Source organism: Brassica napus, chromosome A9 (genome assembly GCF_020379485.1).
Source record: "Brassica napus cultivar Da-Ae chromosome A9, Da-Ae, whole genome shotgun sequence".
NCBI classification, from domain to species: Eukaryota; Viridiplantae; Streptophyta; class Magnoliopsida; order Brassicales; family Brassicaceae; genus Brassica; species Brassica napus.
The window spans coordinates 32,067,197-32,210,219 of record NC_063442.1 but is presented as its reverse complement, the minus strand read 5'-3'; the positions used below and the strand labels follow the sequence as shown (position 1 = coordinate 32,210,219).

Here is a 143,023-nt window from a genome sequence, read left to right as displayed (position 1 = left end):
TTTATATGAAAGTTGTGTGTGGATATCTTTTCTCTATACAAACTCCAATTTGCTCATCACATTAGAAAACATAATATTTTAGTTAATATTTCTGAATAGTCAATAATTTGATACCATAAATCTGTATAGGGCAAAATATTAGTAAATTTTTATTTGATTCGTTATCCATTCTTATTCAAACCAAAAACTTTGGATATACGTAACTTTACTAAGCAAAGCAAATATTAATATGCAATATCCATAAGAAACGAAACAAATCACAAATACTAATATTTTTAAGAACGGATATCCGATTTGATCCGTTATATGCATATATATATAAGAATTATATATATAAGTTATATAAATACTATATTTTATAAAATATTTACAGTATTTTTATTTATTATATTTATTATATTAGTTATTTGAATTTTAAAAAGTATGTAACTTTCAATTTTGTAATAAAATATTATTATTTTATATTATTTAGAGATTTTTTATTTATTTTAATTTTTTATTTATTTTTACGGATCGAATCGGATATCCGATCAAAAATCTAAAATTTTCCGGATATCTGGGACACCGTATATCCGGCTGACTACAAACATAATCAAATAGAATAATTGATTATTCGGGCGATCACGAATATCTTCAAAAATCCGGATATCCGATTAGTGTCCACCCTTGTATCAGCTTCATCCAAAAAATGTTTTTTTTTATATTGATATTTGATCCCGAATAGACAGTAAAATAAATTGGCCTTCGATTTATTAACCTTCAAACTCAACTTTAAAACTATTTATGTTTTATTCTATGGTCCTTTTATTTGTCATAACTAATCTCAAATTCATAAAACTTTTATAAATAACTAGCACATATATAAACATATTACAACAATATTAATTAATAAATATTCTATTAAAATTAAATAAAAATTAAGTAATTCATATTAAACTTCAAACAAAATACCATATTATTTCATAAAATGATTTTCGTAATGCATATATGATCTATTAGTGCATTTCGAAGTAAAAGGGCTCTCCTCATTTTTACTTTGTAAATTACGAGCTGAAATTTGTTGAAATCAGATGATATTGATACTTGTAAATACATTAAATTAGAACAAGAAAGTAAAAGAGAAACATAAAGTATTGCTAAAAAACTAATTTCTTTTCCATGATATTAATATTCGTGAATATATTCGATATGAACAAGAAAGAATTGTAAAAAAAAGACATCAAAAACAACAACAACAACCATCTTCAGTTACACAAGAAAATTTGGACAATATTTGAAAATTTTAAAGGTTTTGGATCAACCCAGAAAATGAATGCATTACGGAAGCAAAAAAAACAATGTATATGTTCTATCAACCTGTAATTACACGCATTTGAACATGGAAGATAAACTGTATGAACAATCCTTAAGCTATATGTTATGTTATTTTAACCAAACCAACTCAAAAGGTGTGAGAAATGCAATAGACAATGGTAAAAGGAGAAAACATGGTAGTGAAAGCGGAGGATCTACAGGCTATATCTGGTTCTCTCTAATTTTGTATTGTTTTTCTGTAGTTTCAAAAGCTATCTTGCTAACTAAAGTGTGAAACACTAAGCGTATAAATGTATTTAAAAGTTGTAAACATCAAAATTTGGTATGTTATATGTTACGAGCAACTGTATGATCAACTACATAGAACCAGCCTGCTTAACATTGTTTTATCTCTGCTTTTGCAAACTGTATGATCTTTCATGATCATAGCAGATAATTTCTTATTCAGCATTTTACATCGAAATCTTTTTTAAACAAAAAATAAAAGAAGAGATAAACTAGGCCAAAAGTATGCAATTTCGTAACAGAAATGCACAAATCACTACAAAGGAAGGGAATTCATCTAACAGTAAATATGTGACACCTAATTACCTAAGAGGAACTCGAACGCTTAGACCATGATTATTCGCATAAGCGATCCTTAGGTTTTTTCCTTTTTTTTTTGCTTTTTTCTTAAAAAAAAAATTAAAAATAAATCAATCGCAGATCGCTATGTGTTGGTGGGACCCGCAAATAATGTCAAAACCTCCCTATTACCGATCTTTATTTGGTGATTTCTGGAAGTGAGTTTTAAAATTTTTGTGGGATCTACACGTCAATGGAGCCCATATTTTGACAAAAAAACTCTCTAAGGACCTTGGGATGTTGATGCTCATAAGTTCTTAATAAGTTTCTAGTGATTAAAGAAAATAAAAATATTAAGAGAGTATGAGAGAGTGTGGAAGAGTTTAATTTAAACACTTTTTTTGTATACGGACTAAATCCTCATATAGCACCTGTCACTTTATTGTTGATTTAACTAATATTAGAAAGCTTGAATGTACTTCGATAATTAATACATTAACTAGATTTTGACCCGCGCTTTTAAAGCGCGGAATCGATTCTTTTTAAAATTTCATTTAAATTATTAAATATTTGTCTAATCTATATTTTAAAAGATTTTTTATTTGTTTATAGTAAATTTTTATAATATTTTCTTTTTTTATTTTTTTAATTATTATTAAAATAAAAATGTTTGTTTGTGTAATAATTAATTAGTTAAAAGATTTTAAAATGGTAAACTCCTACTCAATAAATTTAATCATATTGTGCTGATATATTTGGTAAGGTTATTTATTTATAATTTTAACTTATTAAATAAATATTATATGAAAAATGTAATAGACATTACATTTTTCATTCTACATATTTTTAATTAATGCATAAATTTTAAATTATAATAACATAAATATTTAATAATAGGAAACCGGTGCTGCCTATTTATAATATTGATCGGATTCAAAGCGAGGTGTTAGATTTTAGGAAAAACTTGGGGAGAAAATTGTGGGATCTTTTCTTTAAAATCGAATCTCTCTATATTTTAAGATTAGTTTTGGAAAATTCAGTTACCATGTCAAACAATTAAAATATTTTTCTGCGTGTTCCTCAAGTTGGGGGATTTTCTTTTTATTTGATTTGATTCCGTAAATCTCTGAGTAAATGGGATTTAAAACGATTTAATGGGCTTAAAAACGATTTAATGGGCTTAAAAACGAAAATGTAAGTAGCAAATTTGTTGGGCTTTTCATTTTCGAAAAACATTTAAAACAATTGAAAAAACAATTGAAAAAAGAAGTGGAATGTTTTGTAATTAATAGGAAAATTCAGGGGCAGATTGATAAGAAGTATTCTGCTTTAATAGTATAGATATAATTTTTTAAAGAAACTATAGCAGTTTGTTACCGATAATGCTGCTCTAACAATCAAATAAGTTTATTAGAAATTAATTGTTAATACTGTGTACAGTTATAATTTATAGTCATGATACAGAATTATTAAAGAAGTAAAAAAGGGAGTTAGACTAGGAAGATGGACATCGAAAGTTAGCGTACGGCGTTGGTTTCTGGCAGACAAGGCGCCATTATTACTTATGATCCAAAAACCTTCTTCAATCTAATCAAACACGACACAACTATTACACACATCCTCATCCAATCAACTCTCATAAAAAATGATAAAATCAAAAGACTCATCTCACTGGTCTTCCAGCTTGTTACCATTAAATAAAAAGGTTATCGTCCGATTTCTTGGACCATTATTATTATAATCTTGTCTCCTGTGCTTGTAAATTACAACCTGTATTATTTATTATTTATGTTTTACACCATTTATAATAAACATAAATTTATTCTCCATGAAAACCATTATATTTTTTTTTATCCGTGAATATCCGGCGAGCCGAAACGAATATATGCCTACTGACACCAGTCATACATACGTGGTAGTTCGCAATGAGAATTAGATAGTCATATCGCCTGGTCACGCAAACAAACATAACTAAGATGGAGGTTTCGAACTTTGAGTGATTAGAACCTTTCCAAATCTGCCATATCATTCGACCACACTTGCGTGGTTATAATATAATTATATATTCTCTTGATATCTTTTATTATATACGAAAACTTGTTCAAAACTAATTTTTTCTTCATAAAAATACCACTAATACTTTCAACACAATATTGCAAATGAATTATTAGTTCTTTCGTAGTATAAAAAGTAAGATATTTTTTTTGATAAAAAGTTAAATTTATTGATCATGAAGAAGAAAAATGTTTATATACAACCAAAAAGCTAATAAGCCTAATAGAATGACAAAATAGCTAATTTACCCCCCCCCCCCCCCCCCCCCCCCCAAAGCTTTGGTTTTTATGATGCCGAGTGGACATGATACATTGTCTAATAGTTTTGTTAATGATCCGCGATAGCTGTTCCAGAAACCGATGTACGTGAGAGTGCTTTCTCTCATTATGTTCTCTCTAGATATAATAAATTGATATTTGGAATGATAACCTCAGGAGGATGTATACTAAATGACCATGCGAACCTGCTAGGATGCGTTCAACAATCTCCTCCCACGTTGGAGTTGGGCCGACTATAACAGTGATTCAATCACTTCCAACCAAAGAGTGTAAGTGTATTGAAAAGCAAAGAACAAATGATTCCTAGATTCCTCCGATTCCCCACTAGAGAGGCAGCCCTGAACATGTGGAAAGTCAAGCACACATTTTGACATATGTGGAAAGTTTGTCCTTGATAGCCAGCCAAGCGATAAAAGCATACCTCGGGACTCGTTGTGCAAACCAGATGAGCTTACTCCATGAGACGGTGGGACAGTGACCGGAACCAGGTCCCATGTAAAAAATGCAGAGAACTCTGCCCTATACTCATCATTCATGTTCTTCCATCATTCACATTTAGTTTTACAACATGTTGTAAAGCTCTTACTTTGTCAGTCATGTGCTGTAAAATTATGTATCTTGAATGTCTAAGTCGCCATTCCTTCTCCACCAACACCTCAGCAACACACACTTTCATATCAATCCCAAGTTTCAGCCTCCCTCGATCTCCAACCACCTCAATCATTCTACCAATAGGATGCAAAATATATGTCCAAAATCTCAAAGAATTACCATTCTTAATATTCATCTTCAGGAACTGTTGCGCGACATGACGTAGCTGGACAGCTTTCTCCAAACCCAAAAACCTACAGTGCCCTGCCTAACATTCCAGAGAGTTTCACCTTGTAAGAGATTATGCTACACACACGCTATCCATAAGGAACATGGCTCTGTAAAGAAGCACCATATCAGTTTAAGTACATACACCATTGCGACCTCATAAATTTTTGAACTCCTAAACCCCCTTCATTCTTTGGATAACAAACTTCCTCCCATGCTATTTTCGCTTTAGTTGTGATGTTCGGCGATTCACTCCAAAGGAAAGATGAACACATGCTTTCAATCTTTGCAATGCAGCCTTGGGACAAAAAAAAATGCAGCACACCATAACTTGGTAATTCTAGCGATTATAGAATTTATCAACTGAAGTCTACCTACAAAGGAAAGTGCCTTGCTTGTCTAGCTGACGAACCGATTGTGAATTTTCACCAACAATGGTTCATAGTCTTGGTGAGATTGTTAAGCCCACTGAACCAACAACCATTTCCAACGCATGTTTACCCCTCTCAGCCGCAAAAACAGTTGACTTAGCAACACTAATATGCAACCCAAGCAGACTTAAAAACTCCTGGAAGATTGTTAGAGTACAAGATAGTGAATCAAGCGACCCATTAGTGAAGACAACAATGTCGTCGGTAAAACTCAAGTGAGTAAGATTGATTGGACAACACATTGGATGGTACCCAATACTCCCATTCACCACTGCTTTATTAATGAGCTTAGAAAGCACATTACTTACAATGACATATAACTATGGAAATAGAGAGCAGCCTTGTCGAATGCCTCTTAAGCTTGGAAATAAATCTTCCAACTCACCATTGATAGAGACCGAGAAGGTAGCAGTGTCCATACAATGGATGATCCAGGTGATAAACATGTGCATAGCTCTGAGTGTTTGCTCCACAAATGACCAATTCATAGTACCAAAGGCTTTGGAGATGTCAAGTTTGATCGTGGATCTAGACGAGGCTGGTGGCTTATGATAATCTTTTACCAATTCAATCTCTAGTAATATGTTCTCATGGAGCAACCAACCTTGAATAAAAACACATTGATTTTGCTCTATTGCCTGAGAGAGGACTGCTTAGAGTCTATAGGCCATAATAAGAGAAATTATTTTGTAGATCACATTGCAGCACACAATTGGTCTGAAGTCACTCATCCCTCAGAACTAGTTGTTTTAGGGACCAGTGATAGCAGCATGGCATTTACACTCCAACGCAGAAAGCCAAATAAGAAAAAGGATTGCACAGCAGTTATAAGATCCTTTCTAACAACTGTCCAAGCGGCTTTATTGAACTCCATAGGAAAATCATTGGGTCATGGGGCCTTGTTTGCTGGAATCGAGAAGAGGGGCAGCTTTAACCCCTGTTCGAAACTACGCTAGGCGCTAGTTGGGCGGTGACCCCGGGCCTAGCGAGTTACCGAAAAATCGGAGATTAATCGGGATATACGTGGGGATTAGTTTTTATTATTTTTTAATTATAAATGTATGTATATATATTAGTACATGTAAATATTAGATAGAGGAACAACGTAGGCCAGTGGTACGGGAGTCATGTCTTGCGGTAAGAGGTCCAGGGTTTGATTCTTCTGAGTTTCAACTTCTCTGTTATTTTTAATTGCGCGAGACAAGAAAAAAAAATTTAGAAACCAATTGCACTTGTCCCACATCGACTAATTTAACTCTAAGAGGAGTCTTGAGTCTTCTATAAATACAAGGAGAAAGTCTTCAATCTCTCCAGACAACTGGGCCTCTTCCATGGCCCAATAATTTGTCACTAAAGTCTAAAATTTAGTTGAATAATAAATCGGTTTATGTCCGATTAGTCGGCGATTAATCGTTTTTCTAAGCGATTAATTGTGTTTCCAATTAGTTACAACGATTTGGCTAAAATCGAAGCGGGCCTTCAACGCCGAGCGCCCAGGCGGCCGCCTAAGCGGCTAGGCGGCCGTGTTTTCGAACAGGGGCTTTAACTTTCTCACCCTACACCGAAGAAACCTGTGATGCAGCTTCAACACTAGAACAACGATAATACAAATCTTTTTCAAATAAGCTTGGGATAGCTTGTCAATACCAATATCATGTGCCTGTAGAAAATTCTCATAGTAGGAGACAACCTCTTCCTTAATGTCTACCAGCGCAGTAAGAATTCTAGCATCAGCAGTGACTAGCCTTCTTAATTTATTCTTGGAATTTCTGCTTTGGCAAGTCTTATGGTAAAAATTTGTATTGCGATCACCCAGATCCAACCATTGAACTCTCGATTTCTGATAGAAAAATTGTTCATCTATGCCTGAGATGTGGTGCCAATGCTTCCAAGCATCTAAAGCCTTCTCAAAATTAAAGGTGTGCGGATGCAACATCGCATCAGCTTGTTTAGCACAAAGATTATCATAAGCTTGCTTTACTCGAGTCAGCCGATTCCCATAAGCTTTTTCTATTTAATCGCCTCAAAACTCATTTCAACATCTTCAACTTATCATGAAATCGCTTCAAAGTTGAACGAGAATGGTGTAACGGGGGCGTAAACATTCCAAACTCGATACCTCTATAAATTATGGATGATTTGCCACATGAGTAGAAAAAAATTAATGGCTTAGGATTCACCGACCCAGCTGAACGCAACTAGTGACCATTCTAGCATGATCCAAAACTCCACCCACTTCAAACAACACATAAGACTGCTGAAACTTTAGGATCCAACAATTATTACCCATGACTATATCCAGATTTTTACTTATAGGATTGTTGTCCTGACTATTCGTCCACGTGAACAGCGGACCAGACTGAGCAAGATCAACCAGATCACAAACATTTACTATGTCCTGAAATTCTCGAATCGCAGTTGTTTCACCTGCTGCCTCCAGATCTAAAGTGCTCTAGAGCTGATGGGATAACATTAAAGTCTCCTTGTATTATCCAAGGATTGATTCCACTTGCCACCAATCTCGAAATTGTTTCCATATCCCTCCACAATTCTCTTCTCTCAATCATGCAATTGGAAGCATAGACATTGAACTAATGTACATATCCTCTGAACCCTTGAACCGAACCTAGAAAGTAATCATTTGAGCACTAACCAACACTGGTACAACCTCTACCTCATCCGACCAACCAGCAAATCCAAATAAAAATTTATATGTGATCAATTAAATTAATCATAAATACTTAATGTATTAAGTTATCAAAATTAAAAAGTTTGTAATATTAAATAATAAAAATATTGTTTTGGTGTAGAATTTGGTGTAATGATTGGAGATGGAAAATAAAGTTTGACGCTAAAACATTAAATTTGGTGTAATTTTAATACTAAATTTAGTGTTTGTGGTTGGTGATGCATCACTTGACCACAAGGTCCCAAACTACAAATTGAATTATTACTTTTAAGTTGGTAACATGTTGAGTGTTCTAATTAAGAAAATATAAGAAAAAAAAGTTTCCTGAATGGTAAGAAATGTGGTAGTGAGAAGTCACTATTAGACTTTGTACAAATCGCAGACGCTGCTTGTTACCAATGGCTCTGCCTTCCTCTCGTGATTTACTTTCTCCCATTTCCTTATTTATTTGTCTTTTGCTTTTTCATTTTAAATTCTTTTACCACACATTACTTTCTTTCGCTATCGATAAAGATCATGAATATATGTGTTAACAATAAAATAAAAAATCTTGATTTTATTAACGGCGTATAGGGCGGTAGGAAAGCAAAACAACTAGGACAATGAAAAATATCCATCCTCGACTAGTTTTCTGTTTGGACTCAAACTAAAAAATCTTGATATTCACAATTTTACAAAGCAAAACAAACAATAGTATACAATATCCACACAAAACGAAAAAAATTACAAAATACTAATATTTTTAGAAACGAATATGCGATTTGATCTGTTATATATATATATATATACACATATTTATTGAATTATATATAGAACTTATAAATATATTATCTTTATGTAAATTTTACAAAACTTTCATTTATTAAATTAATTATTTGAGTTGTTAAAGTTTTACAAAGTAAACAAGTTTTATATTTTTATTAATATATTATTTTTTATATTTTTGGATTTCTATAATTATTATTTTTATTTGGATTGGTTGAATCGAATATCCAGGTAAAATATTTTTTCAGATATTTTGACACATAGGTGATGATTGTTTTGATAGTTTCTAATTTTAGTTTTTGGTTTTTAGATTTTATTTTTTATTTTTTGGTTTTTAGATTTTGGTTTTTGGTATTCAGTTTTTGGTTTTTGGTTTTTAGATCTTGATTTTGGTTTTTGGTTGAATATAAATGATATTTAATTTTTTTTTAAACTTGAATATTAATAATTTTTCTTATATAAATATTATATATTATAAGAAATTAAAAATACTAAAATTTCGAAACTAATTATTAAATTTTAAATCATTTCTATTTTCTTAAAGATGAATGGCTATTTTTTATTTTTCAAGATCAACACAATATATTGTATGAATAAATAATATTACGTTTTCTAATTTTAGTTATTTTTAATGTGACTAATAATTATTAAAAATATTCAATTATTTTCTTTATAGAAACTAATAACTAACTTAAAAATTAATTAATATTATTTATAAAAAATATAAATTTATGATAGAGATATGAAACACAAATAAATTATTCACATTATTATTTAAATGATATTTGAAGTACAAAAATTTTATGATAATTTTATCTTTATGAAAATATTATTTATTAATTATTAATTAATTAAAATGTAGTAGTTTCTTGGGGAAATTACATGTTTACTACTTTTATGGTAGCACGTTTCATTTTTAGTACCACTAAGGAGACATTTTCAAAAATACATTCTTCGTTAATTGGCAAAAGACTCTTATGCCCTTGTTATTCGTTAAGTATTTATTTATATATTTATTAGAATCCTAAATTTCGCATTCCAAAAATCCTACCTCACCCCTCAACTCTAAACCCTAAGTCTAGATTATTTAACCCTAAGGGTATTATTGTCTTTTACCCTTCATTAAAAGTGAGGGTAAAAGTAATTAGTGTAAACATGAAAAGTGATATTATAAATGTGATATTTGTGGCAATTTTCCTAGTTTCTTAAAAAAAAATCAAAATTCCTTTTTTTTTCTTAAAAGCTAAGAAAAATTGGCTTTTGGTTTTTCTTTATAAATTGGTTAAACTTTTCAAAAACTAGTTTCTTAAAATTTTAGGAAATCTATTTGTTAGAAAGCTTGATTGACAAATGTAACGATTTTTACAAAAACTAAAAGGTAAAACTTGATTGGAGGAAAAATGGTTTTTGAAAAAACATAAACCAAAAACTAGTCAAAAACTACAAGGGAAAATTACATGTTTACCACTTTCATGGTACCACTTTTCATTTTTACCACCACTAAGGAGACATTTTCAAAAATACATTCTTCATTAAGTGGCAAAAGACTCTTATGCCCTTGTTATTTATATATAATAAATTATTATTTTAAAAAATAAAAAAATAAATTTATGTTTTCGAATTATACTTTTTCAAATTCGAACTTTTTTTAAATTTTTTTTTTTCGAATTTTTTTAAATTTTTTTTTTTTGAAATTTCTTTTTAAAAAATTAAAATTATGTTTGAAACTATTTTTTTAAAAAATTTATATATTTTTAAGTATTTATTTATATATTTATTAGAATCCTAAATTTCACATTCCAAAAACCCTACCACCCATCAACTCTAAACCCTAAGTCTAGATTAGTTAACCCTAAATGTATAATTGTCTTTTACCCTTCATTAAAAATGATGGTAAAAGTGAATAGTGTAAACATGAAAAGTGATATTATGAATATGCTATTTGTGGCAATTTCCCAAACGACAAAAAATCAACCTCCTAATATCCGTATAGATGTAAATCAGATCGGATCAGATAATTGATTGTTGAGATGAAACATATCGGATCATGAATACATGTAAAAATATTTCTAATATGTGAGTGTTTTTCAAGACAATAATAAGCATATATATTATAATAAAACAAAATTTAAATATAAATAATTTGTTGTTTGATTTAAACTTTTTGAAAACATAATAATAACTTATAAAGATGATTTTTGAATAAATAAGCATAAACTAATAAGTATTCATAAAACAATTATACCGCACACCTAGTTATATTATAAAATCAAATTGCAATTAATCTCATTCATAATATAAATATATGCGATAAAAATTTATTATCAATTTTAAATTATAAATATTATGTACAATATATTTCTTATTTAATTGAAGCTAACTTATATTTTTATAAGTAAAAATATGTATCTGATTGGTAAAGTATTTTTAGAATTGTGTTTGCTTCATCATTCTCGAGCTTACTAATTAAAGTCTCAGTATTATTAATATTTAAGCATGCATTATTTTAATTTGTTATACAGTAAATATGTATTAAAACATCTCCAAACCATAACACTAAGATAGTGTCAAGATCATACTACTTCGGTATAGTTTCAACACTGAAAAGTTTTTAATCTCCAATTACAACACTAAACTTCACACTGAAACTAATTTTATATTATTATGTTACTAAATTACAACTTTTGTTATTATTTAACATTTAAAACACAAATAATTATTATTCTGTAATTATATTGCATAAAAACACATTACAATTAAAATATTTTAAAATAAAATATTTACAATTTGAACATATAATAATATTTAAATAATAAATTAATATTTTTATATATAATAATTTATTATAAATATTCAATCTACTGTTTAATATATATTAATTTTTATTTATCATTTATTTTGTTATTAGTTTTATTCATAAATATAAGTAAATAGTGCTTAGTATGATGGATTAGTATCTTACCAAATTCAGTGTGAAACTATAGCGTTGTACTAAAATAATATAATTTTAGTGTTGCGTTATACATGTTTTGTATGAAAATCACACTAAAATAGAGTTCTCGTGTTATTGTTGGAAATGATCTTAAGCAATTACCGAGTTAATTTTGTGGTAAACCTAATCACTTTTGTTTAAATGAGTTTTTCTGTTAAAGATTTTTTTGAGTTGCATTTATGTATTGAACGTTAAAGTTTGGTACAGCCTTTTTTAATAGCATAACCGATACATTTTACGTTTCAAGGCTTTCTTGGCATCAGTCTTTAGTATTAGTCTTTTTTTTGTCACTGTCTTGGTTCCAGTTTTTAGTATTAGACTATTAGCATATAAAGCAGTGAGAATTCAAACTGAGTTCATCCCAATCAAGATATTATATTTTAAAAGGACCTTTATAGGATACACAAAGAAAATCATAAAACAAGTTTAATGCACTAAACAATAATATAAAAGCGCGAGCGTTTTGCAGTATTTAAATATTGTTTGTGTTTTACTTTTCAAAGGTTTATGTCAGCTCGTTGACCATATAAATCTTCCTATTCGTCCACGTAGATTTTTCTCTGCATATGTGACCCCACGAGCATTTTATACGATTACTTCAGTTTGGAATCATTGCTGCTTATAAAAGAGTATCTATAATCTAAGTCTATTTTCACCTCTATAATACTACCATTTAAAAGCAAAATCACACTAATCTATCTCTATCTGTGTCTCTAAAATTTATATTGCTACCTTTCTTCTGTTACATAAGAAATAATATTGTTCCATATTTTGTTCTATGTTTTAAAATTTATATTTTAAATAAATACATTAAAGCAAAAATCATCTATATTCTAGATTTCTTCTATTTTAGAGGTTAAAAACATAAATACACTAAAAATAGTCTAATCGGAGCAGAATATAGAAAAAAAGATCTAAATACTCATTAGTTTGTAATTAATGTTTGCATCAATTTTACTTGATAGACTTATTTAAATGTCCAAAAATAATGTTGTAAAATACAAAACATCTAAATACTCATTAGTTTGTAATTAATGTTTGCATCAATTTTACTTGATAGACTTATTTAAATGTCCAAAAATAATGTTGTAAAATACAAAACTATCTGCACATTTACATTTATTTAGAGAAATATTATCGAATATTACTAAATTTTCCCAAATAAATAAATATATTTATATATTTAAATTGAGCTTAATGATTAAAGTTTAGAGTTTAGTTTATAGAAGATGAAATTAGGATTAATATTTAAGATGTAATTTAAAAAATGCTATTTTATATATTTTCATATTTTCATTTTATAATAAAACTAAAAAATGCTATTTGTGAGATTTTTCTTATACTTATACTTATAGTTAGAAATTATAAGAGTATTAGAACTATTTTTTTTTCGACAACTATTTTTATTTTATGTTCTCTGTTTCATACTAGAAACTGTTTAATATTTTTGCACATTATTGAAAATAAGTAAATATGTTGCTTTACTTCCAGTAAATGTATTAATTTTTATGTCTTTGATAACTAATGTAATAAGAGAATATAGGTAAAATAAAAAATCTGATAATTTGTGCATAAAATACTATAAAATGATATTTAAAATGAAATAAATTTTCAAATTTTAAAACGATAATTAATGTGAATAGAAAATTGAACGAGTTAAAAAACATAAATTACCTTAAAGGTGGCAGACATAGTTAATGGTCAACAATTTTTATGCACCAATGAAAATTTCAGCATCACCTCACGAGCGCGTAAGTTCCACTTTCCAAGGGAGAGCAATATGATCGCATCGTACCGACAGGGAGAAAGAACGTGTAATACAAACTAGACAAGAGCGTGAGTGTAAAGATTTTTGTAATAACACGTATCGCAAGCTAAGTAGCTACCCCTCTTTTAAAATAAATCATTATTATCTAATTAATCTGAATATAATTTAAATTATTAAGAAAAAACAGGGGAAGTTATTTCCATTTCTGAGGATAAAACAAAATAAAGTACGGTTTCATCAATTTTCTCGCGGGCCAAACATCCGAATAATAAAAGACAAGAGAGATAATATAAAATTAAATTAAATTAAATTAAACAAATAACAAAAAGAAAAAAAGGGAAAATAAAATAAAAAGAAAAACAGGACAGGCGTGAGATAAAACCCTACATACTTTGTTAGAGCATTTGTCTTTCACTCCTTGTCTCTCCCCCCTTCCCTCACAGAATAGACAAAGGAGGGAGCTGTAATGGCAGAATAAAACTCCGATCTCATTCTTCTCCAACGAGGAAGATGGCTTTAGAAGAAGTGGAAGAGATTCAAAACGCACCGTTTTGTATGCTTTTCTGCGAGGAAGACAGTTCTGGGTTCGATGAGGAAGACGAAGATTCCTGCGACAAATCTGACGAAAAGTTTCCATTTTTCCATCTGGGTTTTCTCGATCGGTCTATGTCCTGGGAGGAAGACGAGTTATCGAGTCTGGTCTCCAAGGAAAACGAGTTCAGACCCTCTCTTACCGAAGAGGGTGTCTTAGACGACGAGTATCTGGCTTTGTGTCGTGAAAAGGCTGTTGATTGGATCCTCAGGGTGAAATCTCATTACGGGTTTAGCTCCTTGACGGCTCTTCTCGCTGTTAACTACTTCGATAGGTTCATCACAAGCAGGAAGTTTCAGACAGAGTTTCCGTGGATGTCTCAGCTTACGGCTTTGGCTTGTTTGTCTTTAGCTGCAAAAGTTGAGGAGGTTCGAGTTCCTCTGCTCGTAGATCTCCAAGTAAGTTCACTTCTTTTTCTCAGATTTCATCTCGTCTTTGTGTGAGTAATGTCGCTTGACTGTTCTTCTGTGTGTGTGTGTTTTGTTAAAGGTGGAAGAGGCAAGCTATGTCTTTGAGGCTAAAACCATTCAGAGAATGGAGCTTTTGATTCTCTCTACTCTTCAATGGAGGATGCATCCCGTGACTCCAATCTCGTATCTTGATCATATTATCCGTCGATTCAGCTTTAAATCTCACCAGCAATTGGAGTTCTTGAGTAGATGTGAATCTCTGTTGCTCTCCATTGTTCCTGGTAATAATGCGTACACCTCTCTATACATGAGTTTCATCAGATCTCTTGGATTCTTGTTGGTGCTCAATTACACTGTTCTTGGTTTTCAGATTCGAGGTTTATGAGTTATAGCTCGTCTGAGTTAGCAGCTGCAATAATGGTCTCTGTCTTTAGAGGTTTCAAGACGTGTGACGAATCTGAATACGAATCTCAGCTCATGACACTACTCAAAGTTGATTCGGTATGTGGTGTTGTTACTCGTTTGGAACAATAAATGCCAATGTAGCTTGTTATTAGGATCAATAACTGATTCCATCATTATTTAACTTGGACAGGAGAAAGTAAATAAATGCTATGAGTTGGTGTTTGACCACATTCCAAGCAAGAAGAGGATGCAACCCGCTAGTCCAACCGGTGTATTCGATGCGTCATTCAGCTCTGATAGCTCGAATGAGTCATGGGTTGTATCTGCATCACCGTCTCCAGAGCCTCTATTCAAGAGGAGAAGAGTGCAAGAGCAGCAGATGAGGTTGTCTTCAGTAAACAGAGTGTTTCTCGATGTGTTCTCTAGTAGTCCTCGCTAATAATTTCATCAAACGATCAAAAAAAGTCTGTCAGATTTAGAAACATCATGCGTTTTGCTCGTTTATTGTGTTGATGGACGGTTTCAAATGGTGTACTATTCAGTATTTGATAATTTTAAAACAGAGATCTTTTTCTTGTGATCTGCATACTTGTTTCATGATTGAATGATGATCTAATTTCCACCTACCATCATCCTTTGCAATTGTCATGGAAAGATTACAATCAAAGACTAGAAACCTGTCTTTTCATTGTGAGGATCTTTTAGAAGGACCAAAATTTGCCATTACACTGCTTTGTCCTTGTCTGAAAAATCTCATGACATCATTGGTTATTTACTTAGTACATGTTCGAGAAATTTTTTCCATTGAATTGAAGAGAGGACTAAAGAGTTGGTTGGGCAAATAATAGTTTTGAATAATCAAATAAATTGTTATCTTCACAAGCATTGTTGGCGTCCATATAACTTATTTGTTGGTCCCATTTTCACAGGGTTTGATTTGAAAGGATATGAAGTGAGATCAAACAATTGGGTTGGTCTTAGTACTTGTTTCTTTTCAGTTGTGGTGAAAAGCAAAACTTTGTGGAGAGATATGAAGACAGCATACGTACACATATCATATATGTGCCCCATTGCTATGTCATGTCATAACATTAAATAAAAATACCTTCCATGAAGAGTCTTGTTACAGAGGACCAAATAGCATTGAAGAGGTTCACAAAAAAAAACAGGAAAATATAAAGGTTTTTGGTTGAAAAGGAGTGAATGTACCAAAACCAATCAAATCCAAAAACCAAATTACTCTCACAAGGATTATATCTCCTGTGATATTTTCAGGTACCTTGTATGTTTCTTGGAAGTACTCCACTGCATTGTAAAATTTTTAATATTAGTAAAACTTTCAAGAAAGAAGAAAAAGCCATTAAATTCTTCAGAAAATAATCATAAAAATGTTAGGCCCCCTTGACCAAAAAAAAAAAATGTTAAGTGAAGCATGCAGATAAGAAGAGTTTTATAACGTTCCAAAGATAAATCAGGTGTATAAAATATTAGATGTTAACCTCAAAACACGATTAAGCTATTCCACTAAAGCTTATTACATACATAAGCAAGAAAGTGGATACATCGCATTATTATCTTCGTTACAGAACCAAAGCTGTCATCACTAATGATTATGACTTTACGAGTCCATGGAAAATTCAACATTGGGTCTCCCTATTCATTACTACTAGTCTTTTGAGAAAATATGCTATACCCAATGGTCAAAAAAGCGGTCAACACTACACATGTAGATGACTCAACGCATAGTATTTGATACAACTAAATATTAGAAACAGCCCTAAAGGATTACAGAATAAAATAAGAGTTATTTTCACACTAAGTCAGTTAACAAGTTTTATTAACACTCAAAATCAGTTTGTACTACTGAAGTAAAATAAAATAGACTAAACATATATAATATAATAAATAAAATATCATTTTTTTTAATATCTAGTTTGGGGTCCGGATGCCTAATTATCTCCTATAGCAAAATCCAAACCATAAATCTCTTGATTAGAGAAGATTCTTTCTTGAGATGAATTAAACTTATGACTTCTCGGATCTCTAGTATATATATTTTTATTATTAGTTGTCAATTATGAATTTATTATTTGTAAAAAATATCATAATTTACAAAATAATAAATTCAATTATTTATTGTTATAAGATTTTATAACATAATAGATACATCATCATAATATGTAAATACTAAATTTATCTTTTGTTATTATATTACTATGATTTTATGGTTTGTAAGTCGTATTGTTTAAATGTGGGCCTTTTGGTTTAATTATGAGTTAGGTTTGGGTTTGATTTGGTTTGAGTTTAGTTTGGTTTGGTTTATTTGGATCTAAAAAAACTTTAACCAAAATCAATCCAAATTAGTTTGGTTTGTGTTCTTCATTTGACACTAAATTATTATTTTATTCATATTTAAGCATAAAACTAAACATCACACTAAACATATTGGAGATTTAATCCAATAAGTTTATATTATTATCTTCAAACATAATATAAATATCAGAAGTAATTTTTTGGTTTTAATGTTAATATATGAGATTCACATTTTTTATTTTATTTTTTGTTGTGTTTATTCTATTCATTTTAAAGTAATATATATATTTTTTTAGTTTAATTGTTTAAGTTAAATAGTTAAATATATTAAATCTTAATATTATTATTTTAGTTGATGTAATTAAAACCAAACCAAACCAAACTATTTGGGTTGATAAAAGCTTGAACCAAATGGTTTATGCATTTTGTTTTGTTTAGTTTAAGTCGGTTGGGTTTGGTTCAGTTTGGCTTTTTTGCTCACTCCCTAAACACCGTCGAAAAGTAAAACGTTTTGTATGACACTCACTAAATCTATAAGGAAATTCAATAATTAAATTTTTCAAAATCATGTGTGGTTTTACTCGTAATTACCGAATCAAAATGCTATAGCTTTCAGTGGTAAACCTAGGTAGATGAGAATGAGTACATACACGGATACACCCACAATATTTTTGAAAATAGTATATTTCTTAACAAATTTAATGTATACACATATTCTAATATGTAACTTTACACGTATTCTAATATTTGTGAATCCATTTTTAAAAAAATATTTGGATTAGCCGCTGATAGCCATAGCTAAGCAACATAGGAAGTTCTATAATGAATAGATTCCCTGCGATTATTCAACAAAAATAGTATCCCTTAACATTATTTGCGAAATGATTTAGATACATGTCTTCTCTACAATTAATTTCACTAAATAAATATAACATATCATATTAGAAATGATAACATGTCTTATGGTTGATGTGACATAGATATTTACATTTAATGGTTATTCATATATTGTATGTAGTAAAATTTATAGAATATAATTGTAAATTATACATTACCATTAAAGTAAATCACTAAATCTATTCAAATATGACATTAAATAGTATAATAATAAAAATATAATAAAATTTTCAAAATTTCAAATGTTATTTATTTCTATTTTGATTATACAATTTTATTACTACAATTGTTTTTAACTTTTTTTTAAAAAAAAATTATAAAATTTTAATCATAATATTTATCAATTTCTTTTATATCTACAAACTTTAGAAATACTGCTTAGTTATAATTTTTTATTATTATACAATATTATATCAATTATTTTTTTAATTTTATACAAATTTATTTAATATATTTTTATCTAAAAGAAGTAGATAAAAAACATTGTCTAAGATTATAATTTTAAATATATTCGAATCTATTTTTAAACATAAATTAAAATAAACAATTTTTTATTTTATCTTTATTTTATGTCTAATTAAATAAACAATTTATATTAAAATATTAGTAAGAAAATAATAAAAATTTATTTTTAAATATAATTTAAATTTCAAAATTGAATTACTGCACCTAGGTAGTAAGAAAACACCTAGTTAGTAGTATTTGATCTTTGGTTTTTAGGATTTTAAGATGACGTGATTTACCCTCACATTTTGGGCCAAAAGTTAGCGAAAGTAGGTGGAGTTGGCCCTATTCCGTCCAATTTCGTTTTTTATATGCTTACTGGACTCCGACCGGAGTGCGTGCACGTTAGTAGGACACACATGTGTCTCAAAAGCAAGCTCGACACATTTTTTGTTATTTTGTACGGAAAGTCTTTTTTTTTTGTTCAACGTACGGAAAGTCTTTAGTTGGCTAATAAGCAGCTAAATGGTGTCGTGTCAACCGGTCAAAACGTGAACTGCCCAGGGATATTTTGGGCTTCTTATGGTAACCGATCCGCTTCGTAATTAGCAGAGGCCTACCGAACTTTGTTATCTATACTAGTATTAAAACAGAATACTTCTTATGAATCTGCCTGTAAAATTTACTATTAATTACAAAACATTTCATTCCCTATTTAAATTATTTTCAGTGTTATTCGATTGACAAAAAAAGCCCAACGTATTTTCTACTTACATTTATGTTTTCTTAGGCCCATGCAGTAGCGAAAAATCTTATTTAAGAGATTTATAGAATCAAATCAAATAAAAAAGAAAATCTCCTAACTTGAAGAACACGCAGAAAATATTTTAACTGTTTACATGGTAACTGAATTTTCCAAAACTAATCTTAAAATATAGACATTAAAGAAAATATCCCCAATTTCTACTCAATAAATATTATTAAATATTTCGGTTATTGTAATTTAAAAATTATGCATAAATTAAAAATATGTTGAATGAAAAATGTAAAATCTATTATATTTTTCATATAATATTTCCTTAATAAGTTAAAAATTATAAATAAATAAATTTACCAAGCATATTATCACAATATGATTAAATTTATTGAGTAGAAGTTTACCTTTTTAAAATCTTTTAACTAATTAATTAGTTCACAAACAAACATTTCAATTTTAATATTAATTAAAAAAATAAAGAAGACAATATTAAAAAAACAAATAAAAATCTATTAAAATATAGATTAGAAAAATATTTATTAATTTAAACAAAATTAAAAAAAAAAACGATCTCGTGCTTTGAAAGTGCGGGTCAAAATCTAGTTAAAAATTAAAGTTACTTTTTTTTTCCAACTGGATGATTTTGATTAAAAAAACGGGCCAAACCCAGTACAAAAACTCACACTAAAACCCAACAAACCAAACGGGCATCCCCAATTAGGGGTGGGCAAAAAACCCAAACCGAACCGAACCGAACCAACCAAACCGAAGTTAAACTGAACCAAACCAAACCGTGCTCTTTATGTAACCCAATTGGTTCATATTTTACTCAACCCGAACGGTTTGGTTTGGTTTGGGTTTAAACCGAACCAAACCGAACCAAACCGATAATCCAATATATATATATATAGTAAAAATATATATGATATATATGTGTATTAACATATTGCAAATTTTAGTTAAAGTTTTGTTTTTCATTTTTTCATAACTTTCATATCTTTAAAAAAAATTAGAAATACGATTAAAATAATACTATTATATATAAAATCATGTAGCATAAGTTTTTATATTCTCACTCTATCGTTTATGAGTTGATTATATTTTAATAAAAATATAAAACTGATGCCTTCATATTTTATAACCAACCCGAACTACAGCGAACAAAACTAGACCATAATAATGTAAACCGAACTAAATCTAAACCGAACCGAACTGAACCGAACCAAATTAAACCCAAACCGAACCCAAACCAAAGCTACTTTGGTTTTAATTGGTTTGAGTTTTATAAAACCTAAATTACCCAAACCAAACCGAATCCAAACCGAACCCGAAACTAAACCGAAATGCCCACCCCTATCCCCAATCTCCAATTGGGCCCAGACCTACGGCCTAACTTGAGAAACCCTAGAAACCTAAAGAAGTTAGATTCGGTCGCCTCGCAGATCCGACTTTTGTTGCTTGGACACATGTTGCCATCCTCGCCGTCGAGGGTACACGTGTCACGAGGCCATCGCGTCACCACCGCTTCCTATCAACTCCGGAGATCCAACCATCGGATCCACCGGCCAACCCGGAGCTCCATCGCTCCGTCACTCTTCACCTCAAACCATCTTTGGGGTTCTAAAACCGGAGAGAATCAATCGCCGTGGCGAGATCTCATCCACCACCGTTAACCAAATCTACCCAAAGATAAATCATCGCATGCATCACCACCCTTTCCGCCGGAGCACTTCACTCTCCTCCGACGAACACACAAACAACCGAACCAAGAAACAAAACCAGAAAGAAGAAAACAAACGATATAAACCTAAACCCTAAAGACTATGGGACGAAGCCGGCGACGCAAAGCTGTGGAAGCCTTCACCCCCCGGAGACTAAAGCCGATAACGTCGGAACTGAAGAAGCTTCCCCGTCACGGAGACAAAAGACCGGCGGTGACAGATCTGTTAGAGTCTCCGCCTCCCGGAGATATTACTCGAAACACTAAGGTCTTTATCTGAAGGAACAAGAGCTCCGGCGACGGCACGGACGCTCAAGCGCCGGCCGACTGCCGAGCCCTCTGAGTTTTACTTTCTCTCTCTTCTCTCCCTTCTCTCTATCAACAGTGGAGAAATTAAAGTTACTTTTATTTGGTATCTTTTCTTTTGGTGTCTTTTTTTCAACGCTAATTTATTATGATCTTACAATTATGATATAGGAAAGATTACATAGACGATTCGACAACCGACAATACTACCTGCCTTATGAAGACCACACCTAACTGCATCATCTGAGCCGTCCTATGAAAATCCATGCCTGACCAGATTTACTTGCACCATGTTGAAGATCCCTTGCAAGCTTTTCCTCTGTAGTCTGCATAATTGTTTAATAAACCGCTCTCTCTGGGACTTGAAACCTGGATTTTCTGTAATCTGCATTAAATTGCATAGTCTGGGATTCGAATCCCAGACCTGGATGTAGAAGTCTTTAAACCTTAACCAATATGCTACAGTGCTTCCACAACTTTTGGTGTCTTTTTTGGACTTTTTTTTTCAAAAACCAAAATAAAAGAGAAAAAAAAACCTCTCTCTCATCTTCTTCATCTCGTGAAGACATCGTCATCAACTCCCTAGCTCCAGCAACCATCGGAACAGTCACCGGAGGCGTAACTTTCTTTCATCCATCTGGTTTCCTCTTTCCCCTCTCCTTTCTTGCTTTATCCAAAATCCGAATTTCTGAGCTGTCAAGGCCACAACCCACGTTTCATCAAGAATGATGGAGCTGGGTCCCAACTTCGTATGGAGTAATGGCGAGACCTAAGGAGGACAACATAAGTAAGGGTTGGCTTTTAGAATCGAGGATTTTGTCATATCTGATTTTCCCCTTTTGAGATCTATAATGGAGCCTCTCGATGACGGCGCGTGAAAACAGCGAGACATCTCTTCGACCCCAGATCTATATGTCCTTGCGATGGAGAGATAACACGACATAAAGAAGTTGTCTTTATTTGATGCTTGAAGATGACGCACAGTGAGGGTTATGTCGACGGAGCTAGTAACCAAAGGGTCCGTCTATCTGTCTGGTAAGGCCTCATCTTAGTTGGGAATGTGACTGGGTTTCTATTTAGGAGTAAGTGGACGCAAAGCGCGTCGTATCCGTATCCAAAGGTTGTATGGATCGAGTAGCGGTTCTTCCTATTGGTTCATGAAGTCGTATGGTTTTGGTTCTTGGACGGTATTGTTTGGCGTGTGTGTGCAGCATCGATAAATCGTGGTAGAGGAGGTGGAGGTTATCGCGTGGCGGACTATGGGCAGCAGCGGTAATTCCTGATCATTGATCTTTATAAAGGTTTAAAATCAGATAAAATAACTTTCTGATCTCTATCGGGTATTTTCAGCCTTTATCTAGTATTAGTGTCGATTATGGTCTTCTTGTTTTGGTACTGTAAATTGTCCATGTGTGGGTTTTAGTCGTCATCTTCATGTGGATTCTTCTGTATGCGAATTTTTTTCATCCCCTAGTTTATCTCTTAAGTCGCTCTGGTATGAATTCTAGTAGACGCCTTCATGTGGGTTCTTGTATGTTCTTTTGGAATGAAATGGAGCACTTTTCCTATGAAAATTTATCTGTTATATTTTCTTTAACTTATTCATCAATGTATTTTAAAAAATATACAAAATGCAATTATTAGAGAGTTGTAATACTCTTCGGACATGATTTGTCCAGAGAGCTATGATAATTTCTCATCTTTGATACTCGTTTTTTGTGTAGAGCTCCTAGTTGGTCCAAAAGCGCACAGCAGTATATTGTTTATTAAGTTTGTGGTGAGTCGAGTTAATGTAAATTCTCCTAGCTATCATTAAAGAAAGAATTGGAGATGTCTGTATCAAAAGACTTTTAAGTTTTAAATTATTTTTGTCATTATATACTTCTGTTCTCTTCTTGTAAAACTTGAATTTTCAGTATTGTGACGGATGTTAACTCATTTAATTGGATCAAACGTTTTTTCTGCTATGTTTAGGTTAAAATTCAGCTTTTAAAATTGATTCACAAAAGGGAAATTAACCTCCAACACACACACACGCGCGCACACACGTGTATATATATATGACCGATATTTTACCTCCAACATATATTTAGGGTGTGAATGATAAATTATGGAGTAACTAAGAGTAATTCAATTGGAGTAATTATGAAAACTAGGTCCGTTTCCGCGCTACGCGCGGATTATATATTTTTCTTTAAAATTTTGATTTTGATTTTTTGACTTAATATGTTAATTGTTTTATTTTAATATTTTATTAAATTTTGTAAATGTTTACATATCTATTTAACCTGTTTTCTGATTATTTATTATTTATTTTTTATGTTTTTGTTTGATTTGAAAATAAAATATGAAATTTTAATATTTATCCATTTAACACATTGTGTTATTACAAAACAGATTTTCAATTTTGAATCCGTCTGGGACTGATCGGATATCCGCCGGATAGTACAATTTTTAGAAGGATATCCGACACCCGGATATCCGAGAATCCCGGATCCGGATAAGGATAGTTAAATTATGGATCCGCCGGATAAGGATCCGGATCCGGATTTGGATCCTTAAAATAAATAAAAAATAATATTAGTATATATAAAATATTAACAATAATTTAAAAATAAAAAATATATAATGTCTTTAATTATTTCTATGTATAATATTATTTACATAAAATTTACATATACTATTATAAAAATGAAATATATTAAATACAATTAATTTTTATATATAGATATTACTATTTTTGAAATAGTTATAAATAAAACTTACAGATCCAGATATCTGGACTAAAAAATTAAAATATCCGGATCCGGATCCGGCTTTGACAGATCCAACATTTTATTATCCGGATCCGGATTCGGCCCTTCCGGATATCCGGATTTTCGGATCGGATCCGGATCCAATCTCGAATCGAATCCGGATCTCGGATAAAAGTCTCAGGCCTAATATTAACACGACTAAGCAATAAATATGGGGAATGTAGACCCATATTCCTATATGGAAACAGTGATTACCTTGTATTTTATCCGACCGGTATATTTATTCTAAATAACCAGAAATTTTCAAAAACTGAAGTTATTTGGAATAAAATAAATTTCATGTATTAACCGGTTGTCAATTTTATTAATCAAACATAAATTGAAATAACTGATCGAAAACCGAATATAATTTCATAAACACCCAGACATATACAATTAGAACCAAAAAATTATATAAAAAATCAAACATTGAACGTAACTGTCAAAATCTAATTTTAAAAGTTTTATTTATTATTTTAAAATAAATATGCAGTAAAAACTCTATAAATTAATAATATTGGGAATATGGAATTTATTGATTTACAGAGTTATTAATTGACAAAAAAAAATTTTTTTAGAATTTTTCTATTTTTAGAATATATTTTTGACCAAATTAGCTCAATATACTAAACAAAGTGGGATACCATAGAATGGGGGGAAAACGGTAATGATGGGGGGGGAAAATTGGGGGGGGGGGGGGAAATAAGGTATGGAGTGTAAATAGGGTAAATGTTGTGTGTAGGGAGTACAAATTCTCAATATTTTTATATAAAATAAGAGAAATAGTTGATTATGTCATACATATATTAATTAAATTTTGAAAAATTACACTTATTTTATTTTGTTATACTATTTGGTGTGTACGATATGTTTCATATAATTTAAATGTAGTTTTAGATATAATTTTACCAAATATTATCAAAATATATTGAACTATTAAGAAAAATAAAATAGAACATCACTGTGAATATAAAACAAATAATAGAATGATTTGTTTGTAGTTATATAAACACTATATATATGAATTATTAATTTATGACTATAATAGAATTATATATTTACATTAGATTTTATAAAAAAAATTATTATTTTATTATTTTATCGATTTGTGTCGTTTTTTGAATATGGCCAACTCGGAATTGAATTTTTTAATTAATTTATCGTGTTTATTAGTTTATCGAGTATTAATTTATAGAAATTCTACTGTATATGTAACTGTAACATGAAATTATAATCTTTGTCCCATTTAACAGATGTTGTGTAGCTATAAGATATATTTCAATTCGGAATCCAAAAATAACTAATATGACTGACACTCTAACTAATACTGGAAATGTAGTTTAATATTCTGTTACGGAAAAAATGTAGTTTAATCTTTTCTTTGTTTTTTTCCCTAGTATTGTTCTTACGTATTTGGAGTGATGCAGAACTCATTTTAGGTGGTATTGGTCCCAACTTCAATTTTTTGAATGCCCACCCTTCCCCTTTTCATTTTGTTTCTTAATTGACCACACAAAGGTGATCGTTCATCAGAAAATAACTTATCTGACAGATTATTTATTTCTAAGAACACCTAGTTCTTTTTTCGCTAAAATATATATATATATATATATATATGTCAAATAACAAAGAACCTGTGCCCTCCATAGGTTGGGCTCTTTCTGTATCTTGGAGGACTTCGGCTACGGCTGCGACCACGAGGAGAAGGACTTCGACCCCTCCTAAAGCCGCCACCACCACCACAGGAGCGGCATTCACATGCAAAGTGACCAGACTCGCCACACTCATAGCACTTCAAATCAGAACCACCACGGCCACGACCACCATCACCTCCTCCACGACCACCGCCACGGTTATGAGACTGCTCTACTCTCCATCCATTCTTGCCTGACAAAAACAAAAATATCAAACTCTTAGACCCACACAATAACACATCAGCTTCACTGTGATAATTTTAAAAAGATTCTTATTTGCTACCATCTAAGTCACGGATGGCGTCGCGGGCGTCCCTTGAGTCTTCTAAATCAAGAAAAGCATAACCAGGTGGTCTTCTTGCAACCGAAACACTGCCACGACCACCATCACCTCCTCCACGACCACCACCATGGCCTTCACCACCGCCACGGTTATGAGACTGCTCTACTCTCCATCCATTCTTGCCTGACATAAACAAAAATATCAAACTCTTAAACCCACACAATAACACATTAGCTTCACTCTGTTAATTTTAAAAAGATTCTTATTTGCTACCATCTAAGTCACGGATGGCGTCGCGGTCGTCCCTTGAGTCTTCAAAATCAAGAAAAGCGTAACCAGGTGGTCTTCTTGCAACCCAAACACTGCACAATAATAACAATTAAAAGTGCAAACCTTAGATCAAACAATTAATACAGGTTTAAGCTCAAGGAATCGAAATTGAATATCTTCTCGTCGATGAAGATTAGTTGAAGACCAATTAGCATCCGGTTCTGGGAGGATATGGGGACCAGGTCATCGGAAAAAGACGGTGGGAGAGATTGTTGCGTTGATGGGTTTAGGGACTTTTAAGAGTCACTCATATAGAGGTATATGTGGTGAAGAGTGATGAATATATATCGCAGCCGTGTAAATCTGGAGCATCGTATATATAGTGGAGGATTACGTGAAAAGTGAATCGTCATATAGAAGTTACAGTTTTGAAGACGACAATTAGGAATGCAAATCATTGATTGATCAGAAGAGATCAAAGTAAAGCTAAAACTCATAGATCGGAAAAGAGAGAAGTGGAAGAGTTATGACTCTCAAAGCTAAGCCGTAAAAGAGTTTTTAAAAAGAGTGGGGCTGGGCTGAATTATTATTTAAACAAAACCCATTATAAGTCTACTTAAATGACATGGCAGAAAAACAACTTCTAATTGGTCCGAATTTTTAATCTTAGGTGGCATCCTTTCCATTGAGGATATCTTGCTTTTAGTATAGTATAGATAGTAGAGTAATAACGACAAGAAAAAATAAAGGTCAAGCGTAATTTAATATCCACGGCATTGCTAAGAAACAGAGAGCGAGAAAAATAAAGTTTGTCACTTTCTCTAGATGACGGTCGTACTGTGAGAAGACGATCTTGTGTTCTAGCTGTTTTAGATGTTTTCTATTTCTAAATGGTTTTCAATTTTAAATAGAGCTTCAAATCTAAGATTTAAAGCTGAGAATCTCAAATCGGACTCCGCTGACTCTGATCTTGACAGATATGGTTGTCTGTGGTGGTTGGTTAATGGTTTTCTTTTTTTGAACAACGGTTGGTTAATGGTTATCGGCTGTAAAATAAGGTTTGTATATGGAAAACTTCTCTTTGCTTTGACGTGGTGTGGTGGCGCGTAGAATGCACGTGGTGAGCCTGTTCAAGGACTGATGGCGAGTTTTAGTTTAGTTGGCGGGCGTTTTACAGCGACAATTTTCCATTACTTACGTGACACCTTGATTTTCTCCTTTTTAATTTCATTACCATCTAGATTTCTTAAACTTTGTTCTGTTCTTTGTTTTTGTCTCTTTGAGCATTTTCAATGTAAAACTCCATTTTTTTTTCCATAATGGATTAAAATATAACTAGCTGATGACCCACACCCTACACGGAAAGAGATATATATTAAATTTATTAATATATATTTAAAAGGTGGACATTCGGGTACATTTTCGAGTCCGGTTAGAGTCTTTTCAGGTTTTGAGTTTTCAGGGTTAAAAATTTTAGCTGCATTCGGGTATTTATTAAATTTTTATTCGGATCTTTGTGGGGTTCGGATAACCCATTAAAATTTTTTTTTGTAACTTTAAATTCATTATATACTTTAAATTTCTAAAAATCTTAAAAACAATAATATATTACAATTAAATTTGAACAAAGTGTGTCAAAATAACTAAACCTAACATATAAATTGGTTTACCTTGAATATGTAGATATATGGCTTCGAATGTTACGAACCGCCCCGCCGCGCACCGCAGTTAACAGTAACAAAAATCTTTACATATACCATATATCTATACGTTTTATAACTGTTAAAACCGCACCGCAGTTAAACCGCTTGTCCCGCACCGCTCAAACCGCAGTTATCATTCTGAGCCATAGAATCAATAGATATTTGAAGTATTTTTGGTATTTTTGTATTGTTTAGCTATTTTTGACATTTATTTTTGACTACGTTTATATATTTTCAAGTATTTTGGAAAATTTCAAAATATCGTATATATTTTAGATATTTTTTTTAGATATTAAGTCTAAAAGTGACTAATATGTTTAGGTATATAAATCTATTTCGTATACATTTGGGTACCCAAAATTATTTCGTTCATGTCAGCTTCGGTTCTGGTTCCATAAATATTAAAATTTTGAACCCGTTCGGATATTTAACTAAGTTTAGTTTGGGTTTAATGCTATTTTTGGATTGGATTCGTTTCGTTTCTTCTGATTCTGACTTTTTTTGCCAGCCTTAATATATTTCTAGATTTTTAAGTTTTATTCGTATAGAATAAGAAATATTTTATTTTATCTATGTGTAATTATAAAACATATTTGTTTACGTATCATATATTTATATAAAATGGTGTGTAATATTTCTTGTCACTTAAAATTATTCTCTCGTATTGGACCTGCAACTTATAAAGCAAACAATAGATAATATGTGGGCTAAAAATATAGTCTTCTCAATAGTGAGACCACCAAAGGTATAATATTGTTTCGAGAGGGGTATGATTTTGACCTTGATTTTCCAACTTTATTGGCTTCAAATCGGAAACCGAGTTAAAGGGTTAAAGAAAGCCATTGAAAATGAGGAAATCAAATAAATATGGTATCGCTGGTGTGTTGGTAATTTGGTATGATTGAAATAAAATGGGTCGTACTAATCTTTAATAAGTTAGATGGTGGGGATTAGATTAGGAAAGAGAGAATATGTCACTATATTTATGAAAAATATATCTCCATATATACTCATCTATAGAATCATGTATTGTTGCCAAAACAAATCATGTATATATCATTAAGGTACCTTTGATGCAATTAATAAGATCAATCAATACCTTAAATAGCACTAAATCTACAGAAATCATATCAATTTGAATCTGTAATTTAAGAAATTTATAATGCGCATAATAATTTATGGGACATAAGTATAACCAGTTTCGAAATATTTTGTTATAGATTCATATGCATTATGGGAAATAGATTTAAATATCTATGAGATATATATTGAGAATACATTGACAGTCTTTCATTTACTTGATTAGCAAGCATATAATCACTTGGTAAAAAAAAGTCTACTCGTTGTGGCGAAACTTTTGGTTCATGTTTAGTAAAAACATCTAGGCGTTATCATAAACCATAGCCATCTTAGGTAGAAAAATCTAATGCATAGCTAAACAACATGCATTAAGTATAGGCTAAACCATAGTTAACCAACAGATAAACTATATATGCAAACGAAGATCAAAAGAATTATGTTCAATAGTATATAATCAATTGAAGTTAGCGTATGTAACTCTCTAATTAAAATTTGGATCTGCTAAATAGCATTAAACTTATCATATAACAAAGTATTCCTTAGTTGTATGTTTTGTTTAGTATAATGTTCCCTAGCAAATTAAAGTTGGACTAACAAATTCTTAAATTGATTCTAATGATGCCACCTCAGCAAAATAGTGATGTAGTTAAGTGACACATCAACAAGTTTCAATTGTAAATATTACAAAATTTAAGGTTACTATTTTTTAAATGTTTTCCAATTAATATATAGCGGATATGAAGTAACAATACTCCAATCTCACTCTATTTCTCATTAATGAACAAACAAAAAAATAGATTATTTCTAAGCTATGTTTGTTTGCCTCTGAGTTTTGATCAGACACTATTGTGTGGGCTTTGAGATATTAGTGCTTGCATGCAGATTCCCAAAACTCAATTATGGGTCATAGCGATTTTTGAGTGGGTTCAATGGTTTTAGTTCTTGTTACTTCAATAGATTGGGAGCTTGTTCGAGACTGACATAGACCCCAACCATTTGCTTGTTAATGCAAGTTCTATGAACGGCTATGTGTGAATTTTGGTGGCTTTTCAAAATGTTTGAGGTTGGTTAGGGGTTTAGTTTATGTTCTTTCAGGTTCTAAGTTTGTTATATAGCAATCGCCCGCTTGTGTCTTCAAGATTTAAATATCATCTAAATCGCAGACTTAGATTTGATGTTCAGATTTGTGATCACCTCTTTCGAGATTTGTTATGTATTTGAAAAATAAAATTTTAGATGACAAAAAAGTGTAATCTATTTTTTGTTTAAAAACAGTAAGAACTAAGGAGAATTGCATTGTATAACCAACACAAAAACTTTAATTAACTATCTAGCCATATGAAGCTTATGGTTAGAATATGTTATATATTATTAGGTTTTTGGACAAAAATACCTTTTTAAGTTTGATAAAATGGTCGTGAAAATGTCTATCCTCTTTTTTCCTCTTGTGTTTATATTTTGTTAACAAGAATTTCACTCCATCTTAAATTATTTACATTATAGCTCATTAACACAATATATATAAATAAGTTATCATATTAAAAAATTATCTGTAATTTTTACATACGCTATAAATTACTTTTTTTAAAAAAAATATATATTTTTATCTTAACATGATCTGGTTAAATAAAAATTTATTCTATTATCTATAATTGATATAGAGCAAAATACTCCTCCATAATGTCAATATGATTTCAAAATCCATACTATATTATATATGCATATAGAATAGTTTAATATCATGCACAGTAATAAATAAATTAGAGGAAACTTGCATTATCCATTGGAAATTGTTTTTCAAAACTCTGTTAATTTGAATTCGTAGTGTTGTAACATACTCCTTCAAAATACATAAATATCCATTTGTAAAATTTTCAATCGAAATAAAATCCATTGGGATATTATACTATTTTACGGACATGATATAATATGTTATAAATTTTTTCCATTCTCTTTATTTTCATCTCATCTTCTTCAATTTCTCATTATCATCGTTATTTTTCTCTCAATTCTCCTTATGATCCTCCTCTCTCCTCCTCTCTCCTCCTCTTTCTTATTTTTCTTCACTTCGTCATGATTTTCGTTTTTTTTCTCTTTCTTTTACTTCTTTTCATTCTCTTTCTTTTCCTTCTCTTTCACATCTTTTTCCATATAATATTGCTGTGATTCAATTTCTTCCTCTTCATATTTCTCATACTTTTTTTATCATTCTCTCTATCCTCCTGGCACTTATTCTCCTTCTTGTGGTTTCTTTTTTACTTCATCTTCTTTCTCATTTTTTCTTTTCATTTTCTTCATTTTCATTTTCATTTTCCTTTTCCTTTTTGCCTCCTCCCTCACCTTTTTCTCCCATATAATATTGCTATAAAACAATTTTTTTTTTTTTGCATTGTTGCCTTCATATTATATGCTATTTAAATATAATATAATATTTTATTTTGTTAAAATAATATAGTATATTAAACATTTTTCTTCTTTTCATTTTTTCTGCCTTTTTCTCATTCTCCTTCTTATACTTCTCACTTTTCTTCTTGCCCTCCTCCTACTTATTTCTTCACTTCATTTTCATTCTTCTTTTTTTTTCTCTCTCTTCATTCTCCTTCTATTTCTTTTTTTTTCTTCCTATCTTGCTCTATCTCTTCCTGCTTACTCTCTTCTTTCACATTTCCTTTTTTTTTTTCTAAAATCTTTTGCAGTTATTAAAACGAATAAACCAAATGATTAATATACATATTGATATTAGTTGTTTGAACTATACTGTATGTGTAATATATGCAGTATAATACATAAGATGTACATTTCATAAGATGCAAGCACACAAGCATAAAAAGATAGTTTTGTCCAACTTTAGTTCAAATTGTCTCATCCATCACCCACTTTATTACATATTTTGTTAATATTGTCCCTCAATATGTCTAGTATGCAAATTAACCTAATATATAATACCGTATATAATTCTAATTACACAGTACCAAACGTAAGAAAGATAAAAAATATTTTCATCTGATTGGTAAATATAAGTGGAACTAAGAGAAAAAATGGCCTTAAAAAAACTAGAGAAAAAATAATTATCGCTAGAAGATTATTGGTAAAGTGCTTCTCAATTAAACTTTTATTGTTTTCTTTGCTTTGAATCATCATGGCTATTTAATCGATGTTTGTGACTTGTTTTATTTACATCACAAACTAACCTTAATCCATTAAACATAATCTTTAAGATACTGTTTATTAAAACAATATCCAAAAAAATACTTAACATCATTTTTTATTTGTTATAAAAATAACTAAACTATTTTATCTCTTAATTTAATACTCAATTTATTTTCCAATACAGAACTAATATCTAAATATTAAAAAATTCAATTTTTAACACAACAAAATTAAATAAATAAATAGGAAGAGATGAAAATAAAAGTGAACATTATATTGCATACATATTAAAAATTAAAGTCTATTGAAAATAAACAAAAGATCTGGATATTGAAAGCAAGTACTCATTTCTATTCAAATGGTTTCTTCTTCACATACTTACTAAACCAAGTTAGATAGCAAACACAAACTGAAAATTATGTGTTTATTTTGCTGAATCAAAATGACAAATTTTCTTTTAAGAAACATCACTAAAATAACTAGATATCAATCGCATCAATTACTTACGAATCTTCGGGTCTACTTCACTTAGAATCTTTTTAATATAATACATTTTGGGCTAGTCATTTTATGTGTCATTGTCTTTCACTCTAATATAGCTAAAACTTAAGAGATATCACCTAGTCTATAACACATCACCTATAAATTTTTTATTAAAACCAACAAATTTTTATCAAAGTTATTGTCTTGATGTTGGTCTGACATTTGAGTTATCACTTTTATAACTCAAAATTGTAACTCAACAACAATACATTATAACTCAAACAAAACTTTAATTTTTTTAAAAAAATTCATGATTTGTAACCTTTTTTTATTTTTATGTCTAATTCAAACGAAATCAAGTTTAATGCATGTCACCAATTAAAGCTTCTATAAAATGTTTGATGTCGTTGGTTTTACGATTACTTTGGGAAAATTACCAAAAAATAACTTACATAATTTCTATTTACTATAAAGTATCTAAACTATTTGTTCTCCCAGTTTAATACCCATACTATTTTTTGATAACCAACTAATACCTAAACTTTTAAAATTGAAAATCTTACACCGCCAAACTAGCGACATTAACGAATCTGTTTGACGGGGTGACATTGTTAGTTTGAAGGTGTAAAACTTTCGATTTAAATGTTTGGGCAATAACTGGATATCATAAAATATTTCTTTATTAAATGAAAAACTAAAATAGTTTAGATATTGTTTTAGCAAAAAAAATTATGTCACTTATTTTTTTTTTTGTAAATTTCCCTATATTAAACAATGAATTGGTAAATCGTCTATTACCTTCTGCTTCTTATAGTTTTTTCTAGCCCTGCGGTTTACAACCAAACCGAACTAAAATTTTCAGTTTCTGATATATGTTTCATTTTGAGTTCGGCTTAATTCGACAAACTGTGATAATGAATTTGGTTACCAGTTCGATTCACTTTGGTTTAAACGAATCAAACGGCTAGCCGCCTTTTTATAAAAACATAAAATAATTTATACCAAAACTATACCGATTTATGCTGAAACTAGATCAATGTTAACCAATAATAAATTAAACTGAACCAAGTTAACCAAATTTAACCAAAAATTGCAAAATGTGTTTTTTTTCCGCTTCATATGCGTGTGCAAACAGATTTACGCGTATGTGACAAGATTACACAATTTTCATTCATATGTAAATCCTCAAAAACATTAAAATCCAATCTAAAGAGATTTGTGATTAGTTTATTAATACTAACGACAATTAACTCAACGAACGTACATTTGTTTTTCTTCTCTCACACAGCGACTCATTTAATGACCGTATGTTTGTATTATATGTGTTAGTTAAACTGTATTGCTATATAAATATACTAGGTTAAGACATGCGCCTTACGCAGAATAAATATTATATATAAATTACTTTTACGTATTATGTATTCTTTTATATATTATAAAATAATAAATATATGTTGACAAAAAAATATATAAAATAATAAATATATATTGAATAGTTGACATTTTTACATATATAATTAAATGGGTGAGAACACATAAATAAATTTAATAATACAAACAAACATTTTTTTCTATTTTATATGGCATGTAATTGAAATGTAAATGATATTAACATATACAGTATATTTTTAATATCGATATCTATTAAACAAAGATTTCTACTCATATTGCTTTTTAATCATTTGTATATTTATTATAAAAATATTAAATCACTGCTAACAAAATTTTCGTTGTGGGATGTTTAAAAGTTTTAGTAATTTATTATTTTTAAAAAATCAATTAAAAGTTTAAAATTTAAATATTAAGTTGTCAATGTTTATTCACAGCTTTTATCAAAAAAAATGTTCAAAGAAAATTTTGAAATTTAAATATTTATGTATTTTATATGGTATATACTGTTTAATTTAAATGATATTAATATATATATATGTGTGTCTTTTAATATTAATATTTATTGAATGAGGTTTCATATTTATATGATTTTTTAATCATTTGTATCTTGTCATAAGAAAAAAATTAAACTATGGATCGCAAAATTTTTAATGTGTAAATTTTAACATTTTTAGTATTTATAGCCGTTTAAAAAAATAAAAACATAATATATACTGAAAATTAAATATTAAATATATGGTTAATGTGGTAGTTTAATTTATTTTAATAAGTTAAAATTAAAAAAATGATTGATGATAGACTAATTTTAATCATATATTTATTGTTCAAAATCATTAATTGTCATATATAGTTTAGCCACATTAGGCAATTTCGTAATTTTTATTTAAGAAAAAAATAAAGAACATTAATAATTAATTTATGGTTATTTTAATAAAAAACTTATTATATATCTAAATAAACCAACATATTTCACTAATGATTCTAGGAATCATTGTGGTGAGGACATATAGCTACATTAAATGTTGTAAGACTTCTCTTTTAATATATACTAGATTTTGACCCGCACGCCCGTGCGGGTGTATCTTTTAAAAAAATATGATGCTATTTGATTTTTATGTCACTATTTAGGGTTGGGCAAAAAATTCGAATTCGAATAATTGAACCGATCCCAATCCGAATAAATAGTACTAAATCCGAACCGGAATTGATTAAATATCCGAATATTCAAAATTTTGGTATTTGAAGAACTGAAACCTAATTCGATCCGAACCGAAGTATTTTGGGTATCCAAAATAGATTTATATACTTATATATATTAATTATTTTTAGATTTAATGAATATAAAAACATCCATAATATATATGATACTTTTAAGTTCATTTAAATGCTTGAAAATATATACAAATAATCAAACGTAAATATCTTAAATAGTTAAAATATACTCAAAACTCCAAAAATACTTACATAATTATTAATTCTCTATCCAAATATTTAAACCAAACCTATTTAAATTGATTATCCAAATTTGAACCAAATCTTCAAAGATCTAAACTGAACACGAAATCCCAAAAAGACCCAAAAACGAACCCGAACGCCCACCCCTAATCACTATTTTATATCTTATATGTGTCATCATAGGTTACAAAATATGTGTTATCATACAATTAATCATATTTTATATATATCATCAAATCATTTTTTCTTATAATTAATAATATTTTATACGTACAATCATATAAATAATCACATATATTATATTTTAAAATTTAATGTGAAATATAAAAACCATAATTTAAGTTGGTGTTTGAAATTGGGCTGTGTACAGTATTTTTCTTATATATATTGGAAACATTTTTATTATAGTTATTAGAAAATATGTTAGTAAAAATCAAATTTTGAATATATTTATATTTTTGAATAAATTTTTGATATAAATAAATTTTAAATTATTATTTTAATTTGAATATATATTTCAAGTAACATAGACCCATTACTTTTTAATATAATGTAATGGACTTCTAATTTTTTTGGTACCATAAGCCCATTATTTCTTTTCCTAACATACTGCTATTCATGTTTTCAAACAGTACTGTTTCCAAACAGTACTATTTGTTAACTACTATCTATATTGCCAAACAATCTCAATGTGTACTTCAACTTTAATAATATAGATGGGATTGAATTTTATGTTTAGCAAAAACCTTACATTAGAGCTTGATCCATCAACCACGTGGGTATTGATTTTTACTTTTTATAAATTGTGTAACGAGATCTCTAAACATACGTGTTATTTGAATATTTTTAGATTTTTACATATTAGAATTGAACCTGCTCAGATTATGATCATAAGGAATTGACTCGAAACCCATAAAAAAAATTTATAATATTCGAATGAAACTTAATTTCAAAATCCAAAATGATACCCGAAAATACAACACATAACCGAAAAAACCCAAAATCCATGCATGACTGATTTTGTATACAAATAAAAAAAAATTATTAACGGTTTTGAATTCTTGTCACAAATGAAACAATTTCATTCGAACACATGCTGAATTATTATGGTAAATATTTAAAATAGAATGTCGAATTATGATAATAAAGACAATTAATGAAATTAAACAGTAAAAAATAGTAAAAAGTAATGTACAAAATGTCATAAAACACTTATAAATAGTTAAGCACTGTTTTGTATTTTGCAATAATGCATTTGAATTATTTAGAAAAATAATAAATTAAATTGTTACAATTAGTTAAAAATAAATAATGAAAATCTATAAGATTATATTTAAAAATATACAAGTATTATTTTGTAATATTATATATTAAAACAGAAGTCACAACTTTGATTCATGTGTGATTTTTTTAATAATGGACCTATTCATAGAAATTCATATTACATTTAAGTTCAAACTAATAATAAATAGAATTTTTAAAATATTTTAATCATAATATCTTTTGATATCTTCTTATTTTAAATATAAATATATTTATTTTAAAATTCTAACAAATCTGTTTAAAAAGATTTTTACAATATCTTCATTTTTGAAATTATATTTAAATATCTTTGCTAATTTCGAAATTAGTTTAAAATATTATTATATATTAATATATTCAGTTATATAAAACTAAAAATAAAAAAATCTATAATATTTTATTTATTATATAATCATAATCAATCATATTAAAATAAAATTGTTATATTGAGCTAAATATAATAAAATTGTATTAAATTTATATATTTATTTATTTTATTTTCGTAATTATAAAATATTTATGTTCAAAAATAAAATTTAATATGTTGGTAAGATGGGTTTACATTATCAAACTATATAATACATGTATAAAAATTAACATGTATTTCTTTAAAGTTAATAATATAAAATCTTTGTAACTACTTTAATCATAATATATTTTCATTTTAAAATTAAGATATATTTATATATTATATTTTAAAATTTTAATAAATCTGTGCAAAAATATTTAAACAATAACTTAATGTATTTTAAGTTATCGTTTAAAAACAAAAATAAATAAATTATATCCTATTTTATCTACTTTATAGTCATGATCATGTTAAAATATAATTATTACACTAAAATAAATATGATAAATTATATTCAATTGATAAATTTATAAAATTTATTTTCATAAATATAAATTATTTATTGAAAATATAATATGATGATAGAACATCTTAAAATTAACAAACTATATAAAACATGTCTAAAAATTAACATATCTTAGACTTTTATATATACAATAATAAATTATCTAATATTGGTAAAAAGAAATCCAGTTTTGAAAGACGGGTCAAAATTTAGCATAAATTAAATACAAAATAATTTTTAAATATATTTTTTCATTAATATATTAATTTGCTTAATAACTAAATGCAAATACAATAAGATAAATATATAATAAGAAGTGGTAAATACATACGGTTTAAACAATTAATTAATTATAACATGTAAATTATAAAATTATTGTATTTGAAATAGTTATATAAATATTTAAGTATATGATTAACATTAAAAATATATACCACTTATGTTATAAAACAATAATTTATGTATAGAAAAGTGAAAACAAACACCCGTGCGGTTGCACGGGTCAAAATCTAGTTTAGTTTTAATAGAACAGATATTTTAAAAATATAATTAAATTTATTCTTTTTGAAAGCAAAAATAATTGAAAATTAGCTAACAAACCCGACAATCCAAGCATGGATCGTAACAACAAACAGCAAATAATATAATTTATTTTTTTAGGTCTCGCATCGTGCACCGTCTTGTTCCTTTTGACAACAACCTGTTACCAATATTTTAATCAAGAGAAATTTCAATCCACACAACAATTATTGGAATAATTCAACATCTCAGATATTTTAGATAACATGGTCACCAGATGTTCACGTGCATCCTTCAAATCTAGCAATAACCAGGCGTACACATCAAATGTACGTGCAATTATATAATACTACCCAATAATATACATTTCATCGAAAAATATACATTTCGTAACATGCCAATCCTTTCATGTTAATTTATCTTATATCAAGAATTATCAAGAAAGGACCAACTATTAAGAAAGTGGTTCCTAAAATTAAGAATTGAAAAAGATAAGTGAAAAGACATTATAGAAATATGTAAAATCAACTACATGTTTATAATAAAGACAACTTTCTCAGGTACTTGTTAGCAAGAAAAACTTTCTCACGTACTATTAAAACTTGGAAAAATTGTTTCTTTTTAGAGTAAAAAATGATAACTATGTCCTTTTAGATTAATATCCATTTTGTGTAAGTTTTGTCTATAATACCCTTTAATATTTTTGAAAATAAATTTAATAAATAGTTTTACAAATAATTTTTTTTTGGAAAAATGATAACTATTGATAAAATACCTATATGAACTTAGTGGTATTTTTTTTCGTTTTTTAAAAAAAGTTTAAATCATAAATTTCAGACTATGTTCTAAATAAAGTAGAAATGACATTCTACGAACTAGAAAACGAAATCCACTTTTTTCATTGAATCTACAATGTTTAGAATATGTGATCTACGTAAATAAGAGTATTCTAAAAATATTTAGAATACACATTCCGCGCTTAACCTACCGATCTAAAATCTTTAGAAATCAAAATCTACACATTAGTATAAATCTAAAACACGTAGAAACCGACTTCTACAGATTTACTGTAAATCTAAAACATGTAGAAATCAAAATCTACACATTACTATAATTCTAAAAATCTGTGGAAACCGATTTCTACAGATTAGTTGTATTCTACGGATAAGAAATCAGTTCCTAAAAATATGGAAACAAAATATTTGGGAATATTCACTTTCATATTAAAAAAAAAATTGATTTAAAAAAAAACAAAAAAAAAACGAATTCATTATTTATTGTATTTAAAAATTATAATTTTAAGGGCATTATTACCATTTTGAAAATAATTAGCCTAATGGGACATAAAGTATATGAGATTAGTCTAAAGGGACATAGTTGTCATTTTTTTGCTCTAAAAAACAATTTTCCCTTAAAACTTTAACATCAGTCATACATCTGTTTTTTTTTTACGACATCATAGATCTAGAATATACTTCCGTCATTTCATAATAAAAATCGTTTATGATTTTTGCACACATATTAAAAAAATTAGTTTTTTTTTTACGTCAACTGATTCATTCATTGATTATATCACATCCAAGAGTTGTTTATACACCAATCTTACATCAATAATAGACAAACTTAAACACAAGTAGAAATGATCAAGAAGTGAATTTCTACGATGCTTTGGATACCGAAGCCTTACTCGCCAACCGATTGTAAACCGATTTCTTTTCTTCTTCAGAATCAACCCCAAAATAATGAAATCGTCGTTTCTGGCCATCGTCTTTTTGATGAGATTAAAAGGTCTTGTAATATTATTGATGCCAAACATTATTTGCTCTTCCATTGATCCGTCAAACCTCCATGAATATAATATGCCTGGGTCCCAAATCCGCTCATCAAAACACAATAACACACTTCGAGATTGAATATCAATCTCATTTGTTAATTGAAGTCTTGGATACCGGGCATCGCAAAGGATAAAGAGATCCTTCACGGAGATTAATGATTCGTTGCGGCTGAAATCAAACCATCGATATACTCCCACAAAGAAAAAGGTCTCCATAACCGGAGGGAATTGTCTAGATAGATATGCAATGTACCTTTTTGATTGTGGATTCACTATCAACACTCCTTGACCCAGTAAAGTCACGCTGACTGCAACCTCCATTATCATCAAAAAGGAGAGAGATGATTGTAGAAACCTTCTCAACGGTAAGTTGAGTTATATACAAGGTTAGCAATATAGTTTTTAATCTGATTTTGGTTCATTTTTCAGGTTTTTTTCTTTATAAAATCTGTTTATAAATAAATTGCATCCAAATTAAAATCTAATCGAATATGAATAATTGTGTATGATTTCGGTTAAGAGTTTAGTCAAATCTATCATTAATTTCAAAGATATTTAAAATCTACTAAAAAAAAAAATATAAATTATTTATTCCAATCATAACACAAATCAAATAAATTGGTCTTTTCGTTAAATCTGCATGGCCTATTCTGGTCTATATTCCACGTACAGTCGATGCATGGATTACCTTTACGAACACCATCTCTATAATCATCATAAATATCAAACGAATGTGCTTGTTGAGCCCACATAAAACGACAGAAAAAGAGTGTTGTTCCAAAAATATTTGGTCTAAAATAAAATGACCAAGAACTATCTGGTGCGATAGTTTGGATACCAAGATCATTATTCTTAGATTTACAATGGAGTACTAGTGTTAAACCACCACCGAGACGATTGCTAATCTGCACCGTTGTTTTCATAAAAGCCCATTTTCCTATGTATGCAGGAGCGTCTACAACAACATTTTCCACTCGTGACGCTGCCAAATGAATGAATAGCGAGATGACCATCACATGAACCTGCGTTTTCTTCATAGTTGCTACCCTTTTTAAGGTCAAAGTGTTTACTACGAATAATATTTTGCAGTGTTAATGATGAGAAGTCTTTGATGAGTCCACATCTCGTTGTTTAAAAAGAAATAGTTAGCCAATAGTACAACGTATATTGAAACAAAACTGAAAGTTAATACCTAATCAAAACAGGCATAGTACGTTTACAGATTTTACATTACTGTTGTTTATATATATAAAGATATTTTCCCATAAATATGTAATCCTTCACCATTTTGGGGTTGTATCCTTTAAATCACCAGCTAGTCTCTGGCATCGTATATACCTGCCATCTCAAAGATATCTTGTATCATTCTATCGTTTAGTAAAAACTAAAGACTTTCCTGAGAAAAACAAAAATATAATCCATCATCAATAAATGATATGATCCCGTAGTGAATGCAATGCTAAAAAAGTTTAGAATATGTGTTGGATTGTACGTCAAAAGACTCAGAACAATTGGTTTAAAATCTTTATAATATGTGTTGTATACCCTTTTTTTTTGTCATCAGATTCATACAGATTCTGACATCCAAACCGATGGCTCCATATCCATGTAAACAGCAAAAGAAGGATGTTTCCTGACACTGCATGCAAGACTGTCCGCTTCTTATTTTGCGTCCTTGGTACATGAATAATCTCTGAACTAAGAAACTTTTTTTAAGGGTCTTAATATCTTCCAAATAACTTACATCCAAAGTTACTGTTGAAAAGAAAATAAAAACAAATAAAAGAAGAAAATAAGTAATTGTTTTGGATTGATCGCCTTTGTTATCACATTAAAAAAATAGTTATTTTTCTGTTTTATCCATATTTAATACATTGCTTTGTTTGATTTTATTTGTTAATGAATTAAAATTAAGGATAAAAACTAGAAATTTTATTTAATATTTAAATTGGAAATGTAAAACGACATTTATAATGAAACAAATTTAAATCTAAAGACATTTAATATGGAACAGAGGGAATATCTACCTTTTTTTTTTAATTCATAATAAGGGTTGTTCAACGTTTTTGCACATAGATTAAAAATTAAATAATTTTCTATTTTAATTCCATTTAGTACATTAATTTTTTTAATTATTAAATTAAATATAAGGGTAAAAGCTGAAATTTTATTTCATATATAATTAAAAATATATGCCAACACTTAACACTTATAGTGAAATAAAATTTAAATGTTAAAAACGATATTTAATATGAAACGGAAAGAATACTAAATAGAATATTACATGTCATATCTTCTTAAGTCCTTATGTATAATAAGCTAGGAAAACATCAAAAATTTGGTTGAATTCTCCGGTATATTCCGGTTAATGTATATTTTTTTGTAAAAAAAAAGATTAAATCTGGATTTATTAAAGACACAGATCTAATTTCTAAGCGTGGGAGGTGCAGAGTCCATGACAGACCCTCTCTCGGGTATTCATACAGATGTATCCACAACCGTGGTGAGTAGAACAATGTGACTTAGTTTTTGCAGTAAGAAGATCTAATCCAAAACATGTTTACATATAAGACCCGTATATTACCACTAGACTACAACACATGCTCCCAGTTCATGTATATATATCAAGTGTAATCAATTATTTTATCATAAATGGTTAAAAATATTATTATTGACATTAAATCGTTTTATTGTTTTATAACTAATTTAACATAAAGAAAACGAGAACGATATGTTTAAAAATAGTTGTATTAATAAAGAATAGTTATGAAACCGTTCAAGAGAAGGTTGGGGGAAGGTGCAGATGACGTTGGGGACTAAAGTGCGTTACTAACGTTAAAGACAGTTACACAACCATTTTCAAAAGAGTCCAAACTGACACGTGGCAGTTTGCTGAATGGACGACAGTTAGTTGTTTGTTGCGGATTACAGCCTGGATTTTTGCCTCCAGTTTTAAACGTTTTTTAATTAAAATGGTAATAGATGATGTCACTTTCCAACTGGCCAACTTCTCTTTGTCGTTTTCGCCACGTCATCAACTTCAATTTTTTTTAAAAAAAATTCCGACCACTCACTTTAATCTGGTGGCCGTTTCTTTGTAACATGTTTATAGAACCGAATATTAATTAATAAATCAAATCATTTTGAACCATCTATATCATACAGTGAAGTTAACTTTCCTGTATATCTATATAATTTTGAATTGTGACATTTAACTGTTGCTTTTATCCCGCGTGCATTCGGTAAACCAAAATCACAATTTTGGTTCATTATGTACCAAAACTGCACCTACTTTAAACTTCTGTAGTTTCAAAAAACAAATCTCAAAACAGGCGTTTTGTATTGTAAAATAGTTTTTAAAATATGAAAGAAAACGTATATTGGTATACAGGCTGGCTAGGCCAGTCAAAAGTCAGAAAATGCATAAAAACTGTCTTTACCCAAACGGCCAAACCTAACCGTTATCGTCTTTAATTTTTAGATATTTAACTAATTTAATTAATTAATTGTATTTAAAAACTATACTTTCTAAAATTTTCACCTCAGATTGTGCGAATAATATCAGAGCTTTCCTTGTAGGTTTCCGTGATTTTGTCGCTTTAACTTCCCACATTACCCCACGCGTTCTCTACTCGCGTGACCTCACTCCTCTCCCTCGACTCCATCGTACGATTGCGTAACAGAAAAAAAAAAAGAGTTAGACACATCAACGCAGCCAGATGGTGACACGTGTTAACCTACAGCTGTATCCCAAAACATTCAAAACCGCTTGCGTGGAAGAAGCGGTGCCCATGGGGCCATGACTTTCTCCACCGACTCAGTCGGTTACCGGTTACGTTTCCCATTTCTCTGTTATAAATACTTTTTCTTCCTCTCTTCAGTTATTGAAAGATCCTCTCTCGCCTGATGCAATGGCGGATCGTGTGAAAGGTCCATGGAGCCAAGAAGAAGACGAGCAGCTGAGGCTGATGGTGGAGAAGTACGGACCGAGAAACTGGTCGGCGATCAGCAAGTCCATTCCAGGTCGATCTGGTAAATCTTGTCGATTACGGTGGTGCAATCAGCTATCTCCGGAGGTTGAGCATCGACCGTTCTCCGCGGAGGAAGACGAGACGATTGTCTCCGCTCGCGCCAAGTTCGGTAACAAATGGGCCACGATCGCTCGTCTTCTCAACGGCCGCACGGACAACGCCGTGAAGAACCACTGGAACTCGACGCTCAAGCGGAAATGTTCAGATGGGAATCCGACGGCGGAGGAGGAACAAGATCCGGCGAAGAAGAGGAGATCGATGAGCTCTGAGTCCGTCCCTCCGGTGGACACTGGGTTGTACATGAGCCCTGAGAGTCCCGCCGACGTTGGTAGCGACTCAAGCGCGGTTCCTCCTCAGCGTTTTAAACCAATGACGTCTTCGTCGGAGGAGGATCCGGCAACGACGTTGAGTCTGTCGCTGTCGGTTCCCGTAAGCCAGGAGTCGAGGAACACGGGTTCGAGCGACAACTCGTTGCCGTTTCCGAGGTTTGAGAGGCAGATGAAGATTAATGTAGAGGAGAGAGGGGGGGAGGCGCGTAGAGCTGAGTTTATGACGGTGGTGCATGAGATGGTTAAGGCGGAAGTGAGGAGTTACATGGCGGAGATGCAGAGAAACAACGCTGGTGGATTCGTCGTCGGAGGTTTCTATGATAGTGGAATCACACCTAAGGTTGAGTAGTTTTTTGGCACGTGTGAGAGAGAGAGTTAGGTGATCGAATCGGTTTGGGGATTTGAAGAGCAATTCATTTTTGGGTTGTGGTGAAATGAAAAAGAATGTACAGTTCAATTAAAATTGGATAATAATAATATTTATGGAATAATAATCTTTACCCAAAACATCTGAGCATCGCTTTGTTTGATGATCATCGATTCAGATCTCAAGTGAATTGAGTTCGTGTCTTCGTGATACCTATTAGTCTATTACTAGTAGATTGAAATAAAAATGTGTCATCGAATTTCTGGATTTAAATTGGTTACTGATCAGTCGACCTTGTGACATAGCCCGCGACATATCTTCTCAAGTCATTTCTATGTTTCAGATTTGTATAAATCCTCCTATTATTTCCATTGGACTCAAACCGTGACTAGTGAGATTTTCTAAGCAAGGCGACCTATATACATAGTACATTGTCAAATCTCGAGTGAATAGAGTTCGTGATACCTATTACGAGTAGATTGAAATGAAAATGTTTCATGGAAATATGGAATTTCTGGATTTAAATTTTTGTAGATCCTAGAAGAATTTCTAAAGTGGTCGGGTCGATAAATTTCTTGTTAAGCATTTTACAGTTTTAATTTTCATTTGACATCAAAAGATCACCATGTTTCGTTCTTTTGGTTTAAATAAGCTAGTCTCATATGGATTAGCAACTCCTTGCGCTCGATCGGCTGTTTCCTACGCCTTCCTGAAGAAATAAAGTTCTTGATAGGTTAAAAAAGCTCACTGGAAAAAGATGATAGGTGATAAAATTCAAAACCACATCCAAAGACACAACCGTTACTAGCCCAAGACATCAACTTGCATGGAATGGGGCGTCTAATGTGGTTTCGACTCTATTTCCTTTTCCTTCTTCAGCTATGTTCCAATTTTCTGCATCATGAGTTGGCGAGTTCTAGTGTGTGTCCATCGAATAGATACAACTAAAATCTTTCTCACTCAGCGTTTTCCGAATGTACTTATACTATTCAAAGAAACATGTTCAGTTGATCCTATGTTGTTTCTACTCCTTTGTTTCTCTATCTATATTAGGTCATCAAAAGTTGCCAAACAGAACATGATTCAAAAAAAGGTCTGGAATATACGACATTTTCAAATGGTGGGCACTAGCCGGAAGATAAAAGCTGATTTGTAGATTCATTTTCATGTGATTGTTTTAAACTTTGAATTAAATTAAATAATTCAACAGTCCATAAAAGTATTTCTACTGCTGGTAGAAATCTCTGTATAGTCTTATGCTTGCACATTCGTCTGTCTTTTAACTCTTTACACAAAATAACTAATGGCTGCTAAACTTATGAACACAAAAACTACGTCGTTTCCTGATTTACATGGCCATTAACTGTGTTTTGTCTCAAAGCTAAAGTGGCTTTGGTTCCAAACTTCCAGTAGATCTAACGTTTGTCTTTGTCCCATCTTCTTCCCTCCTCTTACACTGAGAATTACGCCCGGTGATTAAATGGCGCTGGCGTCGATCGGCGCGACGGTCTCACTCCTAATCTATCTCTCTCTTCCATGTTCAAATGCGTCAGGTTCTCCCGCCGCTGGATCACGCCGTCCGATGGTGTTCCCGTTGTTTCTCTCTCAACCCAATTCTTCGAGATCTATGTCTCTTCTCCATCGAAAGCTCCACTCAAAATCACTCCCTCACTCTCGCATGAGACTCTACGACGATATTCTTCTTAACGGGTATCAACTGAACAAACTTCCCTTTCTCTCATCAGCACTCTCCGATCTTGATAGAACGTATCATCGATCAACATGCAGGTATTACACGACACGGCTGTGGATCGGTACACCCCCACAGATGTTTGCTCTCATTGTTGATTCCGGCAGTACCGTCACTTACGTTCCTTGTTCCGACTGTGAACAATGTGGCAAACATCAGGTACTAATAATACTCATATAAAAAAATAAATAATAATACTCATATCAATAATAATACTCATATAAAACATCAGGACCCAAAGTTTCAGCCGGAGATGTCCACCACGTACCAACCAGTGAAGTGCAACATGGACTGTCACTGTGACGACGAGAAAGAACAATGCCTTTACGAGCGAGAGTACGCCGAACACAGCAGCAGCAAAGGCGTCCTCGGAGAAGATCTTATATCGTTCGGGAACGAAAGCCAGCTTACACCGCAACGAGCTGTGTTCGGTTGTGAGAATGTGGAGACTGGTGATCTCTATAGTCAACGTGCTGATGGCATTATCGGGTTAGGACAGGGAGATCTCAGTCTTGTTGATCAGTTGGTGGATAAAGGTTTGATCAGCAACTCTTTTGCTTTGTGTTATGGAGGGATGGATCTTGGTGGAGGCTCCATGGTTCTTGGTGGGTTTGCTTACCCGTCTGATATGATGTTCACTGACTCTGACCCTGATCGTAGGTATGTTACAAAGAGTTTGTCTTTTGTGTTATTGGTGAATGGATACGGTTTAATACCATACACAGTTCATACTACAATATAGATTTGACGGGGATACGTGTCGCTGGGAAGGACTTGTTGCTGGACTCGAGAGTGTTTGATGGAGAACATGGCGTTGTTTTGGATAGTGGTACAACGTATGCTTACCTCCCTGACGCAGTGTTTTCAGCTTTTGAGGAAGCTGTAAGAACTCTCAAATCTTTGTTTTTTTTTCTTACACGACTGGGGCTCTTTATCTTGTTGTTGTTTTTGTGTAGTTAATGAGAGAAGCTTCCCCGTTAAAGCAGATTGATGGCCCTGATTCGAACTTTAAAGATACTTGCTTCCTTGTTGCTCCAAGGTATTATGTCTTTGTGATCTATTTTCAAAACATTTCAATCAAGGGAAGTTACTAACAGTTAGGTTGCGTTATGCTCAAGCAACGATGCCTCTGTGCTTTCAAAGATACTTCCATCAGTGGAAATGGTGTTCAAGAGTGGACAGTCATGGCTTTTGTCCCCTGAAAACTACTTGTTTCGAGTAAGTGATTCTCGTATGAGATTTTATTTTCTCTCTATAGCTAATGTTGTAGCAGGCTGATATGATTACTTCTTTTGTTGAATAAAAGCATTCCAAGGTGCATGGTGCATACTGTCTTGGTGTATTCCCAAATGGAAAAGACCATACAACTCTTTTAGGAGGTAAATAGATTATATATTTACTCTGTTTCTGGCTACCTTCACTTTTATTACACTGGTAATCTTATGTCTTGTGTTGCAAGGAATTGTGGTTCGCAACACACTTGTTGTGTATGATCGTGAGAATTCTAAGGTTGGATTCTGGAGAACCAATTGTTCTGAGTTATCAGATAGGCTTCATATTGATGATTCAGCACCACCACCTGCCACATTGCCTTCAAATGATTCAAATCCAACCCTCAACACATCAAGCAGTCTCCCAGGTTAGTGACAACTAAAATAAAATAAAATAAACTTATTCTATTTAATGTCTACTGATGTTTTGTACATATTTTCCTCAGGAGGGGAGATTCAGATTGGTCAAATAAATCTTGATATCCAACTAACAGTCAATTCGTCATATCTGAAACCTCGCATGGAAGAGCTCTCCAAGGTATTATCCAAGGAGCTGGATGTCAAATCTTCACAGGTGAGCCATATTGATGAACACACTATAGTCTATAGCTTGTAAGTCTTCAACCCTATTTTGTGTTGCTAATATATCGGAGTCATTTGTCACAGGTCTATATATCGAACCTCACCTCCAAAGGAAACAACTCTCTCATTGGAATAGTTGTTGTTCCTACTGAACCTTCTGGCTTTTTTTCCAATGTCACAGCAACGGTATACAAAAAAACATCTCTTTTTATTGCTAGATTTTTCATCTTCTTACTTGACTTTTCTTTATTCTCCTTGTAGAGCATAGTTTCTCGGTTTACCAATCATCAAATCAAGCTTCCTGACATCTTTGGAAACTACGAGCTCGTTAGCTACACACTCGAGCCTTCAAGAAAAGGGTACAACACACTCATTCTTAACCATAAAAAAAGAAGAGATTGTCTCAAAAGAAAAGTCTCTTTTTTTTTTTTTGCATTTGGTTTTAGGGCAAGATGGGTGATGAAAAACACCATTGTGGTGATGGCAATAGTGATCGTTGCTGTAGTTGTTGTTGGCTTAATAGCTTATGGAGTCTGGTTGATGTGGAAACGCAAACAAGCATCAAATCCATATATACATGTAGATGAAGCCATAGTCGCTGAGCAAGAGCTACTACCTTTATAAAAAAAATAACCCTCCTAGTACCTTGTTTTCCTCAACCTTATCATACAAACTGTTTGGTCTTTACTCAAAAGACAGGATACCAACTGTCTTTTATTTTTATGGCAAAGGATACCAACTGTCTTTATGATATTTTTTGTTGCTTAGTAAATAATACCAAGTTTACTACTTGTATATCCTTTTCACTACTGTCTCGCTCTCTCATGTAAAAGATTGTACAGTGCAGAAACTTTAAGCCTAGTTCTCATATATCTGTGAATAGATAGAGTATAAAGTTACACAAAGGTTTAAAACGAGTAAGGGGATCGATCTCATAGACAGTTTTTAGAATAATTTAATCACTGGTTGCTTCCTTCAACACTGTTTATCGACTGAGTATGGGTATTAGATGTATTTGGCTTTACTGTCAGGCCAGGGTCAAGCTTACAGAAAGGCAAGAAACGCAGTTGAGTGGCTTCGTCTTCCCATTCAACCTCTTTGATCCACTCTTCCTCTCTGTATTCTATGGAAAATACATCAAACCTGACAACACTATTAGAATCTAATGGAAGCTTTCTCAGCATCGGACAACCTTCAATGCTTATTTTGCTTAAACATGGAAAAGACAAAGGACTCCAGCAAATGCTCTTCAACATAGGTGAATGAGATAAGTAGAGGCTTCTTAGGTTTTGAAAAGGAACACTTGCAGCTTTTTCCTTGCTTATAATCTCTTCCAATTGATGTGAGGAAGTAACTCTAAGATCAACAAGGTTTGGAGCAAACACCAGCCACGTCAAATCTTTTAGAAGATAGCATATACTTATATCAATTCTGGAGAGGTTTGTGAAGCATGGAGTTGCAAGACCAGTATTGTTCGGTGATGATGTTGCCCTCTCAATCTGTATTTCCCCCATTCTGCATCCCGATAGGTTGAGCCTACGTGGATCACATGTAGTTGGCAAAGTCAATACTTTCGTTGATTCTCCAAGGTTGTTGATGCCTACCTTTTGAATGCATTTCACCAACGTGTGAGAGCTCAACAATTGCTCCAAAACTATCCCTGAACTGACCTCAATGGTTAGCTTTTCTAAATATTCCAGGAGCTGCAGCTCCTTAAGCAAGCTCATATCTAGTGTCTTGCTGGATCCTTGTAGTCCAAGTGACCTTAAACTTGACAAATTTAATATACCTGAAATGCTCTCAAGCTTCCGTGTGGACTCCAGATTCAAGTGGATTAGCTTTGTCAACTCTTGTAAGCCAACATGAAATTGCTCCAAGCTTGTTCGTGACAAATTAAGATACCGCAACGATATCAACTGAAGCTGTGGTAACTCAGAAAGGCTAAATTGCCTGACAGATCCAACACAACTAGCGCTGGAACATACTTGAAGAAGTCACTGGAAACATGTACCAGTGATTGGTTGTTCTGAAGGAACAAAGTTGTAAGTTGAGCGCACTCATGGCTGCCACATATCCTTTCAATATTGTTACGCATCAGTGACATCTTTTTAACACCCTTCCAATTCTTGACATCTGGCATATTGCGTAAATCAACACCGGCTTGCACAATGTATATCTCCTTATCCTTTCCAAGATCAGATGCGATCCATAGAGCCATGTCACGAACCACATCATGCATAGTCACATATGATATATTATTCATTTCTCCTTCGACCAATAAACATGCGCGGACAAGGGTGCCAAGTATCTCATATACTTGGTTTATAGCCCTTTCTCTACTTTGGCTTTCATCTATGAATCCCTCACATATCCAATAATCCACCAGTCTCTCTTTATCTATAAGATAATCTTCAGGAAATAGAGAGCAATAAAGAAAACATGATTTCACCACCTCTCCATTTAAACTGTCATAGCTATACTTGAGAACAGAAAGGATTTCATCTTTCATGCCTGAAAAATCCGCAGCCGATAAAGTCAAAACGTCTATTGCATGACGCCATTCTTGTACCGTACTTTTGCATGACATAGTTTCCCCGATTACGTTGAGCGCCAATGGTAAGCCAGAACATTTTCCAGAAACTTGTCTTGCAAGATCAGGAATGTCTGTATGGATTTTCAATGTGCTTTCTCCAACTTTCTTTTGGAACAACTCCCATGCTTTGTCGGAACTTAGACAACTGACTTCAATAAGGTCATCAACCTCCATGCGCCCACACACATCTCTAGAGCGAGTAGTGAAGGCTACTTTGCATCTGTTTGCTATATTTGGATAAGGGACTCCAATCGTCAGTAAGTTAACTTTCGCCCATATATCATCCAAGAACAACACAAACTTCCGTCTCTTGAGAACATTGTGTATGTCAATGGCTCTACGATACTCATCGTTTTGTTCCCACTCCTCATTCCAAAACCCTAGTTTTTTTGCTATGTCTTCTTGAATCCTAAGGATGTCTAAATTCTTAGACACCACAACCCATATCACAACGAAGCTACCTCTTGTTTTAGTAAACTTATTGTTGATCCGCGCAAGAAGAGTGGTTTTGCCAACTCCACCCATACCATACAAACCCAAAACCCCAACTCCATCGTCCATGAGACGGTTCCATACCCTCTCAAGCAATGTTTCATGACCGACAATTGTGGGTTGGATAGGTATCTCTTCAACCTCAGTTACATGAACTTTCTCAGTCACCACATCAAGTTCTCCTTGAGACCTGGTACTCTTAGCCACTTTCAACAGCCGGTTTACTCTTTTGCCATAACAGTAGCTCATTTTCACATTCTTGGAGCATAATCCACAACAACACAACCTTTGGAGTTCAATGGTGCTAGTACGAAGCAGATCGTTAAATTGATTTTCGATGTCAAGAACATTCTTTAGCCATACCTGGACTTGAGCAAGCATTTGACGACGTCCTGTAAACTCTTCTCTGCTTATCCTTGCTTGCACATCATCTCGCTTTGCCTTGAGCACTTCCATCTCTTTATGCAGAGCTGCTAGATTCTCTGAAAGGTTGTAGATGTAACTTCCATTGACGGATAAACATTGAGAGATTTGATTCACAACTTGATCACATGAAATGGAGACAGACAAACAACTTCCCATTTCTGAAGAGAGGGAGAAGGAACAATAATTCAGAGAGAAAAACCAGAGCTAATTATTACACAAAAATGAAAAAGATAAAAGTTGTGTGTTTAATATTTTAAAGACTACCAATGATTTTCAACCACAAACTTTGGCTCCTACAATGATGGCAAACAAGTCAACAATGTCACTCTAGCATGCAGAGTTGAAAATAATGTGTTCGACTAAATTAAATATATTAGTATAAATGTGTGTTGGAAGAAAAATTACAACTGCAAATGGTCTAATGTATTCTTGGATTTTCAGAAAATCAATATTAATGAGTTTTTAAACCGAGTCCCTATACGCACCCAGATTTGAAAACTAGAACAATGTCACTCACTAGTCATTATACCCACCCATAGTTGATTTTATTTTGAGTTGAAATTTAATACTCCCTGCGTTTAGTAAAGATTCACGTTCTAGAAAAAAAAATTTGTTTAAAAAAATACATTTTTAACTTTTTCAATGTATTATTTAATAAAAAATTATAAATTTCAAAAAAATTAATGATGTTTATTGGATTTCTATTGGCTAAAAGTTAAATTATTCATAAAAAATAATGTATTTACGGTCAATTTTTAATGTGTTTTCTTTATATGTATAAAAAATCTAAAATATATATCTTTTTAAAACGGAGAGAGTACTTAACTAGATTTTAGCTAGCAAGGGGTTTTTCTTCTTCTGATGTTTAGTTTTCTTTTTCTTTTCTCGGCAAACTATATTTGTAGATATATTTTCATACAAAGTATCAACACATTTTTCTAGTGAAGTATCAACACATCTTTAAACTTTTAACAGATATTGTCATACAAATTATAAAAATGAAAACAAAATAAAATATAACTCACCCATAATTAAAATTAAAAATTATAGAGCATTTATAGCACAAAATAAACTATTAATATAATTTCAATAGAGTATATATAAATTTTGAAATCAATTAATAATTTATTTTGTGCTAAATATACTCTATAATTTTACGAAATTTTAATCATGGGTGAGTTATATTTTAGTTAGTTTTCATTTTATACTTTATATAAAAACTTTATAAAGTTTGAAAATTCACATTTTATAAATAATTTATATTTAGTTTTTTTTTGTTATATATAACCTACTATACATGTTTGTATATATCTTTAAAAATATTAAATAAAATATGCATTGCTATTTATATAAAATATATTCTAAAATTTTGACTTTAAAAATCTCAATAACCAAAAATTTAACAAATTATTTTTTAAAATTATAATTTTATGAAAAGCTTAATATATCTTAGAATTATAATTTTACAATTCTCAGTAATACAACATCTTTAGAACGAAATTCTCTGCTCAACAGTAGCTAGTCATCATAATTATCAAATTTCAATATTATGGGGGGGGGGGGGGGGGGGGAAATTCTATTTTTATGGAGTGATATTAAAGTTTCTTTTCTTATTTTTATATTTTTTTTTGAAAATATATACTATTCAATGAAATCCACATTATTGGACAATATAAAAATGTCAAACTTTGCAATCCCTTTAATTTAAATATTTCTTTGTTCTTAAATATTACTTGGCCATTGGTTATATCCTCTTTGGCTTAAGGAATGTTTGGTGCCTTGTAAGTAGTTTGATGTTGTTGTCTGATGCTTGGCATCTTGTTTTTTTTTTTTCACCAAGCTTGGCATCTTCTTTACTGATGGTTTTTGTTGTATCTTGATCATCTTTTAATTTTAATAGAAATTTTCAGATGAAAATAAAAACGTGATTCCTTTTTATAAATATCAAGATTAAACAATAGAAGTTCTACAAAAGTTTGAAAATAGATGAAAATACTCGGATAAACATTTAAAGTTAAACATTAACACCACTTCTTTAAAAGATAACAACAACTTATCGGGAAATTCTATTTTTATGGAGTGATATTAAAGTTTCTTTTCTTATTTTTTATTTTTTTTTTTGAAAATATATACTATTCAATGAAATCCACATTATTGGACAATATAAAAATGTCAAACTTTGCAATCCCTTTAATTTAAATATTTCTTTGTTCTTAAATATTACTTGGCCATTGGTTATAACCTCTTTGGCTTAAGGAATGTTTGGTGCCTTGTAAGTAGTTTGATGTTGTTGTCTGATGCTTGGCATCTTTTTTTTTTTTTCACCAAGCTTGGCATCTTCTTTACTGATGGTTTTTGTTGTATCTTGATCATCTTTTAATTTTAATAGAAATTTTCAGATGAAAATAAAAACGTGATTCCTTTTTATAAATATCAAGATTAAACAATAGAAGTTCTACAAAAGTTTGAAAATAGATGAAAATACTCGGATAAACATTTAAAGTTAAACATTAACACCACTTCTTTAAAAGATAACAACAACTTATCGGGAGGACAATCCACCAGTTTCAGATACACACTCAGAGACGTCTCTATTGAGTTCTCATTCTGCTGCTCTCTGCTGCCTTGACTTGTGCGAAATAAGGATGAGCCTGTCATATTCACAAAAGTATCAAACCTAGCTAATCAATCTAATTCTCATGATCATATCCATGTAAACAAACAAGATTCTCTGATCATAAGCAGACCAACAAATATCAGTGGCTGAATAATGTTCAGTTACATACCATTGCTTCTTTTGCAGTTAACCTGTCTTGATGATCATACCGAAGTAGCTTGTCCAGGAAATCAATCGCCTGCATGTAAGAAAACACAACAAGTTAGAGAGCTCGGGGAAGCAGCAGTGGCAAAAGTCAAATGGATCTGTGTTACCTCAGGTGAGACCAAATGCCTATTGTCAGCATTGATGAATTTGGACCAAGGCTTCCTGCTATGTCTATGGAAATAGCCCCGAGGAGAGTATTAATCATTGGCATTACTATCTATTATAATATAGGGAATACGTGACTTATTGCTTACCTCCCAACAAGTGCCTCTAGTTGAGCGTCAAGTTCTAACTGATACTTGTTCAGATATGCATTCAATTCATCGGTTCCAAGGACCTGAGTCAAGAGTCAAACAAATACTCTTTAGATTTGAAAAAACAACTTGATGCGCTCTAGAATCACAATACACATTGCTAAAAAACAATTAAATTACCTTTGCAATTTTAACAAGCTGATCCTGGTTGTCATGGCCATAGAAGAAAGGTTCCTTGCGGAATATCTACAAGGGAAGATAATTAGCCAAATCAGATGAAAACATGGTGCAGATAGATAATAATATAAATGTAGCAAAGGTACTCACCATCCCAGCAAACATGCAACCGAGGCTCCACATGTCCAAGGAATAGTCATAGTCCTGTAAATCCACTAAAAGTTCGGGTCCCTTGAAGTACCTGATCCAACAGATAACATTTCATCGAGCTTAGTTATTGATAAAGACAGTATAATGTAACATGTTTACATTAAAAAAAAAAAGAGATAACAGAACCTGGAGGCCACACGGACGTTATACTCTTTGCCAGGATGATAAAACTCAGCGAGACCCCAATCAATCAGGCGAAGTTTGCGCAGCTCATGGTCGATCATGACATTGTGTGGCTTCACATCTCTGTGCATTATACCTTGTGAGTGGCAGTAGTCCAATGCCTGCAAATTTCAAGGTTATCACTGACCTTCATTCGTTGTAATGGAGTGATAGATACAGGGATTACACAAAAGTTACCTTCAACAGCTCATAGATGTAGTACCGGATGTCATAGTCAGTCAAAGTAGGATACAGAACCTTAAAGTCAGTGCTGTTAACATACTCAAATATCAAGCTTGGGGTTTTTGAGTGTTGGTCTCTGACAACATCAAGCAGCTTCACAATATTTGGGCCTCCACAGAGATTCTGAAGTATCTTAATCTCTCTTCTAATCTGTTAAAAGGATCACATAAATAACAATTCACAAAAGCTACTCTGCAAAAGAAACTATCTTAACTCTAAGTAATGTAAGACACTAACTAACCTTCTTCTTCTTGACAGGCTTAAGGATCTTGATAACACACTTCTCGTTGCTGTTCATGTTAATCCCCTCGAAAACCTCACTGTATTTGCCTCTCCCCACTTTCCTGACTACCTCGTAATCATCTTGCTCCCTGAAGAAACCAAACACAAGAAGAAAGCTTCAACCTTTTAACAAAACCATCATCATACACAGAACTAAACCAAGCAACTTCTGCTCAAACAGATCAAATATCAAAAGCCAAAAAAGGCTCAAACTTTAGTATCAATCCCGCAAAAAGACGAAAGCTTTGGATCTTACCCCCACTCAACATTGAGAGACTCGTAATCCCAATACTCTTTAGGACGGATCACGTTCACGTCAGTGTAGACACGAGCTTTCGACATCACGGTGGGAAGAGAGATCTCTTCTTCGAGTGGATATGGATCGAGATGAGGATCGAAGCTGCTTCCGTTAAGAGAAAGCGCCGACGGCGCACGCGAGATGAAGATGGCGCAGCTCAATAAGAGGAAGCGTCCAAGAGATGCGTAGGAGGAGGAGGAGGTGATTAGGCGCATATATCATTCAGTGCGCTTCCCCGTGCTGGATTACTCTCCTTTAGTAGCATACACTGACTCAATTATGGAAAGAAAAGTTAAAAAAGAAATATTATACTAATTTGTTTAAAACGGTGCGTGTTGGCTTAACCCTAAAAGGCTTCGAAGCCGTTTATGTACTTCATTATATCTCTGGGCCTCTCTCTCAACCTCCTTTCTTCCTGAACCAATAACAATTAAAAGAAAAGTTATTAAATGAAAAAGCCAGGTTTTTTTTTATCTATTAAAAAGCCAGGTTTTAGTAGATTATTACTTATAAAATCAATTTTTTAATGTTGTTAAATCATATAATAATAATGATACTATTCTTTCTGTTTTTATTAGATAAACTTTTATTGATTTTTTTAATTTAAATTCCATGACATTTTTATTTTAAACTTTATTAATTTGTTTACTATTATATAATTTTTACCTAAGCCAATCCAAATAAGTCAAAACTAGGTTCTGACCCGCCATTCAAAAGGTGAGTATATTTTTGTTTTAATTTTTTTTACAAATTTAATTTTCATATTTGTATTTTTTGTAATCATATTTGTTTTTTCTTTATAATCATATTTGTGTATAAATTGTAATCAAAATATATTTTATAAAATAATAGCAATGTAAAAGTTAATCCGGCGTACGCTTGGTTCTTTGTAATCTTATGCCCGTATACCCATTTTTTTGTAATCATATTTGTCTTTTTTAGATCTTGATCCGCGGATATAATGTCGCTTTGTAATTTTTTTGTTTTTTTATGTTTCTATAAATATGTAACATTTTCTGTAGTTTTTTCTTATATGTTATACAGTTATATAACATAGGGCTATCTTAACGTAGTGGTTAGTGTATATTTACAGAAAAACGTAGGGATAAGCGGTTAGATAACCAAATTTCTAAAGCTGAGATTAATAGATTTGATTCCTGGAATGTTATTTTTTGTTAAATAAAAGCATATATCACGTTTTAGATGCAGTTTGACTATTCCATGTGGTATTTAGAAGGTGGTATTTACATGCAGTTATCAAATAATTGTTACACTAAACATATATTCAATATTTAAAAGGTGGTTATGGTTATCTAGATGCAATTATAAAATAATTAGTTAGATTAAACATATATCAATAGGTCATGTTCCTATTTTAATAGAATAGATTTTGGGCAACCAAAGCCAGAAGCTTTCCGAATGGATTATCTAAGAAGACTTAAAATTAGTTGTTTTTATTTATAGTAGATAATCAGTGCCTATAATGAAGGCTTTTATTCAGGCACATATGCTTCATTATAGGCACTAATTATATCGTATCTATAGGAAATTTCACCCAAAAAGAAATTATACACTAATGGTGAGTCACGAAAATTATATCATATCAATTAAATAAGTAAATCAAATTGAGGTGGTTTGTTAATTTAATACAAATGGTTTAAGTCAGTGGCATGTAATGATAACTATCGTGGAAAAGTCAGAATTAAGTACAAAATGTAATTCAGTTTTAATATTAGATTATGTCAAAATGGATAAACTAACACAAGCCAATCTCCATATCCAAATATTTTAAGCTTAAATAGATTATAGATTAATTCTACTATTTGACAAATGGATCTAGGCAATCTATAACTTTTTAAGTTAATGATTAAATAATTTTAATAACTAATCTTGAATAATAATTTTATAATTTAAATAGTTATTGAACTAAAATATTATTACTATTTTGGGTTAGGCATAAAATATTATTTAGATTTTGATAAAACACAATTTTGTGGTTTCGTTGGAATAATGATTTTATGGTTTCGGCAGGATAAACATGATTTTGCGATTTTGACTGTTAATACAATTGTACGATTTTGGCGGAAAACATGATTTTGCGGTTTTAATGAAAAATCAACTTTGTGGTTTTAGCAGAAACACAATTTTGTGATTTTGGAAAAAAAAACATACTTTTACGATTTTGACAACAGAAAAATGATTTCACGATTTTGACAGAAAAATGGGTTCTAATGAAATATTTGAATTTGTGGTTTTAGCAGGAAACACAATTTGTGGTTTTGGAGGAAAAACATTTACTATTTTGATTAAAAACATTTGCGATTTTGATAGAAAACATACGAAAAACTTCACTTTATGGTTTTAGCTGGGAACACAATTCTATGGTTTTGGAGGAAAAACATATTCAACGATTTGACAAAAACATGATTTTGCTATTTTGACAAAAAAAAATGTTTTAACGATTTTATGCAAAAATATGTTTAGCAGTTTTGGCCAAAAACACTATTTTGTTCGACATTTTCGTGAGAAAACATAACCTTCAGGTTATTATAGAGGGGAAACATGGTTTAGCGGTTTGAGGGATCCACATAGAGCTAGGAAGAATCTGAGTGAAACAGTAGCTAAACCAAAGAGTTCGAATGGTGGTAGAATCATTACCCTCCGTCCAAGGTATGGAGAAGCTTCCTGTAGAGTTTCTTCCAGGTAAGAAAGCTGAACAAACCACGTTCAAACCGGCTATTCCGAAAGCTGAACCGATCAAGAGGAAGACTCATGGAATCGAGAAGCGAGAAGCAAGGAAGATGAAGACAGAGGTTTACCGAGAAAGCGGTCGCTGTTTCTGGTCCATCTTCGATTCATCTATAATGTAAAACAAAACGTTCTCGCAGACTGTTAAAAACCAGTTTTCTGTAATATTTTTTTTAACGGTTTCATCATGATTTTCAAATCTTTGATCTTTTTGGATGTGGACGTCTTTAATGTTATTTATTACTATAACTAGTCAAATTTTAAGAAAGTGATTGAACAAAAGACACCATTTATAGGCTTATGGCAAAGATTCAGTTGCGTCTCAATCAGAAATTCAATAACCAAACAAAAATATATACAGATCTGGTAATTAAAACTTGTAGGGATACATATATACAAGATTCATGTTCTGTCACAAAAATCCAACTTTTTTTGTGAAAACAAAAATCCAACATGTGTATTCTCACTCTCTTTTCTTCTTCAATCATGATTCATTCATTGTACATGTTCTATAAGCTGTATGGACAAACACATTTTGGAAGTATTGATAAGTCGACAAAATATAAAATCTTGAAACTTGGAGAAAGAAGCAGACACTAGAAAATTGATGTTACTCAGCCAATAGTGATGAGTTTGATAGTACAAGATGAGTAGTTCTCTTAGCCAGAGAATCGGCCTCGATGTCACTTAATCTAGGAACATGATTAAATCCGATAGAATAATTAAAAGAGTTACATAATAAAAAAATGTACCAGGGATGACTCTTTGAAACCCTGATGCAATATTTGCCTTTGGAGTTGAGCAACGAGATAAAAGATTTAGAATGTGACTAAAGAGAGAGCGTGCTGCGATGTTACCTTAGTGAACAATAGTTTGACCTTTTTCTTGAGCTTTGAGGTTTTTGATTTGTTTCATTCCACATTTTTTGATCTGTGTGTCATTCCACATGTTTTTGTCGGTAAAAAAATATGATAATCGTATTTCATAGTTTCATATTTGGCGGTGTGATCGATCAAGGAATTTTTGTTTGTATTGTTATTATTATTGTAGCTTATTATTACGAAAAGACGTCTCATGTAAACAAGTATCCCTACCTCTTTGAAGTTTGAGCCACTTACTCCAAAAACTGTCTCAACTCTCAATCTTGAGCTCTCTTCCTTGTTAACTACGTAACTACCCTCCATGCCTCTCGCTTTTGTCTCCTCACTGACAGGGCTAGTTTAGGTATTTTCGTAGTTTCATCTGAATCACCGAAAATAAAAGGGAGGAAACCTTTTTGGTGGATCATCCCTATTCTTAATCGTCTCTTTTGTTTACGTGTAACGATTCCAACTTCAAATGATTTCTCTATATATATGAGTTACACTGAAAAAGAGTCTTTTAAGTAGTTCTATGGTTTATTTCTTGAGCAAGAAGAAACAGAACACCATTAAATGTCCGCAAAGAGGAAGGAGCTTCTGTCCTTAGCCATGGAGAGAACTAGTGAATGGTTTATCACTCTCTTCCTATATTTTCATCTTATTCTTTTGTTATCAAATGTGAAAATCACTCGAGTGTATTTTCTTCTCGCACAACTTGTTGCAGGATTTCATCTCAAGAGATTCCAAGTGATATCACTGTTCACATAGGAGACACGTCCTTTTCCCTCCATAAGGTGATTTTTTTTTTGTAGATTCCTAGTGATATACACTTTTCTTAACACTCTCTCTCTGTCATGTCTGCAGATTCTTCTGTCAAAATGTGGGTTTATAAAGAAACTTACTTCCGAGTCAAGCAACGATTCGAACATCAGCGTCATCAAGATCCCAGATTTTCCAGGAGGTGCAGAAGCATTCGAGCTAGCCATCAAATCTTGCTACGGAATAAACTTAGAGATGAACGCAGAGAACATCGCCATGCTGCGTTGCGCAGCAGAGTATCTTGACATGACAGAGGAACATTCTGTTGCAAACCTTGTGGAGACAACTGAGGTTTACTTAAACGAAGTGATCCTCAAGAGTTTACCGAGTTCAGTTAAAGTTCTACAAAGATCTGAGGGTTTGGTTCCTATGGCTGAGAGAGTGAAGCTTGTGAGCCGGTGCATCGATGCAATAGCTTATGTAACTTGTCAGGAGAGCCAAAACAAGGAGGATGTAGTTGACTTGTGGGCTGAGGAATTATCTGTTCTAAGGATTGATATGTTTCAACGTGTCTTGATAGCAATGATGGCTAGAGGGTTTAAGCAACACACACTTGGTCCAGTGCTTATGCTATATGCTCAAAAAGCTCTTAGAGGGTTGGTGAGATTCTTGATGTTCTTTAACATAACAATGTATTTATCTTATTTTACTACTATTATAGAAAAAAGATTAATGAAAATTTTAGCAGGAGATATCTGGACGAGGGGCCAAGAAGATTGAGGTGGAACAAGAACCGGAGAAAAGAGTGATTCTTGAAACAATAGTGAGCCTTCTTCCAAGGGGGAGAAACGCAGTTTCAGTGAGCTTTCTTTCAATGCTTTTAAGAGCTGCGTTGTACCTAGAAACCACAGTAGCTTGTAGGCTTGATTTGGAGAAGAGAATGGGATTACATTTAAGACAAGCCGTGCTTGATGATCTATTGATTCCCTCGTTCAATGGAGACAACACAATGTTTGATGTGGACACTGTTCAACGGATCCTCATGAACTATCTCGAGTTTGAAGTTGAAGGAAACACTGTTGATTTTGCTACTGATATTGGTGAACTCATGGAGTCTTATCTTGCTGAAGTCGCTTCTGATAGAAACATAAACTTGGTGAAGTTCATGGGCATAGCAGAATGCATTCCAGAGCAGTCTAGGATAACAGATGATGGCATATATCGAGCCATTGACATGTACCTCAAGGTATAAATTTGCTACAAGACTGAAGTTTTTGTTGATTAGTAAAAAGTCTTTAGTCATAAAACTCCTCGACTATTTTTTAATCGGAAGAAAATCAATCAAGTAATTTTTTAATGCTTAAAACTACCAGCTTACAAATGCTATCTATCTATAATGCTATCTATTTTGGATGGAAAACAGTTAAAATGAAATGCAGTGTTTTAGTTAAAACCATCAACTATTTCTTAATGAATATCTTAAAAAATTCAAAGACAGTACAGTACTGTAGGTTAAAAGAGTATGATCCAAACAAGAGAGATCTCTAGGCTCTACAGACTTTGATGTTGTTGTGCAGGTGCATCCAAATATAAGTGAAGTGGAGAAGAAGAAAATATGCAGCTTAATGAACAGCCAAAAGCTATCGCAAGAAGCTTGTGCTCACGCAGCACAAAACAAACGTCTCCCTGTACATATAGTAGCCCAAGTTCTGCACCAAGAGCAACAAAGTCTCCGCCAAGTTTTATGTGATTCAGATTCTCCAGTAGCCGCAACCGCAATTGCACCAGAAAGTCCTCCTCCTCCTACGCTAAGCTCCTACAACAATGAGCTATCCAAACTAAACCGGGAAAACCAAGACTTGAAGCTCGAGTTGCTCAAAGTGAAAATGACGTTGAAGGAACTGGAGAGGGAGAAAGATTTTGAAATCAAGAATTGTTCGGATTGTTCTTCGGTTTCAACTGCTTCGGTGGTTAAGTCTCCATTACGGAGAAAGTCATTTATAAGTTCCGTTTCTCGGAAGCTTGGAAAGCTTAACCCTTTTGGCCACACACAAGGACGAACCATGACGCGTAAAGGCCGGAGACATTCTATATCTTAGAGACAATAAACACTTGTTCTTGTTGATGTTTTTTTCAGTTCCTGTTTTAAAAGGAGGTTTTTCTGTATCAACATGTTTCATTGTATAAGGAGAGCATGCGGAGAACATCTCTATAGAGTTTCTGTGTTTGGTGTAATCCTAAATATTAGGGTCATGCAATGCATATGTAACGCATCTTCCAGCTTTTACTCAATTTTTTTCATTCCCAAGCTAGAAAATTCTCATAAATAATGGTAGCACCGTCCTAATAATACAAACTTTGAACATGGATTGCTCCAAGCGCTGGTGCAGTCTCTATAGGATGATTCTCGAAGCTAGTGGTACTCTTCTTAAAAATCTGGTAAAAAAAATGCAAGGATCTTTCCCTTGAACTAGCATCATTTCCGAGTGATACTCTTGGTGGTGCACCAGAAAGCGAGGCAATGAAACCAATCTTCCAACAGATATTCACTTTTTCTTTGAGATTAGCTGGCAAAGGTAATAACAACTTGATTCGATCCTTTGAGTTTTCCTTTGCCCTCTCTCTTCTCCAAGGTAGAGTTTGTAATCTGTTACCGTTTATGCAGAAAGTCCTGTTTTAACCAGAGAAGCTGTAGAAATCTCTATCTGGTCGCTCACCAAAAACTTTGATTGCTGGAAGCACTGGGACCATCTCTACAAGGAGAATATAAAAGCTAGTGTTGCTCTTCTTAAAAAGCTTGTACACGAATGGAATGGTTATTCCCTCAATCTATCATTATCATTACCTAGCGACACTCTCACTCTCAGCCAAACTATTAAGAGTTTCAGGCTAAAGGTAATGCCTCTAGTCTAACTAACATCACCCTCCGTTTGTTTTTATTAGAACCAAAAGGCCATTGCCGACGGAGGTGCCAATGTTAATCTCTGCAAGGAAGCTGACAAGTTCTGCAAAGTGATTTCGGGGAGACTGTCTCGTGGAAGTTGCAGTTTCAATGGTGCATGCATTACTGCTGGGAGACTGTTTCGTGGAAGTTGCAGCCTCAATGGTGCATGCATTACTGCTGTGGTTCTAGTACTTTATATTCTTCGCCTCTGCCTACTTAGAAGTTCGTCCCCTACCTCTATTCTTTAGTTTGGAGCAAAAGGAAAAAAAAAAAGACATGGAGTTGGGACAATCAACTGAGATGCAAAACGACGTCATGGTGTTACTAGCCAAGCATGTAATCGCTACCGTTGCAAATGTCTCAAACTTTGTCTTCTCACCAATGTGAGTCAATCTTTTGCTCTGCCTCATTGCCGCCGGTTCTAGTTGCGTCAGTAAACAACAGATCCTCACATTAACGCAGTCTTGGCTAAGACGGTATCTGTTGTCCACGCCAATGGCACTGAGAGAAGTGATTTGCGCTTATCTATGGCTACTGGTGTTTGGATAGACCAATCTCTCTCCATTAAGCCTTCCGTTAAAGAGGTTTTGGAGAACTCCTTCAAGGGTAATTGCAGTCATGTTGACTTCTTTAACAAGGTAACTTCTCTATGTTTTCGGCAACTTTATATATCATTTTATAACCACTTTAATTTATATGTGAGATTCCTAACCATAACATTGCAATTTTTCTTTGTTTTAACATTGAATTTGTGGGGAGTGTCAATTTTTTATGGCCTTTTTTGCAGCCTGCTGAAGTGATTGATGAAGTGAACACATGGGCTGAATTCCACACCAATGGACTCATCAAGCAGATTCTTTCACGCGATTCCATCGAAGCTATCCGTGATAGCAAACTCTTACTTGCAAATGCAGTATACTTCAAAGGAGCTTGGGGCGTAAAATTTGATCCAAAGTTGACAGAAGATAACGATTTTCACCTTCTTGATGGCACCTCTGTGAAAGTCCCATTCATGACAAATGACAAGAGCCAGTACCTAAAAGGCTACGATGGTTTTCAAGTTTTATGCATCCCTTATGTAGAGGATGACCAACGTGAATTCTCCATGTATATTTATCTCACTAATGATAAAAATGGACTGCCAGCTCTGCTTGAGAAAATAGGCTCCGAACCAAGGTTTTTTGATAACCATCTTCCAAGATATCATGTATCAGTGGATGCTTTCAAAAATTTTGCCTATCGTGTTGTAACTCATCTGTTTATCTTCTCATCACTTGGTCAACATTTTTTATAATACGAGACTTTTCAAACCGTTGTATTGAAGTATTCAAATGAAGATTAATTTTTCAGTTGGTTGGATCATTAACATATAATATCCGTTTCGTGAGGCCATATATCGCTTACATAATTACATCTATCAGTTGATGTATAACAATAATACTAACAAATTATGAATCATCTGAGTAAAACATTTTAAAACAAGGTTTAACTCTCCATCCAGCATCAGTTGATTGACTTTCTGCCGCACAACTCTTTGTTTTCTATTCAGTCATATACAAAAAAAACAACTATCTGTATTTTATTTGATAATTTAAAGTTTGTTTTCAATATACTAACAAAGTCATTTTCAGAAAATATTAAGACAGGTTCTTAATTTGTAAATGTGCTGGAGGTGATGAATCGAAGACTGTTCAACTTTTCTGAGACTTTGAAAACAATATATAACTAGATCTTAACCCGTACAACCAATGTTTTTAAACCCGATCCGGACACTGAACCGGACGACTTACCGAGTTGCTGGGTCACTGGATCGACCGCGGGTGAACCACGGGTTAAAAAATAAATTAATTTTTTTATATAATAATATATTATCTATAAAAATAAATACATAAAAACTAAAGTTTAATATTTTCTAAATGATTTTTAAAACATAAAATAATAGTTTGGATATGTATATATTTTATATATGTTTAAAAAATATTTAGAAAACACTTAACTTTAGTTTTTATATTTTTATTTTCATTTGACATACAAAATATCAAAAAATTGTTTAGACTATTTAAAATTTAATGTAACAAAGTAAGAATTATGACATCTGAAAAAATCAAGATATATAAATTATAAATATTTAAATGTCTAATGTGAATAATAAACTAAACTTCAAATTCAAAATAAACTAAAAGTTAAACATCATTGTAATAAATTGTCAATAACGGAAATAAACTAACACCAAATCAAATAAACTAATTTTGGTTCTCTCTACTATCGTTCACTTCATTTTCTTTAAGTGGCATAGTGAAATCTTCATCAAAATCTAAAAATCACAATATAAAACTGAAAAAAAAAACCTAACTTTTTTTTTACATCACCTAACTTCTTAATTAGAAACTTTGAATATAAAACATAATCTAAAAACTAAAAAAAAATTATTTATTGGTTCAACCGGTGGTTCAACCGGTATCGGGTTCTGGGTTTTAGTGGATTTTTGCGGATTTTTGCGGGTTTCTAAATATTAGGTTTTTCACAAAACCCAAACCGGATTTTTTCTGGGTCACCGGGTTTAGCGGTTCAACCGCGGGTCCGGGTCGGGTTTCAAAACACTGCGTACAACCGTGCAAGTGATTATTTTTATTTTTACACACATAATTATTTGTTTACATGATTATTTTAATATTTGCCATATTATTAACTATTTAATATAATATTTTAAACACAACAATTTTATAGTTCACATGTAATAATTTAATTTATTTGTTTTAAATTTTGAGTGATAACATATTTTAAATCATGTACAAAACTTAAAATTGAAAATATTATTAATTAAGAATCAAAATTTAATTGAAAAGTGTTATATTGAAATAATATCGCAAATTTAATAAAGAATTTCACATTAGTTTATTTATAATTACAAAATTAATTAGATATTTTAAAAATTTATTTTAGTTAAAATGAAATATACGTTTAATTTTTAAATAAACACGAAATTAACTAAATATTACAAAAAACAATTAAGTGAAAAATGAAATATTATATTTTAAATTACCCCTGTTACCCTGTATATATATTTAGATCCATTCTATACATTATCAAATCATCCGGCACTTTCTAGCCTGAAAAAGAAAGCTATAAAAAAGAACATGGAGAAGCAAAACGACGTTGTGGTAAGATTAGCAAAACACGTCATCGATACCGTCGCTGAAGGCTCCAACCTCGTCTTCTCACCAACGTCAATCAATGTTTTGCTCAGCATCATTGCCGCTGGTTCGTGTGCCACCACCAAAGAACAAATCCTCTCCTTCCTCATGTCACCATCAACAGAGCACCTCAACACTGTCTTGACAGAGATAGTATCGGTTGCCTTAGCCGATGGCAGCGAGAGAAATGACTTGAGCTTGTCTACGGCCAATGGTGCCTGGATTGACAAATCTCTACCCTTGAAGCTTTCCTTTAAAGAGCTTTTGGAGAACTCCTACAAGGCTACTTGCAGCCAGGTTGACTTCTTTAACAAGGTAACTCTTCTATCTTCTTTGTAATGGTTTTTTATTCAAAATAAATTAGCAATTAGTGGATTGACTCAGGTCTATAATATACTATGGCAACCTTGCAATTTTCTCTTTGTGTGGGTGTTTATCACGTTGAATTTTCTGGTTAATTTGATGATCGCTTATTTTGAAGCCTGCGGATGTAATTGATGAAGTGAATACATGGTCTGAAGATCACACCAATGGACTAATCAAGCAGATTATTTCAAAGGATTCCATTGAGGATATCCGTCAAAGCACACTAATACTTGCAAATGCAGTGTACTTCAAAGGAGCTTGGAGCGAAAAGTTCGATGCAAGGTTTACAAAAGATAATGATTTTCACCTTCTTGATGGCACCTCTGTGAAAGTCCCCTTTATGACCAGCCATAAGGACCAATACCTAAGACGCTATGATGGTTTCCAAGTTGTGCGCCTCCCTTATGTAGAGGATCAACGACAATTCTCCATGTACATTTATCTTCCTGATGCTAGTGACGGATTGCCTACTCTCCTTGAGAAAATAGGCTCCGAACCAGGATTTCTTGATAACCATATTCCACACTACCAAATAGAATTGGATGCTTTTAGAATTCCAAAGTTTAAGTTTACTTTCGATTTCAAAGCGTCAGATGTTTTGAAGGATATGGGGTTAACTTGCCCGTTTAAGTCTACTGGAGGCGGTCTAACTGAGATGGTTGATTCACCTATTGTCGGTGCGAAGTTGTATGTCTCTAACATTCTTCATAAAGCGTGCATTGAGGTGGATGAAGAGGGAACTGAAGCTGCAGCCGTTTCTGTTGGTGTCATACGTCCCCAGTGTTTGAGGAAAAATCCAGATTTTGTAGCTGACCATCCATTTCTTTTTACGGTAAGAGAAGACAAGAGTGGAGTGATTTTGTTCATGGGTCAAGTTCTTGATCCCTCAAAACATTGATTCAATTGCTGGTGGCGTGGAAGAAAACATTAAGCCAATAATATGTGTTATTCTATATATTTTGTTGTATGTATTATTTGTGATGAAATTGGGTTTGTAAAGCTAGCAACTGAATTTGCTGGTTCTGTCACTTTTTCTTTAATAATAAAGTTGTTTGGTAGTAGAAAAAATAAATAACTTCATCCAGATGATCAACTCTAGAGTGTGTATAAACAGAAAGAGTTTAATGTTCCGTCGCGTACCACTAATCTTGTTAGCATTGTTAACATGAGGTATTAACTCTTTTCTTCAAAATTTGTGAAGGTGATGTTTATTGGAAAAACCATTTAACAAACTACTTCATTCTCATACACTTTTGGTTTCCTTTTGAAAATCCTCTTTGCAAACTATCGCCTTTTTCTCTTTTGGTAAATCGATACATCCCAAGTTCAATTTTTTTTTTTTGGTAAAATTTAAATTGTTATCAAATATTTGTTTCCAAGTTCGATTTTTATTTAGACTAACTAACTCTTCTGTCATGACACTTATCCATTCTTCGTTCTCATTGTTTCTTATAGCTTTCAAAAAACTGGATGGATCACATATGCCAACTGCAAAAGTTGTAATTGACTATACCTTCAAAACAAACCTGATAGAAGGCTAATATACACGTTTAAGTCTGCTAGAATACGTATGAAGCATGTCCAAAAATATCAGATTCTTTTTCATTACTTAAATGTTAACATCATTCAATGTTGTGATGGTGCCATTATGCATCCATACTTGATCAGTCCTACACCTACGACATTCCACACTTTGTCGTCCTCGGTCCTCTGACCGAACATAACCCTTGTTTCCAACTTTATATGTTTCAAACCATTCTTCATTAGGAAAACTGTGGAATGAAAAACATGTATCCAATATCCATGAATTTGTGTGATTCTTTGTGGAAGCCGAAGAGTGATGTTTGTGATGGGTTTTTAAGGGTTTTACCTTTTAAAAACTTTGCCTGCGGTGTGGTAACTCACCTGTTTTTCTTCTCATCACTTGGTCAATATTTCTTATTATACGAGATTTTTCAAAAGGTTGCACACTTGCACTGAAGTGTTCAAATCAAGATTAATTGGTCAGTCGGTTCGAGTATTAACATAATTTATCCGTTTCGTGAGACAATATATCGCGTACAACTAGTTGATTTATAAGAAGAATAATAACAAGTTATAAATTGTTTGAATATAATATTCTTTGTTTCAGACTTTCAGATGATTGACTTTGAACCACAAATCTTTGTTTTCAATAAGTCAAATACCAAAAGAATCCTGTCTGTATTTAATTTATTATTTTAAAGGCATCGGCCTCTGTATGCACTTCATCAATTACTTTCTTTTCTTAGAAAATTGTGAAAGCGATCTTATTTAGAAAATATTTTTAAATAGGATTTCAGAGTAACTCCATCAATAATACGAGAAAAAAATTCTCAAAAAGTGATTAATTGCTAATTAAAATAAAAACTATTGATGGAGTTTTAATACTCATCCAATAAATTTCAGAAGAGAGCTTTTGAGACTTTACTAGATGAGTATTAGAACCCCCATCAATCATTTTTTATTTAATTAGCAACTAATCAATTTTTAAGAACTCATTCCTCAGTCTCAGAGCATGATTAGTGATAATATCTGACCAAATCTCTGAGAATAAAAATAAGGAAGAGAAATGATAAAAAAAAAAAAAGAGAGAAGGAAGGAAAGGCGGAGAGATAAGATTCGTTGGAAAAATAAGTGAACAAAACTTAAAGAGACTCTTTGTTTAGGTGTATTTCTCGATGATTCAATTTTTACACTTTTAAAATTTAACCAACAAAATTAAGTATATTGAAAATGTAAAATCAATTTTTTTCACCAAAATTAAAAAATCGTGTTTTTTTGGTTAAAATAAAAAAAAATGAGTTTCTCTACAAAACTGCAAAAAAAAAAAAAAAAAAATTCCGTCAAAACCAAAAAATATTGAAATTTTCTGCCAAAACCGTAAAACTAGTTTCCCAGTGAAACCATAAAATTGCATTTCTCATCATAATCGGAACATCAATTTTTTCGTCAAAATCGCAAAATTAGGTTTTCAGCTAGAATCAAACTATTTTTTTCGTCAAAATTACAAAATCGTGTTTTCCTACAAAAATGCAAAATTGAATTCAAAAATATATTTTTGAACATTATACATAGGTCATTGTAAAGAAAATAAATTATGCAGTTTTAGTCTTTTTTAACTATTAGTATTGAAATGCTATTATAAATTTTTAAAAAAATGAACAACTTAATATCTAAATGTTGTATTCAAATGCTACATCCATATATTGCATCAAATACAAAAACGGACATGGCCTTAGATGTTAGATTCCTAATAGTAACGTTGCAGTTTTCTCCTTGTGTGGATTATGTTTATTACGTTGAATTTTCGGAATGATTGGTTGATGATCGCTTTTTTTGAAGCTTGCTGAAGTAATTGATGAAGTGAATACATGGGCTGAATTACAAAAAGAGTTCACACCAACGGACTCATCAACCAAATTCTTTCAAAGGATTCCATTGAGGTTATCCGTCAAAGCACAGTGACACTTGCAAATGCAATGTACATCAAAGGAGCTTGGAGCGAAAAATTCAATGTAAGGTTCGCAAAAGATACTGATTTTCACCTTTTGATGGCACCTCTGTGAAAGTCCCCTTCATGGCCAGTTACGAGAACCAATACCTAAGACAATCTGATGGTTTCCAAGTTGTGCGCCTCCCTTATGTAGAGGATCAACGGCAATTCTCCATGCATATTTTATCTTCCCGATGTTAGAGACGGATTGCCTACTCTGCTTGGAAAACTAGGCTCCGAGCCAGGTTTTCTTGAGAACCATATTCTAGACTACCAAATAGAGTTAGCTGATTTTAGAATTCCCAAGTTTAAGTTCTCTTTGACTTTGAAGCTTCAGGTGTGTTGAAGGATTTGGGCTTGACTTCACCATTTGGAGGTGGTCTAACTGAGATGGTTGATTCACCTACCATCGGTGAGAAGTTGTATGTCTCCAACATTATTCATAAAGCTTGCATTGAGGTGGATGAAGAGGGAACTGAAGCAGCAGCCGTTTCTATCGGCGTCGTAAGGCCCGTATGTTTTATATTTGATAAAATATCCAGTTTTTGTAGCTGACCATCCATTTCTATTTACGGTGAGAGAAGACAAGAGTGGAGTGATTTTGTTCATGGGTCAAGTTCTTGATCCTTCAAAACATTGATTCAGTTGCTGATGGCGTGGGAGGGAAACATTAGCCAATACATATCTTTGTTGTGTCTATTATTGGTTGGTTCGATTGAATTGAGTTTGTAACACCAGTCACTGACTTTGTTATGTTCTTGACTGCTTTGTTTCCTACAATAAAGTTGCTTCTTGACTCATATATATGGTTTAGTTGTTAGTCCAAAATCCTAATTCTTCATAATTAAAATTATATATAACGCAAAATACAGCAATCCTAAATACTAAAATCCAATCATAACCGGTAGTTAAATCTAAAACCAAATCAACCCCAACTACATTGGAACCCAAACGGTAGCAAACACAACACTATGACCTTTCCACGTCAGCACAAGACTCTCGTCGTCATCATCCTTTTTCATTCCCCATCCAACGGCGTGCTCCCCTAGCATCGCCTTCAAATCCGAAGCCGCCTCTTCTCTAACCCTAACTCCACCGAAATCATTATCTCTCATCCTCTCAAGCCACCGTCCCTTCGTCTCCGTCCTCTCAACTCTCTCCACACCTTCCTTGGCCACCACGTTTTCTATCTTCCAGCTTATCTCCGCCTCGTACAACCTCCTCTGCTCGCTCATAAAGGTGTCCGTCGTGTCAAAAGGGATCCAGAAGTAGTTAAACGCCGATCTCAGCCGCGTGACGAGATTCTCCGACGTGAGATCTGCGTCTTCTTCGATTAGGGTTACCATTGTGGGGTTCAGGGATCGGAGTTGGTTCAAGAACACGTTTCGGAGAGATAAAGAAGATGGTGATGATGGAGTTAGGGTTTCGTCGGGGATGTAACGGAGCATCATGTGGCAGTTAACGACGAGAGCTTCGTTGTAGGAAGTAGGGTACATCCGTAAGTGTTGGAGGAGGGAGGAGAAGCCATCGGAGTACGTTGAAGGGATGATGGTGAACTGCATTTCTATGTTTCTCGAGGTGGCGAAGTTGACGAGCTTTGAACCGAGATCTTCGTAGGAGATGTTGATGAATGGCGGGAAGTTGGAGGCGGAGGAGACGACGGTGAGTTTGAGAAGCGGTGGCTTGTTGAGTTTGGTTGCCATGGCGTCTATGAGAGTAGGGATTTGCATACAGTGAGTCAAACTTAGGTCAACGATGTGAACCGTTGAGTAGCCTTCCACGGCGGTTAAGATCGCCTCGTTGGCCGCGATGAATCCGAACCTGTGCCACGGAGTTAGGTCGATGAACCCGGCGAGCTCCACGACTGAGAACCGGTGTATTTCATCTGCCGGCGGTTGGAAGACGGTGTTTCCGAAGGTGGAGAAGAGTGTGGGGATTTTGGAGACGGCACGTGAGAGCAACGCGCGCACGAAGGCAGATGTGAGTCGTTGGGTGGAGGAGTCGCCGTCGGGTGAGGCAATGTTGTTGAGGACCCAAAGGAGTTGGTGAGCCAGTGCCGCGTCGTTGGAGTCGATGGCGGTGGCGCAGTGGAGGAGGAGCTGTTCCATGAAGCTAGCGTCGCCGCCGCTGCCGCAGCGTTGGGATTTGAGAGAAGGGAACCGGGTCGGGCTTATGATCCCCGTTCTGGTCATTTGGGTCCGGTTTAGAGAGAAGTTGTGTTACTAGCTAGTCTCTTCTTCTTGTGGTTTTGCATGACACATAAGGAAACAAAAAGAATAAAAAGCGTAGAGAAGGTGACGAAAACGACATGTCCATAATATTATGTATTTTCACGTTGATTAATTAATTTTATGTATTTAATATTCTGAAAAGTGAAGAACAGAGAGAAACGAGACAAAGAGAGGGATGTGGAAAGAAAGAGACGAGTCAATACAGAGAGCCGTGTAAGTATGTGGTAACCTTATCATCGGGAAACGCACCGTTTCGGTCGGTCGTTTATGCAGGACAAATCAATACAAGAGCAGCTTTTACTATATAGACATCTATCTAGCTGAATTGTTCGGTATGATTATATCTATCCACATATGTTTGTGCAATATGTCTGAAATAGCAAAAAATAGGAATCTCTAGTTAGATTGTAGGGTGTGCATTCTATGATCGATCATTTGGTATGTTATTTAGGGAAAGTATTGCATTTTATATCGTTGACCCGAGCTGTGGTAAGTTCCATATATGTTTTTTTGTTATAATAGCAGTATATAGTAGGGAAAAAAAGAGTACTGCTTGAAGGCGGGTGACATGTGAATATGTAGTGTCTGGTTTGTATTGTATTCATGTGTGTATGTACGGCTGAGTTTTTTTGTCATCTAGGTTACTATTATTCTCTTTTCCCTGAACAATCGCATTCATCAATAAAATCACTGCATGCACTTTACAACGAATTAAAGAATATTAAAACCATACGATTGGTTACATGATTTTGGTACGCTTGTATTTAGCATCCGGATGTTATTGATCAGTTGATTGAATTCGAAATTTAGATGTGAAAGAGGCTAGTAACTTGGCAAATTAATAATTGTATTTGTTATTGGAAATGCTGTGTTTAATTTGATGATATCTAATATATATAAAAGTTGCAACCTGTCTACAAGCATAGATTTATAAGTTTTTTGCTGAGTTCACCCAAAAAATGAACCACTAAAATAATAGTTAATAAAAATTTGTCATGTCATATTATATTTGCGAAAAAAGAAAAAAATAATTAGAAAATAATATTAATTACAAAAAAAACATTGGCGTTGTTAACATCGTCAACAAAACTATAAATCCAAACCCTAAGCCCTAAGCCCTAAGTCCAAAACCAAAACCTTAAACCTTAAACCCTAGGAACCCTAACCCTAAACTCTAGGATAGGATTTTAGGATTTCAAAGATTTAGAGTTTAGGGTTTTGATAACGTCTAAGGTTTAATGTTTTGTTGACAGTGTTAACATTGAATTTTCTTTTTTCGACAATTAATACTATTTTTTTATTTTTTTTTATTTTTCTTTTTACAAACAGAATAAAATGTGGCAAATTTTTATTGTTTATATATCATTTTAGTGGCGAAACAAGAAAAAGTCTAGATTTATACAAGCAGCATTATATTGAGAAAGATAACATACAGATTAAGTAGGCACGTACAAAAATATAAGATAGTTTCACACGTAATTGGATATTATATTTGCTTTGGTCCAAAACAAATAACAAGATAACTAAATTTGTATTCAAATGGGAAACTAAGGACCTGACTGGTTCAAACGCAGCGGTTGCGGTTACGAGAGTTTGTGGATGCGGGCGGTTGCGGTTTCTAGCGGTTTTAAGAGATTTGTACGACTGGTACTGCGGTTAAATATTGGTGCGTTTGCGGGTGACTTATTACTGGTTAACTACCAAATGCGGTAACAGTCAAATAATAAATTAACAATATTTATATTTAATATAATTATAAAAATATCAAAAATCATAAAATTATAATAAATATAAAATTTATATTTAGAAAGTTATAATTTTAATTTTTGAAAATTTATTGAAATTGTTTTTATTATAAAATTTTATAATATTAATTAAAATATAATAGATATATTTTAATATTTTCATAATTTCAATTTTAAATTTTTTATTAAATATTTTTACTTTTGTATATATATTGTTTTAAAAAAAAGAAAAAAATTTTACCCTCCCGCAACCGCAAACGCTACCTGGAGCCAGCTTTTGAATTTATGAGATTCAGAGCGGTTTGAAGCGGTTTGAAACGATTTGAGTGATTGTTGCAAACCGCCGACAACCGCTACTAACTGCAAAAGCTGCGTTTGCGGGTGGTAGCGGGAAAACCAGTCGCCCCCTAAAGAGAAAAGTGTAAAGGAAAACAATGTAGAATCGTAGAAAAGAATAATTATAATTATAATTATAAAGATAAATATATATATATAGTGAAGAAGATATCCAAAAAAATTTAAGCGTGTGTGGATCCAGATCAGTAATACTGCAATCAATATTTGGATCATATTCTCTAAAAATTAATATCTTATATATTAAAACAGAAGTCACAATTTCGATTCATGTGCGATTTTTTTAAAAAATAGACCTAATGGACATATTCCTAGAAAGTCATGTTACATTGAATCTCTAATCTTATCATTTAAATTTTAGGCTTACCAAAAGTTTTTATTGGGCTATCAATAATTGAATTTAAATAATATATGATGCAATGGATTTATAGATAATATAAATTAAATAGATATAATTTAATGTTCTAATGTTATACCTCCATATGTTAAATATTTAAATATTTGTCGATGTTAACTTTTAAAATTATAAAGATTTTTTTAAAAATAGCAAAAATCATATTATCTAACAATGATTAATCTTTACTACCTTAAACCAATGAAAACAAACTTTAAACTATATAGTTTATTTTAAAATAAAACAAAAACTAAATGTTTAATTATTTACTCGATAATATAAATCTATGAAGCGAAAAGTTTAATTTTTTTTAAAAGTACTAAATTTGTGAAATGTTACAATATCTTTGAATATGACAATAAAACAATATTTTACTAATATTTTTATATATAGTTACGATTTTAATAATGAAATAATAATCCGAAAATATATATATAGAAGAAGATACAAATACATGTGAAAGTTTAAAACAATATATTCAATAAAAAATATATTATAAACTTATTATATTTTAAAAATTGATAGACACATATATTATAATATATACAAATTTAGAACTGAAAATAAAATATTTTTATAAAAATAAATGAAAACAAAAACCTACACGGTTGCACGGGTCGATATCTAGTATGGATTTAATTGAGTACTCTCTCCATTTTTAATACTTGAAGTTTTAAAATAAATTGTTCCAAATTGTATAACGTTTTTCATTTTCAATGTAAAATTTATTTACTTTTTATGTTGTTTGATATTTATATTAAGAAATTTATTTTTTTTATTGATTGATTTGGGTTATGTGAATACTTAATGATATTTTTGTATAGAAAATAGAAAAAAAAATATTATTTTACAATCTACTTGTATAACTCAATAACGTCATCTAATTAAAAACAAAGAGTATATATATTTTAACTTACAACTATTATATTTTGCACACAAAGAGATGGAATAGTTAAATGATGTAAAAATATCTTAATTTTTATTTTAAAATTTTTAAGATATAAAATTTACATTTTTACCTATAATTTAAAAGTAGCCGATGAAAATGTTTGCAATTCAAACATTAAAATTTAGAAAATATTCGCCAATTCAGTGAGTTTATATGGATAAATTGTTTAATACTTTTTCACTAGACATGAATTTTATTATTTCTTGTAAAGGTTATTCAAAATTTTTGCAATATCATGATCATTTACATATTCTAAATTGGGCTATTTGCAAATATAACCGAACGCTCAAAGTCAAACCCAAAACAAACTCATGTTTTTTTTGGATTTTTCCTTTGTCCTATTCACCCTACAACTTCATACTATTCATAAAAATGTCATTAATTTTTTTTCTTTCGAAAATGGTCTTTTTACTCTTTTAACATTATTATCTTCAAGTATTTATAAGATTGTCATTGCCATCAATACACCAGCAACCAAGAACAACCAATTTGAAACTCTTAGTGCACTTAAATCGATTTACATTCCTTCTTTCTCAATTCTTATGAACTAAAAATAACATCTCTTTCACTTTCTCTCCATATTCATCCAAAACCCCAATATTTTGATTCTAATTTTTTTATGTTTCATAGAGTCATTAAAGCTTACGATTCTTGGTAGGTCAGTTTTGTTTGAGATTATGGGTGCTTGAAAAATACTTATGTGTGCTAAACAAATTATTTCACTGGTTAAAACTATGAAATCAGTTTTTTTTTTCCAGATATGTTCGCCCAGACGACTTCCGGATAAGTCTTCTGGCTGTAGATGACTTACATAAAAGTCTTCTGGTCAATGCAGAGGTTAGTTTTGCAATTGCTTTTTAAATATGTTTTTAGAGACGACTTACATAGAAGTCGTCCATCTTTGTTTGTTAAAAAAAAAATTGAGACGAGTTCCATGTAAGTCGTCTAGGGTAAACGGGTTAGTTTGCATTTGACCGGATTGTATCAGAAATTTGAGTTTTCTTGGACGACTTACACATAAGCCGTCCAGTAGAAAATTAAAAAAAATCAATATTTTGTTATACCTAGATGACTTCCATGTAAGTCGTTTCACGTTAGTTTTGCAAATAAAAAATAAAACTTAAAATTTTATTTCTTCTAAACGACTAACACGGAAGTCGTTCATGATTTTATTCCAAGATTCTGGTCAAACCTTGCTTATCTTGAACAACTTTCGTATAAATCGTTGGACGGACGACTTCCGTGTAAGTCGTCTAGAAAAAAATAATTTTTTTAAGTTTTATTTTTCAATTGCAAAACTAACCTGAAACGACTTACATGGAAGTCATCTAAGTATAACAAAATGTTGATTTTTTAATTTTCTACTGGACGACTTATGTGTAAGTTATCCAGGAAAAATCAAGTTTCTTACACAATCCGATCAAATGCAAAACTAACCCGTTTACCCTAGAAGACTTACATGAAAGTCATCTAGAGATTTTTTTTAACAAACAAAGGCGGACGATAATCACGAACAGTTCCAATCCCAGCCTGCCTAGGCATCGAAGAAAACATATCCATATCCCATGTTATCGCACTCGAAACCATGCTAGCTCATCTTCCATGTAAGTCGTCTAGGTTAAAGTCAATTGCAAAACTAACCTAAATGGATGACTTCCTAGAAGTTTACCAGACGACCTCCGTGGATGTCGTCTGCATCAATGTTTAATAAATTTTCATTTTCTCTAAGACTATAAAAACTTTTTACCATTTTCTTGTTAATTCATGTATATTAGTCGGTATTTGAACTCCTGAATGAAATTCATAACTTAATTGGTTTTAATTATGAGTTTGCCAACATTCATGTGTATTAATGTTTACAGAAGACTTCCATGAAGTCTTCTACGTTAGTTTTTGTAAATTTGTTAATTAACTTTAAGGTATATTTGTTTAATTTTCAAAGTGTTAAATAACTTCAAAAATATCAAGTAACATGGTTTAATGCGTCTTCTTAGATCATAAGATACACTTTTTAACTTGCATGAAATTTAATATTTCAATTCACTTAAAATTTAGAGTTTCCAGCTTAACTTTTTATTTTCCGCTTAAATTTGTCGCTTATATTTCTATTTCCCGCTTTAAATTTAAGTCTTCTAAAAAGACTTCCAAGAAGACTTCTAATGAAAGTCTTCTAATTTTCAACTTATGTAATGTTTTATCTTTTGTGAATTTGATTAAGGTTTCTTAATATTCTTCTCCTTTAGTTGTAACAAATTTGATAAATTTTGTGTTATTGTGTTTTGCTATTGAAGTTGTATCAATAACTTCAATTATGTCAAGTATTTTTGTTAAGATAATATTGTGGAAAATGAACATATTTACCAAAATTTCTCATTAATATCTCTTCAAAATTTCAAAAACAAAATCACAACTAAAGAAGTACACATGCAAATCACAAAACAGACCACAAAAAAACTATTATAGATCATTCCTCTACAAACACAAGCTTGGACTCCACTTGATATAGAAGAAGACTCTGTCAGAAGACAAGAAGTCGTCTGGAAGACTTCCAGAGCGCATTATATTTTAAAAAACTTCTGAGAAGACTTCCCAGAAGTATTCCAGATCTGAAAAACTTGCATATCCAAATCCAGATATGAAAAACCAGCATATAAAAAACTTTAAAATGGCTAAAAACATAAAAAAATGAGTGGAAGATTAGATAGATATACTTTTATAGAACACACAACGTACATACCCAAGTGGAAGATGAGAACCATCTGATTAAAAACATGCAACAAAAAGATAAATTAACGAGAAAGACATGAGATAAAAATGAAAAATTCATATAAACTTTGGTGTTTTCAAGTCAAAGAGATTAGAGTGGATTTGGAGAGTTTTAGTTTGGGAAAAAGATAAGAACTTTATACAACATGAGGTTACCAAATGAAAAAAAATCAGACATAAAAACTTACTAAAACGCTCAGATCTGTTATGAAAGGGAGACATGAGAGAAGACTCCATTAGAAGACTTCCAGGAAGTCTTACTTCAAGGAAGTCGTCTGGAAGACTTCCTGGAAGTCGCCTGGAAGTCGTCTGGAAGTTTTATATCGCATTATATTTGAAAAACTTGTATATCCAAATCTAGATCTGAAAAACCTACATATCCAAAAACGTTCAAATAGCTTAAAAATAGAGAAAATGAGTGAAAGATTAGATATATCTACCTTTATAGAACACACAAAAATATATATCTCAAATTAATAGATCAACCTTTAAATGAGTGGAAGATGAGAACCAAGTGATGAAAAACCTGCAAAAACAAGATAAATTAGTGAGAAAGAAATGAGACAAAAACAATAAATTGATATTAAATTTGGTGTTTATAAGTTCAAAGAGATTATAGAAAGGTTGGAGCGTTTTACAATGAGGAATATTACATTTTTGTTGCAGCCATTTGAGAGGAATAGAGAGAATGTGTAAATTTTTCTTTATATAGGGAGACAAAAAATATAATTAGGTCAAATATTTTCGATTCAGAAGACTTTCAAGTAACTCTTCGAATATAAGACTTCCTAGACGATTTACTTGTAAGTCGCCCAGAAGACTTCAATATTTTTACCGGAAACTAAAATAATTTTAGCGGAAAACTAAAATATTTTTAGCGGGAGTTAGAAGACTTCTCTGGAAGTCTTCTAACCGATAATACTAATCGTCAAACGACTTACCTGTTAGACGTCTAGATCCTAAACTAAATTAACTAACTAAACACTTCATAAAATCAAATTAATCTTAAAAAATGTTTACTATACACAGAAATAAACACATATACGTAAAAATTAAATTTTTCAAAAAACATTTAAGTTTTCCAAAATCAAACCTTAAGAATACATATAATACTACAACATATGTTGTCAAACCCTAAACCAAAGAATATCATGAGTCACTACTTTCACTCATCTATGTTGAAAATAATTCAATTTTATTATATCTGAATTTATATCACTTAAAACTGTTTATAACTACATGATTTTTATTTTTCACTTGTCAAATTTTTTTTAAAAATTATAAATTATTTTTAAGATCAACTAAACTAGAAGATTTTCGTGGAAGTCGTCTAGATGACTTACAGTATCTCAGAAGAATCTGACGATTTTCTAGGACTATATTCGGAAAAAAAAATCTGTTTTTTTGTTTGGTCACAAGGGCTGACTATAATTTTATAAGGTTTTTAGGTTAGTTTTGCATTTGATTCAAGTTTGCATATAGTTTTGTATTTAAAATCATGTTTTGAGTTATATTTGGCAAATTTCCATCTAAATTTTACTATATCACTTTCTCAAATTTGAACTTCTTCCTCTCTGTACAATTTTATTTTCTCTCTATTCGCGAGACACTTGACAACATCCAATCAATTAGAGATTGTTATATTTTCTTTTGTTTATAAACAAGGAAATAGTATTCTTCTATACTTTTGCATTGTTTTTGGAGATTTCTATTTTCAAAAATACAATATAGCAAATCTCATTTCTATTATATAATTTCTCTATTTTATGAGAAAATAGCAATACCGATTAGAGATGAAAAAAATATAACAATTTTTTTTATTTTAGAAGAAAAAATAGAATATATTTAGAGTAGCTTTGACTTAAAATACTATTATAAAAGAAAATATATTAGTGGGTTGGAGATGCTCTAAAAACTCTTGATATATTGCACACAAACTAATGATCCTCCTGCTGGTGATCTCTGGTGGGCGCGTGTGAGTGTGGCGGTCGATGGTTTTCCCGACTCCGGCATGCTCAGGTGAGAACGCGCGTGGACGCGGTGGCGCGTGAGGCGATGCGTACGGCAGCGCGAGTGGCTGCGCGTGTGTCCGGCGAGATCTTCATTTTCGCTGCTTCTTAGTAGTGGCTCCGGTGTACCAGTGTGGGTTCCTGGCCGCGTCCTTGGTGCTGCGTATCTCCTTCACTCTCAATAAAGTAAACGTTTTTTGGTCATCTCGTATGGTGTTCTGGACCCTGCCTGTCTAGCCGAGCAGCAGTTGGACATTCGACCCGCTCTCTCTCTCATGCGGTGTGCCTCCGGAGGGTTAGCAACTTGGCGGTCCGCTCTCTCTATATGAGATTTCGGTTCAATGGGTGTAACGGTCACGGCGGAATGGACTGGAGGCGGCAATTTCAGGACGCTTTTCCGAACGACGGCATCGTCGCTAGGTGGTTTTCTCTCGTGTCGTCGTACGTATTCTGTTGGGTGCTTTGAGTGTGTGTTCGTGCTTGGATTTTTGGTCTGTTTCAGGGTTTAGGTGGGGTTTTCGGAAGCTGTAGGAACCGTAGCATCAAGGTTTGAGGGCGCCTTTCTTTCGGTAGCTCGTGGTGTCCGGTGCTCAACCTCGACCGGTTCCAGTTTCTTTGGTCTGAGCTCATCTCGTTGCTTAGCTGGTTCTAAGGCTTTGTTCCGCTCTGTTTCGAGCTGCGTCAATTTCCATTTCGTCTTGTTGTTTAGTTTATTTCCTGTTCTTCGCTACAAGTTGTCTTTGTATTTTTTGTCACAAATTCGAAAATTGATATAATAATTTAACATTTTACCAAAAAAAAATGAAAATATTAAGGCTAATACAATTGAAATACCCAAATTTGTTAGCTAAAGTGGTTAAAATCACGTTATGCACCCATAGTTTTCCAAGTTCAATTCCTCTTTATGTTTCTGTTTATTAATAATGCACCCATACTACAAAAATTCTAGCTTCACCTCTGATCCCGCATGCTTTTTTAGATGGATTTATTTTCTTTCACAATCTTAAGGAATCAGTTATTTAACAAGATTGTAGTTAACAATATTATTTTGTATTTGAGAAACTCAGTATGGGATTTTGAGCGCTGCAGATGCTTTAATACTTTGCACCATGAACTCAATTCAAGTTTTTTTTCATCTCAAAAATGGAAATTTAAACATCTTTAATCCTTCTTGAATGGAACTTTTACCTAGATACAGATTTACGGGTTGTTAAGTTAAACCGGTTTGTTGCTAGTTTAATTTTATGAACACTTGTGCATACACGTTAAGCGTTTGTATATCTTCAAGCAAATTGAAGACACCACGTATGCTAGTAATTTTGCTCATTTCCAACTTCACTTTATCTATTATTTTAAAATGGAGTTTTTAAGTAAAAATGCTCTAGTGATATTTTAACTTTTACTCTATAATACAATATAACGGTTTTACTCTATAAATAGTAACTCATTTAGTTATTATTCATCACTATATTTTCCATTTTAAAATATAGTATCATTAGAATAAAATCCAACCTATTATAACACCACTGCAAGAGGAGTTTTGCTTGTGCATCAAAATCTGGTACTTCAAATCTAGACAAGCATGGCATGGGAAGCAGGACGAAAAAAGAGTCAGGCAACCGTTGACGACGATGGAGCAGTGAAAGATACTAAAGTTTCCAAGACTCAATTCAGAGAGGCAACAAACGAGATGCGCGTGATTGGGGAAATGCCACTCTCATTTGTTGAGAGTATGGCTTGGAAGCGCTTCTGCAACAAAATAATTGAACTCAAGCCACACTCTAGGAGAACCGCAACAAGAGACATTGTTAAACTATATGTCAAAAAGAAAACAGCATTGAAAGCATGGTTCAAGGCTAATAAACAACGAGTCTCGCTTACCACTGACATATGGTTGCTCAAATTTGACAAAAAACGAGGTCTGTAGCATCACTTATTTTAAACTTTTATATCACTTGTTGAATGACACAAATGTATTACCATCACTTAAATAATTGATTCCGATAGTGGCGATGCAATATAAGGCATCGGTTATAGTAACTGATGGTTATACTTCTATCAATTATAGTAAATGATACTATAATGCATCCCTTATCATAACTGATATAAATATTTGTGACGCTAAGCATAAATGATTTAATTATGTGCATCGATTATTTTAAACGTTGTAAGTACTTGCGTCAGGTTTTTTAGATGATGCATTTTTATATCATTTGAAATATCTGATGTTAATATTAGCATTACTTGTTTATAAACAATGGAAAATGTGTTATCAGTTATAACAATTGATACTAATAATGGTAACGCTTTTGTTTAAGTGATTGTAAAAATTGTTTCACTTATTTTAATTGATGTTAATATATCACTGTTGCATCATTTAATATATTTGCTACTAATACTCATGCATCACTTATGTAACTGAAGTAATATATTTTCGTTCAATAATTACAAATTAAATTCATTAAAACAATAAAAAAAATATTAATAATAAAAAAGAAATTATTTTTCAGATAAATATCCAAATGCATACAAAAGTCTAATATTAAAACGGGAACCAAACATAAAAACCATAGTAGCTAATAAAATAAATAATCCAACCAATGGTCTAAACTTAATTATTAAAAGTTTCTGCGCCGTACTCTAATCCAGATGATCTCTGTTTTGGCTTGCCTGTAAAAAAATCAGATTAGATTTATTTCTTTTGAAAAAAAAGACTAATGCTTAAATTAAATAAATAAATGTTTAACATAAAACTCGTAAAGTACCTCAGAGTTTTGTTGATTGACCAAATTTGATAAAATATCAGCAAAATTTGGTTGATTGGCCAAGTTTGACAGAACACCAGCTAAATTTGGCACCGCTCCATTAGTCTACATATAAAAAGTAATATTTAGTAAACAATATAATACACCAATAAAATACAAAACAGTAATTAGTATAAAATAACCTGAATAGTAGTAGCACCAACTAATTGTTGGATCATTCCTGCTAAATTCTGGACTTGACTTTGCAATCCTGAAACTTGTGACTTTAGCTCAACAACTTCAGAATTTGACGCTGCTAAATTTGGAGTATTGGACATTTTCAATAGCTTTGAAGGTGTAGGTCCACGTCCTAGGCACCGGACTCGTCCTGATCGCTCTGGTCCAAAAACTTTGGAATATTCATCGTCTAAACTTGCAGTGATATTTGATCTTTCAACTGAAAGATTTTCACTCATCAAAAGTGTGAGTTCATCCTGAAATATTTAAACAATATAAACATGTATAATTTAATGGTTTTATAAATATTAGTTATAAGCTTTTATATTTAAAGGAACTAACCGCACGACTCTTTGCTTCTTCACAAACAAAAGTTCCATCAGACTTCTTACGGCTTGCAATGAAAAATTCTGCTCTGCATGGTGTTCTTCCTGTTTGGTCTTTCTAAAGAAAATATAAGAAAAAATATTTAACTTATTGTCCAATATAAACATAAATATGTACCTACATGAATGGTTTGAAGAATCAACAAATTATGCAAACTCAAATTACTTACAATGTTGCGTCGCTTCCTTGCAAAACTCTTTCTTCCGCAGACATGTGGCAAAGTATTCTTTTTCTGGTTATTGATATTTCGTTCACGCATTTTCTGAAATTTGATATGTAATACTAAAAAGTTAGTCCCAAATCTAGTAATATGTATAAATATATTGTATATTCAATACATAAACATACCTTCCATTTTTCAGTGAATCTAAAGAAAACAAAACCATTCCACTGATCTTCCGGAACCATGGCAGGACGATTCAGAACTGTTTCAGTACGGTCACTCCGTTTGTACATCTTCCAGAGACGAACTTTAAAATCCTTACATCTGCTCCCTAATACACTTAGAACATAGTTCTTTTTTGTGTCCGGGTTATCAAACCAGAATTTTGTCTATAACAAAAGTCATAGATTTTTTAGTACAAATTTCTAGTTAGAAAAGTATAAACCAATAACTATGTTGCAAGAGTAATAATATTTTTTGTTACCAGAATAATGTCCCAGGCTTTGTCCTTCCTGTGAGGAGCAAATACCCTCCAATCGGCATAGTCAATTGGCAACAAATTAACATCATTGCTCAACTGACCTAACCAAGACCCCAATAAACCTCCAGAATCTTCATCAGGCTGGCCACAATCTTCATCAAAATGAACTATCACTCTACGGTTTTGCAGTTTCCAAACTTCTTTTGTTGTCAACGTTTGTTCTTCTATTTCTCCATTTGCATCTATTTAATAATCAGACAATGCATTAGTTATCAAAACTAAAACTAAATATATATCAGTTACATAACACTAATAGGTGTCAATAAAAAAACTGAACGTTACCTCTGATTTGCACTTTCCATTTGAAAGTGTTACACTCTGGAGCAAACTGTGGTGGACAACTGAAATCCAACTGCGTCTCTAAAAACTGCGAATCCTCCGGTGCTTGTGTATCATCAGAATCTGTGAAATCCATAACTCTACATAGAAAAATATAAACCTAGTTAATATTGAGAAATATACTGATGAAATCACATTAAAGATAGTTAAAACTATTAATATTTGAAATCATTATGTTATATAACCTGAACTGTAAGCGCTATAAATATTTACTTCTTCAAAAAAATATTATGATAGGCTACTATCCCCCATGTCATATAAATCTCTAGGTTGGACATGCACAGCAATATTCCATCCTTGCTCACATGGATCTTCTACATAATACACCATTTTTGCTTGAGAGGCCAAGACATACGGTTCGTCTTCTTCTTCATCCCCCGTGTGTAACAAACGATCAAAGTTCACCATGTTATGACCATAAACATCATGTTTGTAGCCTCGACTACTGCGAGTATCAGCCCATTTACACTTGAAAAGCACAACTCTAAAAGTCTCATAGAAGTTTAGTTCGATAACTTCTACTAACTTCCCATAATAAGCTATATCTCCTGCTTTAGGATTTTGATCACGCGAGCTCGCATAACTCACCGTATTAGCATTCACATAAACACCACTGTTTTGTGTTTTCAGGCCATCATCTCTTCCTGATGCTCTAAACTTATAGCCATTGATATTATATGATGAATATTTCACTACTTTTTCAGACGGGCCCAAAGCTAAGCATCTAATATCGTCAGACACACCTTCAACATCATTTTTTTCTACCCTATCTTTAAGCCATTTCCCAAAATTAAGATGCACTTCTCTGTCAACATCTAAGACGTGATTCCGCTTGCTTTGACGAATCTTTTTCTTGCTAAGCTCTTTTTTGTATCGCCTAAATAAACCATTTTTATAAAATGGTTTGTTAGTTAAAATATAAAACAATTTAAATTAGAGTACATATTGATTAATATATAAAACTTACTCTCTCAAATGATCCAGGAATTGACAATTTATCAATATAAACCGATGCGCCTGTTGTCTCTCGACATAACTAAGCGTATAAACCTGACCAGCTCAGACAAATCGGCCTACATTTGGGAAACTTGATTGAATCTCCGAGTTTGATGTATGATTTTGCACTAATGAAGGCCGATCATCAACTCTTCCAACTCTGTTGAATCTTGTCTCTATATCATTGAGATACATTGAGCAAAACGTAACACATTCATCAGCCAAATATTGTTCGCATATAGATCCTTCAGGTTTGGCACGATTACGAACATAGGATTTGAAATGTCCAAGAGTTCTGCACATATATTAATTAGTGAGATACTCCTATATTCACCAGTCATGAAATATTTATGTGACTAATATTTTACGACGATTACCTTTCAATTGGATACATCCAGCGAAAAGCCACTGGTCCACCTTGTTTTGCTTCTTCGACGAGATGCACAGTTAGATGTACCATTACCGTGAAAAACGAGGGAGGGAATACCATTTCCATATGGCATAAAGTCATTATAATATGCTCTTGTAGTTTATCTAATTCATCTGGATCAAGGACCCTTGCTGATATACTTCGGAAAAACCGAGATAACTCAATAATGACAGACGCTACATCCTGTGGGAGCAGATTCCGAATTGCTATTGGCAATAAATCTTTCATTATAATATGAGAGTCATGACTTTTTAGACCAGATAGCTTGTGATTCTTTACATCAACACAGCTAGATATATTAGATGCATATCCGTCCGGCAGCTTTACATTTTTTAAGACACCTAAGAAAATGTCTTTCCCACTACGATCCAAAGTGAAACTTGCTGGTGCATATTTATCATTATTATCAGGCCACAACTCAGAGCGAATACCAAGCTCACGGAGATCTTTTCTAGCACTTAAGTTATCTTTTGACTTCCCCTTGTCGTCTAACAATGTGTAAACAATATTGTCAAACACATTTTTTTCTATATGCATAACGTCTAAATTATGTCGCAGGACCATGGATTCCCAATACGGCAAGTCAAAAAATATACTCTTCTTTTTCCACTGTTGATCATCACACTTTTCCATACCACTCCGGTCTCTCTTTTTACCAACCAATTCACGTCTCTTTCCAAGAGTAATATTAACTCTTCCTTGTTGATCTTTAATTGTAGAACCTGTTGGTGTAACCGGTGGATTTCTAAGTTCTACGGTTCCATCAAAAGTAGCTTTATTTTGTCGATACTTATGATTAATGGGAAGGTACCGACGATGACCCATAAAACAGTTTTTTTTCCATAGCGTAAACGTCGACCAACGGCATCATAGTTGCAGCTTGGACATGCCAATGCTGTATAAGTATTCCAACCGGATAAATTTCCGAAACCCGGAAAATCACTTATTGTCCACATAAGAGCTGCTCTCATGCTAAATGTGTGATTTGTTGAAGCATCTCGAGTTTGAATTCCATCAAACCATAACTCCTTTAGTTCTTTGATAAGGGGCTGCAAGAACACATCAATATCATTTCCAGGCATTTTTTTTCCAGGAATAACCATAGAAAGGATCATCGATGTTTGCTTCATTGATATCCATGGAGGAAGGTTATATGGAAATAGGATCACCGGCCATATACTATAATTTGTACTTAATGTACCAAATGGGTTAAAACCATCAGTGGCCAAGCCAAGACGAACGTTTCTTGGATCCGATGCGAATTCGGGAAACTGTAAATCAAAAGCCTTCCAAGCTCCACCGTCTCGAGGATGTCTAAGCTTTCCATCACCGTCAGGAGCAGTTGCATGCCATCTCATATCAGAAGCTGTTTTTGACGACATAAATAGTCGTTGTAGACGGGGTTTTAAAGGAAAGTAACGTAAAACCTTTGCAGGAATTTGTTTCACTTTCTTTGTTGACTGAGATGCCTCGCCGCTAGCTGTAGAACTACCACCTTTCCATCTAGATGCTTCACAAATTCCACATGTTTCTCTATTTGCATTTGCTTCCCAATATAGCATACAATCATTTGGACATGCATCGATTGATTCATATGTCAGCCCGAGCTTGCGAATAACTTTTTTCATGTCACCGAATGAATTGGGAAATTTCGCTTTCGGAAAGGCTTCTTTAAGCAATTCAAGCACCATAGAAATTCCCTTATCGCTGATCCCGCACATACACTTAATATGATACAACTTCAGCACGAATGTTAACGTTGTAAGCTCTGTGCAGCCAGGGTAGAGGTTTTGGTTAAAATCAGCAAGCAACTCATCAAAACTAGTTTCATCGTTGGTACTTGATGGGTTATCAGCACCGATTGGTTGGTCAGAAGAACTAGATCCAACATCTGTATTCATGTCGATTCTAGGAAAGAGATCATCCAAAAGATTTGCCGTTGAATTAGAGTCATCAGGGGCATGAAGGATTTCTGTTGCTTTTCCAGTAGTATCGACATCCTCTCCATGTAAAACCCATTCCGTATAAGAGCTTAGAAATCCGAAACACATTAAATCACCTTCAATATCTTGTCTTAGCTTCGATTTGGATAGAGAACAATGATTACATGGGCATTTTAACATGTCCACTTTAATTTTGCCAAAGGCAAAATCTAGGAATTTTTTTACGCCATTTGTATAGTCTCGAGATAAACGAGACTTGTTTATCCATGACTTATCCATAATGACCTAAGAAATATACATATACATATACAAATTTAGTTAAACAATTATTTTTAGTATATAGTTTTTTTAGTATATAGTTAAAGTAACGATACATATGATTTCATCACATAAATATTTTTTAGTTAAGAAGGTTCATTACTTGGCTGATAGTCAGATATCTAAGTTGTTATTGTTAAGAGTCATACATTTTAAAAATGATTGGTTGTCAGATTTTAACACTAAAACTAAACAAGCGTAGGATATTCATAGAAATCTTATAAACCAGTCAAAATGATATAAAAAAACTCATGATTTCAAACTCAATAGATCCAAACAAATCAGATATTAAACCTCAATCAGAATAAGAAAATAGAACCACAAGTACGATGTTATTCTTAATTGTAATACATATTAAAAATGAATGGTTGTCAAATTTTAACACTAAAATTAAACAAGTAGGATATTCAGAGAAATCTTGTAAACATGTCAAAAGGATGTAAATTCGTGCTTTCAAACTCAAACTATCCAAACGAATCAGAGATTAAACCTAAATCAGATAAGAAATCAAAATTGCAAAAACGACGAAGCAACAATTAACTGACAAATACTAAATAAGGATTAGATTGTCCAGAGAGCAGGGGATTCTTTCAATACCAATGAATAAGAAATCTATGTAACCAAATCAATAATTTACTTGTTTACAGAGATAGTCATGTGTCAATAGTCTACCTTCACTAGCTATATTAACAACGTAAAGAGGTAGTATGGTTTACCTCGCAAAACGCCGTAAGCTGATTTGATTCACTAAACTCGTCAATGATAGGTTTCTCTAAAGATATTATGGTGAGTATTTGATATATAAAGATATTATGTATAGATATATAATTCACTTCCCGCCGAACGTAGAATATTTTAGGGGATCTGAAAACAAAATTTGTTTGTAAATAATTATCAACAGGAACAAATCTCAGCCACTATCTATTAAAATATACACTTATACATAAGTTGTTAGATTCATTATTTATCTTCTCAACAGCACAAGGAAATGTTTTTTTTAATTATTAGTTTAGATCTACAAAATTTAACGGATATGCATCTTCTCAATTAGTTTATTAACCATAAAAAAATAGATAAATTAATGTATCAGTTATCTAACCGTTACAAATTCACTATATTAGCGTTATTGTCTGAAAGTGATACAAATACATATTTATTAGCGACACTTATAATGAACCGACGTTATATTAGCATTAGTTTTGGTAAGTGATACAAATATGTATTTATTAGCATCACTTGTAATGAACCGACACAAAAAGAATTTACAATGGCATCACTTATTAACGCTGATGTAAAACTGTGGAAATTGCATCATTTATTTTTAAGTAATTCTAATTTGTGTCGATAAATTTTCTGATACATTTTAACTGATGCTACAGACCTTGTTTTTTGTAGTGAAACAACAAGGAATGTGTAATGGCTTATTCTGTTTTTGAATCGATGAGCTTGTTCTACTATAATAACTCATTTTTTTGGTACTGTAGGTGTGAGTTCTATGGTAGTCACACTTAACTTTGGGGATGCTTCGTGGCAGCTAAAGTGGTTGATCATCGGTTTCAAGTACATCACAGACCACAAAGGTCAGACCATTTCAACTGTGCTTCTAGATTGTTTGGCTGAAAGGGGAATACAGAAGATTTTTTGCATAACTGTTGATAATGCAATCGCAAATACCTCTGCGCTTAGGAAGTTTTAGAGTAGCTTCTCCTTACTTTCAAATGAAGCCTTTGTTATCAATGGGGAATTTATGCATATGCGATGTGCAGCACACATCATAAACTTGATCGTTAAAGATGGTTTGGCTGAAGTGGATGAGAATGTCTCAACAATTCGTAATGCAGCTGGGTATGTTAGGTCTCGTACATCTAGGTTGAGGTCATTTGAGTTTCAGGTTTATTCGGGAAAATTGACAAGGGGTAGTTTGCCACTGAATGTTAAAACTAGATGGAATTCGACTTACTTGATGATGTCAAAAGCACTTGAGTTCAGGTTAGCGTTTGACCAGATGGAGGCAGAGGACAGGCTTTACAACGACTATTTCATGGAGTTTGAAGGTGGAGCACAACGAGTTGGACCTCCTGCTGCGGTTAACTGGCATTGAGAGTTTAGTATGGTTTCTGATCATCTTCTAAAACTCCTTATTGGTTGTGTCTGCAAGCACATATCTGAACTCCTATTAATCATTTATAAAATAAAAAAAATTATCTTTTTATCATTTTATAATAATAATAGTTCATATTAAATGAGATTATTATATTTAACTAAATATGATAACATTATATTAAATTGATAAAATTGTAAAAACAGCTTTTATAAATATAAAATATTTATGCTAAAAATATAATACGATGATATAACGACTTAACATTCAAAAACTATATAATACATGTATAAAAATTGACATATCTTAGACTTTTGTATATATAATAATATATTATCTGAAATAAATAAATGTAAAAATATTGCTAATAGAAAACTTAGTTTTCAAGGTCGGTGGATCAAAACTGAATATAATTTTAATACAAAAATAATATTTAATATGTTTTTAATGCATATATTAATTTTTTAAATAAATATACATACCATAAATGATGTAAAAAAATATTTATGTATATAAAATGAAAATAAACACCTGCACGGTTGTGCGGATCGAAATCTAGTTTTACATTAAAAGGATCTGCAAGACATGATATTTGAGTTGAGAGATTGTTATAAGAAGTTTGGGATGATACATATCTATATAAAAACTGACAAATGAAACCATCTAAACCCCTTTTTTTTCTGGAAAATGAAACCATCTCAACCTCATTTCTATATATTTTTCAAAAACAGAAAAAACTTATACAGGTAATTTTATTTCAATATATATATAGAATGAAAGCATAGAAATGAGTCGAATATATTACGAGTGAAGATGTATTAGATGTTAATCAATCAGCAATAGTTACTTTATCTTAAGGAATATTCTTATACATGTAGACAATTTTCTTACTTACGTTTTTTATCTTTATCGTATAACAATAATTGTAAAACTATTGAATAAAAATGTAGCGAAAGACAAAATTAACAGGGAGATAATGTTTATATATTTAGGGAGTCATCAAGATGATTATTAAAATATCAAGTTGTGTATTATAATTATATGTAATATGTTGGTCCAAAGTCTGTTGGGTGAAAAGGACTGGCCGGTGCATTGGAAGATGTGTGTGTGCAATTATGAATATATACTCTTAGAACATCTCCAATCGTATTTTATTTTCTACTTTTTGCTCATTTTTGCTCCTATCGGTTTTGGAAGATGTGTGTGTACAATTAATCTCAACTTGATACTATTTGCAATGATGGTTATGAAGAAAATAGTACACCACCGTCTCTAATTATCTCAGTTACCATTATCTCAACTTTGGTTAATTTCTCATATAGAAAAATCATTTAATTTGCCGGCGTGCCACATTTTACCGAAATATTATGAAAAACAAAGTTACATAAAGGCCGCTCAAGCAAAAAGGTTGAGCAACTTTGTAGTTTCTCCTCCTACGCGTACGAATCTTTCCCCAGCGATGTTGTCCATAAACGGCGTCGTTGTAACGGATTCCCCTGAGTACATAGACGGTGTTTCGGGTCGAACCGTTTCCTCCTTAAGCGGTGTCGTTTTGATCGGGAAAGTAGGTAGTAGAGAGAGATCTAGCTCCGACGACTGTCGTTGTTGTTGTTCTGACGCTAATCGTTTCCGTTTAGGCGGAGAAGCGGTTGGCCTACTGGTTCTAGAGCTCGAGAATCGGCAGTGGTGGTAGGCACTCCCGTCACCGGAATCATTCAACATCTCCGTGCAGATCTCCGATGCTTCGTCGGAAGTTGTAGACGGAAACCCTCCGAAACCACCGTCGCGTGTTAGAAGCTCCGGCATGGGTCTCAAAGAACCGCCGCGAAGAACCGTCTCAACCGCGGCTTGACAGATATTCCAGTTCCCTGTCCACAACAACCCGACGGCGCCGTTTACTGGATTCACAGTTCTCCCACAAGCTTCATAGAGCAAGGACTGGAACAAAGCTGCAAAATAACCCCTAACGACGATCAGACAACGATGACGTCATAAAGAAACCAAACAAAAGAGAGAGAAGATCTCTTGGTTATGTTTGGTTAAAGTACCAGGGCTTTGAGATTCCGGTACGGAGGAGATGAATGACATTAAACCGGCACGGCCGAAAAACTTAGCGACGAACGCGGTGGCATGGCCTTGAGCTTCGGCGGATTCGATCCATTGGATACAAGGACGGAGGATGCAACTCTCGCTGCAACCTTTTCGAAGCACGCGACAGCCATTGCAACTCATACTTAAATGTTCTCTTAGTTAAGTTTGCTATTATCTGGGAGATTCACATTACTTTGAAGAGAGATGGAGAGAGAGAGGGACAAGGGTTTCAATGTTTTATTGATGATGAAGCAGACCAATGCTATTTATATAGACATTTTTGTAAGAGATTATTACATCCCCTATATATTATTTGAGAAGCATTACAACATTATTTTGTAGCCACTTGTCATCACTAGAATGATTCTTAGAATCCTTAGAGAAATAGTTTGGTCCATCTAAATATATAATAAGTTTTTTATTAAAGTAACCATAAATACATTATTAATGTGATTTACTATTTCCTTAAATAAAATTACGGAATTTCCTAAAGTGGCTAAAGTATATATGACAATTAATATTTTAAATAATAAAGATTTAATAAAAATGAAGGTATCTTATATCATATTTGTATAATTTTAAACTATAAAAATAAATTAAACAACCATATTAACCATATAATAAAAATGAAATTTTTTCTTTATATGTTATATTTTCAATTTTTAAAAACGAGTATAAACTACCAAAACTGTTAAAAGTCTCACATTCAAATTTTGTGATCCATGATTTATTTTTTTTGTTAGGACATGATACAAATGATTAAAAAATCATATAAGTCGAAAGTCTCATTTAATAAGTATTAAAAATAAAGATATATATATATATATATATATATCATTTTAAATTAAATTATATGCCATATAAAAATGCATAAATATCTTAATTTTGATATTTACTTTGGACAAATTTTTTTGATGAAAAATTTGAAAAAATATTATAAATTACTTAAACTATTAATCCTATAGTGAAAATTTTGTTATTAGTAATTTATTTTTTTTGCTATAACAAATACAAAAAAACATATGAGTAGAAAGTATCATTTAATAAATATTAATATTAAAATATACTATATATATATGTTACTATCACTTAAATTTAATTATATACCATATCAAATAGAAAAAATATTTTTTAGATTAATAAACTTTTATTTATATCTTCGCACCAATTTAATTATATAAGTAATAGTTAGTGACTTTTTAATTATTAAATATATATTTATTATTTCATAATATGTTAAAACATATAATATATAAAATAATATATATATATAATGTTCATCCCGCGCAAGGCGCGGATCTTAACCTAGTAAACGTATTGTTTGAGCATATACTTGAGTTACGGAATGGGTCATGCTAAAGGGTTTATTTTTAATTGGATAATAACTGTTGAAGTGTCCTCCTACCAATTACAAACAAATACAGAATGGTTACGTACTATTAGAGGTTGACAAAAGAAAAAACTTCTTGTTGGAGAATTTGTTATTATTTTCAGCATATTTAATACTGCGAAACTGGTACGATTTTGTAATAAGAAAAAACTATATAATTAAACCGATTGAAAAGGAAAATTAATTTAAAATTAATGTTTATAAAATTTAAATAAAAATAAATAAAAGAATGGTATGTGCTTGTTGACTAGTTGGTGATGAGGAGAGAGAAGAAAAAAAGTTAGATTCCAAGGTGATGGGTGCGAACGGCTCCGTGTCTCCGCGAATAGTTATGCCTCCTCAACCATTGGTTCTTTTTATTACAAAAGTAATATATTATCTTTTATAAATTTCTACACTAAAAAGTTGACAAAAAAAAAATTCTACACTAAAAATATTCATATACATTGTTGCGTCATGCGTGAACGATCTCGAGTATTCGATGGAATTGCCAAATAAAAATAGCTTTTCTACATGTCCAATCATTTTGCTGGTTGACAAATTTTAGTAGTTTCAAGTTTTAATTAATGCTACAACTTTCTCAGCCGATATTCGACTATTTTAGCATAGATTCTCAAATGCAATGTCCTAATTAAATTCGAAATTGATACTTATAAGTTATAACGTATCCCACTTCTTTCAACTTTCAAGTTCGTTTTTCTTAACGTCTATTCGTTAAACTAAATTTCCATATCTTAACTATCCCATGTAGGGTTCATAGACTTTGTAAACAATTTATTATAATTTATCAAACCGATTAAATTGTATTGTTTAGGGTTAAGTCTGGCTGACCCTTCAGTAAAACAAATCCACTATCTGACCCTTAAATCATCCTTAAGGGTTTTATTTTAGTGTTTTTTTTTAAATAGGCTTTTGTCGACGATATTGTCTCAAGTGTGTGACCAAATCAAATATTTCTTCCTCTTTTACATTAGTAAGCAACAAAGATAAATATATACTACATCCTCATAGTTATATATATTTTTATATTATAAAATTTATTTAATATCTTAATAGTTTGATATACATATTTTTGAAGTTTTTATTGTGTTATCTAAAATTTAAAACAATATATTAGATCAAAATAAATATAAATACAAAAATACTTTTAATATGTGTGATTTTTTTCAAAAATATACTAATATGACAAAATGCATAACAGTATTATTAAGCAAAACTTTTCATGGAAGTGTATGTAACTACTCACTCATGGTGATCAAAATAGCGTCATTTGATGGCTTACGTGGTGTCATCCTATTGATTAACTAGACGATTAGAGCATCATTAATCATGAAGCTTAGAAGGGGGTGCATTGAAAATAAGAATAAAATAGTAGATGGATCCTACCATTTTCGAAAATAGGCGGGGGGGGGAGGAGGGGGGCTTCTACTGCCTAAATAAGCTTACGTGGTGTCATCCTATTGACTAACTAGACGATTAGAGCATCATTAATCATGAAGCTTAAAAGGGGTATATTGAAAATAAGAATAAAATAGTAGATGGGTCCTACCATTTTCGAAAATAGGCGGGGGAGGGGGGGGGAGGGGGGCTTCTACTGCCTAAATAAGCAGCGATTTTGGGGAGATTTTGTTAGTTTAATGAAAGATAAAAACGTCTTTTTGATTTCATCTCATTCAAAAGAAACCTAAAACCCTAAGAACGTAAAACCCGTAATACCTGATCCAAAACCAAACAGATGTCTACTAGGTTCCTATATAGGCAGATCCTGCTCTAGACTAAACCTTATTAAGACATATGCTTATGCGTGAAATGAAGTTAGATATCTAAAGAGCGCCATAAGACAATAACTGTACTGGTTGATTTTACAATAACATGTGGGAGCTGAGTTCAAATCTTTATGGCGACATTTTTAGGACAATATGTTTTATGTGTGAACTTGAATTTTTTGGGTTTTAAGCGCTAGTTTGCTGGGTCGGACCCGTATATAGATAAAATTCATTTACCTGACAGATTCTTATTCGATCGGTTTCTACCCGGACAATGCCAAGCCCTAGTTTAATGGTTTAGCCAGGTTAGCGAATATTTTCATTGGCATTGGGTCATAACTGGCTGAGCTTTCGTCTTTTCATTGGCTTGAAGAAGGTTACGATTCTCTGGTTGCTACACGTGGTTAGTTATGTGTGGTGTAAGTGGATGGGGATTTGGTGGAGACTTAATTAAAGAAGACGCCACGAGACTTTCTCGAGGCTCAGGCTAATATATTGGTTGTGATCATCCCCACTTTGGTGGAGTATGTTCTTCTTTTGCTAATTTATGTTTGATTGTAAGTTATTTTTTTTTTTTACAACCAAAAAGGGTTTAAAGATGTATAGCTAGGCTTCTTAAACCAAAATTAGTACTTCCTCTTCGTTCCTAAAAGATCTATGATTTTAGAATTTTCACACTTTTTAATAAAACATATTAAAATTTAGCTATAAATGCATAGTTTTTTTTATAATTTTATATTTCCTATATTTTTAAACCAATAAAATTTTAAAAAATGCAATTAATATTTTTGAAATTCACAAGTTCTCATTATTAATTGACAAAAACTGCATTAGAAATATAAAATATGTATCTTTTTGAAACAAAAGTTTTCTTTAGAATATAAATCTGTTAAAAACGGAGGGAGTAATAAATTATCGGTCTTTTAGACCCTGGAGGTTTAAGATGTGATCAATTTCTTTTCATGAAATTTCTTGATTTGTTTTCTTCTACTCGATATTTTGGTATTATCATGAACAACCACATATAAAAGGATACATGTACAACAGATAAATTCGAGTCCCATAGAAAAGAAGTGGAGATAGTTACATGGGATGTGATCATGATGTTAGTCTTTTGCCATCCTTCCCACCTCTTTCTATTGTTTGAATCGTTGCTTGTTTGAAAACACTAAAGCCCTATGGACTCATTAAAGCCTGTATCAGAAGGATAAAAATATTGGCTTCGCCCGGGTTCGAACCGGAGACCTTCAGTGTGTTAGACTGACGTGATAACCAACTACACCACGAAACCATTTCTGTCACCAATTGTTCACATTCTAGAAAATCTCTGCTTATTGTGGATTTTCTTCTCGTTCTCCCTCGCAACTACTCAATATGGGTCAAAGCACACGCTAGCTTTTTAATAAATATAATAAGAAGAGGATCAGAAAAGAATGATGATCAAGTTACCTTCTGCAAGATCCAAGAAGAAGGATGATCATCATGAAGCTACTAGTTATCATCTTTCTTTCTTTTTTTTGAGACAGATTATTTTTATTACGGATAAAGTATCACAAATCGGAAATTTAGAAAATCTTAAGTTATAAACGGTTAGAAAAAATCTACTTACTACCAATTGGTTTTAAATTGAAAATTCATAATAAATCTGAATCTAACAAAGTTCCCTTAAAGTTTCGATGTGGGATAATTTATTCTTAATACTTATCATCATTATCTTAACGATTCTTCCTTGGAGCAGCAGCCGATCAATATTAGTTTTAACTATGTTCTATCTTCCTCTGAGCAGCAACCGTTTAATATTGATTTCGAGTCTGTTGTAGATTCTTTCTCAGAGCAGCATCTAAAAAAATATTGATCACGAGACTGTTCTAGCTCCTTTCATGGAACAACAGGCGATCAATGATTATTATGACTTTATTATATAGCATATCCCTTGAAGCAGCAGCTGATCAATATTGATTATGAGTCTGTTCCGGAGCAGGAGCCGATCAATATCATATGCAAGGTTCAAGAGAATATTAAGGATGATCATAAAGCTCTTATTTATCATCATCATCAGCATCATGACTTTGTTGCAGATTCACTAGAGAAGCAGTCAATCAATGAAGTTCGTCTATCATAATCCAGAGATTCCACACCAAGGATATAAAAAAGAATGATCAAGTGTTTGATCAGTATGCTACTCTCCGCCCCCACAGAAAGCTCTGAACATTAGAAATCTGAGCACCTAATATTTTAGATACACCAAGAAGACACAACCAAAGAACTATGTCAACAAAAAACTAAGACATTCTCTAGCTTCAAATTTATTCACTTTACAAGGCTAATGAAAACAAAATGCGTCTGCCGGGAGTCGAACCCGGGTCTATTGCTTGGAAGGCAATTATCCTAACCGTTGGACTACAGACGCTACATGTCCAACAATTACGTTTTCCTTCACATATTACAATTATTCTAACCGTTGGACTTCAGAACTTTATATCTTACCTTGTCGTTCCATAAGCTCTTCAAAACATATCGCCACTTCCACGTAAAAATTCTCCACCGTAGTCTTTCTTATACCATACCCATTTTGTCCTGTCACTGTGTCCACAAATCTCTTCACCAATGCCGAAGATTTGCAATCTTGATATATCGCATTTGTTTGTAGACTAAAACCAGCATTGGCTTCTACTTGATGATTATTCTCATGTCTCCTTATCATTTTTGTCCTTGGGAAATTGAAGAGGAGTTCGTGGAGTTTAGTATAACATATGCCCATGAAGACAATGATGTGGTGGATCAAGCCAAAAAGGATAAAATGTTTGACTTTGAAGAAAGTAATAGCACGAAGAAATCCGGCTTAGCCGAACGTCTCACCTGGTAAGTCCTATTTCCTTGTTCATGCTGTTAACTCTGAATACAGTATAGAAGAGAATATTGATGAGATCAAAGCAACGTTAGCGCAGTGAAAAAAAAAGTCTTAGCTTGCAATAATGCCCTCAAAAGTTTCAAATAAATAAATGGTCGTACTAGTTAGTTTCCATGAAAGACTTTAGCCCTACGATCACCATGAGAAACGGACCATGACTATTCCGCCTACATCCGCAAAAAGAGCCAAAGGTATACTATATACTTCAACTCTTCATCTCCGGGTAGATAATTGCCATGTAGCAAATAGCGATACGTTAAAAAAAAATTCAAGAATTTTAGATTTAATCTATGCGGTTCGTCAGTCTGTGGTGCTTCCAATGTGCAGTATATATCTTATTTGTTTGGAAACTCAGTTGATCTAAACATTGAAGTATCTAGACCGACATACCAATGCCCTTTTGGTTTAACAATGGAGGCGCTAACCTCAATTCTCTATCGTATGTAACTGTTTAGACCAAATTTGGCTTCTTTCTTCATATTCCGTTGAATAATTAAGCATCATAAATTTTATTTATTTGTATAGTCTTCAACAATCTGGATTTTATTTATTTTTGGTATTTTTTTTTTTTTGTAAAAAATTTTATTTATTTTTGGTATTCTTGAACACTGCCAGAGAAACAATTTTAATAACCTAGATCATAGAGTAAGATTTGGAATCGAGAAACAAAACTACTGGAACACAATTAATAGACCAAGAGGAAAATGTTGGGGGAGAAATAGAAAAAATCTTAACTACTTTGGTCAAATTAGGTTTTGCAATGTGAATTAGGAACCTGAATCGCGAACCAAAAGATAAAAAAACACTACAGAACAAAAGATTCCAAGTGGAAGCAATAAAAATTGATGGGTTGTAATAAGATTTTCTTCTAAATCCATAGCTAAGCAAACCATACCAAGATAAACAACTACTAAAAGAGTGATATTCCAATTTCATAAAATACGAATTATTTTAAAAGAAATTGTAATCTAGCTCCATCCTAGAACACAAACAGGTACTATAATCATTTCACCTAATTAACAATTTTAACGACCAATACTCACAAAATCTACACCACAAAACTCATAAAATGCACATCAATCTCAACAATAACTAACACGAGCAAACATTCAACATAAAAAGCATCAATAAAACTATAGAATATAGCTAAAGAGTCAAACTCATTATAGAAACTGAAATCAAAAGACACATTCCCATGTCCGAAACATAAATAACATTCGATGAAACAAAATTTAAAACAACGACAGAACCTTACGACAACCTTTCGCTTAATCAACGTTCTGCATAACATCCTCAGCAGTGAACTTGGTCCCCTTGTCCTTATCCGCAGCAGCACGTCCCTTCGCCTTCCTCTCCAAAAGCGACTTCCTGTCCTTATCAAGACGGAGCTTCGTGATCACCACTTTCGACGGCTGGACTCCGACGTTCACGGTGGTTCCGTTCACCTTCTCCCTCGTGATCCTCTCGATGTGAATCACCCACTTGCGACGGTACACCTGGACGACCTTTCCATCACGTCCCTTGTAGGTCCCACGAACGATCTGAACCTCGTCGTCCTTGCGGATGGGCATGGATCTGACGTTGTACTTTTGGCGAAGGTCGGTGGAGAGCGGTGAGCTCATGATGACGCGCCTCTCGCTTGAGGAGGCTGTGAAGTGAGCCTTGCGGTTCTTCCTGCGAGAGGAGGTGACTCTTGGGTTGTACTTCATCTTCGCCGCCGGGTTGTGGAGAAACTCACTCTCTCTCTAGGGTTTTTCTCTGTGGACGAGGATGCGGTAGTGAGTGTTAGCGGCGAATATATAGTCTGTACACAGAGCTAGGTTTTAGTTGATGTTTGGGCTTTCTTTGTAATGGGCTTGGGCTTGTATGAGACTTCCACTCTTTAGTTCTATAATGGACTTTATTGGGCTTGCATGAGACTTTCACTCTTTAGTTCTATAGCTAGATTCATTATATGATTATGAAGTATATATTACCCACCACAGTTCTAAGTTCTAATATTTGTTTTTATTTAAATTTCAATATCTAGATGCATTAAAAACTCAAAAGTGACGTTGCTTGAGCTCGATTTGAGGTGTTCCGTGTTCGCCCAGTTATAATCAATCATGATTTAATTTAGTTTACCAGTCATGTCATGCAATTTAGAGGAGCAACTTATCTGCTGGGAGGAAGAGATAAACAAAATTAAGTGATATATAGGTAAAATTCTTGTTAACTTTTAACCAAATAAATCAGAATTATTCAAAGGAAAATAGATGCTAAGGGATGACAAAGTGAGGATGTGTCAAGAGAACTGGATCTTGTTTAGAAAAACATATGAACTTTATAGTTTCTTCAAACCAGAGACCATAACATATTAACATGTGAATTTAGTTTCCTTCACAAGCTGGGATTAATCAAACAAGTATTTCTTGGTAGAGACTTGTTGCCCGAACAAATTCGAATATAAACAATTCAATGTTATAACCACAAAATTTGTTAGTTAGTAACACAAAACCAATCAAACTTAGATAGGATATTAATGCAATAGTACTATATACAAAAGTCTAATTAATATATTTCAAATTTTAGTGAAAATTTGAATGTAGAACCAAACACATCTGCAGCATGTGGACGTGGTCCCTCTACATGAATGAGAAGGTTATTGAAGAAGAAAAGGGAAAACGCATTTAAAGACTTTCACGTATATTATAACGATCACAATAAAATCATTTATTACCTCTATTACCACATTTATTGCCATTCACTGCAAGTTTTCCTTTCCTTTCTTTACTCTCAAAAACCTAACCGGCGATTTCGAATCTTCTCTTAAATCACACAAAACTTTCTTTTTTTCATCTTCTCTCTGGAGAACCAAAGAAAAAAAAAGAGAATGAAGCGAGGAATAAGTTTAGGGTTTGTAGATACGATCTACGAAGAAGAAGAAGAAGAAGAAGACTACGTGGATCACTCCTCCTCTTTCTCTTCTTCTTCATCATCTATATCTCCTTCTCCTCAACCACGTATCAATCTCTCTTCTTCTTCAATGGAGCTTGAATCTAGACTCCTTAAATGGTAATGTTTCTCTAAACTTTTACCAAAATTTACCGCATTATTTAATATTCTTTTACCGCATTTTAATTTATTTTTAGAGTTATTTGTATGCTATGATTATTATTCTATATTTTGTTTTGATATATTCAGGTCGTTGGTTAATAATTCTAAACCTGATGTGCTGGTACATGTGGGAGGCACAAGGTTCCATCTTCATAAGGTTACGTTTTTCAAACTTTTGTTTGCCAATTTCGGACATTGCCCATTTGTTTGGTTTCATCAAAATCAATAAATATTTCAACGATTTTCCATGGTATGTTGCAACTCATTTTAACCTTTTTAACTACATACTCTTTTTAATTTATAAATAAAATAATAGATTTTAATGTTTTTCACTTATATTACAAAACATGATAAAATTTGATTATAAGTATATTGATTTTCTGTAAATAACAGTTTCACTATTTCTAAATCAAACGTAATCCAGTGAATTTTGATTTTGAAGTTTATAATAACATTTGAAAAATATTTTTCTAAAACATTTATCTTTTGAAAACTGATAAAATATAGCTATTTTTAAAAAAGTAAAATAAATTACACATTTAATGTGAATAAGCAAAAAGGTCTGATTTTATTGTATGTCATGTTTTTATCCCATAGGATCTTCTGTCAAGGAGGAGTGGCTATTTAAAACGCCACCTAACGAACGTTAACGAATTAACTCTCTCACCGCCGTTAAACATAACGGCTGAAACGTTCACGTTAGTAACCGCTTTCTGCTACGGCGCACACCTTGAACTAACGCCGTTTAATGTCGTTTCGCTGAGAGTCGCCGCTGAGCTTCTTCTGATGACGGGAGCTGGAAGAAATGACGTCAGAGATAATCTGAGGAACTTGACGGAGTCCTATCTCCGACGAGTCGTCTTCGTCAACGTCGACTACATCAAGATCGTTCTCCGGTCATGCCTCACCTTGCTTCCGGATTCGGAAACGACGGCGTTTTTAGTCGGAAGATGCATCGAAGCTTTGACGGAAGTCGGAGACGGAGAGTGCGTCAACGAGTTTCTCGAGCAAGCCGTTATACTTCCCGCCGGAGATTTCATCGTCGTTTCCGGCGCCGTGCAGCAAAGGTTCCCGCGCCACGATTTGCTTTACAGAGTCGTTGATGCTTACGTGAAGGTAGGGTTAATTTCGTAAAATCGGTGTTCAAATTTGATTAATGCGACGTGTTCGCTTTACAATTGGATGTACATTTTCCGCAGGAGCATGACGGAGAGATAACGGAGGAAGAGAAGGTTCAGATATGTAATTCGATAGAGTGCGACAAACTCTCGCCGCCGTTACTCCTCCACGCCGTGCAAAACCCGAAAATGCCCCTGAGGTTCATCGTACGCGCGATGCTACAAGAGCAGCTCAACACGCGCCACTCGATCATAACTGCAGCCGACGCGGTCGCTGCTTCAGCTGGACATCGAAACCGAGAGATCACCCAGGCGGAGAGAGACTCCTCCGTGACGCTGGGGTCGCTTCTCCAGCGAGACACGGCGGCGAGGCAAAACTGCAGGCTAAGAGCTGCGATGAACTCAACGAGCTCGAGGATCAAGAGCTTGGAGAAGGAGCTCGACGAGATGAAGAAGCTCATATCGAAAGAATCAGAACGGATGATGGAGTCTAAGTCGAGGAGTGTGATGGACTCTGCTCGGTCCGCGAGTTTCCATTGCGTTCTCAGTTCGAGTAACGTAAACAAGATGCAGAGAGGAGAGAGAGGTTCGGTTTCCTCACTGAGCACGACTTTCCGGCGAGGAGGAGCCTCTCCGCCGCCGCAGAAAAGTCTTGGTAAAAGACTAATTAAGGGAATAAAGAACGCTTTCTCATCTAAACAAGAAGGCAAGAAAAATGCAGATACATTTGAGGAGATTTATGATGGGTTAGAAGATTTCGTCTGGATCAAAGATGATGACAACGTCTCTGAAGAACTTCACTCTCATTACGTCGAGAACAAATGATCTCTCTCTCTCTCTATCTCTTGCATTAATAGCTTGTAGCCAAAGTGATTCTATGTTTCTTCTTTTCAAGTGATGAAATTCCCGATGTAGTGGATGGATGGATCTTTTCACGAATTTGCAGATCTCTGTGTTGAAGTTTTGTTTAGCTGCATATATATTATGTTCATGTGTTACTGTTATAGCCCAACGGATAAAACACGAGGATGAGAAGAAACCATATCGTTTCGCCTCGTACTTTCTTCAGCTCCGCGACTCGTTATTCTTCTTTGGAAAAAAGTTTCCTTCTTAGCTACATGAAGTTTACTATAATATGGTGGAAACCATCCGATGTATGAGAATGTGTCAACAACTACACGAATTTTATGTTAATACATGTCACATGTACGAAGTAAATAATAATATGGTGGCAACATCACAATCGGGTTTAATTGATTTTAAGTTAAGTTAATGGAGTCAATCCGTAATTTATTAAACTTAATAAATTTTATGATTTATTAAGTTTAATAAACTTAATTGATTTTGTTAATAAACTTAATAACTTTATTAAACTTATTAAAATTAATAAATTTATTAAACTTAAATCATTTATTAATAATCTTAATAAACTTAATCACTTAATAAATTTATTAAATTTATTAAGTTTGATAATTTATTAAGTTTAATAAATTATTAAGTTTAAGTTTATTAAATTATTAAGTTTATTAAGTTTAATAAATTTATTAAGTATAATAAATTATTAAGTTAAAGTTTATTAAATTACTAAGTTTATTAATAAATCAATTAAGTTTATTAAACTTAATACATTATTAAGTTTATTAAGTTTAGTAAATTACGGATTGACCCCATCAACTTAGCTTAAAATCAATTAAACCCGATTGTGATGTCGCCACCATATTATTATTTACTTCATACATGTAACATGTATTAACATAAACTTTGTGTAGTTGTTGACACATTCTCATACATTGGATGGTTTCCACCATATTATAGTAAACTTCGTGTAGTTAGGAAACTTTTTTTCCTTCGAAAATTTCCATCTTCATATGGTTGAGTAGCTGCAGGTTTCGTGGCGGAAGCGCCGCGGTGGTGGTGGCTATCGAATTGATGGCTGCTATCAGCCATTCCTTCACCGTCCTCGTGAAAAGTCTCTCTCTCTCTCCGTCTAGCGGCAAACTTTAAACTCTCCGGCAGAAGAACGTCGTCAACGGTTTATTAGGGGGTAATAACTCAGTTTTATCGGCGCGAATAAAAAAAAAAGATAACCGGGGATGCGGGTCGGGTTTAGATTTTGTTAATAAACAAATCCAAACCAAGTATAATTCAAGTTTTGTATATCATAACAAAATATTCAATTTAAACCGAACTAAACCGAAACTGAATACTCTTCCTAAAAGAAAGGTAACAGCACTGTGTCCCCCAAACAAAGGTGACACAATTATCCTCAAACTGATCTGTTATTTATTAACAAAGGCCTAAAAACTCTCTATCTCTCTACCTGTAAAGCAGCACAACAACAACAACAACAATAAGCAGCAGCACAAAAGACAAAACAAAGAAGAAGAAGAAGTAACACAAACTCTGCTCTGTCTTCTCCTTAAGCAATATTCTTCCCTCCTCCTAAAGGCAACCGCCATTGTCTATGCCAATACACAGAAACTCTCGACCACATCGGAAACCCGAAAGTAAACTCAAGTGGCCTATCAGCCGGACCCCCAACTATCAACGGCAGCCACAAATACCTCGAATCTCTTAAATCCGCAGGGTTCCACCTATCCGCCATAAATATAAACGCACCAGGCACACCAGGTAAGGGTATCACATACGTGCTCTGCGAGAAAAACGTCGTCAGCCTAAACACCTTGTTCCCACCAACGCAAGGGTTCCCCAACGTCTCCCACGGTCCCATTATCGACTCAGCTGCATGAGCCAACGCTTCGTTTGGTGCCCACCCCGTGCAACCTGATGTGATCATGTAGTAAGTGTTCTGGTGTTTGAAGATAGCTGGCGCTTCTCTGTGTTGTCCCACCATGATCCTCTTCATAACCGGTTTTACATCGAGGTAATCCTCGGTTAAGGGACCGATGTGTAGCACGCTGTTGTCCTCTGATGAGTATATCAAGTAGGCGACGTTATCATCGTCTTTGAAGATGGTCATGTCTCTACTGTCGAAGCCGTGTGGGGATTTGCTGTATAAGTAATCGAATGGACCTGTTGGGGTGTCGCTAATGGCTACACCAACGGAAGCTTTAGTGTAGTTTGCGTCGTCTATATGCATCCACATCACGTACTTCCCTGTTTCTGAGTTGTAGATCACTTTGGGACGCTCGAGGACGTTGGATTTGTGTAAGTCATGTGTCTCGTCTGTCTCTTCGGCTGCTAATACAACACCTTCGTTCTTCCATGTCCACAAGTCTTGAGACGAGTAGCATCCAACACCGATTATATCAACCTGAAAACAAGTACAAGAAACTGTTACTTTTATTATATTCCAATGTTCTAAAAATCGGCAAATGGGATACAAGCAAACAATTTTTTCAAACCGAATTTATAAAAAAAATTGATCTTAAGTTTTCCAAAACCCAGTCTAAAATCGGTCTAGACATCCATTTATAAGGCGCCTAACTACCGCCTAGAGATTTCATGAACATTGTTACATTCTAACTTTAAAGTTTCAAGAGTGAGACAGTAGTAGTAACAACTTACTCGAGCTGGTCCGTTCTTGTAAGAGAGATAAGTTGGTCCATCTTTATATTCACCGTACCAATAGTAACTCTTGGACCTTTCATCATACAAAATGCCACCACCATGTGCTTGAATCGGATTCCCTTCCGTGTCCAACCAAATCTTCCCAGGGAAGAAGTTGTGCAATGTGTCATTACCATCTTTGGTCGGACCAAAAGCGGTTTTGATGTCTGGAAAGAAAAGATGTCGGATCTGTGAGTTTTCGTCGAGAAACTCTTCGACCAAAGTGGTGGGTCTTTTGGGTTTGCGTTTGATGGCTCGTGCAGAACGCTTCCTAGGAGGGGGCATGTGAATGTTCTCTTCTTCCACTCGTTCTAGCTCACGGACAATGGGATGGTGGGTTAGTAACCGAGAAGATACTTCAAGATCTACGCTATAGTTTCTGCTGTATAACATGATGAGATGAATCATGAAAACACATCCCGCAAGTGTTGATACTAGTGAAAACGGTGAACAACGCAGTAACGCTGGCTTCTTGTTGTGTTTGCTCTTTGCCATCTTCTTCAAAGATGTATGTATCTACACTGTTCACAACCTATTCAATACACCCAAAACAAAAATAACAATATTAAGTAAGCATCTAATTAAGCAAAAAATTGTCCTTTTTAAAATTTATTGGCAACAGCAAAATGTTTTCTTTAAGTCAAAAAAAGAAACTGGTCTATGACAAATGAAGAAACTGTTCTAATTCAAGCTAATTCCTCTTTTTAGGAGATGATATATTTTCTGAAAGTGTCATGTGGGGTTTCCATGTATAGTGTTCAAATTCATCAAATTATAGTTCGCTGGCAGATAATCAAACCCGGTTTAAGAGAATCAAACCGGTATGAGGAGTTACATTAGTGCAATGTTCCTCAATGATTAGCAAAATTAAGCAGTTTCCGACACCAGATCCAAACATAAAGAAGCTAGACCCTTAAAGACAGGTAATTGCCAGCAGAAGATAACAAGAAGTTGTATAAACACATAGACAATTAGGAGACAAAGGGATCTTACCTGAAAGACAAGCCGGAGCCAAATTTTCCGACCGGGATGTCCTTAATGGCGCAATCAAACAACAAACTTTCGGTTTACATGTGGTTCAGATTGTCCGGAGAAGAAGGTCGAACCTGGGAAGGTAATTACGGAGCTAAATTACAGCAACCCTCAGGATTAGATTTGGGGAAATGAAAGGAATGGGTGGGTGAGGTTTGGTTAATAAGGATCTGTCACGGTGACAAAGAGAGGTCTTTGATTATGATTCAGACGTGCGACCAAAAGAACGAGACAGATAGTTCCTTCTTTTACTCGTCTGATGAGTTTCTGGTGTTTTTCTTTTTCTTGGGATCTTGTTCTGTCTGGTTATTTAACTAATTTACTTTTTTCATTTTAATTAAATGTAATGATTGTCTTGTTAATGTATTTCTCCATCAGTGTAGGATTCATTAATGTGAATTACATAACCAATTAGTATTTTGCAATTCCAGCTTTAATTGTAGGCTACAAAATATCTATGTTTATATACATCTTAGCTAAATTTGTTTATAATTTTTCATAAAACGCATTTCTTTACATCTAGACAATTCAACCAGATGATTGTCCAAATTACCAAACAAACTCTATCCTTTACCAGGCGTGATTCGATTCAGTTCTCAGAAGTAATGTTTTCTGAATGTAAAATTTTCTAATCAATATTTAGATAATTATTCATGCAATAAAGAAATGTTAAACCTAAACGGCTTTAGTGGTTGACCAATTCGTTGTTCACCCTTTTCTTATCAGTTATCACTAGCTGCTCATTTATTATGTATACAGCTAATGAAGCCAAAACTTTTATCATTTACATATTTAACGAATGTCTTTCGAGATTTAAGTTCACTTATCCAACTCAACATAATGGTTTTCGATTGTTCGGTCAGCATTAGTGAATGCAGTTATGGGGTAGAATCACCAGTGCATGTAGTCAATAACTTACTCACTTTAATTAAATTCTGAAATCAAATTAAAAATAATAAATGCATGTATAGTACATAAAATATGAAATGAATAATACATATTTTCATAAATTTGGTAGATAATAAAGATTAACTAGGTGTTTTGTCCGCATATGCAGACATAATTATTTTACACATGTTAATAATACTCAAAACCATTGTTTATATGTTCAAAAAGGTTAATACAATAAATTAAACATTCATTTATGTAGGTGTTTGTTAATATATTATACTATTTACTGCATAACATAACTTCAGAATGATGAATATTTTAGGAAGTTTTTACACACTACATTCATTATTATTTTTTTATTAACAACTAAAATAATTTATTTTTATTTTTATTTTGGCAAAAACAGTAAATTCTTCTTTTTTTTTTACAACTTGTGGCCCTAATTTTTATTGATAGTCATAAAAAATCAAAGAAAACAAAATATTGAGTATGTCTCATGTTATATTGAATAATATTAGAATAAATGACCAGTGTTTTCACTAAACTCTCATCTACCGTATAAATGTTAAGAGTTAAAGTACTTACCGGTCCTCATTTTTCTGTTTCTCAAATTTTAAAATTTTATGATTTAAATATGTTTTATTTTTAGATAATGATCATTTTAGCTGCCAGTCATGGTGTCCTACGTGAATGTAAATATTTGCTTTGAGGAGATCCAAATAACATAGCGTTTGATTTGATAAAGTACATTTGGAAAAATCATATATAAAATAGATTTTAATAAAAATATGACAAATAAACAAAACTACTAATTAAAATTGTTGAGAACATGAACATCTCTTATATCAGTTAGATACTAATATTAATTCAAAATAAACACCCAAAATAAGAATCAAACATATATCAAATATATTAAATAGTAATAAAAGATAATATATAGATCGGATTATCCTAAGTCACATATTTATGGTTTCTAATATAGCTAAAATACTTTAAAATATGACAAAAGAAAAAAATTACTGACTAAATTTATTGAGAACATGACAAATAAACAAAATTATTAAAGTTATAGAAAAACTGATAACTAAGCAAAATTACTTATCAAATAATAATATAGATTAGTCAAAAAGGAGATTTAGATTTATGAAAAGAGACAAGAGTGTAAATAATTTTTATAATTAATTTTTAAATATTATCTGGGTCGGGCCATTACTAGTGGGTCAATTAGTTAAAGCCCTTGTTCCGAAACTCGCTAGGCGCTACGCGTGCGGTCGGGTTGGGCCTAGCGCCTAATGAAAAAATCGGAGATTAATCATATTTAATCGTCGATTAATTTTGGCTATAATAATTGATTTGTTTAGGTAAATCACTATTCTAACGTGGTCTAGTGGTGAATGTCTATGTTTAATACACTACTAGATTTTGGATCTGCGCACCCACGCAGATGTATCTTCAAAATGATTATATGTTAAGCATTCATGTTACTTGTTCATAGTTTATAGAGTTTTGGGATTGGTGTATTTTGTTCAGTTTGTTCAGTATCCATTTTTAAACTATGGGGATGTATTTGTTTTGGTACAAATTTTCATTTTACTTGGTAACGTGAATATTAAAGTGTAAAATATTTGAGTATTAAGTTTATATTGTGTGGGTTTATTAAATTATACTAAAATTTTATGATTTAAAGTATATTTTAAAGTTATAATTATATATAGTTTTTAAACAGTCATAATAAAAACTAATGAAAAGATAAAAAAATATACTATTCGATTTTTTTCAAAATTTCTTAGTTTTTTTTTTAATTTAAAGTAATTACGCGAATATATGTCATTAATGGTTAGATATTATATGTGATTTGAAAGATTAGAAGCAAAATAAGAGTATGACTGGTTTTCCCGCTATCACCCGCAAACACAACTTTTGCGGTTGGTAGTGGTTGTTGACGTTTTGCAACAATAATTCAAATCGCTCTAAACCGTTTCAAACCGCTCTAAACCTCATAAATTCAAAAGCTGGTTCCAGCTAGATTTGCGGTTGCGGGAGGATAATATTTTTTCAAACAATATAAATACAAAAAATAAAAATATTCAATAAAATTTTTAAATTAGAATTATAAAAAATACTAAAATATATCTATTATATTTAATTAATATTATAAATTTTAAATTTTTTAGTAATTTTTAATAATTTTTAATAATTTTTAAAAATTTAAAACTATAAACTTCTAAATATAATTTTTATATTTATTATAATATTATGATTTTTGATATTTTTATAATTATAAAAAATGTAAATATTGTTAATTTATTATTTAACAGCTGCTGCATTGGTAGTTAATCAGTCATAAGTATTTCACAAATGCACCAATTTCTAACCGCAGATACAGTTGTACAAATTTTTTAAAACCGTTAGAAACCGCAACCGTTGCGTTTGGACCAGCCAGACCCTAAGAATATTGTGGTAGTTGATTGATATCAAAATGGTTATGGTGATTGCTTAGATATAGGAAAAGATTTTGGAAGATAATTTCAGTTAGGAAAATAATAAATGATAATTTTCAATTTTGAATTACATAATTTATAATACATATACTGGTTTTGATTCGGCAGACGAAAATTAAACCGATGGAATTCTATTGTTAAGCAAAGTTATTAATATGTATATAGGAATGTATCTATTGACTCATTTGATTCATTAGACAAAGATGAACGATCGATCCTAGACAAACAATACAATTTGATTTTGTTTAGTAATGTTATAAAATGATACGAAGGAAAGTACGTATTATATTTAGATGGTGTACAAATGTTCTGGTTTAGTAATGGTATTTTATTTTAAGGGTTTATTAAATAAACCAAACGATTGAGGGTTTAGTAAATCAACCAAACGTCTGTGTTTTACTAATGGTATACAACGATATTTTTACTTTAGTAGCAATTGTAATTAGATGGGCTTGTTATGCTTTGGTTTAGTAACGGTTTTGTAATATCATGAATTAGTATTAGCAATAAATAAAACGGTTGTGTTTTAAGGACAGTGGCATAAGAATGTAATTTTTGAGGAAAATTCAGGGTTAAATAAAATATGTATCATGTTTTAATAGATTAGATGGTATGCTGGGTTCGATAGCCAGTGACTGAGTTTTGGTGTTTTAATGTAAACTCTAGGGCCAATGAATAAAATTACCGGAGTGCCCTCATCTTTAATGTTAGACCTGCAAATTTTACAGTCGACCTGTATTCCACATCTGACTTTTTTTTCTTCATTTTTTTTGCGTTTTCTTCATCTTTTCTTTTTAATCTTGTTCATTTCGACTTAGGTATATCATATCTGTATTATAAATCATGATTTTGAACTTGAAATCAACAAAATGATGAACTTTTTATTTTTGACTGATTAACCAACCGAATCAGGCTAAATCGCCATGGTGAGAGACCGAATTAAGTTTTCTCGGCGAGTAATCGGATGCGGAGAGCGCATTTTTGAACAAGGGTTAAAAGCTAGGGGTGAGAAAAAAAAACAAACCAAATCGATCCAACTGAACCCAACCGATCTAAACCAAACCAAAGTATATGTTTAACCCATTTGGTTCAAGATTTTAACCCAAATAGGTCGGTTTGGTTTGGTTTTAACCCGAACCAAACTGAAAAACCGAAGTATTTTTTTAATTAGATTAATTATATATATTAATAATATTAAGATCTGATATATTTAACCATTTAACCTAAACAAATTAACATAATCTAATACATTTTAATTTTAAATGAATAGAATAAACATAACTAAAAAATTAAATAAAAAATATAAATCTCATAAAAAAAATATTTTATGATATTTATATTAGGTTTAAAGATAATAATATAAAATTATTGGATTATATTTTCTATATATTTATTGGTGATATTTGGTTTTACGTTTAAATATGAAGAAAATAATGATTAGTCAAATGATGTTTTGTTTATGTTTTTATAAATCATATTTTGTAATTGAACTAAGAAAAAACTAAAAGATCAACTCGGTTGAACTGAAAAATACAGACAAAACCAAATTAAACTGAACCAAACACAAACCAAACTAAAACGAACCGAACCATTGGGTTGACTTTGGTTCAAGTTTTCTTAGACCCAAATAACCCAAACCAAACCGAACCCGTAAATAAATCGAAATGTCCACCCCTGGTTAAAGCCAATGAGAAAGAGTCCATTTAGCTCACGAGTTGTCCCGATTTTTGTATAGGACATGCGTTGTTCCCTTTCCGATCTCCAGTATCAAAACAATGAAGCGCACATGTTCATCACACGCTTCTTTAACGCGAAAGGTTTAGGTGAATTATCCCACTACAAGAAAACACACCACATTCCGACGGCTATACCGATGGACAAGACTTTCGTCGATTTCTTCTGACGGAATTCCGACAAGAAACCGATGAACTATATTTTTGTATTCGTCGGTTTGTCGTCGGAAATTTTCGATGCCAAACCGACGAAACTTGGTCGTCGGAAATATCCAACATAATTCCGGTGGATATTTTGACCGTTAGGAGCTCCGACGAATTACCGACAAAAATATTCCGATGGCTATTTTGACCGTCCGGATTCCGACAGAATTCCGACGGAGAAATTTGACCGTTTTAGAAGTCTGATGCATTTCCGACGGACATATTTTGACCGTTCGGATTCCGACAGAATTCTGACGAAGAAATTTGACAGTTTTAGAAATCCGATGAATTTCATACGAAATTCCGACGAAATTCAAGTTTCCAACAACGAGATCATTGACAAGATGAAGCGTTTGTTCCCAAATGAATTTTAGTTTTTTTTTTTGTTTAAAAACTTGAAAATGTTTTTTTATTTATGTAAAACGTTTTTGTATAATAAGATTATCTTTAATTTCAGTTTTTATTGATTTTTTTTAAAAAATTCTAAATTGCACATTTATTTAAAAATAAAATAATAAAATTATTCGAAATAGTAAAATAATAAAAATTCTGACGAAGCTTATTCTGTCGGAAAATTCCGACGGGCAGTATCGTCGGAAAAGTCCGTCGAATAGGTTTCCTCGGAAATTTCCGACGAATGTTCACTGTCGGAAATTTCCGACGAAAGAGCTCCGTCGGAAATATCCGACGAAACTGCTCGTCGGAGTTTTCCTGCGGACTCCGACGGAATTTGGCTCCCAGAAATTCCGACGGATTCTGGTGTCGTCGGAATATCGGAGTAAAACTATCGTCGGAATTTTGTCGGACATATTTCCGACGACAGCTTCTGTCGGAAATACATTCCGACCAATTACCGACGAAACCCTTCCGATGAAACGTGCTGTCGGATATCCGTCAGAATATTATCCGTCGGTAAAGGTCGGAATTTCGTCAGAATTTGTGACGAATTTCCGACGACCTTTTTTCGACCAGTTGACCGTTTTCGTCGGAATTTTGTCGGAATTGCCATATTCCGACGAAAGTTCGACGAATATGGCCGTCGGATTTCGCGTGTTTTCTTGTAGTGTCCATTTTATTCCGAATATCTGATCTCTGTGTCACTGACTGTATCTCCTGTCTCAATCCAAAATTAAAATAATAAATAATCAAATTATGAGAAAGAGGATCATCAGAAAGCTACGTAGGAGGAGAAGAAGCTTCTCTCTCTTATACACTCAAACCAGTAGAAAATTTGATTTTTGTATCTGTTTCCAAATCTCTGTCAGCTTTTTGAGTCCTTCATCAACTAAGGTTTATGAGAAGCTTTTCTCAATTGGCTTCATAGGTGAGAGACTTCTTCATCCTTTTCAAGTCTGTATTCTCTTAACAGCCAGTTTGATGCTTTGTTGGGGATCCAATATCTTCTTCTTGCTTAGACTTGTGGATGTAGTGAGACATGGTTTCTATGGTAAGAGCATCTCCAATGGTGCTTCATTTTCCAATTTTGCTTCATTATTTTTTATTCCATTGGTACTTCATTTTTTTCTTCATTTCTTCAAATTTTGAAGAATTGAACAATATTTCTTTAAATTTGAAGAAATATTGTTCGGTTCTTCATTTTTTTAAGATGAACTCTTTTATTTATAAACTAATCCTTAACTTTTATTTATTGTTATTTTTTTTACTTAAACAAATTAAAAGTTTTAATGTCATCCAATTAATTTCAAATTGTACACTATTCCTTTTATCTAATTGAATGTTAATAATGAAGAATATGAAATTATTGATTTCTAAGAATTTTATGTTCAATTTAAAAGAATTTAGAATAAAATAAGCTCAATATTTGTTTTAAAACACATTTTTAATCACTTAAGACATATATGTATTTAGTGCTTTTTATAAAATCCTTTATTTATTTATTTATGTGTAATAATTGTATTATATATATAATAATTATTAATTTATAATAACTAGTAATTGAGTCGAATTAATGTTAAAACAAAACAGATGGGTAAAATTAGTAAATTTGAAAAAGTATACGGTATTATTAATAATTAATTATAAAGTGGTGGTAGAATATACTTAGAATATTTCATTTTGAAGAAAAATATGAAGCAAACCATTGGAGAGCTGAGCATGTTACTTTATTTTTGAAAAACTTCAAATTTTGAAGAAAAAAATGAAGATCATTGGAGATGCTCTAACGGTACACTACATCCTTTTGTTACAATTCATCTTTAAGAAAGACATCAATAGCCCACTTTTTGTAATAACATAATGAGATTGATTCAGGTGGGTTTTAACATGAGGAAAGTGGCAGAAGGAAATGTTACAATCAAATTATGGGATCTTGGCGTTCAACCAAGATTCCTCAGCATGTGGGAACGTTATTGCCGCTCTGTTGCTGCCATTGTGTAAAGGATCTTCGACTCTTGATTGGCTCGTAAAACATTCAAATTTAAAGAATTAAACTTCACCAAGAACAAATGTTCTCTCTCTTCTTGATCATCTTAGTCTTCCTGTCTTGTGTGCTTTGTTGTTGATGATGATGATGGTTGAAGACAATTCTCAGTATGAAACAAGACTTGGTCTCTCCTACTGGTCTGATCAAGTCTTGTCTCTGTATATCAGATGTTGATTGCATTCTATTCATCAGCATTGCAATCTTTGATAACACAAAAACAAAGGTGGCTCAACCTTAAATTCAAAACTCAAAGAAAGAGAAATAAGCAGGGTATCATCAAATCCAAGGTTTTGCTTATTTCTCTTCAAACCAGTTTGTAAATGGGTTACGAGAAACCTCTAAAGTTATTACAAAAACAGATAAACATAGCAATGGGAAAAAGTTTTAGATAGTATAGATAACAATGTTACATTCAAGCTTTGACATTATGTAGCTTCAGCACCTGCACAGGAACAAGAAGACACGTTATACTTAGTCGATACCGCCTTTTTCATTCGGTTTGTGAAGAAGTAACAAATAATTTTCTAGATTCTTACCAAGTTTGGCTACGCATCAAATTCTTCCAAACTTCCTTCACAGCCTTAGCATAATCCTGCATAGCTTCGGCTTCTTCTTCAGCTCTATCTGCCTCTCTAGCCGCTTCTTCAGCCTCTGCCCTTGCAAATTCTGCTTCCTCCAACGCTATTGCAGCGGCTGAAGAAGCTTCTTCCTCTGTCATGCCGTTTATCTTAAATGCTTCTCCATCTTCTTGGGATTTAGTATGATTCACGACACCTTCCAATAAGAGTTGAGGAGAGCTTTGTTCTGCTTCTGCAGCCGCATAGGTTGGAGATATCGTGTATCTGTTATTTTTCTGAGAGACGCAAGACAAACATAGTTAACTAACTCATTAGAAAAATTGATTTTTTTTCCCTCTAAAAATTATTTTATTTAATATTGTCAATCAAAGACAATAACATAGAAGTTATCTTATAAGAATAAAATTTTCGATCAAAGTGTCCTTTTATTACCTTAATTATTGTTCCAACATTTACCAAATGCTCAAGTCTTGAAGCCACAAGCCATTTCTTACCCGGTTGCATACTGTTTTTCTCCTGAAAAAAATTTACAGCCGCCACACCTAAATTCTTCATGGTTTGAATAAATGACTCAACGGATAAACATAGAAAGAATGCTTAAGAGTACCTCAACATGATGCAAGATCCACTTCTTGTTAGGACGCAGAAGTTTCTTCCAGCTGGTAATAGCCTCCAATATAAATGTATCCACACTACAAGAAAACATATTTTAAACTATCTTAAAGAAACTAAAGTAAGTCTCTAAGCTTCATGATGCAAAACATCCGCAGCATTGATCAGACATCTCATATATTACAAGAAAAAAAAACCCGTCAAGACCTTGCAAAGAGTCCTTCATCATCATCATTAACAGGAGATGCTGGAACAATCTCTTGCTCTCCATCATTATCGTTAGCCACAGCCACAATGGCAAGAACTTTCTTCTTCCTAGATCCAAATGTGCCTGCACCTAGGTTTCTCCATTTGTCCTGTCAAGTGTTTCAGACCCAAAACAAATGTAAGTTTCAACCTATCTCTTCAAGGTTATTGTCCTTTTTATTACCTTGAGGTCCACGTTTGAGCGAGCCTTCAAAGCTCGGCCATACTTACTGTCTGAGAGTATGCCACTCCACTTTCCACTTCCGTATTTACGTACTCCATCTCTAAGAGCTGTTACTTCTTTCGGTGTCCACATCTTCTTTCGGCCTCCCATTTCACAACTTTGTTCACTTTAAAATTCTCCAGAAACCCACAAAAACATTGAAAACTGTTAATGTCTCTACAGCAATAATAGATTAATTGCATCAGTGAATTAAATATTCAACAGAAAATCCTAGAGATTACGAAGAAGGATGACAAGGGAGTAAAACGATAAAACTATCCATAGAAATGAAAAGAAGACACCCTCATCAAATAACATGAATATTATAAAATACATTTGGACCTTTGTTTTGGATTTCAGTTTACATGGGATGAATTGTGGATTTTTGGGTGCTTGACTGGACCCTTTTAGTTTCTCCATTTTACTTTTTTTTGTGCACAGTTTCTCCATTTTACAAATTTGCTTCAAACTTTGATTGTGTTTAAACAAATTTTGACCAATTAAAAAAAGGATAAATTTTACGAAATAGGAGAAGATTTTTTGACCTTTTACTTAGCGAATCGAACATTGGAAGATCTGCTGTCGATAAAATTTTACGAAATGGTAGAAGATCTTTTACCCGATTACCTAGAGAATTGAGCGTTGGAAGATCTGCTGTCGGAAGATCTGTTGTCGAAAGATCTGTTGTCAGAAGAAAAAATATGATATGTCAACTGTCGGCGACTCTTAAAGGTTGCGGAAAGGTAGTTTTGTTGTCATCTCAACTAACGGCGGCTTTCAGAAGTTGTGAAGGTTTCTAGGGTTTTTAAGTGCTTTGTGTCGGTTTTTATTTGGAACCTTCTTATCTATATAGTTGCCACTAAATCTAATTATCATATAATTTTAAATATCTTAATACATTTACTAAAAATTTAGATTAATTTTATAAAAATAACCAATATAATAGTACCAAAGTTAGATTTTATTCTATTTTTAGTGATTCAGTGGTTATAAAAAGTTTGTAGTAATATTCATCAGTTGTTTGAGTTTTAGGATTCTTGAAATAATCCAAGTCTCACACACAAATTTTAGACAAATAATATATAGAATAAAAAAAAATCTAAATCTAATTAATATAAGACATTTTGGGGAAAAAAGCAAAAACAAATTTATGTGGATCATGCATTTGTTCATTGTAATATCATACTAATGGATAAAGTTGGATATAAGCTTGAAAAAAAAATCACAATAGTTCATTGTAATTACTGGACATGGGTATTTTGAGGAACTGAGCGACAAAGAATTCGATTTTGGAAGCCATGTGGGAACTAGTGGATGGATTAAATGCATATATCAATACTGAAGATGGCAAAGAGGTCATTAGCTTAATTGAAAAGAACTCTAACCATTATGTCAGAGGTCCTCAGTTTGAGTGACCGTTGTAACGAAACTAACTGTAACGAAACTAATAGATCTTCCACGCCCGTTCACTCGGCTTGTTGGCTCTATCCCGTGCGATGAGTCGTACGTTAACTTTCATGAGACACTAAAGTCCTGTTTACTGATCCTGCAATTACCACATGACTTTTCTCCGTGCTTTGGCCTTACTACTCGCACGATATCACGAATTACTTTCTGATAGGCCGTCCATCCTTTCACAATTTCATTTCAAGTACGCTTAACTTTAAAGTTCTAAACGGATATGTGCCCGAAAAGGTAAGTGCACTTTTGATGACATAGATAACTAAATTAATTCTCTTAACCATTTTCACATATACCAGGAATCGGGATGTTACACTAATATTACATGTTGTGGTTTTGGACCAAGGAGATTACGAACTTTGGCCCCGAACATCCTAATATTCAAAGAACAAAATATTGAAGATGGAAAATGAAATGTTCTGGATAATACAACTGTAAGGATTAATTTATATAAGTTTGATAGCTAAATTGAAAATATTCTGTAATTTTGTCTAAAGAGGACTCTCAAAGTGATACAAAAGATTCGGGTCGGGTGCATGTTAGGCAGGGCGGATTTTCTCTATTAGTTTGATTATCATGATCTAATTGCTTGATTGACATCTAATATATTAAAACAGAAGTCATGACTTCCTTTCATGTGTGATTTTTTTAGTTTGGACCATTCTTAGAAAATATCATATTTTATATCTTAAGTTTATTATTATATCTTTTAATACCTTTATCTTTTTATTTGAAATACAAATGAATATATTTAAAATCTCTAACAAAATCTTTTTAAAATCTTCTTAGAATCTTTTTTAATTTACTTTCAAAAATGAGTTAGTTTTAATTTAAATTATCATAAAATATAATTAGAAATAAAATTGAATATAGTTTTGGTTTATATACGAAAATTTAAATAAAATAAAATTAATTAATTTCAAAAATACATTTACTAATAACTTTTAAATATTTTGTTAGAAATAAATATTTATTTCTATTTTATTTTTCTCAAATTTGTTTTCTAATAAAATAAAAATCATGATTTTTTGATGAGTGATATTTTTATTTGGACCATCATTTAAATTTTATATTAAATGTATATCACTAATGCTAATATATATAATATTTTTACTACTTTAATCATAATATCTTTTTATATCTTTTAATTTAAAAAAAAATTAAAATTCTAACAAATCTCTTGAAAAAGATTATAATAAGATCTTAATTGTCATAAATTGAATATAAATATTTTCAACTAATTTTGTAATTAGTAATGAAATGTTATTAAAAGAATAAAATTATATCATATTTTATCAATTTTATAATAATATCTATCATTTTAAATAAAATTTTATATTGAACAAAATATGATAAAATTATATTAAATTGATAAGTTAACATATTTTATTTTCATAAATATAAAATATTTATGCTAAAAATATATTATGTTGGTAGAATGGGTTAATATTAGTAAACTATATAATACATGAATAAAAATTTAATATATCTCAAACTTTTTAATATACAGTAATTTATTATATAAAATTAATAAACATTAAAAAATTACAAAAAAAATCTAGCGATTTGAGTTACGGATCATGATTATAATAAATTAAATACAAAATTTTTCATATATATTGTTTCATGCATTAAAATATTTAGTTTAGCAATCAAATGCAAATTTAATAGGACAAATATATAATAAGCAACATATATATGTGATGATTTTAATTTACAGCATGAAACTATAAAATTATTATATTTGGCATAATTATACAAATATTTAAATATGTGAGTAACATTAAAACTATATAATAATTATGTAAAACAAATGCTGTCAAAAAAAAATGTAAAACAAATATATATATAAATGTGAAAATATATACCTGCACGGTTGTGCGGGTGGAAATCTAGTATGAATTACATCTATTAATACAGACGATGTTCTTCTTTAATTAACTTTTTAGATTAGTTAAAGAGGATCCTAACGTGAATTATATTTTATGGAAATACGAAATTATTTAAATTGATATATAAGCTTACTGTCTTTGTATTTATTGTATTTTGTAATGATTTTCCATATGAGTAATATGAATGTTAGCCACTCTTCTCTTCTTACATTTGGCGAGAGCTATGATACAACAAAACAAGTTGTTTAGAGCATCTCTAAAAAAAAAACTCTATTTTGAAATTTCTAAAATTCTATATTTGAAGTTTAAAGGTGTTATTCTCCAAAAACAAAACTTCAAACTCAACTTTAAAACTATTTGTATTTTATAATATGGTCCTTATATTTATCATAACTAATTTGAATTCATAAAACTTTTATAAATAACTAGCACATATATAAACATATAAAAATTTAAACAAAATAACTTAATATTAAACTTCAATCAAAATACCATATTATTCCATTAAGTGATTTTCGTAATGCATAGATGATCTACTAGTGCATTTTGAAGCAAAAATGACTATCTTCATTTTTAATTTGTAGATTAGAGATAAAAAATTGTTAAAATCAAGTGATATTAATACTTGTAAATACATTAGATAAGAACCAGAAAGTAAAATAGAAACATTTTTTTTTTGTCAGCAAACAAACAGACTCATATAGACTCTGTGAACCAAACTGGTAGCTCCGCATCCATGTGGACTACAAACAAGAGTTGCTTTCTTGCACTGCGTGCTAGACTATCTGCCCTTGTGTTTAGCGTCCTTCGTATATGGATGAGCTCTGAGCTGTGGAAACTTCTTTGCAGGATCTTGATATCTTCCAAATAACTTGCAAATGCGGGCCATTCTTCGGGTTCAGAAACCATCTTCACCAACTGAGAACAATCTGTCGCAAAAGTAACATTATATTGTCTTAAGTTCCTCATACATTCCATTGCCCATATGAGCGCCTCTATCTCCGAGTGCAGTGGGGATTGACCCGCTCTAGTATTCCTTGCTCCCATCAAACTGTCAAAACTTTCTAGAGTACTACACCATCCTTGTCCCGAAAACCGATCATTTTCCTTCCATGAACCATCCGTGAAACACCATCTACCGGAGATAGTGGGCAATGTCGCATTCACTACCAATCGGGTCTGATCAGATCCCTGTTCATTTTTAATTTGCGCCTCAGCCCAGAGGGCCGATTCTGTTTCCGCCAACTTGAGGGTATCACGGGGATCAATATCCAAATTGCTAAAGACCTTATTGTTCCTTCCTTTCCATATATACCATAGGATCCATGCAAAATGATTATCGTCCATTGGTGGAGACACCCTCCAAAATAAATGATTCATATTTGCAAATAGTGATTGCAGGGGAAAAAAATCTGGGTTTGACGGAATCCGTGACAATGCCCAAACCTGGATTGCCGGAGGACATTCAAAAAATACATGATTGATGGACTCCTCAGGTGCTCCACATCATGCACAGATCGTATCCCCTTGAATACCTCGAGACCTTAGATTTTTCTTTACCGCTATGCAACCTGTAACCAATTGCCAAAGAAAATGTTTTAACTTTGGTGGACAGCGCACTTTCCAACATTGTGCTTTCAATAAAGAAACTGATGGGCCATACTCTGGTGGTGGCCTAACTTTGTCTGGATACACTCGTTCCACCTCATATCCTGATTTAACTGTATATCTCCCATTCATTGTAAAATTCCAGCCATCCCGATCCGCTGTCCGAAACCGGCTTAACGGTATACTCTCAATTACCTGCGCATCATTCGGGTCCACTAAAGTCCTGATAACCTGTGAATTCCATGTTCTTGATGTTTCATCAATAAGAGAATCCACCGTGAGATCCGGGAAAAGGTTGTGTTGATTTTTGTTTGCTGGTCTCGGGCGGGAAAATATTGCTAAGAGACTAACTTTTATCGATAATATTAATACTCGTGAATATATTCAATATAAACAACAAAAAATTGTACGAAAAGACATCATCATCTTCAGTTACACAAACAAAATTGGACAATATTTAGAAATTTTGAAGGTTCCGGTTCAAACTGACATGACTATTAGTGTTGTTGTAATATTTAAATTTGTGTAATAGTTATGTCTTCATGTAATTATTTAAAAAAAAAAGTTGTTAAGTTTCTTTTGTATATTTTTGTTATCTAAATCTAGTTTTAAATATTTTAAATCTTATTTTAATGTTTAATTTAATTTTATGTATAAACTTAAATTTTGTAAACATAACTTAAACATAAATGTGATGTGTAATTGTAAGGACCAAAATGCAAATAAAAATATGAAATTTTGAATAGTAAAACTTTAAATATAGATTTTCACTCCTCACAACTTTAAATTTGAAGTTTTGAAATTCCTTTTTGGAGAACAGAAAACTTCATATTTGAAGTTATAGAATGTCTTTTGGAGATGCTCAAGGCAACTCAAATTTTAGATATGGGCCTTTGGATGTCAAATCGAGTTTGATTTGGGGTCAATTTGGATATTGGTTTTTGGGAGAATAAAATGGGTATTTTAAAATTTTGTTTCGAGTTTATTTGAGTTCGGTTCAGGTTTAAAAAATTATTACATTTTGATTCGCGCTTTAAAAGCGCGGAAATATTTTTTTAACAAAATGTAACTTAGAAATAATATGTTTTAATATTTTTATTTTAGTGTATTTGAAAATATATAATTATATTATTTTTTATTTATAATAAACATGATATTATATAATATTACTTAATTTTGTTTTTCAATTATTTCAACCCATTTCCTTATGATTTTTTAATAAAATCTCCATAATTTGTTTGGTTTTGTCATGTTTTATTTGATATAAATGAAAATATATATAAATTTAATTGATTTCATATTAAATGAATTTGTAGTATCTTTTTTTTTCAATTTTCAATTTTTCTTAAACTATTTTAGCATTTTAGTCAATTATTTTATTGACCGAATAGTTTAAAATAAGATAAATAAAAACTTCTTAAAAAGGTAATATTTAATATTTATATTGTTTGGATACAAGATTAAGTATTGTGTTGTTTGGAAAAATATTTAGTAAATTATTAAAATAAATTAAAAAACCACATTACCATATAAAAATTTAGGATTTTCGGTATATGTTATATTTTAAATTTTTATAAAAGACTATAAATTAATAAAACTGTTAAAAGTGCTACATTCAAATTTTATGATCTATGGTTTAAGACTTCTGTTATGAAAAAATACAAATGATTTCAAAATCATATAAGTAAAAAGTCTAATTTAATTAATTATTTAATTAATTATATATATATATATATCATTTTAAATTAAAATATAAACTATATTTCATTAATTAAACTATAAACTATATATATCGTTTTATATTTTAAATATACTATATAAAATACGTAAATATTTTAATTTTGAAATTTATTTTGAAATATTTTATGTTTAGTGGTTAAAATACTGTAGTTTTATGTTCTCAATGTTATATTTGCTTTAAATATTTTCTATGTTTATTCAACTTTGGTTTTATACGAGTCTGTTGTTTACAAAAAATAATTAAATTAATATATAATATCCGTATAACTATATTATTAAATAAAACATAGTAAAATATTTTTTTTGATGTTTAGTGTTATGAATAGTGTTAACCATCTTTATATAGCACTATTCAAAAAACACCAAATTTGTTACCTAAAGTCGGAAGCGGGTACGTAGAAGTGGAATCGTATGGAAGCGTAGAAGCAAAATATTTTTAAAAGTTAGGAAGTGGATACGTGTTGGAAACGTATATCCAAAAATATATTTATAGATATAACATAAAAATGATTTTATTAAACTTATGACTAAAATTATATGATTCAAAATAAAAATCACTGACAGATTAAGCTGATAAAAAAATATTTCCAAATTATTTACTTTTAATTAGTTCATAAATATCTGTCATGATATATATGAATATAGATGTAAAATCTCTTATACAAATTATTACGCACAAAGATAATTTATAGTATTAGTTTTGATATTTGTATATTTTGTATTTTCTCTATTTTAATACTATTTATTTTGAAATTTATATAAAATATTTTATATTTTGAACTTACTCATGACACTGATTTTTTTTAAAATGGAAGTGTTATTCCTAAACAGAAGCTTAAACTTCCAACATGTTCTTAAAAAGACATTTTGGAATCATATTAGAAGTGAGATTCCGGAAGCTTCCACAAGCTTTCGATTCTGATTCCGGTTATGAAGCAGAAAGCGAGCGTCTGACAAACCTTCCACTCTACCTAGACTCACATACAAAAATACTATGTTAACAAAAAAAAGAAGAACAAACATGAGTACATAAAATAAGGATCTAACAACAAATCATATACAAATTTCAAAATAAATTTGTAAAACTTGTTCTAACAACAAAAATATACACAAAACAAAGAATATATGCAAGAAGAAATTTCAAAATCATTGTCTAACCAATCTAACCCGATAAACACGAAGCAAAAAAGGATTAATTTCTTCATGATTGTGTACATATTGAGTACATAAAAGAAATATGGAAACTTGTGAATGATCCTTGAAGTCTCTGAAGGAGGAGAAGATTGAAAACAATGATTTTGAGTTTCCATTTGGAGGGAATCAAATAAACTATATAAGAGTTTGTCTTTAGAGTTTTGGGTATATAAAATTGCCGAATGGATAAAGTGAAATCAGAGTGAATATCTGAGAATAAGGTTTATGGAAGGATATGTGAAGAGAATATCACTATTTGTGGAGATTTAGTGCTTGAATCGATTTATGAGAAAAAAAGTAAGATTTGAAGGAAATACGAACACTGGTTATGTATATATTCGTTCGGGCCGGTTTCAAAAATATACTATACCGATCCGAACGCCAGCAAATTTAAAGATCCAATCGGTTTCTTAGCAAGACCCATACCATTTTTATCGGACATGGTTTGGTTCGGGTTATATGATTTTGACCAAATTCTATTTTAGTTTTAATTTCTTAGTATAACACCAAACTTCACACCAAAATCAATATTATGTATATTTTTTCTCTTAAATAATTTAGTTCTTTTAATCTTTTGTAATTACTAATTATTATTTTATTTATATTTTATGTTTAGTGGTTAAAATACTGTAGTTTTATGTTCTCAATGTTATATTTGTTTTAAATATTTTCTATGTTTATTCAACCATGGTTTTATACAAGTCAGTTGTTGACAAAAAATAATTAAATTAATAAATAATATTCGTATAACTATATTATTAAATAAAACGTAGTAAAATAATTGTTTTGATGTTTAGTGTTATGAATAGTGTTAACCATATTTATATAACACTATTAAAAAATACCAAATTTGGTGAAATGATAAAAAAATTAATCATATTGAAAATTAATTATCAACTAAATTTGATGTTTTGGAATCGAGAAAATAGTCATTAAAACCATGAACTTTCAAATTTTTAAAAAAACTTCCAATTTGTGTTTGAGCTAAAAAATTCCTCAAATTTTAATTGGACGTTTTAACTCTTATATTTTTTTGACTCAGCCATTTAAGAAATTCAGATAGTCATCTGTTAAACTCATTAAAAACTAAACGTATGTTAAAACTCTAACAACGTCATTTTAAAAACTGATTAAAAACTTAATTATAGGACGTCGTTTTGCATAGATAGTAAGCACTTAATCCCTAATCTCATGGCCTCACGGGAAACCCAGAAAATCCCAATATAGTATAGAGATTTTAGGGTTTTCAATTTGAGATTTCTCGATTCGCGAGAGAGAAGGGATGATTATAATGATGATGATTATGGTCGAGAGTTTTCAGCATTTTCAACTTGGGATATGATTCGGGTTAGGCGTCAACTAGTTCCTTGGCACGAGCTAATTTGGTTTAAGCAAGGTATACCACAGTTTGCGTTTATCACCTGGTTAGCAGTTAAAGATAGGTTATCTACGGGAGTTAAAATGCGTGCCTGGAGTCAGATTCAGGGTTGTCTATTTTGTGGCGAGCAAGAAAAGACTAGAGATCATCTATTTATTTGTGTGCCCCTATATCTACACTCTTTGGTTACAAGTATTAGGCATGCTACTGCAGCCCGCTCCATCTCTGGATTGGATGAATGTTCAAACATTTTTTGACAGGCTATCATGGCTTGTGAATCGCTATACTCTTGGGACTGTCATTCCAAATTTCAATATATGACATATGGCGTGAAAGGAATGAGAAAAGACACTCTCAGTAATCCCGGCCAGAGGGTCAGCTTGTAAGGATCATTGACAAAACTATAAGGAAAGAATCATGTCTACTAGATATGCAGAGAAGCCGAAGTTGCAGAGTCTACTCCAGTGTTGGTTAGGAGCTCATACTGAGCATAGTTAGGAGGCAGTTTCTAGCTTTATTTCTCAGTATTCTTTGGATGTACGTAAACATTTTTTTTTTCTAGATGATCAATAAATTTAATATTTCATCAGAAACAAAACTGTATGATTACGTTTTTAATCAGTTTTCGAAACGACATCGTTAAAGAGTTAACAGACATTTAGTTTTTTAATCGAGTTTAACAGTTTGAGTTTTTTTAATTATCGAGTCAACAAAATATGATAGTTAAAACATTCAATATTTAAAAGTTGAATAATTTTTTTGGCTTAAACACTAAATGGAGGTTTTTTTTAATTTAATTTGAAAGTTTAGGGTTTTAATAGATGTTTCCTCTTTTGAAACCTCATTGGAGTTGACCGTATTTTATTTTCCTCTACTGAAAAAAGAATGTATTTATACAAAAGTGAGTTCAATTTACATATACAAAAGATGAACACTAACATTTAATAATAGTTAGAAACATTTAAAATTGTTGAAAAACACCAAACAAAACTTAAAATTCATAAGATTATTGATACTTAAAAATACATATTTTGGTTTTGGATCTGAGAAATTATGAACTTTGGTCCAGAATATTTTGGTAATTTTAAAAAAAAATTAGCAAAAAACAAAACAAAACAAGAACTTCAGGAAAATTCAAGTTCAAAACCAGAAATAAATAAAAATAAAAAACTTGAACAAACACAAAACGCGAACGCACATAGACACACACATACGAGAAGATGTCTAGATGTTTGATCAAAGACGTCCTTTTTAAACAACTATAATTCTTTTTCTTTTTGCTTTTGAACACCTAACAATTATAGTTCTTGTTTCATATAATACGATGGCATCCTGTAGACGGTCAACGGGTCAATATCATCTCAATCTTCAATCAGAAGCAAGCTTCCAACAGAAAGCAACAGCAGAGCATAGCCAAACTGTAACACACACATACATATAAGTTACATTCGCTAGCAAACATATTTACTTTACATGGTTGCATGACGAGCGAATCAGATCGTTTACGAACTGGACCGTTCTATTTCGTCATGAAAATTAAACGGTCCACGTTTCTGACCAAAGTTTATGAATGGTGTACAAAAAGTGATAGTGACCAAATTCGGTTGCAAAGCCATATTATATAAACAAAAAGAGAGAGAGAGTCAACGCACCATCCTTCTACAAATCCCGAGTCTTTCTTCTTCTTTTGTGGAGCCTGACCATATTGGGGTGGAGGACCCTGATAAGGATACTGCGGCGGAGGACCTTGAGGATATTGCGGTGGAGGATACCCTTGTGCTGGATATGCCTGACCGTATCCCTGAGGTGGTGGAGGATAACCTGCCGGAGGATATCCCGGTGGTGGATATCCTTCCTTTGGAGGATACCCTATATGCATAACAACCACAACATTAGAATTTAAGAAGCAAAAATAAAAAAAGATAAGAAGAGAATTGTAACAAGGGGAATTACCTTGAGGAGGAGGAGCACCAACGGGGTGTTGTTGATCTTGATACATCTTCTTCTCTGATATCCTCTTGTCTGAGGTGTCTCCCCTTCTTTATATCAAAATATCTGCTTGTCTTCGCTGTGAAATGGTATAAAATAGGGTTTTTGATGATAATGATGATAGTAAAGGAGGTTTAGGAGACAAAAGATATGTTCTCTCCTGTACTAATCTTAGATCTTATAGATCATTAACTAAAAAAATATTACAAGTGAGAGGACGACCAACTCACTTTGTGGAATAATTCAAATTAAAAGGGTATAGAAATTTCATGCAAAATGACTTTTCCATCGTAATTATATCACACATCATCTTCCATTATTCAAGTTAGTACAAATATATATTGATCTTTCACATAATTGATGACTACACACATGGAGAAAAAGCATAATCTTTATTGGTCAAGATCATTCTTTTTGCCAAATGCATCATGTAGTTGGAACTGAATTATCTCATATTATATTAATTTTATAAAAACCAGATCCGGGGCAATTTCTACATATTTTTGTTGATTAACGATGATTCTTTTAGCATTTGTGAAATTAAGGTTTAAAAGTATATTTTTTAATGTCAAAAAGTATATTTTTAGCCAAGACAAACTGTTGTCACAACTTAATATAGAGTATAATTGATAAGTGATGTGCTTTCATTTTTTTGGTGTAGAACTATAGCTGTGATTATTTTTGCTTTGGCTTTAGATTTTTAATTCTTAAAAATCATTGGATTTGAGTTATAGATATTTGTCTCTCTACAACAATTATAATAACATGATTTTAAAGAAAAACTGTGAATTTATTATAAATTGTTTTTGCTTTGAACATAAAAAAAGTGATAAAGCTTGATTACTTTTGATTAGGCATGGCCATGGGCTAAAGTCCGTGAATCATAGGCTTCGGGGCGCCAAATATTATATGCTATTTTGGGGCACCAATAACAGTAATGTGCCGTTGGTATAGTGGTTATAGAGCTTACTCTTCTCCTAGAGATGTTGGGTTAAATGGGGCATTATTTTTTAATAAATTTACTCTAGGCGTTTAATTACTCTGGACTGGCACTGCTTTTGATTGAGTGCTGTGAACTTAAATGGTGCTGTCTACAGCTCCCACAACAACTGATACCAACGGAGTACTGTATTGTTTTCTTATAAATGCTCTGTCTATACGAGATTGCAGTCGTGTTTGAAACTAACGAACATCTTGCTGTTTACTCGCACAACATGCCGTTTCTTCTCACAGTTTCCCAGTTTTTTCTTTTCACCATAAAATGCTACAACAAGCCTGCCGGGTTTGGGAACCTGTGAACATCATGCTGTTTATTCCCAAAACATCTTGCCGGTTTAGGGCTTGTTCGATTCCATCATCTTAAGTTCTTAACGCAAAAGACTGAACATTTTGAGTTGAATGACACTTCCGCAATAATGTCAAACTCCAACGCCATAGAGCCAACAAAAAGACACACTACCCATCCTCCTCCGCCACATTCCCTTTCTGCATTGCCTGACGACATCGTTTTGAGATGCTTGGCCCTTGTCCCAACTCTCCTGAGCTCCAAGGACTACGATCTATCCTCCATCTATGTTTCGAAGAAGACAACTTATCATTCCACTGGTTTACTCTCAACGCAACATCAACGAGGGAGTATCAGTTAGTTCCAAACCCAACGCTCTTCCCTTCTCATCCTAACTACGGTTCTTCAACCCTCGTAGTGGGATCAAAGATCTTCTTCATCGGAGGATTTAGAGAACCTTCCTCGGATCTATGGATCCTTGATACACGATCTGGGAACATGACTCAGGGACCAAGCATGAGCGTCCCTCGAGAGAAAAGCAAATTAGCTGTGGGAGTGTTCTCTTTGCTTTCTTTAGGAGGAATGGGATCATGTGGTTCGATACGAAGCTCAGTGTGTGGAGGAGCTTGGTCGGTCCTGATGGGAATAGACTGAAGAAACTGTCAACCTTTTCTGTGAAGGCCATGGCGGAACACGACGGAAAGCTAGCGCTTTTGTATCCGTGTTATAAACTTGAAAATGATTTAACCTTTACCCGGAGTTTTCAGTGTGAGTTAGTCTCATTGCATAGAGCTGGAGACAGGATTTGTGGAACGAGCAATTGGTTTGGTGTTGTGGGTACAGTCCCACTCTCGTTTCCTTTTCTGCACTTTTTAGCTGTTTCCAATTGATTGGTCACATGTGTTCTTGAAAGCATGTGTTTGTAAAACTCATGAGTGGTTGGTTGGTTACCTAAGAAAATGAAACATTATATCGTGTTTGTTCCTTGTAGTGTTGTGATCATCTGTTATTCAAGTTGATATTGTTAGTCTAACTTGAGTTTCACGTCAATGATGACAACATTCCTACAAAGTTTTACAAGAGTCTCAACTTTGGATTGTTTTTGTGGAATGATGAAAGGCAATGCATCAGAATCGTTCAGTAGTATTGTCCTTGGCGGCTTCTTCTTTAATCCTACAAAGACCATTTACGATATAAAGAGCTACTTCTATTAAGAACATTACAAATACAGACAGAGCTTATGAGATTAGACCCCTATAGATTTAAAATGTAATCAAAATGAAGCCTAAAACCTTTAGGAAGAGAAGATGCGAACGTAGTATCATGGATTAATCCCGAGCTACAGTTATTATCATTTTCATCAGCTTTTAACATATCCATAATCCACTAACTGTTTTATATATTGGTTTTAAATATTTTTTATTCTTATTTAATCATTAATTTAAATTAATAAATAATATTACTTGAACTATATTATTAAATAAAACATAATTTTTTTTTAATATTTAGTGTTATGAATAGTATTAACTAAATTTGATTTAATATTATTCACAAAATACCGAATCTAGTGAAATGGTCATTGTGTCAGAGGTCCTCAGTTCGAATGACCGCTGAGACAAAACTATATTACATGGGCTTTGGTTTTGAACCTCCTGGTATTCGGAATTTTTTTTTGTAGCAATGCGAGTTGCCTCGAGGAGGAAGGAGCACCAACGGGTGTTATTGATCTTTGATACATCTTCTTCTCTGATATCCTCGTCGCCTCCCCTTCTTTATATCGAACTCTCTGCTTGTCTTTGAAATGGTATAAATACAGGATTATTGATGATGATGATGACAATAAAGGAAGTTTAGGAGACAAAAGACATGTTCTCTCATGTGCAAATCTTAGATCTTATAGATTAGTAACTAAAAAAATAATACAACTGAGAGGACGACCAACTCGTGATTAACCCTGAAGTTCACCCAAAAATAAGATTTGCAAGTATGGAAACTTGGCTAGCAAGTAAACTATGATCGATTATGAAAAGAGAGTGTTTTATTTGTTGTTTTGTAATGTGTACAAAAAATATTTGATAACAAAGAAGATTGTATCTATGAGAGTATAGTTTTGCTGTGGAAGAATTCGGATCTCAGTTTCCTTGGCTTCTCCTTCTTTTTTGTATAGGTCTTACAGTTAGATCGTAACGATGGTGTGATCTCCGGTGTGGATCAGGTATTTTAATGATGGTCTTAAATGTTTTTGAATTCTGGCTTGTGTTGACTTGCTGCCGAGCTCGGTGTATTTGGCACCTCGAACCCAGGGTGGACCTTGATGATGATTATTTTTTTTGTTTTATTGCATTCAGGTTGAGATTTCAGACCAAATCTGGAGCCAGGCGAGGCTCCAACAACTCACTTTGTGAAATCATTCAAATGAAAATGTTATTTAAATTTCACCCAGTAGCAAAATTATATCACACATCATCATGCATTGATCTTCGCACAATTGATGATTACACACATGGAGTAAACGCATAATCTTTATTTGTCTAGAAGTTTTGCCGAAATGCATCATGTAATTGGAATTAAATCCTCTCATTAAAAATCTATTCCATTAATACATACCCGAAAAAATCAGCATTGAGAAGTTACATCTAAAATAAAACTGAGATCTTGTTGCTTTTTTCTTTTCGGGTCAAGATCGTATTAAAGACCCAAACGGGTCAATTTCTACAGACCAGATTCGAGTTAAGACGAAACTCATAACAATACAGACTTGTGTTGAAATCTTGTTGTTGATTAACGTTGATTCTTTAGCATTTTTGAAATTAAGGGTTTTAAAGTAACGTAATAATTTTTTATAAATGATGTTCATATCTGAATCATAACCTAAACCCAAAAACGTAACGTAATAAATTTTTATAAAGTCCGCTTTGTTCGATTCATCATCATCATCATCATCTTAATGCAAGACCCAACTTTTTCAGTCTCTCCTGTTGAAACAATGTCCAACTTCATCGCCGACGACGAGCCACCGAAAAAACACACAACCCATCCTCCTCCGCCACATTCCCTTTCTTCATTGCCTGATGATATTGTTTTGAGATGCTTGGTCCGCGTTCCTGTTGGAACTGTTTTTTGGACAAATGGCTATGGCCAATATTCCGGTGAATTTTTCGAGCAATTTGATTGTCGAAATGACGGGATTGTGGAATCGTAGGATTCATTGTTATGAGCACTATGGTATAGTGTAATCATATATCAAAAACGAAGTTCGTTTGAATGAGAAATGAAAGTCTAAAATAGATTATTTGTAAAATATCTATATTAGAATTGTGAGGTAAGAAACCTCTTGTGTTTAAAATGGAGAAGTTATAACAAAGTTATAAAAAACTTTGTAAACACTTTGGTGTGTTAAGAAAAGAGATGCTTGGGCTGGACTGAGATTTATTTGCTTAGCCCAAAGTCTATTGCTAATTAACTTACAAATAATAATGCAAAAGATCTCTTTGTCTCTCGTCTTTGATTAACGTCTTTGACCAATAATAAATTTGATTTTGGATTCAATGCTGTAACATATGGAGAATCAATACAGCCCATGATTTCATAATCATGATAGAATCAAAATTAAAATCTCCATTTAGTGCTTTGTGATGCACGTTATTTTATGAGGCTATATAAAGCCATGCTCTTCTCATTCTATAGATACATCCAATACAAACAAAACCACTTTCTCCTACTTCTTTTTGTTTTGTGTCTGAGAGTATAACATAGAAATAGGTTCGAGAGGCTTTGGTTCTCAAGTGCTGTGAGACTGAAGATATAGGCAGTTGTATCCTGGGATTTTTAAACGTATCAAACCGGCACACTACGGGCGTTTAAAGGATTAAGGAAAGAGATCTAATCTCGACTCTGCTTCAACCTAGTTCTTTTCCAACTTTGGTATTATATTATTATATTTTTTATTCATGTTATTTGTAAATTTTTTGCTTTACATATCAAATTTGCCTATCTAGTATATTTGGTGCCTACAGTCTTAATCCTTTAAAAATTTCATATTGCCTTGTTGCGCTAATGAAATATTTGATTGTGAAGCAATTACATTTAACGGTGCCGTGGAGAAAGCTTAACGCTTTGGATATGCTTTGATTTAACAACTCTGTTTTGCAGGACATGAGCGTTTTGCATATTATATTTTCTTAATATTATTTTCTGCAGAATCTGATTCGTTTATTGTTCTCCGCTCGTGATTCTAATGTTTCAGTTAATTTGCTCATGCATTCGTTTTGTTACCGTATTGATTTATTACGTCTGCTGCTGTTATTTCAAACAAATTTTCATTAGATAATAGTTCATCTATAGAAAATGATTTGGTTGGTAATCGTTTAGTTGACTTGTTCAATAGTTCATATTGTTTATGTTTATTGGTTAAGCAGATTTGTTAGATTCATTATTATCCTTGCACGAACTTTATAGTGTCGTCTGCGGGATTATATAATTTTTTTTTTTTCCTATTTACCTTCAATCTTTATTTTGGTTAAGGTTTTTTGGAAAGAAGAAAAAAATAGAAATCGATTTGTTCTTTAATTAAATTAAAACTGCATCGGTTTAGAATCATGGTTTGATTAATAATAGGGAATTCTTTTACCGTTCTTGTCGAATTGATGTATACGGTTTATTTGAATTTATAATCGAATCTGTTGACATGCTGCTACTCGTTAAAATATGGAAATATGATTTGTCTATTCAATTGTTTTTAACGTTAGTGAGCTTGATTAGTTTGACTAGTAAATTTGTTTCAATCCGGTTGATAATTGCTAGATTCTTTTTTAATATTTTTTATAACCTTTTCTATTTATTAGAAAGAATATTGATAAACGTTAATGTCGCTTGATTCTCGTAACTGATTATGTTTTAATATTGTCTTTGCATTTACTGGATAGTACCGTTTCAGTTTTAATACTGATCTACTATTAATATATTTATTCTCATAATTTATATATTGCAACAGAACTTCTATTTATTGGTTTTAAAATTAGTATATTAATTCATTTTGTTTTTGTGAACAGATTTGAATTCAATATGACTAACGACAACCAAACTTCGATCGATGGGCAAAACAAAAGTGCGATCGATGCTGCAACCGTTGGTGGTGGACATGGTTCAAGTGAGTCGATGCTCCAAACTCAGTTTGGAAGTGGTCTTCCACATGGAAACCAATCAGTGCCTGGCGCTGCAAGCGTAGGACTGTTGCCCGAAAAGTTCGGTGGGAATGGGTTCAAAACTTGGCATCAAAAGATGCAATTCTTTTTGACCAATTTGAATTTGGATAAGTGTCTCAAAGAAGATCCACCCATTCTTCCATCTGGAAACACAGATCCCATGGTTTTTGCCAGTGTGGATTCGTGGAACCATTCGGACTTTGTGTGCAAAGGTTGGATTTTAAGCCGCTTGATTGACCCACTGTATGCTGTATACTGTGAGGTGAAAACTTCCAAGCAGCTTTGGACTGCTTTGGCAAAGAAATACAAGTCCGAGGATGCTGGCTGTCAGAAATATGCTACGGCAAAATTTCACAACTTCAAAATGGTGGATTCAAAACCCATCATGGAACAAGTTGAAGCCTTCCAATTGATTACGCATGAGATAGCGGCTGAAGGGATGTCGATTTGTGAAATTTTCACGGTCAATTCCTTCATTGAGAAGCTCCCTCCTAGTTGGTTGGACTGCAAGAACTATCTCACACATAAGCGTAAGGCAATTTCCCTCGAGGACTTGATTGTCAAGCTGCGAGTTGAATCCAGAAACCGTGAAGCCGATGCTGTTCTTATTCGCAAGAATGATGTAAACTTGGCTGAGCACAAGAATAAGGGGAAAGGAAAAGTTCCTCCAAAAACCACCACAAGCTTTAAGAAGCCAATGGAACATGTGAAGTTCACTGGAACTTGTCGCAAGTGTGGCAAGGTGGGCCATAAAGCTCATGTTTGCCGGAGCAAGGCTGGTCCAAGCTATGACAAGGGGAAGTCTCAAGCTAATTTGACTGAAGATGACATGTGTGCTGTGGTCACTGAAGTCAACAATGTTGAGGACAACCCAAGAACTTGGTGGTATGACACAGGTGCCACCATTCATGTGTGCATTGATAAGGACATGTTTTCCACTTATCAAAAATGCAATGGTGAGGAGCGACTCTTAATGGGTAACACTGGCTCGTCCAAGATTGAAGGCAAAGGTGAAGTGAAGCTTCAGATGACCTCAGGAAAAGAGATAACTCTTAAGAATGTGAAGCATGTACCAGATATGCGGAAGAATCTGATTTCCGGTTCACTTTTGAGCAAAGCTGGATTTGCTATAACTTTTGATTCTGATAAAGTTGTACTCAAGAAACATGGGGTTTACTTGGGAAAGGGGTTTGTTCAAGGTGGACTTGTCAAAATGTGTGTTAAGACAGTCCTACCTTAAAATATGTAAGGGATGTTTTCATTTGTTTTCCCATTTCAATTCAATAAAGAATAATGCAGTTTTTTCTTATTTGATTGAATTTTTTCAACAATTGTTTGTTCATGGAAAAACATTGTGTATGGAAAAAAAAAAAAAAAAAAAAAAAGAGGAAAACAAATGTATAAAGAAAAAAAAAAAAAAAAAAACCCCCATCCTCTCTTGGAGAGAAAACGAACATTTTGAATTAAATCACTATATTTGTGTGCTTTAAAATATGTTCAAAATACGAGACTTGGAAAATATAATTTCTAAGTTATTTCAGAAAATGTGGGGGTGAGTAAATCTTACCACACAAGTAATTCAGTTAAATAAATACTGAAAAGCTATAACTATAGTATTGAGTTATATACTTAAAAGTTATGGGCTGCTTTCAACAATTGATCTCGACTAATCTCAAGAGATTATGTTCACTATGATGACAACCTAGGATCCTTTTTATTATAGGTGTGTCATGAGATCAAATTGTTATATCATCAAAAGGAATGGGTCGCCTGTGAATTAAGATGAGGTTTCGCGGTAACTCTACCTAACTGACTGGAGATCCCAAGAAATAGGTTCAAGGAGACAACTAAGTGAAACTAAGTCTGCCCAAAGCACTGTAAGACTTCGGTCTATACCCAGTTCCTATGATGATTAAACAGTGCTACATGTAAGGAATACAGGATAAGCATTAGCTTTTAATGATTTGTGTCCATTGTTTTGAAATATGAATGGAGTAGTACATGATACTCCTCTAAACAAAACTAATGGCAAATCACCTTGTGAGTGTGAAATGGGGCCGTTTCTAGGAGAATGAAGGAAAGGCTATATTCTCCAAGTTCACTCATGATTACCAGGACTGTTCACGGCCAAAATGAACACAATAGAGAACCTAATCTATGAAAAAATGAAGCTGTGTTTTGGCTATTGTCTAGGTTTACACCAAAGCCCGGGAGGTTCAAGACATCATGGCCACCTCCTGGCCGAGTAAATCCGATAGTTATTAACAATGACTGGTTCAAGGCTGAAAAATTGCTACCAACTCATCATGCAGTGGATTTTTTGTTTATACTCTCAAAAGTTGTTTTTATCGAGTCTTTTTGAGTCTTGTCGAGTCTTGTCTAGGTAGTCAAGTCTGTCAAGTCTATCGAGTCGTCTAGTGTCTAGAGTCATTTCTATTCATGTGGGGGATTGTTGGAACTGTTTTTTGGACAAATGGCTATGGCCAATATTCCGGTGAATTTTTCGAGCAATTTGATTGTCGAAATGACGGGATTGTGGAATCGTAGGATTCATTGTTATGAGCACTATGGTATAGTGTAATCATATATCAAAAACGAAGTTCGTTTGAATGAGAAATGAAAGTCTAAAATAGATTATTTGTAAAATATCTATATTAGAATTGTGAGGTAAGAAACCTCTTGTGTTTAAAATGGAGAAGTTATAACAAAGTTATAAAAAACTTTGTAAACACTTTGGTGTGTTAAGAAAAGAGATGCTTGGGCTGGACTGAGATTTATTTGCTTAGCCCAAAGTCTATTGCTAATTAACTTACAAATAATAATGCAAAAGATCTCTTTGTCTCTCGTCTTTGACTAACGTCTTTGACCAATAATGAATTTGATTTTGGATTCAATGCTGTAACATATGGAGAATCAATACAGCCCATGATTTCATAATCATGATAGAATCAAAATTAAAATCTCCATTTAGTGCTTTGTGATGCACGTTATTTTATGAGGCTATATAAAGCCATGCTCTTCTCATTCTATAGATACATCCAATACAAACAAAACCACTTTCTCCTACTTCTTTTTGTTTTGTGTCTGAGAGTATAACATAGAAATAGGTTCGACAGGCTTTGGTTCTCAAGTGCTGTGAGACTGAAGATATAGGCAGTTGTATCCTGGGATTCTTAAACGTATCAAACCGGCACACTACGGACGTTTAAAGGATTAAGGAAAGAGATCTAATCTCGACTCTGCTTCAACCTAGTTCTTTTCCAACTTTGGTATTATATTATTATATTTTTTATTCATGTTATTTGTAAATTTTTTGCTTTACATATCAAATTTGCCTATCTAGTATATTTGGTGCCTACAGTTCCAAAATGCCATCACCTAAACATCTCATGGGTCTCAAAAGACCTAAGATTCCTTGTTCGCTCCCCTGAGCTCAAAGTCTTGCGATCCACCCTCCCCAAGAGCTCCCTTCATTTATGTTTCCAAAAAGATGACGACCACCATTCATCCTTCCACTGGTTTACTCTCAGCGAAACATCAACGACCACGACGGAGTATGGGTTAGTTCCGAACCCAACTCCCTTCCCTCCTCATAAGTACGGTTCTTCCACTGTTACAGTGGGGTCAAAGATTTTCTTCATTGGTGGATCAATTGAATCTTCCTCGGATCTATGGATCCTTGATACCCCATCTGGGAACATGACTAAGGGACCAAGCATGAGCATGCCTCGAGAGAAAGGCGAAGCAGCTGTGGGAGTGATCGACGGGAAGATATACGTACTCGGAGGCCGAACCTTCTTGGACGGAAGGTTTCATGAAGTTGAAGTTTTTGATGTAAAGTCAGAGACGTGGGAGCTTGCGGGGCTGGAGAACGTGCGTAAGATTTCGCAGCGTAGTGCCTCGGTGGAGGGGAAGGTGTACATGGTGGAGTACAAGAAGACAAGTGTGTACAATCCGAGAGGAGGTGAAGGAAAGCGGTTGGTTCAGATGGTAAACCATAGACTCTCGGAAGGTGGAAGAAAGGATAGGTTAAAGGATATGGCGCATCGTGTGTGTGTGGTGGAGGATGTTCTCTTTGCTTTCTTTAACCGGACTGGGTTGATGTGGTTTGATACAAAGCTTTACGTGTGGAGAAGATTGGTTGGTCGTGATGGGAAGGAACTACCGTTTATCTTATATGCGGGTGCCATTGGCGGAATACGAGGGAAGGCTTGTGGTTTTGTATATGACGGATGAAGATGAAGTTCATATCCCTGTTAATATGAGTGTTCGGTGTATGTTTGTCTCACTGGACCGAGCTGGAGGAAAGGTTTGTGGGACGATCCATTGGTCTGGTATTTTGGCTACAGTCCCATTTTCGTTTCGTCTTCTTCATTGTTTAGCTGTTTCCGATTGACTGATCATAGTATCAGTATATGTGTTCTTGAGGCAATTTGTCTTTTTTTTTGAAACTTTTCTTGAAACAATTTGTTTTGTAAAACTCATGAATGGTTACTCAAGAAAATTGTTTCAAAAAAAAAAGAGGTTACTCAAGAAAATAAAAGTTGGTGTCTTTTTTTGTTAGTAGTATTGTTTGCATCGTTATTCAAGTTTATTGGTCAAGATCATTCCTTTTTGCCAAATGCATATGTTGCTGGAACTGAATTATCTCATTAATTTTATTAAAACCACATCCAGGTCAATTTCTACAGATTTTTGTTGATTAACGCTAGGCTGATTCTTTTGGCATCTGTGAAATCAAGGGTTTAAACGTATATTTTTAGCCTAAGACCAAAACGGTTACGACAACTTGTAATATATCTATCTATATTATTAAAGTTGAAGTACGCATTGGGATTATTTGGCAATATAGATAGTAGTTAAAAAAATAGTATTGTTTTGAAACATAGATAGCAGTAAGTTATAAAAAAAATAATGGGCTTATGCTACTAAAAAAATTGGAAGTTCATTACATTATATTAAAAAGTAATGGGTCTATGTTATTTGATATATAGGGGTTTTTGCCAAAACTAATCCACAACTTGATTTTAACCCCAAACCTATACCCAAACTTGAATCAAATGCAAAACTAACCTAAAAGCCTAGTGAAATTACAGCTTAGTCTCTTGTGACCAAACAAAAAAATAGAAGCCATTTTTACGAATATAGCCCCAGTAAATCGTCTGAGATGTTGGAAGTCGTCTGAACGACTGAAGTGTAAGTCGTCTGGTACCAGTTTATTTTAAAAATAATTTATAAATCTTGTAAAAACATATTTTGATGCGTGAAAAATAAAAATCAAGTAATTATAAACAGTTTTAAGTGATATAAATTAAGATATGATAAAATTGATTGGTTTTGAAGATAGATGAGTGGAAGTAGTGAATCATGATATTCTTTGGTTTAGGAGTTTGGCAAACATATGTTGTAGTATTGTATGTATTGTTAGGGTTAGATTTTGGAAAACTAAAATGTTTTTTTCAAAAATTAGTTTTCACCTATATGTGTTTATTTCTGTGTATAGTAAACACTTTTCAAGTTTGATTTGATTTTATGAAGTGTTTAATTAGATAATTAAGTTTAGGGGTTATGTTTAGGGTGTGGACGACTTATATTTCAGTCGTCTTTTGAATAATTTACTCGGACAACGTATATTTCAGTCGTCCACATCGTATCGAACCTTTAATTTTACCAATGTACCTTTTAACCTAACCGGATCATTTACCAGACATATAAAATCTAGTTTAGAGGTTATGTTTAGGGTCTAGACGACTTACATTTCAGTCGTCTGGTGAAGAAATTAAAACAGACGACTTACATGTAAGTCGTCCAAATATTTCCGCCTAAAGTTTTTTAAAAAAATTATTTTCCCGCTTAAATAATTTAAACCAGACGACTTACTTGTAAGTCGTCTGGAAAGTCTTCTATTTTAGTTTCCCGCTAAAAATATTTAATTTCCCGCTAAAAATATTAAACTCTTCTGGACGATTTACATGTAAGTCGTCTGTTTTAATTTCTTCACCAGATGACTGAAATGTAAGTCGTCTGAGTCAAAAATATTTAACCTAATTGGATTTTTTGTCTTCCTATATAAAGAAAAATGTACACATTCTCTCTACTCCTCTCAAATGGCTGCAACAAAAATGTAATGTTCATCATTCTAAAACTCTCCAACCTCTCTCTAATCTCTTTGACTTGAAAACACCAAACTTTATATGAATTTTTCAGTTTTGTCTCATGTATTTCTTACTAATTTATCTCTTTTGCAGGTTTTTAATCAAATGGTACTCATCTTCCACTAATTTAAAGGTAGATATATTAATTTTAGATATGTATTTTGGTGTGTTCTATAAATGTAGATTTATCTAATCTTCCACTCATTTTTCTGTTTTTAAGTCATTTGAACGTTTTTGGATATGCAGATTTTTCAGATCTGGATTTGATATGTAGGTTTTTCAGATCTGAAAGACTTCTGGGACGACTTACCTGTTAGTCGTCTCGAAGTCGTCTGGAAGTAGTGCTGGGAATATGAATCATTATCCGCGGGTCCCGCCCCATTTGACCTGCTGCGGGGCGGATGCGGGTCGAGTGATTTGAAAAATTTGGTTCGCGGGTGCGGGTGCGGGTTGAGTGATTTTTATGTGGGGCGGGTACGGGTCAGCCAAAATTCAGTGCGGGTACCCGCCAACCAGCAAAAACTAAAAAAAAAACTAAAAAATGATTTTTTTAAAAAAATATTATTTTTAAATAGAAAATTTTTTAAAAATAATTTAATTTTAATTACAAATAGATTATTATTTATTATTTTTAATAAAAATTATTTAAAATATTAAATTTTATTGTTATTTTTAATAAAAAATATTTAAAATATTAAATTTTATTGTTATTTTTAATAAAAATATTTAAATTAATAATTTTTAATATTATTAATATTATCCGCGGGTCTAGCGGATCACCCGCGAGTTTAAGCGGGGCGGGTGCGGATTTCATATTTTCTTCTTGCGGGTCAAGCGGGTCAAATTTTTTGAGTAAAAAAAATCAGTTTATCCGCAGGTTGGCGGGTCAGCGGGGCGGGTTTGACCCGCAACCCAGCTCTATCTGGAAGTCGTCTGGACTTCTTGGAAGTCTTCTGACAAAGTCGTCTGGACTTCCTGGAAGTCGTCTGGACTTCCTGGAAGTCGTCTGGACTTCCTAAATGTCGTCTGGACTTCCTGTAAAGTCGTATGGAAGTC

The 143,023-nt window shown here is 32.5% G+C and overlaps 16 protein-coding genes, 2 long non-coding RNA genes, 2 other non-coding genes and 3 pseudogenes across 28 annotated transcripts; 11 read left to right on the top strand and 12 right to left on the bottom strand.

Annotated features, from left to right (window-relative positions):
* Positions 1 to 14,063: 14,063 nt before the first annotated feature.
* Positions 14,064 to 15,662, top strand: LOC106390877 (cyclin-D3-3-like). The gene is made up of 4 exons (XM_013831419.3): positions 14,064 to 14,665; positions 14,757 to 14,958; positions 15,048 to 15,178; positions 15,273 to 15,662. Exons 1-4 carry the CDS (start codon positions 14,186 to 14,188, stop codon positions 15,519 to 15,521), a joined length of 1,062 nt encoding a protein of 353 aa, XP_013686873.2. The 5' UTR covers positions 14,064 to 14,185; the 3' UTR covers positions 15,522 to 15,662.
* A 9,453-nt stretch (positions 15,663 to 25,115) lies between these two features.
* Positions 25,116 to 28,036, bottom strand: LOC125578406. Its single transcript, XR_007316506.1, has 3 exons — positions 26,565 to 28,036; positions 26,292 to 26,474; positions 25,116 to 26,201 (listed from the first exon to the last, which is right to left on the bottom strand). It is a non-coding gene; the product is annotated as an uncharacterized LOC125578406 (long non-coding RNA).
* A 15,936-nt stretch (positions 28,037 to 43,972) lies between these two features.
* Positions 43,973 to 45,124, top strand: LOC106390878 (transcription factor MYB44-like). Its single transcript, NM_001315899.1, is given in 1 exon segment — positions 43,973 to 45,124. A coding segment is annotated over 1 exon segment (798 nt). The 5' UTR covers positions 43,973 to 44,244; the 3' UTR covers positions 45,043 to 45,124.
* Positions 45,125 to 45,609: 485 nt separating this feature from the next.
* On the top strand, positions 45,610 to 49,351 carry LOC106390879 (aspartic proteinase nepenthesin-2-like). Its single transcript, XM_022691036.2, has 12 exons — positions 45,610 to 46,770; positions 46,849 to 46,969; positions 47,043 to 47,470; positions 47,536 to 47,692; positions 47,767 to 47,849; positions 47,929 to 48,028; positions 48,117 to 48,189; positions 48,270 to 48,449; positions 48,528 to 48,655; positions 48,748 to 48,849; positions 48,925 to 49,022; positions 49,110 to 49,351. Exons 1-12 carry the CDS (start codon positions 46,541 to 46,543, stop codon positions 49,285 to 49,287), a joined length of 1,878 nt encoding a protein of 625 aa, XP_022546757.2. The 5' UTR covers positions 45,610 to 46,540; the 3' UTR covers positions 49,288 to 49,351.
* Positions 49,352 to 49,505: 154 nt separating this feature from the next.
* LOC106391080 lies at positions 49,506 to 52,622 on the bottom strand (annotated as a pseudogene).
* A 1,463-nt stretch (positions 52,623 to 54,085) lies between these two features.
* LOC106390880 (casein kinase II subunit alpha-2-like) lies at positions 54,086 to 56,900 on the bottom strand. Of its 3 annotated transcripts, none has more exons than XR_007316505.1 (11): positions 56,583 to 56,885; positions 56,286 to 56,415; positions 56,000 to 56,194; positions 55,766 to 55,923; positions 55,580 to 55,670; positions 55,433 to 55,498; positions 55,253 to 55,335; positions 55,106 to 55,169; positions 54,961 to 55,029; positions 54,692 to 54,825; positions 54,086 to 54,202 (listed from the first exon to the last, which is right to left on the bottom strand). XR_007316505.1 is itself a non-coding variant. In XM_048741010.1 (11 exons), the coding sequence occupies exons 1-11, from the start codon at positions 56,844 to 56,846 to the stop codon at positions 54,766 to 54,768; spliced, it is 1,095 nt and encodes a 364-aa protein (XP_048596967.1). In that variant the 3' UTR covers positions 54,575 to 54,765. The 3 variants fall into 3 exon arrangements, 2 of the variants coding, with proteins under 2 accessions (XP_048596967.1, XP_013686876.2); XM_048741010.1 differs by lacking the exon at positions 54,086 to 54,202 and having other exon boundaries at positions 54,575 to 54,825; positions 56,583 to 56,691; positions 56,777 to 56,846; XM_013831422.3 differs by lacking the exon at positions 54,086 to 54,202 and having other exon boundaries at positions 54,575 to 54,825; positions 56,583 to 56,900.
* Positions 56,901 to 58,643: 1,743 nt separating this feature from the next.
* LOC106394519 (putative BTB/POZ domain-containing protein At3g49970) lies at positions 58,644 to 63,283 on the top strand. 2 transcript variants are annotated; one of them, XM_013835081.3, is made up of 5 exons: positions 58,644 to 60,861; positions 60,957 to 61,026; positions 61,097 to 61,651; positions 61,737 to 62,237; positions 62,569 to 63,283. In XM_013835081.3, exons 1-5 carry the CDS (start codon positions 60,806 to 60,808, stop codon positions 63,088 to 63,090), a joined length of 1,704 nt encoding a protein of 567 aa, XP_013690535.2. In that variant the 5' UTR covers positions 58,644 to 60,805; the 3' UTR covers positions 63,091 to 63,283. The 2 variants fall into 2 exon arrangements, with proteins under 2 accessions (XP_013690535.2, XP_013690536.2); XM_013835082.3 differs by having other exon boundaries at positions 60,548 to 60,861; positions 61,740 to 62,237.
* A 928-nt stretch (positions 63,284 to 64,211) lies between these two features.
* On the top strand, positions 64,212 to 65,906 carry LOC125578405 (annotated as a pseudogene).
* On the top strand, positions 65,386 to 68,557 carry LOC111202964 (serpin-Z10-like). Its single transcript, XM_048740511.1, has 3 exons — positions 65,386 to 65,398; positions 67,005 to 67,444; positions 67,611 to 68,557. The coding sequence occupies exons 1-3, from the start codon at positions 65,386 to 65,388 to the stop codon at positions 68,391 to 68,393; spliced, it is 1,236 nt and encodes a 411-aa protein (XP_048596468.1). The 3' UTR covers positions 68,394 to 68,557.
* A 2,188-nt stretch (positions 68,558 to 70,745) lies between these two features.
* Positions 70,746 to 71,665, top strand: LOC106393805 (annotated as a pseudogene).
* Positions 71,666 to 71,724: 59 nt separating this feature from the next.
* LOC106395034 (scarecrow-like protein 32) lies at positions 71,725 to 73,990 on the bottom strand. Its single transcript, XM_013835564.3, has one exon. The coding sequence runs from the start codon at positions 73,199 to 73,201 to the stop codon at positions 71,945 to 71,947; it is 1,257 nt and encodes a 418-aa protein (XP_013691018.2). The 5' UTR covers positions 73,202 to 73,990; the 3' UTR covers positions 71,725 to 71,944.
* Positions 73,991 to 92,949: 18,959 nt separating this feature from the next.
* LOC106395494 (LOB domain-containing protein 38) lies at positions 92,950 to 94,038 on the bottom strand. The gene is made up of 2 exons (XM_013835938.3): positions 93,705 to 94,038; positions 92,950 to 93,605 (listed from the first exon to the last, which is right to left on the bottom strand). Exons 1-2 carry the CDS (start codon positions 93,886 to 93,888, stop codon positions 93,052 to 93,054), a joined length of 738 nt encoding a protein of 245 aa, XP_013691392.2. The 5' UTR covers positions 93,889 to 94,038; the 3' UTR covers positions 92,950 to 93,051.
* Positions 94,039 to 98,120: 4,082 nt separating this feature from the next.
* TRNAV-AAC lies at positions 98,121 to 98,194 on the bottom strand. Its single transcript has one exon. It is a non-coding gene; the product is annotated as a tRNA-Val (tRNA).
* Positions 98,195 to 99,241: 1,047 nt separating this feature from the next.
* On the bottom strand, positions 99,242 to 99,313 carry TRNAG-UCC. The gene has a single exon. It is a non-coding gene; the product is annotated as a tRNA-Gly (tRNA).
* Positions 99,314 to 100,922: 1,609 nt separating this feature from the next.
* On the bottom strand, positions 100,923 to 101,721 carry LOC106390881 (60S ribosomal protein L26-1). Its single transcript, XM_013831423.2, has one exon. It carries the CDS (start codon positions 101,521 to 101,523, stop codon positions 101,083 to 101,085), a length of 441 nt encoding a protein of 146 aa, XP_013686877.2. The 5' UTR covers positions 101,524 to 101,721; the 3' UTR covers positions 100,923 to 101,082.
* Positions 101,722 to 102,545: 824 nt separating this feature from the next.
* Positions 102,546 to 105,032, top strand: LOC106390883 (BTB/POZ domain-containing protein At3g49900-like). Its single transcript, XM_013831424.3, has 4 exons — positions 102,546 to 102,868; positions 102,998 to 103,067; positions 103,508 to 104,026; positions 104,110 to 105,032. The coding sequence occupies exons 1-4, from the start codon at positions 102,687 to 102,689 to the stop codon at positions 104,851 to 104,853; spliced, it is 1,515 nt and encodes a 504-aa protein (XP_013686878.2). The 5' UTR covers positions 102,546 to 102,686; the 3' UTR covers positions 104,854 to 105,032.
* Positions 105,033 to 106,169: 1,137 nt separating this feature from the next.
* On the bottom strand, positions 106,170 to 108,923 carry BNAANNG03950D. Of its 3 annotated transcripts, none has more exons than XM_013831426.3 (3): positions 108,592 to 108,923; positions 107,557 to 108,119; positions 106,170 to 107,302 (listed from the first exon to the last, which is right to left on the bottom strand). In XM_013831426.3, the coding sequence occupies exons 2-3, from the start codon at positions 108,091 to 108,093 to the stop codon at positions 106,448 to 106,450; spliced, it is 1,392 nt and encodes a 463-aa protein (XP_013686880.1). In that variant the 5' UTR covers positions 108,094 to 108,119; positions 108,592 to 108,923; the 3' UTR covers positions 106,170 to 106,447. The 3 variants fall into 3 exon arrangements, with proteins under 3 accessions (XP_013686880.1, XP_022546756.1, XP_013686879.1); XM_022691035.2 differs by having other exon boundaries at positions 107,557 to 108,114; XM_013831425.3 differs by having other exon boundaries at positions 107,557 to 108,130; positions 108,592 to 108,922.
* Positions 108,924 to 114,963: 6,040 nt separating this feature from the next.
* On the top strand, positions 114,964 to 116,620 carry LOC125578404. Its single transcript, XR_007316504.1, has 2 exons — positions 114,964 to 116,144; positions 116,231 to 116,620. It is a non-coding gene; the product is annotated as an uncharacterized LOC125578404 (long non-coding RNA).
* A 51-nt stretch (positions 116,621 to 116,671) lies between these two features.
* Positions 116,672 to 120,190, bottom strand: LOC106395689 (telomere repeat-binding factor 3-like). Of its 4 annotated transcripts, none has more exons than XM_013836075.3 (7): positions 118,689 to 120,190; positions 118,023 to 118,198; positions 117,800 to 117,948; positions 117,588 to 117,672; positions 117,413 to 117,496; positions 116,939 to 117,255; positions 116,672 to 116,844 (listed from the first exon to the last, which is right to left on the bottom strand). In XM_013836075.3, exons 2-7 carry the CDS (start codon positions 118,170 to 118,172, stop codon positions 116,838 to 116,840), a joined length of 792 nt encoding a protein of 263 aa, XP_013691529.1. In that variant the 5' UTR covers positions 118,173 to 118,198; positions 118,689 to 120,190; the 3' UTR covers positions 116,672 to 116,837. The 4 variants fall into 4 exon arrangements, with proteins under 4 accessions (XP_013691529.1, XP_048596963.1, XP_048596964.1 ...); XM_048741006.1 differs by having other exon boundaries at positions 118,023 to 118,188; XM_048741007.1 differs by lacking the exon at positions 118,689 to 120,190 and having other exon boundaries at positions 118,023 to 118,671.
* A 1,920-nt stretch (positions 120,191 to 122,110) lies between these two features.
* LOC106393806 lies at positions 122,111 to 122,761 on the bottom strand. Its single transcript, XM_013834470.2, has one exon. It carries the CDS (start codon positions 122,759 to 122,761, stop codon positions 122,111 to 122,113), a length of 651 nt encoding a protein of 216 aa, XP_013689924.2.
* A 5,494-nt stretch (positions 122,762 to 128,255) lies between these two features.
* LOC111200583 (protein CYSTEINE-RICH TRANSMEMBRANE MODULE 10-like) lies at positions 128,256 to 129,806 on the bottom strand. The gene is made up of 3 exons (XM_022691801.2): positions 129,288 to 129,806; positions 128,987 to 129,203; positions 128,256 to 128,752 (listed from the first exon to the last, which is right to left on the bottom strand). Exons 1-3 carry the CDS (start codon positions 129,331 to 129,333, stop codon positions 128,707 to 128,709), a joined length of 309 nt encoding a protein of 102 aa, XP_022547522.1. The 5' UTR covers positions 129,334 to 129,806; the 3' UTR covers positions 128,256 to 128,706.
* A 1,030-nt stretch (positions 129,807 to 130,836) lies between these two features.
* On the top strand, positions 130,837 to 131,262 carry LOC125578173 (F-box/kelch-repeat protein At2g22050-like). Its single transcript, XM_048740510.1, has one exon. The coding sequence runs from the start codon at positions 130,837 to 130,839 to the stop codon at positions 131,260 to 131,262; it is 426 nt and encodes a 141-aa protein (XP_048596467.1).
* A 7,023-nt stretch (positions 131,263 to 138,285) lies between these two features.
* LOC106395988 (F-box/kelch-repeat protein At2g22050-like) lies at positions 138,286 to 140,048 on the top strand. The gene is made up of 2 exons (XM_048740509.1): positions 138,286 to 138,382; positions 139,174 to 140,048. Exons 1-2 carry the CDS (start codon positions 138,286 to 138,288, stop codon positions 140,046 to 140,048), a joined length of 972 nt encoding a protein of 323 aa, XP_048596466.1.
* Positions 140,049 to 143,023: the final 2,975 nt, after the last annotated feature.

Excerpts from the sequence above, each read along its gene's own strand:
- LOC106390877 (XM_013831419.3), top strand. The coding sequence starts at position 14,186 with ATGGCTTTAGAAGAAGTGGAAGAGATTCAAAACGCACCGTTTTGTATG. Across the intron at positions 14,959-15,047 it reads GTTGCTCTCCATTGTTCCTG|ATTCGAGGTTTATGAGTTAT; the intron begins GTAATAATGCGT and ends CTTGGTTTTCAG. Across the intron at positions 15,179-15,272 it reads CACTACTCAAAGTTGATTCG|GAGAAAGTAAATAAATGCTA; the intron begins GTATGTGGTGTT and ends TAACTTGGACAG.
- LOC106390879 (XM_022691036.2), top strand. The coding sequence starts at position 46,541 with ATGGCGCTGGCGTCGATCGGCGCGACGGTCTCACTCCTAATCTATCTC. Across the intron at positions 48,450-48,527 it reads CACATCAAGCAGTCTCCCAG|GAGGGGAGATTCAGATTGGT; the intron begins GTTAGTGACAAC and ends TATTTTCCTCAG. Across the intron at positions 48,850-48,924 it reads TTTCCAATGTCACAGCAACG|AGCATAGTTTCTCGGTTTAC; the intron begins GTATACAAAAAA and ends TTCTCCTTGTAG.
- LOC106390880 (XM_013831422.3), bottom strand. The coding sequence starts at position 56,839 with ATGCGCCTAATCACCTCCTCCTCCTCCTACGCATCTCTTGGACGCTTC. Across the intron at positions 56,416-56,582 it reads TCTCTCAATGTTGAGTGGGG|GGAGCAAGATGATTACGAGG; the intron begins GTAAGATCCAAA and ends TGGTTTCTTCAG. Across the intron at positions 55,030-55,105 it reads GGCATTTGGTCTCACCTGAG|GCGATTGATTTCCTGGACAA; the intron begins GTAACACAGATC and ends TCTTACATGCAG.
- LOC106394519 (XM_013835081.3), top strand. The coding sequence starts at position 60,806 with ATGTCCGCAAAGAGGAAGGAGCTTCTGTCCTTAGCCATGGAGAGAACT. Across the intron at positions 61,027-61,096 it reads CGTCCTTTTCCCTCCATAAG|ATTCTTCTGTCAAAATGTGG; the intron begins GTGATTTTTTTT and ends TCATGTCTGCAG. Across the intron at positions 62,238-62,568 it reads CCATTGACATGTACCTCAAG|GTGCATCCAAATATAAGTGA; the intron begins GTATAAATTTGC and ends GTTGTTGTGCAG.
- LOC111202964 (XM_048740511.1), top strand. Across the intron at positions 67,445-67,610 it reads AGGTTGACTTCTTTAACAAG|CCTGCGGATGTAATTGATGA; the intron begins GTAACTCTTCTA and ends CTTATTTTGAAG.
- LOC106395034 (XM_013835564.3), bottom strand. The coding sequence starts at position 73,201 with ATGACCAGAACGGGGATCATAAGCCCGACCCGGTTCCCTTCTCTCAAA.
- LOC106395494 (XM_013835938.3), bottom strand. The coding sequence starts at position 93,888 with ATGAGTTGCAATGGCTGTCGCGTGCTTCGAAAAGGTTGCAGCGAGAGT. Across the intron at positions 93,606-93,704 it reads ACCGGAATCTCAAAGCCCTG|CTTTGTTCCAGTCCTTGCTC; the intron begins GTACTTTAACCA and ends GTTATTTTGCAG.
- LOC106390881 (XM_013831423.2), bottom strand. The coding sequence starts at position 101,523 with ATGAAGTACAACCCAAGAGTCACCTCCTCTCGCAGGAAGAACCGCAAG.
- LOC106390883 (XM_013831424.3), top strand. The coding sequence starts at position 102,687 with ATGAAGCGAGGAATAAGTTTAGGGTTTGTAGATACGATCTACGAAGAA. Across the intron at positions 102,869-102,997 it reads GAATCTAGACTCCTTAAATG|GTCGTTGGTTAATAATTCTA; the intron begins GTAATGTTTCTC and ends TGATATATTCAG. Across the intron at positions 103,068-103,507 it reads CAAGGTTCCATCTTCATAAG|GATCTTCTGTCAAGGAGGAG; the intron begins GTTACGTTTTTC and ends TTTATCCCATAG.
- BNAANNG03950D (XM_013831426.3), bottom strand. The coding sequence starts at position 108,093 with ATGGCAAAGAGCAAACACAACAAGAAGCCAGCGTTACTGCGTTGTTCA. Across the intron at positions 107,303-107,556 it reads ACAAGAACGGACCAGCTCGA|GTTGATATAATCGGTGTTGG; the intron begins GTAAGTTGTTAC and ends ACTTGTTTTCAG.
- LOC106395689 (XM_013836075.3), bottom strand. The coding sequence starts at position 118,172 with ATGGGAGGCCGAAAGAAGATGTGGACACCGAAAGAAGTAACAGCTCTT. Across the intron at positions 117,949-118,022 it reads GCTCAAACGTGGACCTCAAG|GACAAATGGAGAAACCTAGG; the intron begins GTAATAAAAAGG and ends AACACTTGACAG. Across the intron at positions 117,497-117,587 it reads GGATCTTGCATCATGTTGAG|GAGAAAAACAGTATGCAACC; the intron begins GTACTCTTAAGC and ends AATTTTTTTCAG.
- LOC106393806 (XM_013834470.2), bottom strand. The coding sequence starts at position 122,761 with ATGGACGATAATCATTTTGCATGGATCCTATGGTATATATGGAAAGGA.
- LOC111200583 (XM_022691801.2), bottom strand. The coding sequence starts at position 129,333 with ATGTATCAAGATCAACAACACCCCGTTGGTGCTCCTCCTCCTCAAG. Across the intron at positions 129,204-129,287 it reads TGGTGCTCCTCCTCCTCAAG|GGTATCCTCCAAAGGAAGGA; the intron begins GTAATTCCCCTT and ends TTATGCATATAG. Across the intron at positions 128,753-128,986 it reads TCGGGATTTGTAGAAGGATG|TTTGGCTATGCTCTGCTGTT; the intron begins GTGCGTTGACTC and ends TGTGTGTTACAG.
- LOC125578173 (XM_048740510.1), top strand. The coding sequence starts at position 130,837 with ATGCTTGGCCCTTGTCCCAACTCTCCTGAGCTCCAAGGACTACGATCT.
- LOC106395988 (XM_048740509.1), top strand. The coding sequence starts at position 138,286 with ATGGCTATGGCCAATATTCCGGTGAATTTTTCGAGCAATTTGATTGTC. Across the intron at positions 138,383-139,173 it reads TCATTGTTATGAGCACTATG|TTCCAAAATGCCATCACCTA; the intron begins GTATAGTGTAAT and ends TGGTGCCTACAG.